This window comes from Chlorocebus sabaeus, chromosome 23, assembly GCF_047675955.1.
Source record: "Chlorocebus sabaeus isolate Y175 chromosome 23, mChlSab1.0.hap1, whole genome shotgun sequence".
NCBI classification, from domain to species: Eukaryota; Metazoa; Chordata; class Mammalia; order Primates; family Cercopithecidae; genus Chlorocebus; species Chlorocebus sabaeus.
Window position 1 is genome coordinate 46,180,328 of NC_132926.1, and position 144,179 is coordinate 46,324,506.

General features: G+C 45.0%; 2 protein-coding genes across 3 annotated transcripts; one reads left to right on the plus strand and one right to left on the minus strand.

The window, feature by feature from the left end:
• The first annotated feature begins 17,900 nt into the window (after positions 1 to 17,900).
• Positions 17,901 to 21,438, plus strand: IL9 (interleukin 9). Its single transcript, NM_001292075.1, is given in 5 exon segments — positions 17,901 to 18,028; positions 18,141 to 18,176; positions 18,259 to 18,291; positions 19,571 to 19,702; positions 21,228 to 21,438. Coding segments are annotated over 5 exon segments (438 nt in total). The 5' UTR covers positions 17,901 to 17,911; the 3' UTR covers positions 21,348 to 21,438.
• Positions 21,439 to 32,520: 11,082 nt separating this feature from the next.
• Positions 32,521 to 79,647, minus strand: SLC25A48 (solute carrier family 25 member 48). 2 transcript variants are annotated; one of them, XM_073010676.1, is made up of 8 exons: positions 79,415 to 79,647; positions 71,827 to 71,870; positions 63,742 to 63,813; positions 61,433 to 61,691; positions 41,713 to 41,970; positions 39,194 to 39,327; positions 33,298 to 33,427; positions 32,521 to 32,619 (listed from the first exon to the last, which is right to left on the minus strand). In XM_073010676.1, the coding sequence occupies exons 1-7, from the start codon at positions 79,458 to 79,460 to the stop codon at positions 33,305 to 33,307; spliced, it is 936 nt and encodes a 311-aa protein (XP_072866777.1). In that variant the 5' UTR covers positions 79,461 to 79,647; the 3' UTR covers positions 32,521 to 32,619; positions 33,298 to 33,304. The 2 variants fall into 2 exon arrangements, with proteins under 2 accessions (XP_072866777.1, XP_037863517.1); XM_038007589.2 differs by lacking the exons at positions 32,521 to 32,619; positions 33,298 to 33,427 and having other exon boundaries at positions 36,559 to 39,327.
• Between the last annotated feature and the right edge of the window lie 64,532 nt (positions 79,648 to 144,179).

The following is a 144,179-nucleotide window of genomic DNA, read 5'->3' on the forward strand; positions in this document are numbered from 1 at the left end:
TAGTAATATTCATTTGCAAGGGCTGTATATTAGAGTAAATTGTGTAGAAGTAAGCAGTTCCTGGATTTGGTAACACCATGAATAATGTTTTAGTAAACTTGAACATCTAATGATGAATACATTTTAAGATGATTCTAACTATTGTTTAGTATGTGTCATATCATTCTTTGTGATCAGATTTTATTTAAACCACAAACAGGATGCAGACAAATGGTGAAGAAAAGTTTCAGAGTCAGAAGAAAAGATGGTTATCGAAAGAATTTGTTTTCCATGACTTTGTAAAAGCATTCAACCACTTGAAAACTTGCTATTTTCTAGTTTCAAATTCAGTAATGAAAGGCAACACCCTAAATGATTCCTTAGTATCATAATCACGCAACTGAAGAGTGTCTTTTCTCATGCTGTATTTAGTTAAAATTTAGACGTTGTGAAAAAGGGAAGGGAGGGATGTTTCATTATTACCTCAACTGAATTAACCAAATAGAATATGCCATGTGAATTCAGGTATTAAAATAGGATTTTCAGACTGGGTGTGGTACCTAGCACCTGAAATCCCAGCACTTTGGGAGGTGGAGGTGGGAGGATGGGGCCACATAGGGAGACCCCGTCTCTACAAAAACATTAAAAATTAGTTGGGCATAGGGGCATGCACCTGTGGTCCCAGCTACTCAGGAGGCTGAGGCAGGAGGATCATTTGAGCCCTGGAAGTTGAGGCTGCAGTGAGTTGAGATCATGACACTGTCTTCCAGCCTGTGCAACAGAGCGAGACCCTGGGAACGGAGTGAAAAAATGTATTTTCTTCGAGTAAGAAATCTTTAGTTTAACATATGGTAAACTAGAAGATCCAATTTTAGTTATAAATGGGTTTTATTGATGTTTTCATTAACAGTTTTTTATTCCAAGCATAGTGTGTTATAGTAACTATTTTTGAACTTCTGAAATATTTAGAAAACTGAAGTATGAAATCTGTTAAGATAAACTCACAACACTGACATCAACTTGCCATGCAATTTATTGCTGAAAACTGGATAACCTGAGTGGCTGGTTCACTGTCCAGCAAATTGTTAATGATTTCTTATGTCTGTTCTTCCATCTGTGTGTCTCTAGGTCCACGTCACTGTCTTTCTGAGAAATACTAAAGCCTTGGATTTGCTGGTTAACAACAACTTAACTGTCTTTTTATGAGACACCTACAATAACACCACATGAAATTTTCACCACTGATTCTTTAAGTCAAGGGTTCATTCCACAAATATGTGCCATTCACTGTTTAAGATCCTGAAAATAGAGGCGGACCAGACAGAAATGGTCCCTGCTTTTGAAATTTTTATTCTTGCAGAATTAAAAGAGGAAGAAACAAGAAATATGCAAATGAATAAATGATTTTAGAGGTTGATAAACATCAAGAAAAAAAAACATGTAATATGACAGAACGTGTGGGAGGAGGAGAATATGAATGGGGTCAGTTAGGAAAATCCTTACTGAGGAGGTGACATTGGAGCCCAAACCTAGATGACAAGAAGGAGCCAGCCTGTGTATTCCAGTTTGGCAAAACAGAAAAAGCAAAAGCAATGGTCTGGCATCCATTGGGAGGAAAAGAGGGTAATAGTGAGGGAGAATGGCAAGGCTAGAGAAGGAAGCAGGGTCCCAGTGTGCAGGGCATCACAGGTCATGGGGGGATGTTGAAATACAGTTCTAAGAGTGTTGGGAAGCCATTAAGGATATTCAGCAGGGCAGCGAGATCTAATTTATGTCTTTAAAAGACCCCTCTGGCTGCTGGTGGATACTGAATCATAGGGTGCAAGCAAAGAAGCGAGGAGGGCTGCTGGCTGTGTTTTGGTAGGGTGGAGTCCACACAATGGCGCCAGGCAGAGCGGATGCGTAGGAGTTGAGATCCAGCCCTTGCCCGTTTACCAAGCTCCATGTCTAGCCTGGGACTGTGCTCACGTGTAGAAAGGGCTCTTTTTTTTATTGCATACGAAGCACCATATGGAAGCTGCCTCAGAGGTGGGAACAGGGAAGAGGAGATTGCAATAATCTTTGTAAGGATAATAGTGGTGGTGGAGAAAGAGAGAGGGGGGTGGATTTAGGATATGCCTGGAAGTAGAGCTGGCAAGACATTCTGGTGGATGAGATGTGCAGGGTGACAGGAAAGGAGGAATCAACCGAGAGAATTAAACTCATGGGAGGATATGCTGCCGCTGACTAAGGCAGGGAAAATTAAGAGTGGAGTGGTTTATTTTGTTGTTGTTGTTGTTTAGTAGGGAGGGAGGGAAGAAGAATTCAGTTTAAGCTAGGTTTGATCTAAGATTCATGTTAGATGTCAACAATCGGATTTATGAGTTGAGGAAATTTGTGACTGCATTAAGTGTAACTCAGAAGTGCGATACAATTATATCCTCCTCTCAGATCTTCTTCATGACTGCTGACCTACTGTGGGATAGGGGTTGACTGGGGGAGGGAACTAGAGTTAGTCTAGCCTGGGATTCTTCTTCCGAGGGCAGCATTTAAACAGGTGCAATCTCTCAGATGTTCAGCCCATCACTCTTCTCCAAGATGCCAGGAGCCTATCATGCCCTCCAGCAGGGCGGGGAAAGAGTCTTTGTGAATTTTAGTGTCTTCTGCCTCCTCTGAACTCCACAGTCATGCACCTTATTTGCAAAGCCCTGGACATCACTGGCCCCGCTGGCATTCACTGTTGAAGTTGGCAGCTAGTGTGGCATGGTGAGGGCTTGGTGGATGCTCTGGGACTCCCTGGCTGACTCAGCCCCATGTTCGATTGCCCTGCGCACCCCTTTAGCTGTCTGCCATACTCTTCACCCAGCTCCTGGCTCAATGGCCCACTGTGCCCCTTGCAGCCACAGGCCCTGTGAATGTCCACTAACTTTCCACCTAGACATGGTCCACTGACACTTTGGCAACATGTGGGAATTTCTGCATCCCATCCCCACCACAGGGGACCTTAAAGTAGCTTAGCTACAAACCAGCCCTGTCTCCGCCTGAACCAGCTGTGCCACTGATTGTACTCTGATATGTTTGCCTGCCACCTCCTTCCCACTGCCCAGGTTGGTGGCATAAAGGTTAGTTGGGTGATGATCTCTCCCAGAGCTCCTAAAATAAATCAGGCAAAAACTCTCCTCTCAGCATTCCCCTGAAGATCTGTAACCCATATTCCCCTGACTGGCCAGAAGTTCAGAGAGGGGAGGTCAGCACCCACACGTCTGCCTCGGATCCCTTGGTACCAGATAAGCTGGGCTTCCAACTTTTACTCCTCCTGGTTCATTCTTCTCCTGCCCGGGGGCAGCAAGACCGCAGCCCAATCATCAGAGTCAGACCCTCATTTCTTCCTTAAAAAGATACTGAGGATGAGTTGAAATGAAAAAAAAAAAAAAACAACAACAACCAAAACATGTCATAATTTATCTGAGGACCACTGTTCATGAAATTTCATTAAATCTCTTTGTATATTAAATCCTAAATATATTAAGGATTATAAACATTATTTTCAGTCTCACAGCTACATCTTGATTGCTGAGGAGGTTGGAGAAAAGGTGATCTGATTATTGATAAGGGAAAGAAAATCTGTTCCTACTTAAATATGTTACAATTGTAATGTGATTTTGTAGCTGAGGGAAGCTATCCATGCTGCAGATACCATTTGAGTCATCAGCACGTGGATGAGTAAAGCCATGGACTGAATGGGAACATCTATATCATGGAAGAGAAGAACAGCAAGCTCAGGACTGGGTCCTGGGGCAATCCAGTAGGTAGAGACTGAAAAGTGAAGGAGCCCCGCAAAAGACTGAGAGGGAGCAGTGCATAAGATAGGAAGAGAGGTATTAGCAAGAGGTGCCCCTGGGGCCAGGAGACTAGCAGGTTTCCAGAGGCAGAAAATGCTCATTGAATTAATTGTATCTAGGATGCCAAGCCTGTAGAAGAATTCTAACCTACACTCTGATCCTAACCCTGACCCTGACCCAGACCTTCATTTTTTCCTTAGAAGGATACACTGAAAATGAGTTGAAATGGAAAAAAAAAACCCCACAACTAATCATTTATCTAAGAGGAGCATTGACAAAACTCCGTAAAATCATGTCACCATTTTAAATTACAATGATACTCTATTTAGCAAATGCAGGGCTCTTTGAGCCCAGCTGGAGCCCCACCAGGATGACTGAAGTCATGAACACGGGCGCTGGAGTTCCCACACTGGTGCTGAGAACTTTTAGAGTTGTCGCACAGGATCCCAGGTCTGCGTCTTATGAATTAGCATGAAGAACAGAATGACTGTTTCTTTCTTTGGTTTGCTTATCTTTTTCTGAAATCAACTTGGAAAACATGTTTGTCTTTCATCCTTTCAGGCAGACACATGGTATTGTGGGTCAGGCTGCTGCTGGGTCCTGTGCTTGGTGTCTCAGGCATTCTGGCAATGGCAGGAGCATAACCAGAGGTAGAGCCACCTTTTCCCCCAAGAGGCGCAGTGGAATTAAACCCCTGGGGTGTGTGCATGCCCATGCCCTGCTGCCTCTCCCTGCCATTACTCTGAGTTTCTGGTGCCCACCACCCCTACTGTGACCTCCACTCCCAACAGTGACATCCCTACAGCCGTAGTAGGAATGTTATTCATTTCTTCCACTGCATTTTACATATTTCATCAAACTGAGAATATTTAAACCATAGAAAGAATAATCAGAAAATAGTATTTGAGTTCAGAGTTTGAATTAAATGTTTACTTTGATGGTCAACCAGGGAGGCAGAATGAAGTAGGACAAAGAAGGTAGGTTGAATCTTGGCTCCGTCTCTCACCAGCTCAGTGAGCTTAGAGTAATCCAGTGGGTTAGAGCCTTCTCTCTAACTTGGACTGAGCTTCTAGAACCCATTACAAGTCATGAAGGAAGAAAAGAGTTTGTCGTGACTGTGGGGAGGAGTGAGTCAGGAACCAGGGAGAGAGTTGCCATGAAGCGCTCCATCCAAGAGAGCAGGACGGAGAGGTGGAAAGAGGCAGAGGTCAATAGTATGCATTTGGGGCCAACCCCAGAGAGAGTTAGCAGATGTGAGGGGTGCATGGGAAGTGGAAGCCACTGCTGTCTCTGAAGTGCTGAAGCGCAGAGCCCGGTCTCCTTTGAGATGGAGACTTCAGCGCACAGCCAGGGAGGAACCAAGATCCTCAGCCCAGCAAGTTTGGCAGGAGGAACTGAATCCTGCCAAAGCTGCGTGGGCTTGGAAGCAGATCTTTCTCCCAATGGAGCCTTTAGAGGAGACCACACCATCTTTGTCAACACCTTAACTACAGCCTTGTGGGAGACCCTGAAGCAGAGGAACACGTAAGCCGTGCACAATTCCTGACAGACGCAACTTCTGTGCAATAATAGATATGTGCTGTTTTAAGCTGCTAAGTTTTGGAATAGTTTGAATGCAGCAATAAGTAACTAATCCATCAACCCTGTTATGCTATGAAGTTTTAGTCTGGGATGGCACAGTCAGGAAGAGAATCCGGGGAGGGCTGATTAGCCATCACATCATAATAGGCAGGTTACCTAGGGTAACTGTTACATTATGTCACTAAAGCAAGAGCAGGTTGTTATGGAGAGGAAGAAATAGTCAAACAATTCCTAAAGATAAAAGGTACCATGGCACAACTAAAAATATCTCAAGAGTAATAATAAGCACGCCCTAGCTGCCATTTTGATTTATAATAAAATGGTTCCAGTAAAAGGAACCTGGGCTCTTTGGAGAAATGACTGCATCTAGGACTGGGGCAGGAAATAGACAAGATGTGCCTGAAGTGTCTTGTAGTGCCAGAAAGTAATAAGTGCTCAAAAAAAAAAAAAAAAAAATCTCCAAAGCCACATTGAAGGGGCCAAAGGGAGCACAGGAACACAGGGACTCCAGTGACCAGCACTGGAACAATTTGAGCAACAAAATAAATAAAGCAGTATTGGATTATAACCCGAAGTATAAAATAAATATCCATGAACTCTTAATGATATAAATGATAGAATGAATAAATAAACAAACAAACAAATAAATAAATAAATAAGAGAAACAAATATCCTATGCAGAAGAATTCCATATAATTATGTGGATACTCAGCCCTCGAAGAAGTGGAGCATACTTCGCCTCCACTTAAGTGTGGGCTATGCACAGAGACTTCCTTCCAAAGAGTGCAGTATGGAAAGGAGGGGGAAAGATGAACTTTGTGGTGGAGAAACCTGACAAACACGACCTTGGCTGATGATCAACATCACATCAGCAATGATAAATTATGTGGATAATATGTACCTTTGATATGATATAACAAAAATAGCACTTTACTTCTGTGGTCTTTCTCCAAAAACACATAACCCCAGTTTAATCCTGACAAAAACATCAGGCAAATCCCAACGGAGGGACATTCTACCAAATACCTGACCAGTGTGCCTTGTAACTGTCAAGGTCGTCAAAGAAAATATCCCAGCACTTTGGGAGGCCGAGACGGGCGGATCACGAGGTCAGGAGATCGAGACCATCCTGGCTAACACGGTGAAACCCCGTCTCTACTAAAAAATACAAAAAAACTAGCCAGGCGAGATGGCGGGCGCCTGTAGTCCCAGCTACTCGGGAGGCTGAGGCAGGAGAATGGCGTAAACCCGGGAGGCGGAGCTTGCAGTGAGCTGAGATCCGGCCACTGCACTCCAGCCTGGGCGACAGAGCAAGACTCCGTCTCAAAAAAAAAAAAAAAAAGAATTTTTTCTGAGACAGGGCCTCACTCTGTCACCCAAGCTGGAGTGCAGTGGCACGATTTCGGCTCACTACAACCTCTGCCTCCAAGGTTCAAGTGGTTCTCCTGCCTCAGCCTCCAGAGTAGCTGGGATTACAGACAAGCACCACCATGCCCTGCTGAATTTTGTATTTTTGTAGAGATGGGATTTTGCCATGTTGGCCAGGCTGGTCTTGAACTCCTGACCTCACCCGATCCACCCACCTCTGCCTCCCAAAGTGCTGGGATTATGGGTGTGAGGCATTGTGCCTGGCCCTAAAGTCTAAGAAATTATGGCCAAGAGGAGCTTAAAGAGACATGATGACTAAATATAATATGGTGTTCTGGGAAGGATCCTGGAACAGAAAAATTACCAGCTATCATCTAGTAATAGGTATGTGGTCTTGGGCAAGTTACTTGACATTAGGTAAAATTAAGTAAATCTGAATAATGCATGGACTTAATTAATAATCTTATGTCAATGTTGGTTCATTAAGTGTAACAAATGTACCCTTCTAGTAGAAACTGGATTTGGGGTATGTGAGAACTCTCTGTACTGCCTTTATAATTTTTTGGTAAAAAAAAAAAGCTGTTCTAAAATAAAAATTTAATTAAGTAGCCAAAAAGAAGATGGGGAGATGCTGAGGAATGGCGAAGAGTGTGGAGAAGAACAACTGAAACCAGATGACTGGTTTTAGGATCTGGCAGTGGTTGCCAGATCTTAGAAAAAGAGAAGTTGAATGGCTGTATCTGGGGTAGAAGAGTTTTCATGGAAACTAGAGTTTAAATTGAATTTTTACTAACTTAATTTTAGTGGGAAATTCAAAAACCACTTTATGAGACTTTGTCATTTGTATATCATCTTTCTTTCCCAGGGCTTCATGTGCTTGTTATGTGCTTTTTGGAATGCATATTTACATTTTAAAAGTATTTAAAATTAAAATGCTCACTGGTTTAAAAAAAAAAAAATGAATAGAGGCTCTTAAACAGCAAATGGGAATCTTTGGATAATGGAACTGGGAATGAAAACACCCAATCCAAATGTTCTCCCAGAAAATCAGTACTAAAAAGAATAATGATAAGACATTTAAGAGAAAAAAAAACCAAATACATGAAAAATAAGTTTATAAAATTTTGACCCACATACAGTAGGAATTATAGTAGGAGAAAAAAGAAGATTGGAAGTCAAAGAACTAACAGAAAAAAAATGTATTGAGTTGGAGAAAGTCATCTTAAGATCTAATGAGCCAACTGCATGCTGGTCAGGAGGAATCAAAGGACAGCCACAATGAGACATATCCTGGTGAAATTTCTGAATTTCAAGGATGAATATCATGTAATTACAGTCTTAATCCTGAAATTACAGACTATGAAGGAATCAATGAGAATGAGCAAACTACTTAACAAAATCTATGCAATGCTGTTCATGCTGTGTTCAAAAGATGGCTCCTTATCTAGCAATAGCTGTGTGATGCCAGGCAAATTACTAGACTTCTTAAAGCTTCCATTTCCTCATTTTAAAATAATATTAGTTGGGTTAAAAAGTAATTGTGGTTTTTACCATTACCTTTGATGGCAAAAGCAGCAATTACTTTTGCACCAGTCTAATAATATCAGCTACTTCCACTGTGCTGCGTGTGGGTCAGACACTGCTCTAGGGGATTTCTAGGTACTAATTAATTTATCTTCCATCACAGCCCCACGGTGTAGCTTATAAAATTACCCCATTTTTACAGATGAGAAAACCAAAACACAGAGAAGTTATTTGCACAAGGTTATGGAATGGTAAGTGGCAGAGACTGTCTCAAGTCTGCACTCATAACTACTTTGCTATAAATACCTTTTATATGGCCTTGTGTGGTATTATGAGGATTCAGTGAGATAACGCATTAAAGATGTATAGCATGGTGACTACCATACAATGTATTCGATAATTGCAGCTACTATCTGTTTAAAAGGTGAAGCAAATATTCAACTCAAGGAGTTAGAAAAGGAATGATAAGATAAATTTAAATCAGGTAGAAATTAACAATGAAAAAGCATAAAATGCTAAGTTAGGAAGATAAAAATCACACACAGAATTGATAAATAAAAGCAAAACTTGAATCTCTGAAAAAAATCAAATATGCAAGTTTCTTACAATTTTTATTAAAGAGAAAAGATGGGTAAAATGCACAATATTACTACTTTGTCATGTCTGGGATTATTTCCTACAAAAATGCACACAAAAAACTTAAGTAGAAAATGTAATAGAGCAATTAAAACAGAAGAAATAGAAAACACCAACAAATTTTCCTCCATAGGTAATCATACCCAGATTTTATAAATGAGTTCTGTCAGAACATAATTGATTCAGCAACTAATTCTAATTATGGCCAGGTGTGGTAACTCACACCTGTAATCCCAGCACTTTGGGAGGCTGAGGCTGTAGGATCACTTGAGGCCAGAGGTTGGAGACCAACTTGAGCAACATAACAATAGCTATGTGAGGGAGACCCCATCTCTATACAATTTTTTTTTTTTTTAAATTAGCTTGGTGTGGTGGTGCGTGCCTATGGTCCCAGCTACTCAGGAGGCTGAGGTGGGAGAATAACCTGAGCCCAAGAAGCCAAGGCTGCAGTAAGCCAAGATCATGCCACTGCACTTCGGCCTGTGTGACAGAGTGAGACACTGTCAAACAAAAAAATTCTAATTACTACGTCTTGGGGACTGTCTTGTCACTGGTTTTGTGGAAATAAAAACAGAAAAATCCTTTCTATGGAGGAGTGAGGAAATATTGAAAATTCTTATACTATTTAAACTCTTCCTAACTCACTTTTTATGTGCCCCAAAAAGAAGGCACATAAAAGGAAAATGAAGAATGAACTCCCTTAGGGATGGACATGATCTAAGTAAAATTGCTAATGCAGCCTCTTCCCTTCTGAGAGAGAATCTGGCTTTTCCATTCATTATTTAGCTCTGTTCCCCTACACACTAGATGAAGATGAAATATCAAGTAGGCCTGGGTGGCAAAGTGTCTGGGCTGGGATGACTATAAACGAACTATCCATTTTTAGTGGAGTGTCACGGTCTTGGGCTCTCCTGAATGCAGGGGCCTTGGAAGCTGTCTGTGGAGCTCTTTCACCAGCTATTGACTCCTGTGGGGCACAAAGCCTTAGGCCAGGACATGTGCTGGGCCTCCCAATGGAAGTCGTGCTTCTCCACACCCAAGTCATCACCTGGAGCACTAAAGAGAATGGTGCCTGGACGACTTCGTGGGCCATTCCCACTGAAGAGGAGCACATAATGCTACCACCCTGGGAACCTGTGTTTCATCCTTTATTCAAAATAAAGGAAGAACAAATTGATTCCATCAGTGTACTAAAACTGTAATATAGTATGACCAAATAGAACTTATTCCAGGAATGTAAGGATGGCTCAACATTTAGTAATCAATTAAAACAATGTATCACACAAGTTAGTGGAAAGAAAACTCATGATCCTGATAAAAACTTGAAAGGCATTTGTAAAATTCAGCTATCATTTCTAAAAAGAATTTGGAGAACTAAATATTCAAAACTCTTCCCTATTAGGAAATCAATAGCAAACATGATATTGATTGATAGACGATTAGTTTAGATTCAGGGAGTACAAGTGCAGCTTTGTTATATGGATTTATTGTGTAATGGTGAGGTTTGGGCTTCTGAAGTGCCCATCATCCAAATAGTGACCATTGTACCCAATAGGTAATTTTTCAACCCTCACCCCTTCCTCCCCTCTGCCCATTTGGAGCCTTCGGTGTCTGTTGTTCCCATCTTTATGTTCATGCGTACCCATTGTTTAGCTCCCACTTATAAGCAAGCAAACACGATATTTAATGAAATATATTGAAATGAAAAGCACTGAAAGCATTCCCAGTAATGCGAAGGAAATGTCAACAATCACTTTATTACCACAATTGCATTCTAAAGTCAATCTAGAGCTGTAAGACAGCTCATTGGAATAAATTAGAGTCCAGAAAGACACTTAAGAAAAATTAAAATTTAGTGCTCAATAAGGTGGTATTTCAAATCAGTAGGTAAAAGAGATATTTAGTCAGTAATAGTATTGACCAAACATAGAAGAAAAATAAATTAGATTTCTTCTATATCCTCAAATAAACTCCAAAAAGATTAAAGATTTAATTGCTGAAAATAAAAACATTCACAGACTGGAAAAATAGAGATAAATATGTTATATGTTTGACCACATAAAAACACAGTCAGAAAACACTACAAGCATAACAATAAATAGAAGAGAATAAATGTAATATATTTGAAAAACAAAGATATACAAAGAACTCTTAGAAATCAGTAAGCAAAAGATTAATATACCAACAGAAAGCTGGGCACTAACAGGTAACTCACAAGTGAAGAAATATAAAAAAGCAAGAATTCATTAATTTATGAATTCAATACATATGTATTAGCATCATAAATTTGCCAGACACACCGACCAAGGTTAATAAAAAATTACTGTCCAGTGTTGATAAGGATGTCAGAAGTGGACATTCTTAAATGTGACTAATGGGATTATTATAAATTACAAATTCTATTATTATATGTTAGCACATCTTTCTGGAGGGCAGTTTGGCAAAATGTATTGAAAGTGAAAGGGTTACAAATACTTGACCATTCATTCCAAATCTAGGATTTATATTGTCATGAGTAGATGTGAGCCCTGGAACTGAGCAGTCATCTTATAGCCCCAAGGGGAGGGAAGTCAACCCACAGAGTGGAAAAGGAGCCTGTCCTCCACAAGATCTCAGACCTGCAGATCTGACCACCCCAGGGCCCACTGTATCCACAGATGCACTGTTTTGTGAGATGGCAAATTTCCTCATCACTCTAGTCAGTGTTAACTGGGGTTTTGTGATTTGTGGTCAATGCCCTCTTGACACAGGGCTCTGTCCTTCCCTTCAGACCCTCCAGCCTCATCTTCCACTTCTTCCCAACAGCCACCTCTGCAGTGGTCAGGCTGCTTCCAACCCTGCCAATACCTTGATTTGCACTTCTGGTCCCAAGATCGTGAGAGAATAAATTTCTGTGGCTTTAAGTCACCCAGTTTGTATACTTTGTGATGGCAGCCCTAGGACACAGATACAGCTGAGGCCTAGAATCCAACTCCCTCTGCCCCAAAGGCATACTTTGATTTTCTGCTTGTATTGAGTAGACTTGGAATACAGCCTATAGAGTATGGGTCAACAGAAATGGAGATTGATTTATGGCCTTGAAGATAAGAACACAGGCTCTGGGGTCTGGTAAGTCTCATTCAAGTTGCCAGCTGTGTGTCTATGGCAACTCTCTTAGCTTTTCTAAGCTTCCATTTCCATATCTACAAATAGGGTTAATAAAGATTGTTGAGGAGGCTGAGATAATATATATAGTGCTTAATATGTTACCTTGTGCACAGGAAGATTTAACAAATTCTAACGCCTTAAGGCCCCAGTGTAATCCAGAACAAGAGTTCTCATCCTCTCTTAATTAGATGGAGATCAATGAATTGGCCACAGCAAAGGGCAGGGAGTGGGGGGAGTCCCATAGTCTCTGAGAAATACAGGGGCAGGTCTCAAGTAATGATGGACTATGCCAATGGGAGGATGTGAAATTCCATTTACAAGGATAGCCCAAATTGTTATTAACCAACAACAGTGAGGAAAGAGAAGTGAAAGGAAGGAGGAAAGAAATAGATCCTAGGTCTTGGAGCTCAGAGAAAACTGTGTGGGGCGACACAGGGAGCAGTAGCTCCCAAGGGCAGCAGACACAGGGTTTGCTCAGGCAGGATGTGAGGGAAGGGGTCCTGGATTCCCCTTTGTGGAGAGAAGACTCAACCAAAGGACAGCGTAACCAGTGGGGCTTACCCCATCACACTTTGTTAGAAAGTAGTGATCTAGAAATAACTACTTGATTAGGAAATTAGCACTTGAGGATTCTCATAACTAGTTATCTCTTGGCTAATTGGAGTGAAAGGCAGAACGGGTTTTACTTGGAAATGTAGTGCCTTTTTTTTTTTTTTTTTTTTTTTTGGTCATTTTATACTGTGCCTTCCTAGAACACATAACCATTTTGTTTTATTCCTAGAGAAATAATCCATGACATATGAGCTTTTATCACAAAAACATCAAACTTTATCTTTGGCACAAAATAAATGGTTGATCATTGTCTTTTGTCATTTATTGTAAAATATGTTATCTATGATAACTCTTGATATGCATCCCACTCCAATCTTCTTCATATTTAAAATAGGTGAGTAATTGATTTCTGAGTGTGGTGTATTTGCTCTGTAGCTTATTTGCATACTTACATTTTGATACTGAAAGAAATCCTAGGAGCTAAACCTCAGAAGTTGTAGACTTTGCCTAGATAAACATCTGCTGTTTTAATGGTATTTTGAACTGCAGAGCTACCATTTAACAACCCTGTATTCTTTTATTTTTTATAACTGAGTAGGTGGGGAAATGGGAAAGAATTCTAAAGAACCAGTCACTTCACCTTTCTCCTTCTCTCTGCTTCATCCTTTGCAGAGGAGCTCCTGCACCACCCAGGCCTTCCTCATGCAGTTAGTGTAAGAGTCCAAAGAAAGAAGAGATTGAAAAGCACTTCAGAAATTCTCAAACCCTACACCAACGTAAGGGACTACAGAACTGCAGGAGGATTTACTCCCTTGTTGGTTAATCACTTTTTAAATGTGTTCCTTGTTCAGGTAAATGTGACATCTGCTTTTTGTTTGTTACTTGTCTGCTGGGAACCATGTATTGGTTATTTCATCAATAACACACATTTAATAAATGTTCACAAAATTAAATGTATTAGTCATTTATTCATTTAAGCAGGAATTCCTGAGCACTCTCTATAGACCATGCCCTGAGAACACAGTGATGAGCAAGAGAGTCCGTTGTAGTGTCCACTGTCGTGGAACTGACATTCTCCTGGGAGAAACACACTGAAAGAGGCACAGGGCAGATGGCAGTGATTGCTGTGGTCAGAGAGGTCTTGCTGAGGAGGTGCAGTTGAGCTGAGTACTAAAGGATGAGAACAGGTCACATAGGGAGGAGCTGAGGAAGAACTCAGCAGGCAGAGCTTAGCAACGGTAAAGGCCTGGAGGATGGAAATGAAAAGAAACTGATGTGATGGGAGGGTAGCAGTGAGGGAGTATCAAAGAGCGAGGCATCTGGACCAGTCCAGACCACATTTCTAAATGGAAACCTGCCTCATTCCTGAGAATATATCCCAAATGGAGCACTCCTCTCTTTGATGAGGAAGGGCTGGGTGAAGGCCCACATTCCTTTCTCTAAGTGAGTGAGTGCTGGGGGTGCATTGGTGCATGGAAAGGGTAAGTAACCTACCCAAGGAGCACCAGTGGCCGTGGATCACTTGACCCTGAGCCAGCTCCTGAGGGTGGCAGGTAAGGTGGGTGACCCAAGGCCTGCTGGTCAAGCCAAGACTTAGCTTGTTAATTCACTCACTTTTCTCCTAACTTCAATATCTGGGACTTTTCCTAGTACACCAGAGCCTGCCTGACATATCTTTGCTGCAGCTACGGGTTTCATTGAGAGAAGATCTTTGGTTCATTGGACCAGCGAGCTCACTCCACAGAAAACCTCAGGAAATGACAGACCCCCACCACTTCAGATAATCTGGCAGTCTGTGGCCCAGGTCCCCTGCTCCCTTCCCTCTGTCCAGATGCCTGACCTAAATAACCAGGTGGGGAATGGGAGAAAAGACACCTGAGCCACCAACCCCTAGCTCTACCCTTCCCAGGACTGGAAGATAACAGATGATGTCTTCAGAAAACGAGGGCTGGGGTGTGGGAACTCAGCCAGGGGGTGGCCAACTTTTCCTGTAAAGGGGCCGGATAATAAATGTTTAGGCTTTATGGGTTACATACGGTCTCTGCCACACATGCTTCTTTGTTTTTATTGGTTAATTATTTCTTTATAAACTTTAACCCTCTAAACCCTTAAAAAGGTAAACACTGTTCTTAGCTTGTAGACCTTACCCTCAACCTGAAAAGTGGATTACAGTTTGTTGACCCCTAACCTAGGCTGCTTTACCCTGACAAACTTCAAACCGGAGGCTACTTAATCCAAGTTAGGGCTGGAAGAGCTGTTTCTTTTAATCTCTATGGGAGTACCCTGAGGTGGGCCTTCACTGACAACTGCATCTCAACATCCCTAGATCCCCATTCCCACTTTCCACATGACCATCCTCACTCACCATCAGTGAAATGGAAGCTGGGAGAGGCCAAGCAATCCCGCAAGGCCATGCAGCTAACAAGTGGTAGAGGCAGGACTTGAACTCAGGTATTCTGATTCCAGAGTCACTGGTCTTAACCACTGTGCTATACTATCGCCTGCTAGAAACTAGAGCTGTGGCTTTCTCTTTCTGGGCAAAGCCCCCATCTGTACAACAGGTGGGGTGGTGTTTTCCTCAATGTGAGAGGAATACCTGATGGCAGGTGAAACAATTCCCATGGTTCACACACAGAGCATCAAATAATATTGATTCACAGAATGAAAAGATGATTGTCTTTTCACATCTCTCTCAAGTCTTCCAATAATGTCAGGGAAGAAGGTTTAGTCTGATGTTAATGTATCTGTAAAATCTCTCCAAAGCATGCTAATTTTCTTTTCTTTTTTTTTAAACAAGAACAGGCTTTATAACTCAGGGTCCTCAGTAGGCAGTGATAGCTAGCTAGAATTTTAGTAGCACTGCTGTACTATTATTGTTACGTCTCTTGTTAGTTTCATGGTTTTATTTTTTATTGCCTTTTTGATTATTTGCTATTTATGAAAAATGTTAGTGTTGCCATTGCAGTAATTCTCTTGTCCATTTCTTCATAGTTATAAGATTGCTGCTGAAGCTCCTGCCATCACACCCAAATTGGAATTAAGAGGAAAGACAGGGTTCAGCCACTTTTGTCTCCTATTACCAGGAAAGCAAAATAATTTTACATACTTTGCATTGATCGAAACTTGCTGCATGGCTACACATAGCAGCAAAAGAGGCTGAAAAAACGGGTGTTTGACTGGATACATTGGTACCCCAAACTAATCAGAATTCTATCATCAAGAAAAAGGCATACATCCAGTGCTCTATAACAAAAGTGTTTGCCACAGGCTGGGAATCCTTTGAATTTTCTCTTTAGTGTCTGCAAAGAGCAGGCATGGAAGTCAGAGACGTGGAATGGCTTAAGGAAATTTAGTAAAAAGCCTGTTTCTCTTTACCTTGTTTACCACCAAGACACTCCCTTCCTCATAGTGCAGTAGAAAACTGACAGTCATCATCACTCCTAAGGAACAATACACAATGAAAAAAACAGTATCGTCATAGTCTTACAGTGGTGGCAAGGAAATCTTACGGGTTTGTCCCCATTGGCTATTATAGCTCAGAGTGCTAAGCTAAAGAACTCCTCACCTTTTCAATCTGCTGTGAAGAGGCTATATTTACTTACCTGCACATACCTCCAAATATGTACCCTAGAAATCAGATTTGAAGTCTTATAAATTCCAGAAATAGGATGTTCTTATTTCAAAAACTACTTTTCAAATTAGTGTTTTAATTCAACAAGCATTTAGTGAGTGCCCACACTTCCCCAGGCACCTTCTTAAGTGCTGAGAATATAGGGGTGAACTGGACCCATAAGGCCCTGGAGTATATATCCTGGTGGGAGAGGCAGATGAAAGATCTGCAGAAAAACAGGATCTCAGGAGGATTAACAGCTGAAATCAGGAGACAGACTTCTGGGCTTGAATACAAATTCTGCAGCTTCCTGGCTTTGTGTTTTGGGCAAATTACTTGCCTCTCTATGCCTCAGTTTCTCCATCTGTAAGATAATAAGAATAATTATAACTTCACAGAGTTACAGTGCGACTACTTTTTTGACTCATAATGATTAAACACAGCCATATTGAAGGGCCAGAACACTAAGATGTAGACAGTGTTTTAAAGGGTAAAAAAATGGTGATGACAAATTACTACCCACCTCATTTGGTGGCTGAGTGTATTACATGGCTTAATGCATGTAAAGTGCTTAGAAATGTTGCTAGTATGGCCAGGCGTGGTGGCTCATGCCTATAATCCCAGCACTTTGGGAGGCTAAGGCAGGTAGATCATAAGATCAGGAGTGCAAGACCAGCCTGACCAACATAGTGAAACCCTGTCTCTACTAAAGATACAAAAGATTAGCTGGGCGTGGTGGCAGGTGCCTGTAATCCTAGCTACTCGGGAGGCTGAGGCAGGAGAAGCTCTTGAACCTGGGAGGCAGAGGTTGCAGCAAACCAAGATTGTGCCACTGCACTCCAGCCTGGTGACAGAGTAACACTCTGTCTCAAAAAAAAAAAAAAAAAAAAAAAAAAAAAAAAAAAAATGTTACTAGTATGTAGTAAGTGCTCAGTAAATGTTAGCTATTATACTATTTCAAGTACTGGGTTTTCACCTGATGTCATGCAGTGTTATACAAGGTCTCCAAAGATACTGAGAAGTCCTCAAGGCCAGTTTTAACAAGCATGGTTGCCACATTCTTGTGCTTATAGTTGAAGATTTCTTCTTTCAGACACTTGCACAAAAGGATACTTCTAAGATGCATTTGCATTAGGTGGCGAATTTGATCCTGGGTGTGAAAAACATTGAGATTTGAGAATAAAGGATAGTTAAGACTGAGGTTGCAATTACTAAAGGAAAACCCCAACAGAGAGAAGTGAAGTCCTACAATATCATGCACCCTCCCCTGACCCACTCGCTCTCCCCAAACACCCATGACTGGCTATATTTTATCAGCATTTCCCATAAAGTCAAAAGGGAAAATACAGACCTGGGCTTTCATGGAAAGTATTTTCATTCTCACAACCAGAATCCCTGCCTTTAATTTTTTTTTTCTTGGTTTTTAGATCTTTAACTTTTCCTTCAGCACTTCAGTACTCAACTTTTTGAAAATCATCTTTTCTGAGGAATGATATTTCCTGGCACAACATCATCTTTGTCAAGTGACTCAGTTTGATTTTTTTGTTTGTTAATATAAAGTGGCCCCAACTTACAGAGAAAAAGTGGGCTCTTGGTATCAGTTTGATGTCAGGGTTTTTCCATGTTTGAGAGGGAGCTTTAAATACCACTCGATTTGAAGGTGTCTTCAGGCGAGCTCCAGTCCTCTGTCAAGATGCTTCTGGCCACCGTCCTTACCTCTGCCCTGCTCCTGTGCTCCGTGGCAGGCCGGGGGTGTCCAACCTCGACGGGGATCGTCAGGGACATCAACTTCCTCATCAACAAGATGCAGGCAGGCTGCAGGGGGCGCCCGTGGGAAAGAGGGTTACTGACAAAGTGAAATATGCATGAGGATGAAAAAACTCGGGGCTGACTAAAGGTTCTTATCTCTCTATCTACTTTAGGAAGATGCTGCTTCGAAGTGCCACTGCAGTGCTAATGTGAGTGAATGCTCTTTAAGAACTTTCCAAATTAATTTTAATTTTCACATCTGGAATCTTCACTCTGAAATTTCCCTTGCAGGTGACCAGTTGTCTCTGTCTGCCCATTCCTTCTGTAAGTACAGTGAAAGAGTATAATTTTGACCTTGGATTTTTTTGGTTTGATTTTAAGTAAAAATAAGTTGGTTTATTTAATATTTAATGTTATACATTGTTGCTTAATTCATTGGTTACAATTAGTATTCCCTGTTAAAACCACATTGTTACAAATTATTCCCTTTTAAAACTAGGATCTTGAAATCCTATATTATGAACCTTTCTTTGTATTTAGTTAACTTTATGCCTCTTGAGAAGTTTGAACACTTTTCAACAACAACAAAAAAAGAATCCTGAATATCTTTTTAGATAGGTGGCCATGTGCACAATTAAATAAAACTGAAACTAAGGATATAATCATTGCTAGAGGTCATATCATATTGCTTTCTACCTCATTTACTGATAACTCTAGAGTTGTGAAACAATGTAAATAAAAAGACTACTCCTTATCATTCATCTGGCATGAATGATCTTTGGGCTATACCTCCCTCTCCCTGCCTCCTCCCTTCCTCCCTACCTCCCTGTTGTCTGTCTAGCTGATTAGAGTGACTGTTGGTTTGAGTGCTGCCCTCTGGGCAGATAGAGGATCTGAGGTTTTGAGTGGAAGGAGGTCTTCCAGAGGGCCACTGCCCACTCTGGCAGGAAGGACGGGTGGCAGGAAAGTTCTCATTCCTAATTCAAACTCCTGGTTAGGGTGAGGAGGAGGCACTTCTCCAAGGTGCAGTGCTTTATTCTTTCTCATGCAAGGCCTGGGAGAATCTGAGCTTCTTGCCCTAGCGAGAGTAAGACATCGCACCCATCACCATCCATCCATTAGAGGAGAAGAGGCTAGAGCGCCTTCTGGGCAGGCACCAGGCAGACAGCACAGCCCCTGCCCCTCGGTGTACACTCCATGTTTTTAGCTGCTGCTGAAATACCAGCTGCATTCAATTGTCACATCCCATTAGCTGGTGTGGAAAGACTTTTCCTCACTCTGCACTTTCAAACTTACAAGTCTTGAAGCCGGGAATCACCCATTGAAAAGAACATTCAGAGCTGACTATTTCAGGGCCCGCAGCCCTCATGTTTCCTGGGTATAACATACAGGAAATCTCCTCCAGGGGGTGTCACTGTGGAAAAATGGCATCCCCTTTAAATATGGAAGATCACTTCCTACATTGGCAAGGGACCTATCTAAAAATAATGCAAGTTTGAGTAACGGTGATTAAATAAAAATAATCTCTTATATTGCTTTTTGTGATATATTTTCAAAGCTGTCCTCAGAATATTTCTTTTAATAAATCCTTACTATTTACCAGGACAACTGCCCTGGACCATGCTTCAGGGAGGGACTGTCTCAGATGACCAATACCACAGTGAAAACAAGATACCCACTGATTTTCAATCGGGTGAAAAAATCGGTTGAAGTACTAAAGAACAACAAGTGTCCCGTAAGTTTGTTTTCATATGTGATGTGTTCCTGTCGGTGATTTCTATGTGAATGGTGATGCCAACCCTGTTTGAACGCAAAAGGATGATAAAGTTGGAATTGACACTTCAAGGCTGATAAAAGACATCTAAGAAATTTAATCAGAAGTAATATAATTAAAGTGAGATCCATTGAAACAATAGAATTAAAGTGAGATAGATCATTGTTCCCCCTAGTTTTAAAAAACATGCCGACAGAGCCATTTACTTCTCTCTGTTATGGAATAATGAAAGAATCCTTTCTGAGTGTAATTAGAAGCCACAATCTAGAGAATCAGGGATGTAGCTCACATAATACGAAATTATCCTAGAGAGTCAATGTACTAACTGAACGGATGTTGTTAAAAGGGATTTTTTTTTTTTTCCTGTTGGTTAAGGAGGTTTTGTTTTGTTTTGTTTTGGAGACAGAGTCTCGCTCTGTTGCCCAGGCTGGAGTGCAGTGGTGCCATCTGAGTTCACTGCAGCCTCTGCCTCCTGGGTTCAAGTGATTCTCCTGTCTCAGCCTCCTAAATAACTGGGATTACAGGTGCGTGCCACCACACCCGGCTAATTTTTGTATTTTTAGTAGAGACGGGGTTTCACCATGTTGGCCAGGCTGCTCTCCAACTCCTGAACTCAAGTGATTTGCTCACCTTGACCTCCCACAGTGCTGGGATTATAGGTGTGAGCCACCATGCCTGGCCTGGATTAAGGAGGTATTTAAAGGGCAATGCACCCAGGTCAAGGTGGAAGCTGCCACTCATCCTGAATGCCCATCCACACATTCCTTTCTTCAGCGTATACCCTAGTCCCTGACAGCAGAGTGGGATGGCTAGTTGGGTAGAGGTGACCTCCCTCCCTTTTTTGGGTATTAGCATCTCCACACAAGATCCTAGAAGTCTGAAAGCCCTGAGCTCAACTGTTTAACTGCATGCGTTTCTACCATCAATGGCATCTAGTTCTAAGTGCTTAATATATGCTGTCTCACTGAATAAATACATACCTTAGGGACAATTATTCAATTTATCAGTCTCAGTGAGGTTAACTAATTTGCCTAAGGCTGCATATTTAATAAGTGGCAGAGGTGAGATTTGAACTCAGGTCTGTGTGACCTCAGAGCCCCACTCTTAGCCACTGTACTGTCAAATGACCTTGGAAACACAACCTTAAAGGATAATGATACAATGTTAGGCCTCAAAGAGTCCCCAGAAAGACTTTCTCTAATGGGGAGATTTAGGGTCACTTAATAGGGGTGTGTGTGTGTGTGTGTGTGTGTGTGTGTGTGTAAAAAGCCCTGAAATCCAACTTGAGGTCAACCACCTATGTTGTCTTCACACCACGTGAGCTAGCCTGGACCTGCCCATCTATTTGCTCTGGGTCTCAAGCCCCTTCCCTTCCCATCCCCACACTCCTCACCACCGACTCTGGCTCTTGGCAGGTCGGCTCCTGGGGCTGCCTGGCTCTACATCATTTGAGTCTCTCTGTCCTTATCGACTTTCATCCCCACAGAATTTTTCCTGTGAACAGCCATGCAACCAGACCATGGCAGGCAACACGCTGACATTTCTGAAGAGTCTCCTGGAAGTTTTCCAGAAAGAAAAGATGAGAGGGATGGGAGGCAAAATATGAAGATGAAATATTATTTATCCTATTTATTAAATGTAAAATGCTTTCTCTTTAAGTTGCTACAATTAAAAAATCAAGTAAGCTACTCTAAATCAGTATCAGTTGTGATTATGTGTTTAAAATTGTATGTCTTTATTTTGAAATAAATACATATGGGGGGAAAATGACAGGAGCTGGTCTCCAGGCAATTATTCATCTCTTGCTGCTCAGAACAAAGAAAGCTACAAGTGTTGTTAAGGGGAAGAACAGATCAGAGACTCCGATAGTGATAAGACTCCTGATGTTGAATACAGACCCTCAGACTCAGAGGCTGTAGCTGGGGCTGCAGGGGAGGCTGCAGGGAGCAGTTACAAAGAATGTCTGTGGGGACCGTCTGAGGGTTGCCGCTAGGGGAGGCTGAAGGCATATCTGAGGGAGGGAGCCCTGGAGCACTGCTAAGAGGGCTACGGTCCTGAGAAACTGGCCGTGTGCCTGACATAGGAGAAGGCAGCAGTTTGGAGGTGGGAGACTGCTCAAGAATGTGGGCATGCAGAATAAATGCTTAATAATTAACTGCTTAACCCCCTAGTTATGGTAGGAAGTGGATACTATTATTACATGTTTTTGTTCTATATATACTGAAACCAAAGCTTAGAAAGTCTCGATGGCTTTCCCAAGATCCCACAGGTGGTGAGATTTAGAAGAAGGATTCACCCCTAGTCTCTGCTTCCAAACCCTTTGCTGTTTGCATTCTGCCCCTTTATTATTCTCTTTATACCAAGGGCATAAGGGTGTACACTGTGCTTCTTCCAACCACAGCCTGAGGGTAAAACAGACCCATCATAATTGCAGTCCACACTCTCATATCCAGAAACCTAGGGAGTCAGATAGGTTTCAGAATTCAAGCTTTTTAGCCTTTTAGAAAGTTAAAACAATCCATGTGCCATATATTACATAACACCCACAGCAGTGCCTGGGGCAAGGTTCCATAATTAAACCTATCAATCCCGCAGCAGTCACTGAAATGGTCAAGTTTTGCAGCCAAATAAGTCCTAACAAATCTTGAGTTTTCACAGTTGTTTGGATTTCAGAATAATGATAAGAAATTGGTAAGCTGCATTAACAAAACAGCCTTTCTCTAGCTCATGCCCTACTTACCCAGGGAGGCAGTGGGGGGCACTCTCTCCAAGACATTTTATCTGGGGCTGGGCTGGGTGGCTCCAGGAGGGATAGAGGTTTCTGCAGCTTCCTGGACAGACTGCCGCATGGAGTTCCAGATCGCAGCTGCAACACCTTCTCTTCTCCTCTGCTCCATGTGGGTTTTCTGAATGACTGGCCCCAGACATAGTTGAATCATGTGACACTGTGGTTTACCACCTGCAGCATGGGGAGACACCAGCCCAAGCAGGATCACAGCAGGGACAGATGCTGATGGTTGGTGATGGTTTCAGAATACAACTCGGAAATGCAACGTGTTGCCGGAGGAGATGGGCAGAGACGAGCTTACACTCACCGATGCAGATTAATCACCAGCATAGCTTGGTGCTTTCCCTCAGCTTTTCTGCAAAAGTCACATAACCTGCAGTGTTTCCTCCTGCAGGCAAGCTCCAAGGAGGGTTCACTTACAGTGAAGTGAGCAATAATTATCATCTTCTCTGTGCCAGGAGAATTGAGATTCATCAAGAAGTCACCCTGGAGAAAGCAGAACTAACATTTACTGTTTACTCTGTACCAGGCACTCTGCTAAGCCTATTTTGTAGAATATCTGTTGGATCCTCACAACAACCCCATGAGATATTTATATAATTGTTGTATGTAATTTTTCCCACTGCACAAATGAGGTAAGTAGGCCCAAGAAGGCTGCCTACCTTGGCCAGAAGCACGTTGCTCACAAGTGGTGAAGTTGCTACCCTCTCCAGGTTGCCAGGCCCCAGGCAGAGTTGTTTCCAGTAGATTCCAGATCAAAGGACACGCTGCAGGCCAAAGCCAAGCCAAGATGTGGCCAGCCATAAAGCTGGCTTGCCCATCTATCCATCCATCCCTCCCTCTGTACACCTATCCAGTTTGAAGCAGGAAGACGCTGTGATGTTTCAACTTCACAGTTCCTCTCCTCCCATTGTCACATTGTCACCCTGCTTCATCGACCCCAGACCAAGACCTCCCTTTCTCTGTAAGGGGAGGCCTCAGCAGAAACTCAAAGAGGACCCAAAGGGCTTCATTCTTTATTTTTATCACTTGAAAAAGATGGCTTTAGCCAGGCACAGTGCCTCTGAGATGGGAGGATCGCTTGAGCCTAGGAGGTCGAGTGTGCAGTGAGCCATGACTGCACTGCTACACTCCAGCCTGGGTGACAGAGCAAGATCCTATCTTAAAAACAAACAAACAAACAACAACAACAACAAACAGATGGCTTCATTGAGATATGCTTCATATACCATATGCAATACAATTCATCCATTTGAAGAGTATAATTCAATATATTTTAGTACATTGGCAGGGTTGTGCAACCATCCCTCTTTATACTGTATCATATTATCTGTAAATAGAGGTAATTTACTTCCATTTTTCCAATTTGGATGCCTTTTCTTTCATTTTCTTGGCCAATTTCTGGCTAGAACCTCCAATACAACGTTGAATAGAAGTGGTGAGAGTAGATATTCTTGCTTTGTTCCTGATTTTAGTGGGAAAGGATCCAGTCACTCATGATTAAATATTAATATGATGTGAGCTGTGGACTTTTCATAAATGCTTATTATCAGACTGAGAAAATTCTTTTATTCTTGTCTGTTGAACACTTTTATCTTGAATGAGATTGGACTATGTCAGATGTATTTTCTGCACTTATTGGTATAGAGGTTATTGATACAGAGGTTAATTCTTGGCTTTAGAATTTCCAATGGTAACTCTCCTAGCCCTGGGATAGAAAGTAACTCCTTGGGCTATGGAAGAGAAGTCAGAGAGGAGAGGATGAGGGCAGACACTGTTGAGTTCCCTGGAGAAGAGCTCTCTGCCTGGCCCCCAGCAGAGCCTGGGGGAAGAGGGCAGCACTCCTGGGGAGGGCGAGGGGGGCGTGTAGAAAACCGAGAGTAAAGGGCACATGAGCCATATTCCCTGAGTGCCCTGGGAGATGACATGAAAAGAGAATGCCTCTCGCCACCACACCTAAGGTTTGGTATAGGGAGGACCACCCATAGGCCCTAGGAAGCTGATCTTGATGCAGCCCCCTGAATAGTTTCAACGGAGAAACCAAAGATTTTCACCCAGGGCAGAGAGGGGCACTGATGTGTCTTGGAGGATGGTAAGGCCGGAGAGACCTTGGGATGGGCATATATGGCATGCTCAGACCAAGGATAGGGACCAAATGGGGCTGACGATGCTTTTACAGAAGCCACCCTGGAGGGAAAGCCACGCCCAGGACTAGCCGGGAGGAACACCAGGGTAGGAGAGACAGAGCACCTCCCAGAACCCTGGAGCCTCTCCCTAAATCCCAAGCCTCCCAGATCTAAAGTCAACCCCACGGGAAGGTGGAGAAGGAAAAAATCTTGAACTGGGCATTTAACTTGGAATTTCGAAGTTTTACCCTGAAATGGCAAAATTATTTTTTTCTGTCATCAACTTGAAAAAAAATCTCAATTTAGTTAACAAAAAATAAAGAAACCTTCATTTATTTGCTGCAGACCTGAGGCTGTGATTGAATCACTCAACAGACACTAAGAAGTGCGCAGTGAGGAGCACGCGCTGGACTCAGTGTGCGGCTGAGGAAGGCGCTACTGCTGTCCTTGGGATCCACGGTGCAGGAGCCGGGAGAAACCTGGCCGGTGCTGAGAGGAGACGGGAGGCATGGGGGCGTGGTGCTTGAGACTGGAGGGAGTGGCTGAGCCCAGAGCTCACTGGCCCCTCCCCATCCTCAGCCAGAGGAGCGATGCAACGTTTCACGGGATGGTTTCTGGCTCCCTGGTGCTGATGGTCTGGACTTCTCTGGACCAAACATTTCTTGGAAACCTCTTTGATGCCAGCCTAGCAGAGTGGACATTGGGGATCAGACCTTGGAGGGCTTGAATCAGTGACTCATGAGGCATCCCAGGCATCAGAAGGGCCACGTCAGTGTCTGCACCATCCTGGCCCACGCTTGCTAACTGATGTCCACTTGGAGGACAAAGGCCAAACATCTGCAGCTCTCAGGGCTTCACATGCAGAGATGAGGCCCAGGGAACACTAATCACCCTGTGTTCACCTCCTGGAAAAAGCAAACAACCCAGATTCAGAGGAGAAGGCAGGCAAAGAACAGAAACCAGAAAGATCACACCACGCTCCCCCTTCCTCCAAACCCTATGTTTTGCACTTTACAGTTTACAAAAACACTTTTGCACTTGATTGTTATGGAAGCCGTGCAAAGGAGGTAAGGGAGACCAGTGTGGCCATTTTACAGATGGCTCAGGGGGCACCGATGCCTGCAAGAGCACACAGGTAGGCGATGGCCCGCGTGAAATTGGAACCCAAGGGGGAAGGTCTCCCTAGTGTGAAGTTCTTTCCACCACAGAGAAGGAAAAGGGCAACACCAAGGGAGATGGTGATGCCCAGGAAACAGGAAGAGAAGTGTCACGGGGTCCAGGTGCTCTCACCACAGGGCCAAGGTCGTGCACTCCCAGACGCGGACTCCTGCAGAGGGTTTAGTTGACCTCTGCTGCCACCAAGCGGCCGTTCTGAGGGTATCAGCCTTTGGATTAGGGATATATACATAATGTATGTGTAAACAGGTCAAAACTACTTTCATAGAACACTAAGATGTTATCTGCATAGAATACTAAGATGTTATCTGCTCTTTTCAACCTTATTTCTCACAAGTGTACAATGGAGTTTCCCAAAGGCTATATTGCAAGTGATAACCCATTGACTAAAAGCAAAAGGAGACAGGGGAACACAATTGCCCTCTGTTTAAGCCAGACTTAGCTGCAAAAAGGAAAAACAACACAAGTCTTTTCGTTAGTTACATTGGTTTAGAAAGAATCATTATTTTCATAGAATGTTATTTATGTTAAAATGTCATGGGTTTATTATTATACCTAAATGGATATTTTTGAAATTCTGTTTGAATTTCCAGTAAATGTTGGTAAATATATAAGCAGACGTTCTTTGAGGCCCTTAATAATTTTCAGAAGTGAAAGGGGCTGCTGAATGGTAATGGTTTTTGTTCTTCTTTTCATCGTTCCTAGTAAGGCAAATTGGCCAACCTTGAAGCCCCCCAACTCCAGGACACAGACACCAAAGCTGGTGCTTGGCTTGGAATTCTGTTTTGTTTTCATCCTTCTTAAAAATAGGATTCCATTTGTTTAAAGACTTTCCTGACCATGACACAGAAATTAATGCCTGGTACTAAGCTCTCTGAGGGCAGAGTCCCTGCCATTGTCACCCAATGCCTGTAACAGCACTGGGAACAGACTACACGCTCTCTCTCTCTCTCTCTCTCTCTCTCTCTCTCTCTCTCTCACACACACACACACACACACACACACACATTTGGTTAAATAGAAGCATAATGTGTTGATGGAGGAAAACTCACAAGCTGTTGGCCCCAACTATTCCACAAGATTGCCCTCTCCAGAAAAACCTAAGAGGAAGTAGATCCGTTGCTGGCTAACGCCTCCCAGATCTGGCTACCACAAGAGGTTTGTTTGGGTTGGAGCCGAGTTTCTTCATTAAAGCCAAGTTTAATTCATTGCAGCCCAGGTGCTCCTGGGTGAGAGTGAGGGTGTAGAAGATGTGCTGAGGCAGTGTCTGCCCAGCATGTAGGAGGGCAGGGAGGGGAGGGGCTGTTACTCAGAGCCGGACTGAGGCTGGGCAGCGAGGCAGAGCCAGCCCGCAGCCTGAAAAACAGGGAGCCCTAGCTCTGCAATAAGATGTGCTTTTATTTTAAGATATTATAAAAACAATATATGCTTGCTGTAAAAAATTAAAACATTACAGTAATCACCATCATCAAATCACCATCGTTATAGTGATATACAAAGAAATCACCATCATCAGAGTAGGAACTGAAAGCCTTCTCCCAATCCCACATCTCAGAAATAGCCACTATTAAATTTGGTGTGTACCTCTCAAGGGTTTTTCAATGCCCATATAATTACCCATATATGATATGCATCTTAAAATGAAAATGAATAACATCTTATATGTTATTCTGCCCCTCCATTTCTGCACTTAAAATGTCGCTGACCTATTTCCATGACAATATATGTAAGATCTACCTCATTCTTTTTAGTGGCTGTTTGTTTAACTCCCTCTTCTATTGACAGGCATTTGGAAAGTTTCTCAATTTTCATTATTACAAACAATTCTCAGTTAACATGGTCACGCTTGCATTTTTGCCCATTAATTTATGCTTCTTTTATTCTAAACCCTGCTCATTCTTGCTGCTATGCTGAATCTAAGGATTGGGAAGACTCAGCCCTGGCTCTGAAGATGGGCACAGGCATGACTGTAGCACAGGGAGGGACACAGTGCCAGAGGGGTCATGTCGGTGGAAGGGCCATGGATGCTGCTAGGGGAGAGAGAGAGAGAATTAAGGAAACCCTAACATCTAAAGGCTTAAAGCATCTGAGCTGGGTTGAAAACAGGGAGCATTCCTGTTCCTGGTGATGCTGGGGATAAGAGTGTCCTATAGGTTAAAGAAAAGCACAGAGGCAGGGAAGTCTGGAGGGTGCTGGGCAGACAAGCGGTTGGCCCAGCAGGCTTGTTGGATCACTTGGGAACTCTTTAAGCAACACTTAAACGCCCATTATGTGCCTGGCACTGGATGGGATGGGGGAAATGATGGGAGCACAGGGAACCTGGACCAGAGCAATGGGAGGTGAGTCCAGAAGGGCAGTTCTGATGTAGTTGATGGGAGGCCTTCATTAGCAGTTTCAGACTCCATACTTATGTGTCCCAACAACTTTGTCCTTTTTTACACCACAAAATAGCCATCACCGTGGCTGCTGGTGATGTTCCCTGGGTTGGACAGCAGGGGAGTGTAGCCTCAGGAAGATTATCAAATGGGATTGGCGGTAAAGTCCTGAACTAGGGCTCAGGTATGTTGGAGCCTCAGTTTTTTCATCTGTAAACTGGATCAGCAATGCTTCTCTCTGCTTGCCTCCTCCTACAATCAAGAGGTGCCATGATGATTCATAGAAACTAGGAAAGGCTCAGACACCTGAAGAAGGTGGTTGCTGCATCTCAGCCTCATCAGGAGCACCCAGTAGAAGACCCTAGTTGGCATTGTGGACACAGCACCACTTCTAGTCAAACTGTGCAAGCATACCTAGCACCAGGAAATCGTTTAGTTGAGGCAGACTTAAGAAACACATTCTAGGATGTGTTAGAGCAGAGACCTTAAGCCTACCCAGGGGTGAACCAGGTGCCAGAAGCATCCTTCACTCACATCCTCCATGCCCGCCCAGGCCCAGTGACGCTGGAGCAGACAGGCAGGCTGGCCTCTCCCATCAATAGAGCCTCTCCACTGCACCAGAATGACGTGCCACTGAAGTCCCTCGTGGCTGTCCTCAGCACCGAGGTCAGCATCTGCTCGGCAAATGTTTGATGACTGAACAAATGAATGAATGTCCCACTGCAGGAGGGTGGGCAGCTTGAACTGTAACCTGCAGAGATCCCCAGGGGACCCTGCAGTCCCAGGGGCTGTGAAGGAGAAAGATTGAGGAGGGCATGCTGAGGGTTTTATTTCAAGCAGGGAACCCTCCGCTCCAGTAACAGGTTTCACGCCGAAGAGACAGAACACTTTCAACTCTTTTGCACCATAGCATTGCTTTGGTCTTGGGTCTAGTAAGGCAGAGATTTTTCTGAGACATGGCCCAAATCACTCAAAGGCAGGGGGTGGTGGGGGAACAGGGTAGTGGAGAAACCAAGGAAGACCTTTTCAAGGGAAAGAAAAAAAGAACAAATTTGAGGACATTTCCTTCACTGGGATGTAAGCCAGGGATGGCAAATAGATTCATTTCGTATGGCAGTTCTGCCAGCTGGTGGTGGCTGCTGGGGCACTGTGCTGAGAAAGACTCTGAGGCGCCACTCGGCTCATTAAGAAAGGGCTCTATGATTGACTAGGAATGCTTGTTGTGGGCACAGAATTGGGAGAGGCTGCAGGGACACAAGTCACATAACAGCAAAATAGCAATGGCCTCCCCATGCAGCTCCAGTAAGGAATAAAATTTAGAACAATGAAGTCACTCTGGAAACCAGACTGTGGATCAAGTATTTTGTTTTGTTTTGTTTTGTTCTGCATGTAAAAATAAGGCCCAGAGAGTGCCCACCTCAACCAAGCCCAGGGCCAGCCTGCCTGAAGCAAGTCACCAACGTGTGCCACTGCTCAGGGTGGGAGAACCCCTAGAAGGTTTCTGTCCCTCATCACCCTTTTCAACGGCTATGCTCTCCCCACTGACCTTAGGCATCTGGGAAAAAAGAACCCAGGCTGCCCCTGCTCAGTTTCTCACCTCACCTGTGTGGAGGGGGGTTTCCCTCTGGGTCTGCAACATCCACAGAGGCCTGAAAAGAGCGAGAGGAATGACAGTGGCCAGGAGCCTTTTGGAAGCCAGGCAGGGGCATCTGACAGAGAAACAATGTGAAGAGGTTTTTAATGCTTTTATTTTGAAACTTAGAGCCAACTCCACCTCTTCCATGAATTCACGGTGAGTTTACAATGGCCATGGGGGGAGGATCTATTTTACTCCAGTTTTGTTTTGTTCTGTTCTTTTTTTTGTTACCAGGTGCAAGTCCAAAGCTGAAATAGTTGGTGATCAGTTGACCAATGGTCAGTTGAATGCCTCCAAGGCAGGAGCTCCGCTGCCCCAGCTGGGGTGGGAATCAGAATGCTTGCAATTGTGAAGGAAGGAAGGGGTTCTGAGGACAGCCTGCTTGGCTGAAAGCCCACCTGGCGGAGAATCTTTCTTTCTCTTCAGTAAATTCACACCATGGGTTCTGCAGACACTGTTAGCATTGACCTGTTAAAGGGATGAGGCCCTGGGGAAAAGGAGGAAAGACAAGAACATCATCTAACAGGAGTCTCGAAATCTTGGATCTTGGGGTCAAACAATCCATTTGGAGACTGGGTTTGTGAAGCACCAAGAGGCAAAGTACAGAGTGGCAGAGGCTCTCAGGGTTACCGGGGCTATTTGTAAATGTTCAAAAAAGGTATCATAAGAGGACTATGTCTTCTTTCCTTGAAAATCAGTTTTCCTGAAACTGCAAGTAGGCTAATGAGATCTGGAGCATGCATGTCAGGACAGAGGGCAGACCAGCATTATTCCAGGAAGCTCTGGAGGTTGGTCTTGGACAGGTGGATGGCAGAGTTGGATTCATGAGCCACAGACAAGTTTGAGAACCAGCCACTGATGAGTGGGCGGGATGCCACTCCTACCACCAAAGGTCACTGATCTTCCCGCATGGGACTTGGGGACGCTGGGGGAGATCTCTGTGCCTGGTTGCTGGAAGGCACCTGGCAGCTGCTGGGAGCTGGGTGATCTATTCCCTGCAGGCTCTTAGAAACAATTCTCAAGTCATCCCTGTCATCTGTACCCAGGAACTCTCGAGATGGTCCCCATCCCGCCACTTCTTAGGGACAGCTTGACTCCCTAGATCTCTAATATACGTCATCTCACTCTGTCCTGGGTCTAGACAATGAGGGAGGCATTCAAAGAGTGGGTGTGACTGCTATCTGAGCATGGCCTGCCCCAAATCTCAGAGCTACTTGGTAAATTAAAATCCAGTCTTGTTAACAGGCCTTGGTGTTTTGGGGTTAGAACAGGAAGTTGAATGCCATGGGCAAGACTTGTTTAAGATGAATCTGCAGACCGGTGGCTGGGAACCTCACTCTCCCACCAGGAGGCAACAAACTCCTCCCTGCCTTAGCAGTCCTCCCTGTTGAGGGAGACAGACGTCCATGCCCCTTGCAAGAAAGAGCGCTTTCAGAAAGAAAAGCTTCCAATTGGGTTGGTCACTGCTTGTGAAAGGCTAAATGCAGGACAATCGTGATTGGGTTGTTAGAAAGTTCCTTCTTTGTACTGAAGCAGTTAATCACGAGGGTGGTCGCAGTGGCAGGTACGACAGGTTGGGCAGGCATCCGGCCACTCTGGGATCTGGGAGGTCTTGGCGTTAAAACCATCTTGTAGCTGAAGATTTCATGACATGGGAAAATGGTTCCAAACTACTGAATGGGAAAAGAGGGCTGTAAAACACTGTGTAGAGTAGGATCCCAATTTGAAAATACACAGAAGACAAATCTGGAAGAATAATAAAAAGGTCTTGTGATGATAGGTCTTACTATTTTGTTCTGTTTATTTAAATTTTCTATTTTTCTACAATAAAAATGCATGACTTTTATTATAGGATGTTTAAGAAATTACTTTTCTCTTAAAGAGAGAAAAGGGGGAAATGGCCAATATCCGAGCACAGCTTTAAGAAGAAGACAAACTCCTTCCCTGTCCTGGAGGCCACTCAAATGCTGTAACTCTTCACTCAAGATGTTGAATTATGCAAACTGTGTTGCTACCCTTTTCCTTTTATAAGAAAGGGCAAATAGCCAGAAAAGCAGTGAATGTTGCTGCTTTAGCAAAAAGTGGAGAGCATTTTATTTGAAGCCAGCTTCTGGGGCTTGTCCTGGGCTAACTACGGTCAGCCTGGTTGGTCAGGCCCCCTCCCTTTGTCCAGGTTCTGGCACCACCCGTGCACCCCAGCAGGGCTCTGCCGTCCCGAGAACACCCCTGCCAGCTCACACGGGGAGGCAGCAGTGAGGTTTTATAGACAAAGATCATCCTTCCTAGGAGAATTTGTGCTAACCAAGACTCATGTCAAATGGCTTCTTAGTTGACTAGAAAGTTCAGTCCACACCCACTTTGTCTTCTGAGCTTTGCAGGTAGCCAGTGTGGGGCCAGACAATGAGGAAGAAAAAGCACAGGGAGGAAGAGGAGGCCTGAGGGAATATGGGGGGTTGGTCATCCACCCATCCGACGACACTGCTGAGTGGTCCTTTGTGTGCCAGGCTTTGTGCCAGGCACCATTAGTGCAAATGTAGGGACAGCACGGCAGCCCCGCCTGGGGAGTGAGGGCGTCCTCTGGCATTTAGGATGCAGTGTGGGTGGGGGTGGGGGATGGTCTGCAGAAGGCGCGACTCACCCCAGCTGAGAAAGCAAGCCGGCAATCCGGGAGGAGGAGACTTCTACAGCCTGGATGACAAAGAGCTGGTGAAGCCAAGGACAAGTGGGAAAGGAGCGAGAAGAGGATGTCAGGCAGAGGGGACAGCCTGAGCAAAGACCTAGGGGCGAGAGAGAGGGCGGGACATTCAGAACAGTGGTGAGGGGTGAGGCCAGCGGAAGCAGGGTGAGGGCTCTATCTAGAGGGCAATGGGGAGCCAAGGAGGGCATGTGAGCACAGGAGTCAGATTTCTGTCTTTAGAAGAGTCCTCAGGCTACAGTGATCTTTCTGCAATGAGAAAGAAAAAGAGGGTATGGGAGGCAAAGAATGGTGGCAGAGACCTGTCCTCTAGGGCTCTGGGAGCCTGTGGGTGGCTCTCAAGTCAGGCCCTGCAGTTCAGTAGGGAGGTGGGGAGACGGTGCCCCCCTGCAGGTATCCTGGTTGCAGTCCTCACTTGTGAGCCTGGGTCATTGCGTCTGCACGGTGAAGGTAAAAGTGCTTCTCTGCAAGGGCTGTTGAAGCTACTGGATGGGAAAATGGAGAGGCAAGCTGCCTGGAAACAGGTATACTCTGTGCCAGATTCGGTCCCTGGGGACCCAGCACACCACCAGTCACTGGTGGGCATTTCTCAACTGCTGTTTGATGACAAGAAGGGAGGCAGCTCTAGCCCCAGCTTACCACAGATTAGATATGTGATAAACCACAGGACATTTCAGAAGGCCACAACATTCTCATGACCACAAAAAAAGAGTTTCAAGTTCCTGGGAGGTACAATTGGCTGGGATGGAAGCACACTGACCTGGCGCTCATGGACTCGTCACTGCGTGGTCCCCGCGGATAGCCTGCAGCGACAGCTCGTACCCAAGGAACATGGCCGCGCTCATGGGGAAGCCCCGCACCGCGTTCACAGTGATGCCTCTGAAAAACACCTTTGCACAGGGGCCCAGTTATTGCAAGGGACTGAGCCACACCTCTGCAGGGCCACTAAGGAGGGGCAGAGAATGGCTCGTGGTGCTGCCTGCCCAGGCCCCGTCCCCAGCCAGAGCCCAAAGGACCTGTGTAGGCAGAGACCACAAAGGGAAGTCCCAGTCATGCCCTGCCTTGACCCGTGTCATGCCTGATGGTGCTTTTCCTGCCAGACCCTGATACACATGCACTAAATACTATAGGTAAGCTGTTGGGCCAGGCAAACACCTACATGTGCTTTTTAAATTGCCCTCTCTCTCCCTCTCTCTCTCTTCTTCTCTCATATGCATACACGCACTGTCTCTCTCTGTCTCTCTCTCTCTCTCTCTCCTCCAGAATCTAGAAGCCTTAAGTAGACAGAGCACCCAGCCATGCCCAATCACTGTAGCAGGGGCTTCACAGGACATCCCCAAAGTGGCAGAGAACGGAACTCGAACTGTGCTTAAGACTCTGCAGACATGGAGTTGAGGCACAGCTTTGCCATTGAGGTTGAGGCACAGTTTGTCACTTGGGCCAATGGCAAACTCTCTGGAACTCATTTTTCCTGACTGTAAGAGGGGAGTAATGATAGAATCAACCTGATAAGAAAGTTGGAGGGACTAAATGAGATGAGGCTTTTCAAGCACTTGCACGGTGCCTGGCATACAGTATAAGCATGTATTAACTGCTGATTATCATCATTACCCTCCTTGTTCTTATTAATAGTCTATCACCTAATAGGAAATAGGACTCAACCTCCAGCACTAGGATGCGTGCTCGGGAAGAATGGCCCGTGCTGCTGAGCTGCTGAACTCTGCCTTTGCTGCTCCATGACACCTGCATTTGTCTTCCATCCCCAGGGAGTATTATGTGATGCTTCCCAAACATGGCCTATGATCTTCCTTTCCTCCCTCAATCTTCTTGCTTGGTGTTGGGTGTCAGCTCATAAATGTGATGTGATTCCAACTCTCAAGCAGTGATAACCTATTAGCAGAGATAAGGCCCATTTAGGAACAATAACAACATGACCCAGAAAATGAGAACAGATAAGAGCTTTGGCGAGAGGGACCGTGGGGAGGAGCTGGCCTTTTATACATCCTCTGGTAAGTAACGACCATCTAAAAGCAAGTTCTCACACAAATATAAATGACTTGAGAACTGTCAGGCACAGATAGAAACCTACTCTGATTCATGTATAGTTTTCTAAGTTTAAGAAACAAAACTGGTCATTTTGTAAAAGTAGAAACCAACCCTTTGCATTTCCCCAGTTTCGTCAGTCTCTGGGCACTGTGGTATCAGAGTTGGTGCAGGCCTCTGTCACTGGCTAGGATATCAGGTGACCTTCCTTCAGGAGAGGAGCCTGCACCTCGCAGCAGCCTCCAGGGTGCAGCATGGCCCTAGGGACGGGGCTAATGGACAAGGATCCCTAGAGATGAACAAGTGGCTCAGCCAAGCCCTCGAGCTGTTCAAGCAGTGAGATCCTGGTAATATTAACACTCTTCTCTGATGTCTGACCTTTCTGGAATTCCACAGGCTCATCCAGAGTGACTGAATAACAGCCAGGAACTGGGTCAAACTCCGAGAGGAAAATTCCATGCCGGTGCCCACAGAGGTTGCCCTGTGGGTCTGGGCTTGGCTCTGCTCTGCAAGGCGGAGGCAGCCAGGGCCCGGCTTGGAGTGTGAGCCTTCTGTCCCACAGCACCAGGCTCTGCAGGAGCTGTGGGTCACTTCAGACAAGCAGACAGCCCTCCCTCCAGCAGCTGTGGCCTGCTCTGCTGCGGAGCCCACAGAAGGCAAACAAAGTGCAGACCTGCCAGCTTTTACCCAGAGCTGTCAGAGCATATGACCTCCAGACCGAGTCCCCCTCACTCCCACCCTACAAAGCTTCAGTGGCTCCCTATGGGCTAGGTCAGGTCCATACCCTTTCCTGGCTTGCAAGGACCCACATACTCTCCCTTGCACTTTCTCTGTGCGGCCTGTCACAGTTGACACCCTGGGCAGGTTAACGGCCTGTCATTCCTTTAAGGGGCCAGACTTTTTCCTCCACTGGGCCTCTTCTGGTACCCTCTGCCTGGAGTGCTTCCCAGGCCTGGCTTGCAGCCTGGCAGTGTCGCCATGGCCACCCCCAGGTGGATGATGGCCCCTCACCTTCTGTGCACTCAGTATCTCCCCATCGCAGCACTCCTCACACTGTTCTCCAAGTGTCCCTGACTTACCTGTCAGGAAGGACAGACAACAGGGGTGGGGGTGGGATTCGCAACCACAGTCAGGACAGTGAATGCAGGGCTGTGTGGGTGGTTTGCCTCTGAAACCCCAGCACCTGCGAGCGCGTAGACCTTCCATAAACACATTAAATGAATCAGTGAATGGATGGATGGATGAGTAAATGAATGAATGAATAAATGAACTTTTAGACGTGAAAAAGGAAGAGTCCTGGTGGCTGTAGTTCAGGGTTCCTGGAGCAAGAGGGAGGCTCCAGATTCCCCAGGGACAGCAACCCATGGTGCCTCCGGAAGCTGTCTACCTACAAATGCCCCCTCTGTCTGCCATTCAGCCTCATCTCACCGCCACAGCCCCTCCACAGTAGCTGCTTCCATGGAGCCAAGAATACCAAGGTTCTTCACCAGCCTCGTTATTTCAGATGGCAACTCTCCAAGTCAGAGCTATGGTCCATGTAGCCCAAGACGACCCTAACAGTGGGCAGAGAATCGCTCCAAAACTACCAGATGTTTCTTCTGTTTCTACTTGGAGATGCCTCGACAAGTCCATGGACTTTTGATTTTCCCCACCACGAAGGCTACGCCACTGATCATCCCTAAGTGGGTTACAAAGAGCTACTCAAATTGGTCGCCATCATCATTATTAATGCCTTTCTAATTCTTTCCTGTCACAAACTTCTTCTTCCATAGGAAGGTGAGAACAGATTGGATGATGATGGACTTGGGGCCTTGCACTCTGCCTCTGCGAGCCACGGTCAAGAATGCTTGGGGAGGGGTGCTCCATATGGCCAGAGCCCAAGCCAGCCGGGAACTGGAGCCATCCCTGGGGCACCGGGGAATCCTCTCTACCTCCTCCTCCTGCCGCTGCCAGAAAACTGCCTTTGAGACAACCTGATTGTTCTAGATGGTGTCGTTATTTTTGTTTATGTTACTATTTATGTTCATAAGTAAACAGTCACATATACAAGCATACATAGATAGGTACATACACATATATTCTTATATACACTGTAAATGTTTTTGAAATGTATCACAAGAAACTTTATGGTAATTGCCTTTGAGTGAGGACAGGGACCACAGGCAGGGCATTGACACAGTATATCCTCAGGTAGTTTTGGAAGCTTCCTATGTTCATACATTACCAATTTTTGACCAGTTGATACAAATTTTAAACAATTAACCTTGAACCATCTGATCACGCAGTGGTTACTCAAGCTGAGTATTGTTATCTTGACTTAAAACCTGTCTCTGAACCAATAGTGAGAACCAAATGCTATCAAAATTAAGAAACCAATCATCTGAACTTAGCTGACTTCCAGGACTTCATTTTTTAAAGAGCACAGTAATTTTTGCAGGAAATAATATCAGCAATATATTTTGCCTCTATAGACTTTTTATAAATTATGACACATTAGTATTTGGGGAAGTAGACAAAAACATCTCAGATAAAAATGAAACATCCATTTGAAACACTTTTATATCCTTCTGTACTCATTGGCTGAATCACAAACTCTACTTCTGCTAAAAAAAAAAAAAAAAAGAAGAAGAAGAAGAAGAAAAAAAGATACAAAAGATAATTGAGGCCGCACCAGGGCTGAGCTTCACCCTTCTGTCAGAGCAGCTCTTGTTAAAAATTTTAAAAAGGAATTTAAAATTATGAGAATAGTAAAGCTCTGAGTTTATCCATCCTTAAAACATAAAGATAGAACTCAAGTTCCCTCATTATCACATCTTCTTATACTAACCAGGGTCCAGCCTTTCCTCACACACTATGATATCCTGCTCTTCATTCCCAGGGCACCACTAAGGTCTTGCTTAATGGGCAGTGACCAAAAGTGGATGCAACATTTCAGCTGTGATCTGGTCAGGGCAGAAGCCTCCACCTCCTTTATTCTACCCACTATACTTCTATTAATGCAACCTTGGGACAGGTCTCACTGTTGGCTCACTGCACATTAGCTGATCAGAGCATGGGCTTTTTCTCTTTAGTTTACTGCTCTGTCCGCAGCTCCTAGAACTGTGCCTACCACATACTAGTTGCTCTAAAAATAAGCATTTGAAAACTAAAGCACTTAGGCATTTTTCCTTAGGAGCGTTCATCAAATCAGATTGCCCCATCCTTTACACAGATGATTGATCCATGATTGAATACTAAGGGCTGGACTTTACAGTGACTTCTTGTAGGTCTGTCCTTTAGATGTGGCCCTTTGATCTAGCTTTTGGATCTTGTCCCTCTTATGTGGCATGTTAGTTATTTACCACAACACTGGGTCATCCCAACTCTGTGTCTTTCCCAAGTTGGGGGAGAGAGTAAAACAGGACCTTGGAAAACTTGCTGTAAGAGGCAGAGGAGGGGCAGGTATAGAAATAGCTGTCACCCGTGGTGGTGTGTGAGAAGCGCCTTGAGAGAGGTACAGGAGAAGCAAGCCAAGGACATGGATCCTGGGGAGGGTGGTGGACTGCACTGGGCCTGGAAGGATGGGGCAGACTCATCTGGCAGGGCCTGGGGTGGGGCAGCCATGTGAGAAAAGACTCAGAGCTCTGGGGTAACGCTGGTGCTAATAAACTCAATACTGATCATACTAAAGCAAATGAGAAAGGGTTAACTCTTCCCTATGGGTTACATATTGAATGGAGTGCTTTTTGTATTAACCCACAAATGCCCCACCCTTCATGGAAGGGATGATCATTCTAGGAGAAACTGAGGCCCTGAGACATGAAGCTGCTTGCTTGGATCCTGCCAGCTCACAGTAGCTACATCTGACTTTGAACCCACATCTGCTGACTCTAAGAGCCACATCAAGAAAGCAAGGAGCCCGTGCAAGAAACAGCCAGCAGGATGGTTTCTCCGGAGGGTGATGAATCTGTTTATAACCTTGGACACTGGACGTGGAAGTCTGGTCTATCCTGGGGCAGCACCTTTTCAGGTGGTAGGAAGGGGTGTGTGTTAGGTTAAGCTCTTGAGCTGTAGGAAGAACTGAGGAGACACAGCCAAGGGAAATGGGTCGGAGGCTGCCTCCTCAGCTGAGACCAGAGGTCTGGGATCAGGGCTTAGGTGGGAGAGCAGAAGACAGTTCACAGGGCCTGGAGCTGGTGAGATGAGCTGACTAAGGACAGGAAGGAGGCAAGGCAGCTCTGGCAATTCCCACCAGGAGGAGAGGTGGGGAAGGCACTGAGCCATGAGTGAGGAAGGACTGCCCAACCTCTCTTGATGAGAAAGCAAACTGTGGTGACAGACAGATGTAGACCAGGCCCAGGCACCACCATGGATCAGCTGTGTGGCTGTAAGCAGATTATCAGCCCTCTCTGAACCTCTGTCATGTGGGTCACATACCTACCTCCTCCACTGGCCATGTGAAAAGACCACCTAGGTGAAGTGCTTGACAAAGCACCCACTTGTGGCACCTGACACATAATCACCGGCAGCCGCCTGATCTCCTGATTCCCTTCTCTGTAGTCCCACATCCCCCTAAATGTGTGAATCACCTTCCAGGAACTGACACTGAACCCGCAGGCCTGCTGTGGGCTTACTTTAAGACCTTCCTTCTGGTAACTCTGGGAGATACAATCCAGGACACCTTTATATTTGTTTAAATAAACCCCATCAGCTTGGAGTCGACTTTTCACAACATCCATAGGAGTCGCTGTCCCCCAAGAAATTGCTCCTGCAAAGAGAAAGAAACAGGTGTCAGGGGCTGGCTCCTTAGGATCTGGAGGGGCCTGGCTCCTTGCGGATTTCTACCATTTAGAGATTCATTAAACCGGGAGAAGGGACAGAGCTCAGGAGTAGAACCCGCAAAGTTTGTTTCTGATTCTCACTTGCCACTCGCTGTGAGACTCCCTTCTCTAAGCCTCGGGCTTCTCGTCTATAAAATGGGGTGGCAGTACCTATCTTTGTGGGGCTGTTTTGAGGGCCAAATGAATTGGTGAACGTGAAGCACTGAGCACAGTGCCAGTCCACAGCCAGTGCTCGAGACGTGGCAGTCTTTATTAGCAGTTTTTATTGGAGAAAGAGTAACAGGCTCCACAGGTACTTGGCAGCACCTTCCCGGGACACCAGAAGAGAGCCCAGGGTGAGGCATGAGGCTGAAGGTTTGCAGCTCGCTGAGGGCAAGATTTATTCTGAACCCAGAGAAGCTAAACAAACACATGCAGACAGGCTGCTCACCAAGGAAGGGCCAGCCTGGGGGTTGCAAAAACACAGCAGGGACAGCTTTTTGAAAAATCTCTTTTCAAGTATGTGGAATAGAAGCCTTGGGATCACGTGCCACCAGGTCATCCTCATGGGATATGCTCAGGTAAGGAATTCTAGGAAAACAATGCCAGGTTATTATATAAACACAGAAATTCGTATATTCCTAGATGAGGAGAGAAAAACAAATTGATGTTAAAGTCCAGGGCAACTGGTTTGCATGGTTTTGTAATTGCTGCCCAGTAGCTCCCAAAGGAGACCTTAGACTGCCCTTGGCCCTTGGCCTATCCTGGCCTCTGGTCCCCTCAGCCTCCTGCCCTTGGTCCTCCAAGAGCCTCTCTAAACCTATGCCTTCTGCCTGGACAATGGGACCACTTCCCCAGGTACTGCCCTGGTGCACTCCCTTGTCCCTCAGCCCACGGGAAAGGGCATCACAAAACGGGATTTGCCTGCCAGGCCATTCACACCTGCTCTCTGCAGAAGTGAGAGCAGATGGGGCCTTGCAGTCTTCTCTGCCAGTCGGTACTGACTGAGCTCTTACTAGTAGCTGGGCATGAGCACAGGCACCTGGAGGCCAGAAGGTGAAACTGTAGTTAGGTGGCTAAGACATCAGCTTCATTATGTGTTTGCTATGAGCTGACAGCATGGCAAATTGTGATGATGAGGAGGAGAAAGAGAAGGAGGAGGAGGAGAGGGGGAAAGAGAAGGAGGAGGAAGGGGTCGGGGAGGAGGAGGAGAGGGAGGAGGAGGAGAGGGAGGAGGAGGAGAGGGAGGAGGAGGAGAGGGAGGAGGAGGAGGATTCATGATTTTCTTCTTTCTGTTAGATCTTTCCCATCACATCAAACATGCCATGATGCCAGCCTTCTTAAAAAGCATCCTCTCTTGACTTCCATAACCCTTCTGGCTATGGCTCTGTTTCTCTGTTCCTCATTACAGCATAGCAGAACCCTCAGAAGAGTTGTGTATAGTTGGTTGCACCAATATCCTTCATCCCATTCTTTCTTGATCCCACTCCATCAGGTTTTTACACCCTTCTCTCCATCAAATGGCCCTTACCAAAATCCCCAGTGGCCTCCACATTGTTAAATTCAGGAGGTGTGAGAAGCAGGTACAAAGGCCTTGTGGTCGGGGAAGGGCCAGGCATGGTCAAGTTGCAGCAGAGACGAGTGTGACTGGAGAAAGTGAGGAAGGGGAGAGGAGGAGAAGTGAGGTGGGTGGGGAACAGGCAGCTAGATCACTGAGAGCCTGGAAAACCATTGCAAGGATGTCAACTTTTACCTTAAATGAAAGAGGGATGTGGTGTAGGATTCTGAGCAGGGAGGTTAAGCAGCCAGGCCATGGTCACAAAATGATGAAGTGTGGATTTGAACTTAAATCTTTCTGGCTGCAGAGTCCCTGCTATACTGTCAGCACCAGCTGTGTGACTTGGGATTGGCTACTTAACATTTCTGGACCTGAGTTTTCTCATCTGTGAAATGGGGAGACTGATTCCTGCCTTGTAGAACTAATGGCATCCTTACATCACAAAGGTTGCATTTAATAAACTGAACCATGATAATGGATTTCCTTTCCAAAGCTTAGTAATGCCTGACACAGAGTATGTGTTCAAAATATATCCATTGCCTGAAAATCAAATGGGCTCAAATGGGAACTGCCATTCTCATAGCTGCATAGGAAAAGGGATGAGGCTGAGGTGGGAGAGGACCAGGGACACAGTAGGTACCTAACAAATAATTATTGGGTGAGTACCTAAATGTGTCCTGCCCTCCCCCTGGGCTGAGAAGGGCATGGCAGTTCCCCAGCTGTCCCACTGCCGTGGCCTGCACAGGGGTACGGCTCCACCTGCTGCTGTTCTTACCTGCCATGCCGCCCGCCAGCCACACGGCACAGGGGCTGGGGCCTGTGCAGGCCTCAGGTGTGATCCATTCACTCAGGAACACATAGGGGATGAAGTAGAGGCAATAGCCTGGAACATCCCTCAGCAGCATGGCACTGGCCCCCCGGTACAGCCCTGCCAGGCCCTCATTCCTCACAATGGTTGTAATGCAGTGCACGGGCCCCTGGTATGCTGGCTGCTCCACAGGAGCCACTGCCTTGGACTTCAAACCGAGGTTGGCTGCAAAGACAGGGGAGAGAAGGTGGCAAGTGACCCAGGGCGTTAAGAGACTGGACATTCCCTGACACTGGAGCCAGCCCTTTGACAGTTCCCTCTCATGTAGCCCATCAGCTTTTACCAAATCTGACCTTGGCAGCTCAAACCAGGATACTGAGGTCCCAACAAGAGCCCCTGCCAATATACACAGCCAGACTGGGGATAATCTCAGCCACATGATAGAACACCAGTTACTTTAGGTCAATACCACTACTTCTTTCGAAGCAGATGTGACTTCAGAATGTCTAGAATCAATTATGACAAGCCACACTAAGCTCTTTTTTGAAGCTAGAAAATCCAACATGCTGTGTGTGTGTGTGTGCGTGCATGCGTGTGTGTGTGTGTATGTATGTGTCTGTGTACACACTTATGCACAGTGTGGCAGGGCAAAATGTATATGAGATTTGGAGCCAGACTGCCCTGGCTGCAAATCCTAGCTCTACCGCTTATTGAAAATAATGTATAAATTATTCATAAAATTTAAAATCTATAATTTTATAAAAATATCTACAAATAACTCAAACAAATTGACAAGAAAATACAAACAATCTCATCAAAAAGTAGGCGAAGGATATGAACAGACACTTCTCAAAAGAAGACATTTATGCAGCCAACAGACACATGAAAAAATGCTCATCATCACTCGCCATCAGAGAAACGCAAATCAAAACCACAGTGAGACACCATCTCACACCAGTTAGAATGGCGATCATTAAAAAGTCAGGAAACAACAGGTGCTGGAGAGGATGTGGAGGAATAGGAACTTTTACACTGTTGGTGGGACTGTAAACTAGTTCAACCGCTGTGGAAGACAGTGTGGCGATTCCTCAAGGATCTAGAACTAGAAATACCATTTGGCCCAGCCATCCCATTACTGGGTATATACCCAAAGGATTATAAATCATGCTGCTATAAAGACACATGCACACGTGTGTTTACTGTGGCACTAGTCACAATAGCAAAGACTTGGAACAAATCCAAATGTCCATCAGTGATAGACTGACTGGATTAAGAAAATGTGGCACATATACACCATGGAATACTATGCAGCCATAAAAAAGGATGAGTTCATGTCCTTTGTAGGGACACAGATGAAGCTGGAAACCATCATTGTCAGCAAACTATCGCAAGGGCAAAAAACCAAACATTGCGTGTTCTCACTCAAAGGTGGGAATTGAACAATGAGAACACTTGGACACAGGAAGGGGAACATCACACACCAGGGCCTGTCATGGTGTGGGGAGAGGGTGGAGGGATAGCATTAGGAGATATACCTAATGTAAATGATGAGTTAATGAGTGCAGCACACCAATATGGCACATGTATACACATGTAACAAACCTGCACGTTGTACACATGTACCCTAGAACTTAAAGTATCATAAAAAAAAGAAAATAAAAGTTAAGCACAATAAAAAAGAAAATAATTTATAAATTATATATAAAATTTAAAATCTATAATTTAATATTTATAATTTTATAAAAATAAAATCAATAATTTTTAAAAAATTATTTGGAAAAATTCGAAATTTACCTTGGCAAGTCAGCATTTTCAGCCCATTTCCTTAACGTTAAAAGAGGGAGAGGTTGTCATGAGTGCACATAAAGTAATACATGTACAGTGTCCAGCATGGTGATTTGAACATTGTAGGGGCTTAATGAGCTATCAACTGAGACCAAAGTTGCCGACATGAATTGGTGGCAGGACCCACAGGTTGGAGAGCTGGGTATATTCTCAGTGACTCACTCCAGCCCTGGCCAGGCTGTGCCCTAAACAGTTGTAGGGCAGAACTGGGGCTCTTGGCCCCCAAAGTCCTGGGACCCAGGGCTGCTATCTTCTTGTCTCTCAGTAGTCTATGCTGGCAGCTCAGGGGTTGTCTCCAGGTTCTTCTAGGCGTGCACATAGCCAGCAGAGACTCTGCCTCTCTCTCATTTGCTACCCATCTCCTGCTCTGGTGCTTGTCTTCTCTGCTATGGATCCTTCTCTGCTATGAGGCTTTGATTCATGACCAGACAGACCTTCCAGACCCAGTGCAGATAAAGTAGGCTCTTGTTCTTAACTTTCCCTTCTCCAGGAAATAACATAATGTGACATGACCAGGAAAGGAATAGAATAAAGTTTGTCTGTGACCACAAGCCTATTTTGCCACCTGAGTTTAATTCTCTGTACAGCGTTTCAGTTTGGTTTTACACATGCTGGTAAACAGGCAGACAGCTTTCATCATATAGGTCAATGTCCAAGTCCCCCAAACAGTCCATCTTTACCAGCAGAAATGTTAGGAGCATTCAGCTTCATGACTCCACAGTCTGGAGACTGGAGAATAAAGGGCAATCTGTACTTTAACTCATCCCAGAAGCAGGTGAAGTTGAGGGGGAGGCTTCTGTGTGCCTGGGAAGTGTGCTTGAACAAACCCATGCTGTATTTTCCATCTGCGAGTGGGGAAGGGAGTGAATCCCTGCCATAACCATTAGGCCAACTTCAGTGTGGGCAGGAGATGGAGCCAACTTCTTCCACAGTGGATCCCATAGGAGGTGAGCCGGGGTGGTAGCCACCGTTGGGGGCACAAGGCCCCTCTGAGCAAGATCAGACATGATGGCCTTTGAAAGCCCACTGAGAGATCACTAGGCATGCCTTCCTCTTCCAAATCCACGGTGCTACTGCCTGGTTCATCTGAGGAAATTTTGCCATTAGACAGAATAGATGTCATTGTCCCAACGTATAAACTTTGCCTGAACTGCTTTCATCTCCAGGTAACACTGACTTGACCCAGAAGTCAAGGTTTTCATGAAGCAACTACGGGTAAATAGTGGCTTTCAGGAGTTACTGATTGAAGGAGAGGATCTTGATAACAATCTGCTCGTTTGAAAGTACAGATGTTGGGAAAACACTCATCAGACCTCCAACTGGCCTTGTCAACAAAATTCCTGTACTGTTTTCCTTTTCTCTGCAGAGTAAGCAATAAGGAAATTCTCTCTCATTCTCCCAGGTTTGCCACATAACCAATCTAGCTTTTACTGCTTCGGAATTACCCATTTATGGCTGTTAGTGCAGTATAATTATCACGGTGACTCCCATCACCAGGATACTGACACGACTCCAAACTGACCCAAGTTTATACTGTGAAGCTCTTGGAATTCTTTCTAGCGTCTTCATTCCCAATTTTTTTTGAAAAAACTTTTTATTTGGAAATAATTCCAAATTTGCAAAAGAAGAATAAAAAGCAAAACAGTATAAAGAATGCCCATACATACCATTTACCCAGATTTATCCATTGCCAACCTTTTTGCTCATTTGCTTATTTTTTGTGAGTTCTCTCTCCCACTCTCTTCACTTCCCTCCCTTCTCACTCGTGTGCATTCAATTCAACTGAATCAATGTAATTGTCCCAGTGTCTAAACTTTGCCTAAGCCCCATTCATTTCCAGGTAACAGTGACCTGACCAGGAGTCAAGGTTTTCATGAATCAGCTATGGGTACGATGTGGCTTTCAGGAGTCATTGATTGAAAGAGGGGATTCTGATAACAACGTGTTTGTGTGGAGGTACAGATGTTGGAAAAACACCTATCAAACCTTGAACTGACTTTGGCAGCAAGACCCAAACCTATCCTTTTTCTTCTTTTCTTCCCAAGGTAAGCAATAGGGAATGTGTGTGTGTGTGTGTGTGTGTGTACATATAGATGTATTTTTACACATTCATACATAACTATTTTCTAAACTATTTCTGGGTGAGTTACATACTTGATGGGTCTTTACCCCTAAATATGTTGAAACATATTTCCTAAGAATGGAGATACTGTCTTACATAACTATAGCACAATTATCAGTTTCACATAGCTACATTGACAGTACTTTAATCTACCATCTATAATCAAATTGTCATTTAATCTTCATGGTGCTCTTTATAGCATTTTCCCCTCCAGGACAGGATGCAGTGCTTCAATCTGGAACATTTCCATAGCCTTTCTTTGTTTCTTGTGACACTGACATTTTTTAAGAGTACATGACCCGTCCGCTTGTTAATAGAGCTTTCCTGATTTGGAGTTTGTCTGACATTTCCTTACTACATTGTGGCCATACATTCTTGGCTGGACCTCCTCCCTATTCTTAAGTCTCATTCTCAAAAGCCCCTGTTCTCCTCCTCTGGCCTCTTATTCTTGTTTTTATCAGTTTTTTTTTTTTTTTTTTGAGGTATACTTTTTATTCAATAAAAGGTAAAGCTCTCAAGTGCACGATTGATAAGTTTTTACAATTGCATTCACCTATGTCATCACACTCTACAGTGGAAGTGACTTCTTATATTTGAAATAAACTGTTTTGTTTACAGTCTAGTTAGGGAGAGCAGTGATTCCACAGGCTACCTATCCTCCCCTGATTTTCAAGGTAAAAGAACTCTGTGATATCATGAGGTGTCATTCATTGAGAAGCAACCTTTCTCTGGGGCACTGGTTATAACTTACAAGTCTATCAGCACTGGCACTACCAATAGTGGTATGCATGATTCATATTGGGTCCACAGAGCAGAATGTCATCAAAGGTAGTTATTATAATTCTATGCATAGATATACCTGAGATAAAAATGCATCACACCACCACCATTTGTGAGGCCCAAAGTCAGACAAACCTAACATGATGATGCACTTATCACTTATACTGATTTTCAATTCAACAGCAAGAGTAGGAGCCATAGAAAACTACGACCAGTGTAAGATAGCCCTGCTGATAAACAGGGAATAAACAGAAGAGCCTTCTTCTGGAAAACAGCAGAAATCTCCACCAGTGGCCCATGTGGTGCTAAGTGCTCTCTGGCTTGTGGGGGTGGCAGAGTCAGGGGGATGCCAGGACACTTGGCAGACAGCCTCAGGAAAACACTGAATCAGAGTTCTTGGTACTCTGATACCATGGGACCAATTTTAGTTTGTGAAAACCCAATTTTGATGACTCTTAAAAGCTGATTTGGAAAGTTACTGGAAAGCCAATCTTGGAAATATGCACAACTGAGATCTGTGAACTTGCATGTCCTTTGTCCAAGGAACCTGAGGAAGACTACAAGGTGCCGGATCAGGACACAGCTTACAGGGAACTGCCAACTCCCAGTCCATTGTTCCTGAACCTTCAGGGCGTACACATATATGTGAAAGGATTGGCATTAGGTATATTTCCTTCTCAAGTGAAGTGTACCTAATTTCTCTAATTAGAATTTTTTATTCTGTAATGAGGATAAAAACATTAATCAAATTTTGATCTTTTTTAAATCATGAGTGCTTTGCATTTGAGACCAACCTTTGCTGCCTCTCTAGAACAAGGGCATACTACCTTTTATTAGGATAGATATGGATTATGTACCTCAAAAACTGCTGCCTCTCTAGATCAAGGGCATACTACCTTTTATTAGGATAGATACGGATTATGTACTTCAAAAACTCAGGATGCCTGTGATTTCCTTCATTTTCCCAACTTCAATTAGGGCCATCTCAGGCCCCCTGCACCTATGTAACCAAGACTAGCAAGATGTTCAAAGTCAATGAAAATAGCAACCCGCTGCCCTAGGACGTGGAGAGGGCCCAGGCCTCCTGCCTTGTCCAACTCAGACCCGGCCGGCACACCTAAACCTACAGGCCATGGCTATCTGGCTCTGCAGCTCTCTGTGAAGTGCTAGTGCCTCACTGCTGGCCTCCTGTTTAGCCTGGGAGGTCCCTTAGAAGGTAGATGCTTCTACAGGGAGTTTTATTTTGGGGGGTGCGGGTTGTAGGTCCAGGTTTCGCCAATCCTAACAGGTACCAACGCAGCCATCTCTTAGGGCACATCCAACTTCAGAAGGGCTGAGCTGGGCTGGACACAGACTGGGGACACCAGATCTACCACTGTTGCCCCTCTTCCAGAACCCAGGGACCCAGCCACAGAAAGCCACTGTGCCTTCCTCAGACACAAACACAAAGATGTTCCATTTATTTTCCTTTCTCAGTCAATGCTATTCAATGTCTTCAATGGGCCATGACCTTGGAAACAGTAAGGCCAGCAGAAACACAATGGCTGGTCACTGAGGGGAGCAGGGCTGGCCCTCAGGAGCACAAAGGCCTGGCCACTCTCTGGAAGAGAAAGTGCTCCCTGCCTCCTCTGCTGTGTGGGTATGTGGGTGGTGGGACGGGAACACAATGTAGTTTCTCAACAGGCCACTTTCTACAGAAAATCCTTGACAAATCAGCCATCCACAAATGAGGACCTGTGGGTCACTAGTCAGGGACGTGCGGGTTTTCACAAAGGTTCTATGTCCAGTAAGGCTCAGCCAGTGGGAGTCATTTCAAGGCACCCCAGAATCCGTGAGCATTATGCATTGACAGAATTCCTACAATGTCTCACACATACATATGTGCCCATTTTTCTCATATGTGTAGGAGCTATCACAGGTAACACAATAACATTTTACTTAAACATACTAGTAATCCATAGCAGCTTCTTGACATATTTGTTTTCTTAGTCCACTAACACTTAAAAGTACAGCTGCTGTTTGATGGGTTGGACCACATTTTCCATATTAACAAGGCGCTCTTAGAAAAACGGGCCCGCAGCCCATGCCGGAGGCTGTGCCCCCTAGTATGGCTTGACTCTGTTGCTACTGTTTTCTGAGCATGTTGTTTTGCCCTTAGTGTGGCGGTGAGTTTCCTGTTGACAGGAATCATACACTGTGGCCTGAGTCCCATAAATATCTCAGCATCTACTCCATGGACAATGGAGCACCTGACTTAGGCAGGTCTCAGCACTCCCAAGACTCACACCCTTGGCATTCATCAAAAGGCTGACCCTGACTGATCCTTGGGTCAGAGGCTTTAGATATTAAAGAAAATTCCAAAATCAGGGTCCCACCTACAGCACTGCTTAGATGTGATGGAAGCATCCAGCAATGTGGCTGTACATCCTCCAGCAGACAGGCTGGCTGTAACATCCTCAGTTTGGGTTTGAGCTTGAGCAGGCTGGTGGACCCCTCAGATCACTTCCCAGGATATTACCAGCTGGGAAGCTCCTACCTAGTTCCTGTTGCTAAGAGTCCAGCAGTTTCCTCATGACCTGAGAGGCCCAAGATAGGCAGATGCTTTCATAGAAAGAGCCCTGGATTTGCATTCCTGTTCAGTTGCTATTTAATGTACAACCCCATGCAGGAGATTCAATCTCACTGGGTCTCAGTTTCCTCATCATCTGTGAAAGGGGCAGAGTAAGTGGCCTGTCCAACTCATTTGGTTTTTATGAACGTGAAAAGGGAATGTTGACAAATGTACTTTACTGAAATGCATGCCATGCAAATGTCCCTTACTTAAGGCAAATAGTTCTTATTCCTATTTTTATCACCCTGTCCTTATATGACTCTGGATTCTGGAAGTGCTGGACCTGCCAACTTCAGGCAGCTGTGGCCTGCAGCCAAGTCTACTGAGGGAGATCACTGTTGCCCACATGGGGCCAAGAATGACCAATACTGGTGTTAAGTCCAGAAACCAGGACAATACTTGCTGTTGTCAATTGCTTTAAATAAACATGTGTCACCAATGTACGTAATTTGTACAATGGTGTATTATGCACTACCGTTAATGTCTGGTAACCATGTGGGACAACTGTTTGAAAAGGACAAACTGTTCAAAGGGTTCTAACTAGTCAAACCGTTCAGAACAAGGACTTCTTTGGAACTGCATGGCTATATGCTTGGCCTCTCCACAGACCTCCTCCCTTCACTCCTGGGCTGCCATTGCTCCAGCTCTCACTTGCTGTTGGCAACCCACAGCCTACTTAAGAAGGCCCAGGCTATACAGGCCTGGGTTGTCTTCAGGTTTTTGGGTTCTTTTCATGTTCCAAGGGTTCCTGCCTTTCTGCATAAGCTTTCATCTTCAAGGGTTGTGTGTCCCTTCAGGGATTTTAACATCAACAACCCCTACCCTGTACCGGGAAAGTCTTGGAAAATCTGCTGTTCCTTCCCAAGGTCAACCTGCCTGGAGAAGAATATTTTCCTTGGTTACCACACATCTTCAAAGGAGCAATAAAACCATGTTGCTAAAGAGACAAATGGATGCACTCCGGGCCTCAGAGGCACAGCTGATGACCTCCTGGGCAGGCATCTCTGAGGATTCAGGGAAACTGCAGAAATGTTTTTGCCTTATTTTGTCACCATGCAGATTCTTGTGCTCAGATGGCTTTTTGGTCTCACCTGCTGAGACTCACCTCTCAGCTGGCCCTCTCTGCTGTTACCGTCCAGCCCAGCTTGTCTGCTCTTAGCATGTCCAGAAATTAGGACCTTCTTCACCTCAAATCCTGGCCACGCTCTGATTCCTTTCTATCCAGATTGTCTTCAGTATGATGGAGCCAGGTCTTCTGACATCAATTCCCTCAACTTCCTCCCACTTGCCCTCAAGAATCTCTCTGCATTTTTAATTTCTTTCTTCTTCTCTCCCAACTTGGAAATGAATGCCTTTTCCTTCTCCATTGCCCTCTGTCTTTGTCCCCATCATCACCTCAACTTTAGCACTTTTCCCCTCCATATGCTCCTTTCTCCTACTTCAGTAACACCAGTTTCTCAGGACTCAGTTTCTAGGGGTCATAGAGTTGCATGGCCTGGGGTAATTCCCCACCTCCCCAAGGGACAGCTATGTGAGCATGGACAAATTATGTAATTCAGCCTCGGTTTTCTCATCTGTAAAATAAAGATGATAAGTGGGCCTATTTTATAGGGTTGCTGTGATGATAATGGAATGGGCATTAATGTGGTATAGCTCAATACATGGTACGAGCTCGATAATTTTAACTGCAGTTATTAGTGTTACTGTAACTCTCTGCTCCTTCCCAAATTCCTTCAGTAAGTCTTCTTTTTGCTGCCATCCTCTGCCTTATTTGCAGCTCACTTGGTGTTTGCATCTAATGTCACAACCTCAACTGTCACTTCTATGCCTATTGCACTTGTGCCTCTACCTGCAGCCCTGATGCTTCCAGGTGTAGTCTCACAGGCACCTCACACTATGCAGACCAGGCCAAACTCATCCTCGTCTCACTCAAGCCTGCCCCTCCAGCAGCAGCCACAGTAAGCATTGATTGATTACCTGCTCCATGTCAAGAACCGTCTCACATGTTTCATTTGCCACTTAATTCCCTGTGTGGGGGGTTCCACTTGTCTCATTGTCATCCAACTTCGGGATCTTCAGTCATTGTTGACACTTACCTCTCTCCTGCTTATGCCTAATGCTCGGCCTGCTGCTTCTATATCATCAGGGCCACTGGATCTGCCACCCATCTCTGTTTCCAAGCCCATGGCCCCAGGTCTGTGGCTGCAGCCTTCAAATCAATCTACCCACTTCTACAATTCCCACTACTCTTCCACCCCTTCCAGAGGCCAGATTCCTCTTCTCCAGCACAACTCTGATTGCATCATTCTGGTGTCCAAAGTGCTTTACTGCCTGCTGAATATAATCTAAGCCCACCCTCAGTGAAGAAATCCAAGTTCTTCCCAACTCACTCGGCATCTTCCAAAACCCCCACTGTCTGTGCATTGCTTGTCTGTGCTAACCAAAGGCTCCCTTGTCCCACCATGTGCCTACATTTTCCTGCCACAGAATCTTCCCCTATGTTGTTCCCACAGTGTTAAAACACTTCGCCATCCCATGTCCCCATCTCTAAATGCTACATAGAACTAAAAGACCTGATCAATGGCCACTTCCTTTCTGGAGGCTTCCTGATACACCAAGCCAGAGTTAGGGGTTCCAAAGCCTTTCATGAGGCCTTTCGCATTGAAGCACATATCTGGCTCCCCACCAGACAGTGGGCACCCTGAAGGCCGGGGCTTCCAACGCTTCTTTACCCGCTGTGCCTGCCTCAGAGCAGGGGCTCAGGAAATGCTTGTGAATGAACAATTCACAGTGAATTCAAACAGGTGTAAAACTCAGCCTCTTGCCTCCAGTTGTGCCTGGTGCAATGACTAGGATAGTCAGCACAGAGTTAATGTTCGGTCCTTCCCTGATCCTCCCAACTCCGACCTCCGTTATGTAGAGGGCTTTGTGATCTGCACATTAATTAGGCTTTTAATAGAAACACAGATCTAAACACTCCCAGATGGGGGAGGAGTGAGTGTCATTAACCCTGAACTTCTAGGAAGGACATAGCTCAGGCAGCAGAGGGACTACTGGTCTGCAGGGCCACAGCCCTGACTTCTAGCTCAGGCTCAACAGGCCACCTAGTTAGGCTCATGCCCATGCAAAGGGCAGTGATTTTAAAAGGAAGGGTTTTTTCACAGGTGCCTTACTGTCACAGACACATCCAACTGAACACAGGCCAGTGTCTCCCTGCTTGCCAAGTGGCAGAGGCCCCAGGAGAATACCTCTGTTAATTTGGAAGCATTTACACGGGGCATAATTACTGGTTATTGTGCAATGGCAGTCAGCGTCAAATGGAAATTCCGTTTAAATGTAAGCAGTCACTTATATGATTTGGTAAAGCTCTTCTGGATAATAATTTCATAATAGGTACCAAGAATGTTAAAAATGGCCACACCCCTTAACCCACTCATGAGTCAAAGAGCCCACACATTTAGGGAAATAACCCTAAATAAAGAGAACTCTTTATGAATATATTCGCTGATCACATCACTATTTTTAAAAGAGGAAAAACTGCAAACAACCTAAATATTCACCAGTAGGAAGATTGTTAAATAATACATTTACTAATAGCTAACATTTATTTCACATTTTCTATGTGCCAGACATTGTACTAAGGTCTTCAAGTACAATACATTTCATTGCATCCCAGCTATAAAGTAGCTATTATTGTCATGCCTGTTTTGCAGATGAGTTAACTGAGGCTCGGTGACATTAGGTGAGGTGTCCAACCTTTTTTGGGTTCAGTGGAAGTAGAATTAGAAGCAGGTAGTCTAATTCTGGAAGCTTAATTCTCATCATACTACATAGACCCTTTCAGTGTGTGTGTGTCTGTGTGTGTGTGTGCATGCGTGTGTATTTGATGGACTAGGGCACATCCATTTTAAATATTGCCCATCTACTTAAAAAAATTTATATGCTATTTTAATAACATGGTTAATGTTTCTGTTACAATGCTGAGTTAAAAACAGGACATGAAATTGCCCATATAGCATGATCACAGCTTCTTAAAATCTTTAATCTATGTATACAGAATGGAAAAATAAACACATTAATGTGTTACCAGTGGTTGTAATTGCATGAATGGGTACTTTCTACCTCCACTTTCAATGTTCTGTAGCTTGTAGATTTTCAACCATGGATCACCACTAACAGACAATCAGGAGGGGCTGCCTGAATATACACTGGCTGTATATTTGCCAGTCCCCCAACCACCTAAGCTGGGCTCTCACCTCAATGTGGCCTCCAGTCCACCTGTCACATGTCCCAAAGCAAAGAAGCCAGAGGCCTCTTGGCACCTGGCTTCCATATGTGAGTGCTGTCTCTTATCACATAGGATCACCCTGGAAGTGGACTGGCAATCCTGAGGCAGAACCACAAAATCTGATCAGTCTCACAAGCCCTGCCCAAGGCTGCCTAGCAATGCCTACATGAGCAGAGTCAACACATGGATTGGGCCTGACCCAGGTCACAGACCACAGGACTGCAGCCATCCCCAGCCTCATTCTATGCAATTCACATAACCTTGGGTTATATAGTGTTCTGTTTGTTTTTCATTGAATTACATGATCATTCCAACCAAAATATCTCACATAAAAATCTACCTTTTTGCCTTCTCTTAAAAATCAGAGGATCCAAGCACATCAGGCCACAGGGCAACATTCAATTAAAGTGGGGTTGTGGCCACTCCCTTGGACAGGATGTGGGCCCAGCTTGCCACAGTCCCCACTACTCCCAGCTGTCTCTCAGACACTGAAGCTGTCACATTAGGCTTGAACTATGCTTTTCTAATAGCAGAATGTGGCAGAAGGTAAAATATGTTCTGTGTCCAGGTTTCAATCAAAAGAGGAAAAATGAAACATAGGTTAGGAGAGTTGTGTTCTCAAGAAAAATGGGAGAGGATTCACTTTCCCAGATACCTCTTCTCACTTATGAAACTACTTTTGCAAAAATTAGATCAGTGAGAAAATTATGGCAGTGGGGGTCAACCTAATCTAGCCAACTCCCTTTTTGACTTTATCCTTCAAGCTGCCTTGATTATTTCTTGGCTTAGGCTGAGCTAACTTTGCCAGACATTCAGTTTATACTTTAAATGATAATCGCCCTTCCCTAAAAGTAATGAGAGGTCAACAGGCTAGAGGGAGGAGAGGAGCCTGAATTCTGCTAAGGAATAGACATAAAGGATTGCCAGCCATCACTTTGGAGGTCACAGATATGCAACTCCCCCAATTACTTCTGCCAATAACATCACTGCAGGAGCAATCAGCATTGTGAAACCCAAGATTAGCCCTTTGAGATATCTTTTCAGACTTTTTGTATGTCTGACACCAGTGGCACCAACTCACCAGCCCTGCTCCTGGACCCACCAACCCTGCTCCTGTGGCCCCACCCAGAAGCAACAACATGCATAGGAGGACCATTTCCCACACCTCTATGATTGCATGCCAATCAATCAGCAGCAAGCACCCATTGCCTAGCCATCTCCATCCCTTCCCACAAACTGCCTTTGAAAAAGCCCTAACCTATAAGCCTCCTATGAGATTGATTTGAGGAATAACTCTGTCTCCCATGTGGTGTGGCTGGCCTTGTGTCAAATAAACTCTGTATTTACTGCAATGCCGAGGGAGGTGATATGATTTGGTTGTGTCTCTACCCAAATATCACCTTGAATTATAGTTCCCATAATTCCCATGTGTCATGGGAGGGACTGGTAGGAAGTAATTGAATCATGGTGGTGGGGTCTTTCCCACGCTGTTCTCATGATAGTGGATAAGTCTCAAGAGATCTGATGGTTTTATAAAGAGGAGTTCCCTGGCACATGCTGTCTTGCGTGCTGCCACATAAGACGTGACTTTGCTCCTCCTTCACCTTCTGCCATGTTTGTGAGGCCTCCCCAGCCATGTGGAACTGTGAGTCAATTAAACCTCTTTTATTTATGAATTGCCCAGTCTCAGGCATGTCTTTATTAGCAGCAAGAGAATATAGGAGGTTACATGTATGTTAGCTCCCTGTCCTGATGAGTCTCTGAGTTTTCTATCTCTAGCCTAGAGGGTTCCTGAGGAGCAACTGAAAGAAAACCACATTTCTTCTCATTTTCTGGAGGGATTCCTGGCAGAAAACAGTGCCTGGTGACCCTTTGTCAGCCTCCCCTCCCTTCCCCAGTAGTTGATCCTGTCCAGCACCTGCTGTCACCAAAGTCTTTCCCCCAAGCAACTGAGGGCAAGGGAGATCAGAGGAGGCAGCCCAATGCCACAGAATTCACACCCATCCCTTGGAACCCACAAGCTGTGCCCATTACTTGGACAATGTCATTTTGGAGACATGCTCCCAGCCTACTTCTCCCTAAAGTTTGAAGCTATTTGTGTGCATGACAATTTTTTGCAAAGGCCCAGGTGGCCCAATGTTATCAACATTGTCATAACCTCAGCTTCTACAAATTCTGGGGCAAAAGCAGAGATGGCAACAGTGGCTCTGAATCAGACCTCCTCCACCTCCCACTAAGGGAGGGACCTCAGGGTATGAAACCTCTCTGTGCCTCAGTCTCCCCATAGTAAAACTTCAGGAATTGGGTTGTTGTAAATATTAAACACATGCCAAGCTCCTAGCATAGTGCTTGGCACACAATTAAGGTTCAGTAAACATGGGCTACTTAGCTACTACTGCCAAGACCATTCTTATTCAGCCCAGATCACAGAAACTTGTAGGGACACGGCAGAGGTGGGTCCTCCAATCTCGGCTTTTACTCTCCCTCCACTCACTCGGTGAACCATCTTTGTCTTTGTCTTTGCTCTTTGTGCTAAGCCCATGAGCCCTGGCTCTAAGGGCTCAAAGCTTTGCAGGGTTGAGAAATATTTGCCCACAGAAACCTCCCATGCCTTTTACTAAGAGCCTTCTCCATGCTCCCAAAAGGCAGGTCTCCTGGCACACAGGGAAGAACAGAACAAACCCATGTTCATTTTCTGTTGCTGCCTCGGGGGTTTATTTAAGAGAACCGGTTTCCTTCTGGCACCGCAGACGAATAAACAACCTGAGGCCACAGGCCGTGGGCAGATTGCCATACAGGAGGCTCAGGGAATCTTACCTATCCTGAGACATGTCAGCGCCTCCCATGGTGGAGGGACAGGGTCCCTGTGTTCTCACTACTCAGAGGCTTACCCAAAAGACAGGGCCCTTTAAGGATCTTGACTTCCCGGATGGGAGATCTGGAGGGCCCCAGGGAGGCCATGTCCCGGGCTTCCACGCCTAGACAAGGCAGGCCGGAGTGGCCCTTAGCACTACCTAGGCAGGTGCACAGCCCTACCTCCAGGCTCTCCTCTCAGCCCTTCTCCCACCCTGCCCCCAAGCCCTCCTTGACCCCAGCCTGAGAGCCCATTCTATTTCCCTACCATCACGGTTTGTAGGGACCCAGTTCCTCTCTGGTTCTCAGCTGGATGCGGCACTGTAACAGAGACAGGACGCAGTCTTTTGTTTACCACTGCATCCTCAGCACATAGCCCTGCACCTGGCACCCAGTAGGTGCATAACTATTGTCTTGCAGATAAGTGAACAGAGATGGCAATCATATCTGCCTCATGCCGTCATGGTGGGTATTAAAAAAGGTGATGGGTGGACAGTACCTTATGTGGTGTCTGGCACACAGTGAGCATGTCACATTGGCAGCTGCTAATGGTGGCTGCTCAGCTCCCAAACACTGGCCAGGAGCTGTGCACCCTGTTTGGAGGCCATGCTTGGGTTCAGCCACTCCCTTGACTGCCTCCCATTCTTCCTCTAGTCTCCCAATGCTTCTAGCCTGGCCTCAGGATCCCCTATCACTCAGGGCCTGGTATGACACCATTCTAGCACACTGTACAGGGAAAGCTGGGGTGGAAGTGGGCAGGACAGAGGATAGAACAAGATGTTGTCAAGAAACCTTCAAATGCCCCAGACTTTCTTAAGGAAAGTATTTCTTGGGAAACACCTCTCTTGGTGTCCAAGCTGGCTGAGGGCCCACAACAGATATTGCAAACAGACACTCGCAAACCTACCCCCATTTCCTCCCCTTCCAGGGACAAGGTGCCAGGTGGTAAAGGAGGCAGGGCTGCTCCCAGCAGTCAAAGAGCCTCATTGCTGAGCATTTTCCAACACCTGAACCCCAAACAGTTTTAGGACGTATGGAGATTTCCTTTCCCCTAAGGTAAGCTTTTCTGAGGCAGTTAGGATAGAGCAAACAGCCAGCACGGGGCCTAGATGCCTGGGTTCTCAGCCTGCTCATGACAGCCTTCATTCCTCTACATCTTTGCTTATGCGTCTGGGATGGGACACATCAGCAAAGGTCAAACATTCCTCAGAGGTGCCACCCTTGGGTCAAATTGAATTGTTCCGAGACATGACTCAATATGCTGAAGATGAAGGTGAAGATCTGCCGGTCCTACGTCTCCCTGATGGCCCCATTTGTTTTCCTGCATCTCCCCACATGCTGTAGTGGCCATGGGCCTTGGGGGCATGTGACACACAGCCTTGGAGCAGCCAGGCCTCAGGCCCTCCATGCGCCCCAGCAAGGAGCAGCAGCACCATGCTTAGAGAATGTGCAGACCCTGTCCTGGGCAGCTCTGGGGCTGGGGCAGGGGATGCTAGGCTGGGATGCTCCTGAGTGAGCTGCTGGGGCTCTGGCTGTGATACATGCTGAAACCCAGCCTCCCTGGGCAGAGAGGTCACACAGGGACTATTAGAAGGTTGCCAGGAAAAGGAGTCTTCTCCACAAGGGCCAAGATCAAGCTGGAGACTGTCAGCCCCATCAGATGTCTGAGGTGACAGGAAAGGACTCTGGGTCCAGTTCTTCCATTACACAGGAAAGGACTATGGGCCCAGCCTTTCCATTACACAGAAAAGGAGCATGAGGCTCAGAAAGGGCAGTATCTAACCTGAGGAGACAGGGAACTGAGTGGTAGAGCTGAGAATCAAAGTACCTCAAGGTACTGCAATATGTCTCCTACCACTGCAAGCCTATCCTTCCTCCAGAGCCGGCACCCTCTCTGCTCCGCACAGCAAGTGCCTTCCTGTTCTTTCTACCCTCCTTTGGGAAAGCCACTGCCAGGAAAGATGCAGAAAACTCTTTCCCAGTGAGGAGGAACGAGAGATAAAGTTTGTGGTGCAGAAATGGCTACATCGCACAACAAGAAGTGAAACTCTAACAGGAAAGGCAAGGGCTGAAGGACAGCAAGGGCAGGTAAGGGCAGGAGACGGGTGGTCAGGAGCAAGGCCTTGCCTGCTGCACTTCCTGGCATGCGGGCCAGGTGAGGTCGGGACTCTGAGCTTTTGGATGAGACATACATGTGTAGGAGTCCCAACTCAGCTGGGGCTACCTTTGTGGGGATGAGACCAGTGTGTTCATCCAAGCACCACACTTGGCTTAATGCTTTGCTGTTGCCATTGTAAAATATGGCATAATTTTTGAACAAGGGGCCTTAGCATTTTGCACTGGGTACTGCAATATTTGCCTGTAGTAACCTCCCATGCCTCACTCTCACTGGTGGCTCTCACTCACCAGTGGCTAATCGTGTGTTCTTGAGTAACTGTTTTAACCTCTGGGAGCCTGTTTTCTCATCTGTAAAATGGAGATAGCAGCACCTGCCTGACAGAATTGTTACAAGGTGAATTATGAGAACACATGCAAAGGTCCTAGCGAGTACCTGGCACATACCAAATACTTAATGACAGTTACTGCTTCAGATTAAACAGTATTAAAACCACACCTTGTTTTATTGTGCTTCACTTCATTTCACTTTACAGATATTTCATTTTCCAGCTTGAGTCCAGCAAGGCTATCGGCACCATTTCTCTAACAGCATGTACTCACTTGATATCTCCATGTCACATTTTCATAATTCTCACAATATTTTCAACCTTGTTGTAACCATTATATCTGTTATGATTATCTGTGATATTTGATGTCACTAACGTCCTTGTTTTGGGGCACAACAAGCTGCGTCCATATAAGGGAGTTAGCTTAATCATGGCTATTCTGACTGCTCCACCGACAAGCCAGCCATTCCCTTTCTCTCTCCTTCTCCTCAGGCCGCCCTGTTCCCTGAGACACAACAATATTGAAATTAGGCCAATTTGTAATCCTACAATGGCCTCTAAGTGTTCAAGTGAAAGGAAGACTCATAGTGTCTCACGTTAAATCAAAAGCTAGAGATGATTAAACTTAGTGAGGAAGGCATGTTGAAAGCTGAGACAGGTCAAAAGAGCTAAGCCTCTTTTGCCCAAGAGTTAACCAGGTTGTGAATGCAAAGGAAAAATGCTGGAAGAAAATTAAAAGCACTACTCCAATGAACACACAAATAATAAGACAGTAAAATATCCTTATTGCTGGTATGAAGAAAGTTTGAGTAGTCTGGATAGAACATCAAATCAGTCACAACTTTCCCTTAAGCGAAAGCCTAATCCAGAGCAAGGGCTTAACTCTCCTCAATTCCCTGAGGGTGGAGAGAGGTGAGGAAGCTGCAGAAGAAAAGTTTGAAGCTGGCAGTGGTTGGTTCATGAGGTTTAAGGAGAGAAGCCATCTCCATAACATAAAAGTGCAAGGTGAAGCAACAAGTGCTGATGTAGAGGCTACAGCAAGTTATTCAGAAGATCTAGCTAAGAGAATTGATGAATGTGACTATACTCAGCAACACATTTTCAATGTAGACAAAACAGCCTTCTATTGGAAAAAGATGACTTCAGGACTTTCAGAGCTAGAAAGGAGATGTCAATACCTGGCTTCAAAGTTTCAAAGGACAGGCTGACTCTCTTATTAGGGACTAATGCAACTAGAGACTTTAAGTTGAACCCAGTGCTCACTTACCATTCTGAAAATCCTAGGGCCTTTAAGAATGATAATCAATCTGCTCTGCATGTTCTAGAAAAGGAACAACAAGGCCTGGATGACAGCACATCTGTTTACGGCATGGTTTCCTGAGTATTTTAGGCCTGCTGCTGAGACCTACTACTCAGAAAAGAATATTCCTTTCAAAATATTACTGCTCATTGACAATGCATCTGATAACCTAAGAGTTCTGGTGGAGACGTACAAGGAGATGAATGTTGTTTCCAGGCCTGCTAACACAGCATCCATTCTGCAGCCCTTAAATCAAAGAGTGATTTTGACTTCCAAGTCTTATTACTTAAGAAATATATTTCTTAAGGCTATAGCTGCCATAGATAGTGATTTTTCTGATGTATTTGAACCAAGTAAACTGAAAAACCTTCTGGAAAAAATTCATCATTCTAGATGCTCTTAAGAGCATTTGGGGTTCATGGGAGGAGGTCAAGATAGCAATGTTAACAGGAGTTTGGAAGAAGTTGACCCCAACCCTCACAGATAATTTTGAAAGCTTCAAGGCTTCCGTAGAGGAAGGAACTGCAGATGTGGTGGAAAAAGCAAGAGAACTAGAATGAGAAGTAGAGGCTGAAGATGGTGCTGAATGGTGCAATCTCATGACAGTATTTAACAGATGAAGAGTTACTTCTTATGGATAAGAAAGAAAGTTTTTCTTGAGATGAAGTCTACTAGTGGTGAAGATTCTGTGAATGTGAATGTTGTTGAAATGACAACAAAGGATTTAGAATATTCCATAAACTTAGCTGATAAAGCAGCGGCAGGGTTTGAGAGGACTGACTCCAATTTTGAAAGAAGTTCTACTGTGGGCAAAATGCCATCAAACAGCATCTCATGCTATAGATAAAACTTTTGTGAAAGGAAGTCAATGGATGTGACAAACTTCATTGTTGTCTTACGTTAAGAAATTGCCACAGCCCACCCCAACCTTCAGCAACAACAACCCTGATCAGTCAGCAGCCATCAACTTCGAGGCAAGACCCTCCACCGGCAGAAAGATTACAACTCACTGAAGACTCAGATAATTGTCAATAATTTTTAGTACTAAAGTATTTTTAAATTAAGGTGTGTGTGTGTGTGTGTGTGTATATATAAATATATATATATTTAAAACATAATGCCATTGCATACTTAGACTACAGTAAAGTTACGTACATCCCTACTTCATCTCACACCACACCTCAGATATTACATGTTACATGAAGTACACTAAATGAACTGGGGAACCAAAACGTTCATGTGACTTTTACTGTGATATTTGCTTTACTGCAGTGGTCTGGAACCAAACCCCTGTCTCTGAGGTATGCCTGTAATTACGGACTACCAGGTGACAAGGTAGATGCCTTGCTCAATAAAAGGATTTTAACAACCACATCCCAGATCCCACAAACCAAGAAAGGGCCACAAGTCCCAGACACCAGCCTGTGCTCCCCTGGCCTCTTACCGTCCCGAAATGGTTGTGTCTGCATCTGCAACCGGATCTTGATGAGGTCCACGGGCCCTCCCAGCCCGACAGAGACCACACCGGCCACCATGCTGGCCAGGAGCAGGTCCGACAGCGTGCGTGGAGGACTGGCCTCGGGCTCCCCGCAGCGGTGCTGGCTGAGGAACCGCTGTGTGTTACTGAAGACCCCAAACACCACGGAGTTGTAGACGGCAATGCTGGCAAGGGGGAAGGACATGCCCTTGAAGAAGCCAAACACCTGCAGTGAAACCCAGAAGGAAGAGGCGTGAGGACCCAGGGCTGGCGTTGCAGGGCCTGCAGGATGGCAGGGAACACCACTGGACACATCTGCCCAGGTGTCAACGAAGAGAGGGGAAGAGGGTGCTGATGCGACAGGAGGCAGAGGGTCAGGGGCCGCTCAGGGGCAGGCATCCTTGCTCTGAGGACAGTCCGGCTTCTGCAAGCCGCTTTGTTTCCTATGGGTGGTGTCCTGGCCTGGAACCCACATGTGCAGGGAGGGGCAGTGATCTTGGGCTGGAAAAAAGTCAGGCTGTGGCCACGGGGGAACCTGAGGAGACCTTAGGAGCAGTGGACTGGCCAAGCACCACACGCCCCCACTTCATACACCACAGTAAAAACATTCTCCAGGCACTGGCCAGGGGCCAGGCCCTGGGGAGCAACCATAAGAAAGCAACGGCCTCTGCCCTCACCGAGCTCATAGTCTGGGGAAAGTGAGGTGCGGAACAAATTGACAGGCAGTTACAGCATAGGCAGCCTACTAAGCCTGTGGTGTAAGACAGGGGTTCCCCAGATCCCCGAGGGGTGCCTGGGCCAGCCTGTAGATGAGTGCCCATGAGCATGGGTGTCTCCTGACAGAAGTGGTTGAAGGGGTTATACAAGGACGCAGAATGCGCACACACAGGCTGCAGGAGGCTGAGGAGGGGGTGCTGCAGGCTGGGGTTCCGTCCCTTCCACACGGCATTCTTGATGAACACCACAGATGTGCTAAGGAAAACCGGAAAATTCCACAGGCCCTTGGAGGAGTCAGGGCAGCACACGCGTGCCAAATCAAATGTGAGGAAGTACTGGGAAGCTATTGTGCAGACTCCAGGCTGTGCACAAACCCACTAGTCCTTGCTGCACGCACTGTACCCTGGCTGCCAGAGGCAGGGTGTCTCACACACAGCAGCACATGCACACACACGTGCATATATACACACATGTATGCACACACACATGTGAACACACCTTGCTTCATACTGTTCTTCCATCGCAAGATCCTTCAGATAACTTGGATGTGGCTTAGCCATGAACTACTATGCCTCAGAGAAACCGCCCGCAGTCCCCACCAAAACCCCGGAGCTGGGACACAGGCTGGCAGACACTGTCGGGAACGTGTGCCAAAAGGAGAATCAACAGCCACTTTCAGGGGACTGTGGACTCCCACAACATCACCCGGGAACACCAAGTGCTAGGCTTGCAGTGCTCGCCCCAGTTGTAATGCGCTGATCAAGGGAGTTACAACACCCTGATGCGAGACACACTTCATCCGTGGGAAAACTCTAGGTGCTTGCAGGAGGCTTCCGAGCCCCAGGGCACTTGTTAGGATGGAGTCCGGTGGAGACAGTGGCTACAATGGGGCCACATTTCCAGTGACTCAGAGAAAAGTCAGAGGGCTGCGACAGGGTTCCACCTGATGGTTTCTTTAAATCACGTCATTTCATTCAAAATTTTACAGTTTATTCTAAATTCCAGAAAGAGGGGCCTCAGAAAGTCTTCCTGGAGCACATGCCAGTTCTCAAGAAGGGAGTCTGATGCATCTTCTACAAAGTATCACTCAGTTTTCCCTTTGGAAAAGGAACACCTCAGGTCACATGGTCTCAAGCAACCTGGGCACAGATAAACTCTGGTGTCTAGGCTCAGACGTGCCTGACTGCCGCCGGGCCAGATAAAGGGAGGTCTATCAGCACACGGTTTGCCAGTCACTCGTGCCTTTGTGAAAAACTGAGTGATCACTTTGTTTTTGCAGGAATTTTCCACACTGTGGCTCCAGATTCTTCAGGATTTCTCCATAGTGGTTACACAAAACCGGAGTTTTTCTTCAGTTATGCTGTGGTAGGTGGCAGGGGTGAGTTTAGGTAACACGTAATATTTGAGGTATGGTGTGAGATGAAGTAGGGAAAATCGAGCTGAGTGTGAAGAGCAGAATGAGAGGTCCCCACCTTCAAGCCGGTGTGGGGCTGTGGCCCTGGTCCCTAGCCCGTGGGGTCCCAGGCAGGCATCACTCCACCTGCCCAAGAGGCACTTACGCTCTCCCTCCTGTACACCATGCGAATGCAGCTGAGGGTGTTTCCGTAGCCGACACCGGCCTGCAGGCGAGTCTGTGGAGAGAGACAAGGGCATGGATCGGCTCAGAGATCACTCATAGCCCACTGCTCCAAAGATGCCCGGAGGGAGAGGCCCTGCTCATAGTGACCCCGCCAGCAAAGGGTCTGGGTTTCAATCCAGGCCAGGCTGGTGCTCTGTTTCTGGCTTGCACTGCCTCCCTCTCATGTCCCATTCAGACTCACTCATTGCGAAGAAGCCTGCTTTGCTGAAAGAATGGCAAAGGCCAGCTAGTTGTGCCGAATGATCGTATGATCCCCGCCTCTTGAGTATAAAAACTAAACTGGGACTCTACCCTATCTGCTGTCTGTTGTTGCCCCCTCCAAAATATCTTTGGGGGAGACCTGCTCTTCTTGTCCCTAGAACCACCACCCTAGGCCTCACCCCTCATCCTCACCAGAAACATGGCCTGAAGCCCTCCCTGGTCTCCTGCTTCTCCCTCACTTCCTCCATTTCTCTTTATACAACAGGCAGACTGATCATTTTCAAAGGTCAATGAAGCCTCCAGTGGCCTCCCATCAAATGTAGGATAAATTCTGCCCTCTCCCTGAGACTGGGAGGCACCTGTCTCTCACCGCATGTGCCATCTCCTCTCCCCGGGCCCTGCATGAGCTGCAGGTTCCCAGACCCTGCAGCAGCAATTCTTTCCTGCCTCCATCCAGCTGCCCCTACTGTTCCCCACGTCTGGAAGGCTCTTCCTCCAGCTCCTCCTCATCTTTTAGGTCTGAGTCGAAATGTCGAGTGGCCCTATGTGTTTGATTACATAGGGTTTATGTTGGGTCACCCAACTAGGGTAGGACCACCTGTGTTACTTTCCTTTCATCTCCAGAGCTGGGCACAGCCCTGGCACAGCGGTCCTTTTGCACTGACTGAAAAAGGACTGTATGGCTAAGGTGTGGTGGCCTCTAATGGAGGCTGGCTTTGGTGACCAGGGGCAGCAGCTGACAGGCACAGAGGGTCTGAGTAAGTCCACTCAAGAGTACCCCTGCCCTAGCCTTAGAAGGTTCCACTTATTTTAAGATGTGCAGCCTATAATTCTCCATCAAAACACTTTGTCAGCATGCACAGCATGTCATGCCTGTGCACGAAGGTGCCATGAGACCACCAAAGAGGAGATACTATGCAGCCCAGTTTGCAGTGAGAGGCTGAGACCCAGAAAAGCAGGCTAGCTCTTCACACAAACCACCTGAGCTCAGCTCTGCAGACAAGTGGAGGAGGCCCTGGAAGGGTACATGTAGTTAAAATGCTGATCTCAGAGTTGAAGATCACAGGCAATGTTTTCCTGCATGGGACTTTTCTGCATTTTCCAACTCTCCTACAATCAGCTGATGGTACTTTCATTATTTTTAGTTTATGTAGTTTAAAACTTATGTAAAGTATACAACTCATGTGGAAATAAATTTTCTCAAAAACAACAACAACAACCAATTAATGTCACATGTAAGGCTAAAGCTTCATTGGACCCACCTTTGCTCTCACCCTGCTCCTCTCCTGAGTTTATGACCATGGCTAATAACATGGCCAAGAGTTTGAGAAGCACCCACTTAAATAGTTTTATAAACATATGTAGCCATAGGAAAATACAGGAAATAGTACACACCCTGTTCATAAGTATTACTTTCATAATCAGAGAAGTGTGTTTACTAACTCACTCAACCAATATTTGTTCGGGGCCTATTTTATTGGAGGCACTATTCCAATCTTCAGCAGTAAAGAAACCAGAGTCTGCCCTCATGGAACTTACAATCTGGTGGAGTCAGAAAAGATGGTCAATAAAAAGTAATTCCCAAGTAAATATATATTTTAGATGAAGACAAGTACTATGGAGGAAAATAAACCAAGGATAAGAAGAGCTGGGTGATAAGAAGGAAAAGGTAATTTTAAATTGGGTGGGGGAGACTCCCTGGAAGATGCAGCAAGATGAGAACTGGGCCTTCAAGGTCTTCTTGTTGAGCAGAACCACAGAGGCCTATCTTGGAGTGGGATGTCCACAACCAGGACAATGACTTGGGCCAGGTGGTAACTTAGGAGGTGTTGGAGGGGTGCAGGTCTCTTTCTGTGCCCCATGTAAGGCTGTCAGGAGGTCCAACACTCTCCTAGGGCTGTCCCTGGAAAGTGAATCCACAGAATGTTTGACTACCACCCACCCGCTGCAACAAGTAATCAAGTTCCTGCTAAGAAAATTGAGTGGTTGAGTCACTCAAGTCAATAATACATGAAGGAACTCAACCTGAGAGCCAAACCTAGATCACAGAATAATTTCAAAGCCATGGAACAAAGGTCTGTCAGGCATGCTGAGCACTCGGGTAGGCTGGCACAGAGGCCAGCAGCAAAGCCCAAGTCTCTAGGGCCCCCAGTGATAGCAGGAGAAGACATTTAATTGCACCAGCTGCATACTGACTATCATATAAAACTGACCTCATTAAATCCCACAGATGCTGTAAGGCATGGATACTGCTCCCATCTTACAGATGAACACAACCAAATATAAAACTGACCTCATTAAATCCCACAGATGCTCTAAGGCACTGATACTGGTCCCATCTTACAGATGAACACAACTGACCCCTTACATTAGTTTCCTGTTGCTGCTGTAACAAATTACCCCAAACATCATGGCTTAAAACAGCATGAATGCATTCTATTACAGTTCTAAGACCAGAAATCTGAAATGGGTCTCAGTGGGCTAAGATCAGGGTGCTGGCAGGGCAGCACTCTCTTGGGAGGCTCTTGAGGAGAATCTGTTTTCTTGTCTCCCCCAGATTCTGGGGTTCACCCCCTTTCCCAGAGCCCCAGCATCATGGCTCCTCTTCTCTCCCTGCTTCTATTATCACATTGTTTTCTTCCTCTTCTGTAGGAAGAAATTTAAATCTCCCTCCACCTCCCTCTTATAAGGACACTTGTAATTACATTTAAGAACCTCCCCGATAATCCAGGGTCATCCTCCCATCTCAAGATCCTTAACATAATCATACCTGCAAAGTTTTCTTTTGCCGTGTAAGATGACATTCACAGGTTCCACGGATGAGGACACAGGCATGTCTGGGGACCATCATTCAGTCAACCACACTGACTCACATGGTTTCCCCAGGAACCTGGCCCCCTCATTTGGTTCATCCCCAAGGTCTTTCACTCCACAGGACCCCAGAGGCTGCTATTTCCACCAACCTGTAGCCTACTGAGACCCAAACAAGTCCAGTCCAAGCTCTTAACCAGGTGTGACTGCCCTGAGGGTTGGGTTCTCTGACCTATACATAGTGTTAGGTATATAATACGTACTCAATGAACACCTATGAAAGACAAGAGAGAAGAGAGTTTGTTCCCTAGCCCAGCTTCAGTGCTTTTAGTTATTAGGGAAAATATCTCCAAATCTGAGGTGTCCAGAGCCTTCATTTTGGGCCTACAGAATGGATGATCTTGCCATTATCTTTCTCATCTCTCCTGGTTATGCAGAATCAATTTTAAGACTTGCTTAGATTTGGACTCTTTCACTTTGGCAAACCTGCTCCTATTGTATCAAGTAAGATAAAATTAAGTATAATTGTATATATTTAATGTACCTCCCATATTAATATCATCCACATAGACCTCCATGAAAGCTGAGTTGCATTTGACTATTTAACATGAGGTTATATTTTGTAAATATTTAGTGCAGCATTAATTTTGATTGTGTACTTTTCTTCTTATATACCGTTTTCTCAGGTCTCTGACACTTTCTTTGGTCCTTATAGAGAATGGGGGCCCTGGATTCTGTGAATGCAGTGGATACCTCTTGAAGATCATGACCCTTCATGCAATATTTAGCTGAAAACTATGAGCTTCATGTCATGGGTGCTATGAATCTCATGCTACTCCAGTTCATGGTGTCCCTCCCATTGGAAGCTCTCAACACCCCACAGCTGAAAACCCAAGGAGAAGAGGATGAGTGCTCAGTGTCAGGAGGTGAGGTGGCTGGAGCCTCAGTGCTTCGAGTTGAGTCGCTGCCTGGCCTGCCCCTGGTCTGGCAGAGCAGGCCATGCCCTGACTGTCCTGGGCCAACATGCATGCCCCAGACTGGACTGGGTAGTGAGGGGGCAGCCTGGAATGGCGGGGAGCATGCTGAAGCAAAACAAGAACCCCCAGTGGGATGGTCATGAGAAGGAGGCAGACACCCCCCACGCCAAAGCCTGTCCATTGCAGTTCAGTCCCAATGGTCTACAGGAGTGGTCCCCAACCTTTTTGGCACCAGGGACCAGTTTTGTGGAAGACAATTTTTCCACAGACCAGGGTGGGGTGATGGTTTCAAGACGAAACCATCAGATCATCAGGCATTAGATTCTCATAAAGAGCAGGCAACCTAGATCCCTCACATGCACAGTTCATAATAGGGTTTGTGCTCCTCTGAGAATCTAATGCTGCCACTGATCTGACAGGAGGCAGAGCTCAGGCAGTAATGCTCGCTTGCCCACTGCTTACCTCCTGCTGTGTGGCCCAGTTCCTAACAGGCCACAGACTGGTACTGATATGGTATGGGAGTCGGGGACTCCTGGTCTAGAGGCAGCCAAGCCCTGACTAGAAAACCTAGCCACGCTGCATCAGACATAGGTACCAGCCAGGCCTCCTCAGCCTAAGACCATGTAGCCAAGGGCACAGGAAGAAGTCTTTCACTGGGTCAGCAGCACAGGCCTTATAGCTGGGTGAGTTCTGGGACCCCAGAAAAGTGACTGTCTGCCTCCCTGCGCCCTAACTTGTCTATTCATGATAGTAGCATCATCTCGCTCATTGCTGTATCCTCAATACCTCCGTGAACAATCTTCATGACAGCCCCACCAGGGAAGTGCTACTTGCCCACTTTACAGACAACGAAACCAAGGCTCAGGAAGGTTAAGTGCTATGCCCAGGTCACTGGAGAGCAGGTGATAAGGCCAGGATTGGATTTCCAGTTATTCAGACTTGCCTGGCCCTTTCTTGGTGGGCAGGGTCTGTTGAGAAAACATCAGCCAGAAGGAAGGAAAGAAGGTGTTCTGGAGTGTAACAGGGGCACTCAGGCCGAACAAAGACTGGATGTCATGTCTCAGGAGGGCTTCCCTCCAGAGCTTCAGGGCAGAGTGCAGAGAAGGGAGAGACCGCCTTTTCAGGCAACTGTGGCCAGGGAGCTCCACTCCTGCAAATTGTGCTAAATCCAGTGGCTAGTGTCCTTAGGAAGGACGGGGAGATCTGACACACAGAGACTCAGAGGGGAGGCTATATGAAGACAGGCAGGGCCTAGAGTTACGGAGCCACTGCCCACGGAGTGCCGAGCACTGCAGCAGGCACTGGAAGCTGGTAGAGGACCATGTGGCAGGTTCTCCCTCAGAGCCTCCAGAAGGCACCAACACCTTGGTTTTGAACTTCCTGTTTCCTGACTTGTGAGGAAATACATTTCTACTGTTTTAAGCCACCCAGTTTGTGGTTGTTTGTTACAGCAGCCCAAAGAAACTAATCTATACCCTCAAATTTTTATCATTAAATTTCTCGCACCCAACAGTGACTTGTTACCAACTTATATTAAGTCAGCCTGGGTTTTAGAGAAACAACAGCCCTTTTCCTTGCCGAGATGCTGGGCCTGTGGCAGGCAGTTCCATGGTCAGTGACTGAGCATGCCACCTGGAGAATGCTTGTTCATCTTTTGAGGTGTCCCACTGCCCGCCAAAGAGAAATTTATAAATACCATTTAAATCAGAGAATTGAAAACACATTCTCCAACTTTGGTGAAAATCTTCCCGGACATTGTCACATGATGTGGTAACTGAGCAAAACTTAACATATATTGAATGATGTTGATAAAAATAGCAGCTACCAATTTTGAATCCCTACTGAGTACCAGAAACAATGCTTATAATCTTGTACTGACCCTGTAAGCCAAGGATTCGTATCGTGTTTAACAGAAGGCTATACAAGCAGGAAATGGCAAACACAGGATTCACACCTAGAGCCTGTGTGGCTCCAAAGCCCATGCTTTCCGGCTTGGCCATGCTGCCTCCCCACTGACCCAGTCCTGTGAATTGGTTTGTTGAATGATCCCTGGAGGAGACAGACTGGGAATGACTGAGGTGAGTTTCGGAGGGTGAGAATCGCCAGGAACAACCAGCACTCTCATGGAGACATTAGGGAGTACATCTGAGTCCTCCAAGTCACCCCAAGGCCCAGCCCTGGAGAGGTATGCAGCAGGCAGCTTGAACTTGGCTGAGGTCCAAGATGGCCACTCATTCAGCAGGTGCTCATCCAGGGAGGCTGTGCCCAGCTCTGTGCTGAGCTGCATTCTGAACAGGAGAGAATCAGAGGCCACAGGCTAGGGAAGCCAGGCCTGGGCAAGGTAACCAGCCAGCTCTCGTGGAGGGTAGAGGGCTCAGTGGGCAGCTACCACAGAGGTAGAAAAGGTTTCTGAGGACCTGACTTGGCTCTGGACAGCCCTGGGGAGTCCAGACATGGGCCCTAACTCTGGGCAGCCATGACTCAGCCTTGATAGGCTAGTAAGTTCATTTCAGACATGAACTTGCTGCACAGCCCTCCTTGGTGGGCTCTGGGATCCAGGGCCTGGGTGTGCAGGGCTGGCAGGAGGCAGGCAGCAAGGCCCCTAGCACACTCTGCAATCCCATTCTCCCTGGGCCTCTCCCAGCACCTGCACCACACCACTTGCTCAGCTCACTGTGTGCACCATACACACACTGGCCTTCTTTGTTTTCCTGGAGAATGTACATCGCAGCCTGTTCCCACCCTTGGGCCTTTGCACTAGCTTGTCCCTCTGTGAGTAGCACTCTGACCCCAGTTCTGCATGTCTGGCTCTTTGTAACATTTGAGTCTCATCTTAGCTGCCTCCCTGGCAGAGAGGCCATCCCTGACTCTTCAAAATAGAGAAGGCTTTCGTCACTGTCTTTGCCATCACCTTGTGTGTCCCCCTAGCACCTACCACTGTCCATAAACACTTTGTGCATCTGTTGTGTTCCCTAATTATTGTCCATCAGTGTCCTACAAATATCTGTCTCCTTGTCTGCCTCCCTCACTTCTAAGTCCTCAAAGCCTAGGTCAGCCTGGAAGTAAAGTTTACTTGGAGCTTTGAATCCAGCACTACAATGCCCTGCTCTGAGATCTGGGGCAGTATACTGAACTCTGCACTTTACTCTCCTCCTGTATAAAATGGGAAGATTATACCATCCCAGGAGGGTCGACTAAGCCTGCTTCACTCACCACTTTGTGTGCCCATCTCCCAGCACTGGGTCCTGCCTGCCATCCCCCTGCATTGGGACATCCCCTGGGGAGCCTAAACACCCCCCTTTTACTACTTACTTAAAGTGTTTCTTCAAATATTTAAAACAGGTAGACTGATCTTCCCATCAAGAAGAGGGTGAACATGGACCCTGACCTAGGAGAGGGTCCATTTTCATACAGGAAGCAAGATGGGGAGAAAGGACATTGCAGCAGCCATTTGAAAAGGGCCTGTGAGGCTTCTCTCTGTGCACAATCCAGGCAGAGCTTTAGAAACGGATCTGGAAGCCAGTCAGCAGTGAGGAGGCACAATTTATGGCTCTGTTCCCAGAGCATAGGTCTAAGTTCTGCTTACTACTGGGGACTGGTGCAGGGGTGGGGATGGGGTGAAAGATTGCTCCTTTGCAGCATCTCACACCTCAGTTTTTAACTTATTGTATGATCTGAGATGAGCCCCTTCCCCTTTCTAGGGAACATCCCAGAACAAGGGGCTTGGATAATCCCAATGCCAGGAAGGCCCCACCAGCTCCAGAATCCTCACACCTATGTGCTTCATCAGGTAATGATGGGTTCCCATCTCCAATCTAGTTCTCAAGTTCTACCTGGACCTCTGAGTGTTTCGAGTCTAAACCAGACCTCCTGGCACCCCACTCCCCCTGGGCTGGCAACAGAGTCTGCCCTGGGTAGAAGACTCTCTGGGAGATCAGAAACAGCAGGCATAGTCCCAGAGGCAGGTCAGCTCCATGCCTCTTTTTAAGAGGTAATGGGAAACATAGCTACTGTACCTTGACCGTGTCCAGAGGGTGGCCGACGATGACACTGGCTGCACCTGTGGATCAAAAAAGAATGCCTGGTAACTCAGTCCTTGGACTCCTGGCTTGCACCAGCCAGCTCTTGGGACAAAATAGGCACTCATTTAGTCAACGGTCAGTTGCTGGGGTAGGGGGAGTGGGTGGGCTCCAATGTTTTAGGCACTGGTCCATGCACCAAGGAAGGCAGAGAAAATAGAGTAAAACAAGTAATCACTCCATAAAAGGGAGGCAAAGGGACTGGAACAAGTAGATGTTCACAGGCAAAAGAGTGAAAGAGTGGAGATAGACACCCTACCTCATACCATACACAAAATTAACTCAAAATAGATCAAAGATCTAAATGGGAGAGCAAAGCGATAAGATTCTTAAATTAAAACACAGAAAAAAATCTTGACCTGTGATTTGCAATGGACTCTTAGATATGATACTAAGTGTACGACCAACTGAAGGAGTGAAGGACATGCCATATCAAAATATAGCAGATGGGTACATTGATTATTTCAAGTTGAAAACATTGAGAAATCATAATTTCTGAAAGGGTGAACCGACCTGCCTCTTCCTGCATGCAGCAAGCAATAAAGATTCCTCTGGGAGGGGTACCCTCTCCATACCAGGGTAAGAAAATAGCCTTTATTAGCCGGGATTCGGAATTGAAGGCTGCAGTGGCCCTGAATTCATACTTAATGAAGCGATCCTTATATTCCACCTGTTTTATATCCCCCTACCCGTATTTCTAGTGACTCCTCTAGCAAAATTCCACCACCCTAGCCAGATTTTCTTTGTCCTGTCATTTCTTCTCACATTGATCACTCTTTGTTTAAAAAGTATGAAAAGATCTTGTGTTGGCCACTTCTCCCGACTTCACTCTCTTGGGAAGATCCCTATGTCATGAGAAACTAATAAAATCTGTATTATTTTTCTCTTGTTAACCAGCCTGGTGTCAATTTTGTTTTTATATTCAGGTGAAGAGACCAGTAGGAGCTAAACGGAGGGTCAGAGGTTATCTCTAACTCCCCTACACAACACAAGAAATAATAACATTCATAAAAATTGAAAACTTTTGCACACAAAAGTGAAGACATCCTACAGAATGGGAGAAAATGTGTGGAAATCACATATTTGATAAGAATTTAGTGTCTATATATAGAAATAACTCTTACAACTGAATAATTTTAATGGGCAAAGGACTTGCACACACATTTCTCCAAAGATGATATACAGATGACCAACAGACACATGAACAGAGACTCAACATCTGTAGTCATTTGGGAAATGCAAATTAAAACCACAATGAGAATCCTCTTCACATGCACTAGGATAGCTATAATTGAAAAAAAGTGGAAAAGAACTGTTGGCAAGGATGTAGAGAAACTGGAACTCTTGTACATTGCTTGTAGAAATGTAAAATGGTGCAGCCATGGTGGAAACAGTTTGGTAATTCCTCAAAAAAGCTAAACATAGAGCTACAACCTAACCCAACAATTCAATTCCTACATATATACCCAATAACAGAAAACAGATACTCAGACAAGTACAAGTACACACACATCATGGCAACATTGTTCACAATAGCCAAAAGGTGGAAATAATCCAATCGCCTATCAACTGGTGTATGAATAAAGAAAATGTGGGATATTTATACAGAGGAATACTGTTTGGCAATAAAAAGAAACAAACTATTGATGCATGCTACAGCATAGATGCACCTCCAAAACATTATGCTAAATGTAAAAGGCCAGACATAAAAGGCAAGGTATTGTATGACTCTACCTATATGAATTATCCAGAATAGGTAAATCCATAAAGACAGAAAGTAAATTAGTGGTTGCCAGGACTGGGAAGAGGTGGAAATGGGAGTGATTCTTGAAGGGTACAGCATCTTCTTTGGTCACGAGAAAAATGTTTTGGAACTAGATAGAAGTGATGGCTGCACAGTGTTGTGAATGTAATAAATGCCACTGAATTATACACTTTCAAATGGTTAATTTTCTATTATATGAATTTCCACTCAAAAAGTGGGGCAGCATATGTGTAAAGAAAAGACCTGAAAACTTTCAGTTACCTGCAGGTTACTTAACTTCTCTATGTCTCACTTTTAGCATGCATAGAGTGGGATTAATAACAGCACCTATCTCTTGCTTCCATGGTAAGAATGAAATTCAGTAATACATATAAAATACCTAGCAGAGAGCCTGACACCTACAGGATGCTCAAATGTGAGTAATGTCACCATAGAATTTTTTAAAAAGAAGACCCATTTGGAAAAGTGATGAATACACTGTATCTTTTCACAGAAAAAATACCTACACACACACACACACTCACAAGACTTGTACAATTTGAAGAGAACAAAGGCTGCCCCAAGGCCACTTAGATTAAGAAGCCCTTTGTATTCGTTTGTTCTCATGCTGCTATCAGATACATACATAAGCCTGGGTAATTTATAAAGGAAAGAGGTTTAATCAACTTACAGCTCCACATGGCTGGGGAGGCCACACAATCATGGTGGAAGGTGAAGGAGGAGCAGGTCACGTCTTACATGGCAGCAGGCAAAAAGAGAGCTTGGGGAACACCCCTTTATAAAGCCACCAGGTCTCATCAGACTCATTCACTACCATAAGAACAGCACAGGAAAACTCGCCCCCATGATTCAATTACCTCCCACTCAGTCTTTCCCATGATACATGGGTCTCTTCCATGACACATTACGGGAGCTACAATTCAAGATGAGATTTGGGTGAGGACACAGCCAAACTACATTATTCCACTACTGGCCCCTCCCAAATCTCATGTCCTCACATTTCAAAACCAATCATGCTTTCTCAATGGCCCCCCAAAGTCTTAACTCATTTCAGCATTAACTCAAAAGTCTACAGTCCAAAGTCTCATCTGAGACAAGGCAAGTCCCTTCCACTTATTAGCCTGTAAAATCAAAAGCAAGTTACTTTGAGCCTGTAAAATCAAAAGCAAGTTACTCTGAGCCTGTAAAATCAAAAGCAAGTTTCTAGAAAGTTACTTTCTAGAAACAATGGGGGCACAGGCATTGGGTAAACACACTTGTTCCAAATGGGAAAAATTGGCCAAAACAAAGAGGCTACAGGCTCCATGCAAGTCCAAAATCCAGTGGGGCAACCAAATCTTAAAGCTCTGAAATGATCTCCTTTGTCTCCATGTTTCATATCCAGGTCATGCTAATGCAAGAGGTGAGTTCCCATGGTCTTGGGCAGCTCCATCCTGTGGTTTTGCAGGGTACAGCCTTCCTCCCAGCTGCTGGCATGAGCGTCACCCATGAGTTAGCAAATGCTATCAACATAGCTGATCTGCATGCCCTGCTGCAGAGGAAAGTGCTCTGAGAGGTACCACCAGTGAAGGAACTGAGGGAGAAAGAAAATGGGGTTTCTTTTTTAAAAAATAATTTTATAAAAAATTATAATGCCCATGAGGCTGGCAATGAGTGCCTGTGGCTTTTCCAGGTGCATGGTGCAAGCTGTCAGTGGATCTACCATTCTGGGGTCTGGAGGATTGTGGCTGTCTTCTCACAGCTCTACTAGGCATTGCCCCAGTGGGGACTCTGTGTGGGGCTCCCACCCCACATTTCCCATACACTCTGCCCTAGCAGAGGTTCTCCATAAGGGCCCCACCCCTGCAGCAAACCGCAGCAAACTTCTGCCTGGACATCAAGGCATTTTCACACATCCTCTGAAATCTAGTGGAGGTTCCCAAAGCTCAATTCTTGACTTCTCTCCACACGCAGGCTCAACACCATGTGTAAGCTGCCAAGGCTTGGGGCTTGCATCCTCTAAAGCCACAGCCCAAGCTGTACATTGGCCCCTTTTAGCCATGGCTGGAATGGCTGGGACACAGAGCACCAAGTCCCTAGGTTGCACAGAGCAGGGGGGCCCTGGGCCCAGCCCAGGAAACAATTTTTTCCCCCTAGGCCTCTGGGTCTGTGATGGGAGGGCCTGTCGCCAAGGTCTCTGACATGCCCTGGAGATATTTACCCCACTGTCTTGGTGATTAACATTTATTTCCTTGTTATTTATGCAAATTTCTGCAGCAGGCTTGAATTTCTCCCCAGAAAATGAGTTCTTATTTTCTATTGCATAATTAGGCTGCAAATTTTCCAAGCTTTTATGATCTGCTTCCCTTTTAAACATAAGTTCCAATTCCAAACCGTATCTTTGTGAATACATAAAATTGAATGCTTTTAGAAATCACCTCTTGAATGCCTTGCTGCTTAGTAATTTCTTCCACCAGATACCCTAAATCATCTCTCTCAAGTTCAAAGTTCTACAGATCTCTAAGGCAGGGGCAAAATGCCACCAGTCTCTTTGCGAAAACATAGCAAGAGTCACCTTTATTCTAGTTCCCAACAAGTTCCTCATCTCCATCTGAGACCATCTTAACCAGGACTTCATTATCCATATCACTATCAGCATTTTGGTTAAAACCATTCAACAAGTCTCCAGGAAGTTCCAAACTTTTCCACATTTTTCTGTCTTCTTCTGAGCCCTTCAAACTGTTCCACCATCTGCCTGTTACCCAGTTCCAAAGTTGCTTCCACATTTTCCGATATCTTCACAGTAACGCCCCACTCTACTGGTACCAACTTACTGTATTAGTCCATTCTCATTCTGCTAATAAAGACATTACTGAGACTGGGTAAATTATAAAGGAAAGAGGTTTAATTGACTCACAGTTCTACATGGCTGGGGAGGCCACACAATAATGGTAGAAGGTTAAAGAGGAGCAAAGTCACATCTTACATGGTGCCAGACAAAAAGAGAGCTTGTGTAGGGAACTCCCCTTTATAAAGCCATTGGATCTCATGAGACTTATCTACTACCATGAGAACAGCATGGGAAAGCCTGTACCCATGATTCAATTACCTCCCACAGGGGTCCCTCCCGTGACACATGGAATTATGGGAGCTACAATTCAAGATGAGATTTGGGTGGGGAAACAGCTAAACCATATCAGCCTTGTTGTAGCAGTTGGTGACTGAAATTGAAAGGGAAACTGTTCTTCAAAGACAAATTCCCAAGCACACTGATGAAGAAGGAAATATCTGCATTAGTAGAGGTGATTTAACCAGGTAAGGTAGCTAAGGGCTCCTGGACTATTGGATACCTTTAGGGACAAAGAAACCAGCTAATCCCAGAACAATGAGTCCCTGGGTCCAAAACTACCTGTCCCCTCTCATGCCCTCCTACCTACTAAACTGGGCAGAGGCAGAGAGGTGACAGCAGTAATTGACCCTTCCCAGTAGTGGGGGGAGGAGCGCTGGTCCTCAGGCTCCATGGCTTCCTCCATAGTGAGTGCACACATCCTTCAGCTCAGAGCAGGCTTAGATCCAGCCTTGAGCCAACATCTCCCTGCCACCCATTTGAAAGCAGGGGATTTGAGATTTTAAAAATGGGATTATCAGGTCAGTAGTTTCCAGACCTTGGCACTTCACAAACCAGTAAAATCTCACACAAAATGTGTATGTGTGTGGGGGTAATATAAAAAAAAAAAAAAGGGCAACATTTTGTTATGTAAGTTTGTTTGGAAAGAGTTAATATGAAATTAAGATGGCAGATTCTGGTGCCAGGCAGCCTGGGTTGGAATCTTAGTGCCAATGCTAGATGCATGGTCTTAGGTAAGTTAGTGAATTTCTCTGTATCTCAATTTCCTCATCTGTAAAATAAGGATGCAACGGTACCTGCCTCTTTGGGGTTGTTATAATAATTAAAGAACTATACATAAACTGACACAAGAGCTCACATATTGCAAGATTCAATTGACATATCCAGGAAAGGCAAATTTATAGCAAGGAGATTAAGGAGAGGGAATAGCATTCAACCTCAAATGAGGGATCTTACTGGGGGATGAAAACGTTCTAAAACAAATTTATGGTGATGGCTGCACCACTGTAAAATTACTAAAAGGCATTGAATTGTATATTTGAAATGGGTGAATTTTATTATTGTACAATAAACCTTGATAAAATTATTTTAAAAGAAAACATGTAGCACTTAAACAATACCTGGCACCTAGCTAGTAAGTATTCAAGTGTAGTAAACACTTATCATCATTTTATGGAAGCCAAAAAAAAAAGGCATGTTATTAGTTTGGTGCAAAAGTAACTGCGATTTTTGCCATTACTTTCAATAACATCATCAAAGTAAGGACAATACCAGAATAAAGCACAAAAATCCCCTACTTGCTGTGAGTTGGGGAGGGTTCGCGTGTTATCACGTTTGGGAGTGGGGAGGGGTATCAGAGTCTTGGAACTACTCTGACTCAGCCCTACCTTCCAGGGCATTTCTCAAACCAAGCCATTTGCATCCCTACTGAAGGTGGTCTGCTTATTTAAGGGGCAGCCCACAGAAGTGTCTCCTCTCTCTGCCTGCCCCGCTGAATGGTGGAATAATGTCCAGTCAAAAAGGGCCTGGATATGCCCAGGGGACCGCAGCCCCCTGGCTGGGACAGTTAGGAGAGGCGGGTCTCAGCCCCACTCAAGGGCATCTGTGCCAACAGACTTACTCAATGTGAAAGGAGCCACTTCTGCTCAGGAAGGTGTGAAGCAGGGCTCTGCAGCCACCGGTGGGGGTAGAGAGGTGGTCTCCTGCTAGGTGGGAGAGGAGGAGTTAGGATCCAATCTGGTTTGTTTTTCTTTTCATCTTGTTATCTTTTTTTCCCCCCTTTGGTGAGGGGCTACATTTGCCAACATCCCTTTTAGGATAACCCTTTTAGATGGGTCAAAAGAAAGACTTTTTATTTGATTTTATTACAATTAGCCAAGTCCCTCAAACTTCCCCCTTTCCTAACAGCTGAGAAAAGAGAGATAGACCTATTGGAAAGAAAAATGGAGAAGCAAGGAAATGAATGCAACTCTCGCCCAGGCAACCCATCCCAGGCCCAGTAAAAATGTGGCTCCGGAAGCTGTGGCGAAGGGACCAGCAGACCCAAGAGTACCCGGAGAAGGTGCCTTGGAGGTAGGCGATGGCTGACGGCTGGCGGCGGCTGAAGGCAGTTAAGTGCTCCTTGCAGCCTGACAATGAGCACCTGCAGCCGGCGCTCCGCCCCCTGCTGTGAGAGCTCTGCTCCTTCCAGTCGGGACGCCCTCTAGGGCCCGCCTGATCTCGAAGCCTGGCTCCCCACGACCCTGCGCCCCGCGGTCAGCAGCCAAACGCCACCCTCATACATAAGTTCCCGCGAGTCACGTCCGCAATTCAGGTGTGCACCAGGTCACTGAAGGGTGTGTGCGCCGCTAGGAGCCTCCATTGGCTGTGGGCTTTGACCAGCTGTTTAATCATTACTGCATCAAGTCCCACGGTTCCTAACTTAATGAGCAAAGCAGAAGCTCAGTCCGAATCGCTTTGAGCTCTAGAATTTAGCCCTGGCAACTGTAAGACCACCAGGGGGATCTCGGGGCCGGGGACTCCCCAAAGCAGGCTGCGCGCGCAACGGGGAGCGGGATGGGAGCGCACCGAGGCGCAAAGTTTCCTCAGAGCACTGCGGCAAACTCCACCAGGCTCGCTCTCGCTGACCGGGGATCCCGGGTAAGCACACTCACCTCCGATCCAGCCCGCCGCAAAGTCTTCCAGCTGGAGGCTTCCCATGGCCGGTGCTCCGGTCTCGCCCTCCCGAAGCCGGGGCAGTGCTCACTTAGGGTCAGTGGGGCATGGCCCCGCGGGCGCTAGCGCGCCGCAAGACCAAAGTCGGAGTCTCCCGCACGCCGCAGGTCCTTCTCCAAACCCAGCCCCCGAGTCACCCGCTGCGCGGGCTGCCGCGCTCACCTCTCCAAGTGCCGGAGGGCGGCTGACATCACGCCCCCAGTGGACCTTAAAGGCACAGCACTCTGGGTAGTTAAGGGTGCGCTGCGCGCGGCTCATCCCAGACCCAGAAAGGCAAGGGTCATCAAGTGAAATTCTTAGTCCTCCCTTCTCCGGGTCCCTTCCTTGCCAACTTAAGAGCCTCGGCGCCTTTGAAGTGAAAGTGCCAGCCGCCCATCCAGAGATGGCATTTGGTGGCGTTGCTCCTATCTCCCTGTGCTGTGCTGACAATGCTGATTCCAATCAGCGGTGGACTCTCTCCCACCCCAACGCTGAGCAGTGATGCCTTTTTGTTCATCCCAGACATGTCCCACTCAGTGCCCCGTGCCTAGAGCAAGCACCTGGTGGTTCAGGGTCATGTCTGACTTTCAGCTACAGCTCTCTAGGGGCCCGGCTCCCTGCCTGGCCCTGGCTCAGCCTACACTGTCCACCCTGGGCCAACAGAAGGTGGTGATCTCTACCTCAAACTCCCTCTCTGTAGTCAGACCCTACATTCAGCCAGGCCCCAGGCCAGAGGCCCATGCTCACTGGAGAAGTAGCCTGTTGTGTGGAGAGGCTTTTGTTTCAACGAGAGTTTCTTTCCTCCCCTCCTAAGAAGACTCGAAGCCACCCAGCATTCCGCTAGTTTCCAGCAGGGACTCAGCTGTGGGTCTCAGCCAAGACATCCCAACGTTGACAAGAATGGTGGAGGGTATGGTCAGGAGGAAGGGGCCTCTGCTGGGCCTGCTGTTGTCCCCCTGGGCATATCCATGTCACGTCATCCAGGTTAATATGCAGTGACAGTCAGCTAGATCTCCTTCTTCCAAAGCAAGACAGCCTGACCACCGAAGCTTGATCCTACAAAGGCCTGTCCACTGAGAAGTGGGGACTTGGAGGTGAAGGGTGCTTCCTGCAGCATTGCTCCCTCCCCTGCCCGGGCACACAGAGAGTGGACCTGTGTCTGGAGAGGACAGCCTGGGATGGAGTCGCCGACCTGGCTGGGGAAGTATTGCAAAGTTCCAGGGAGGAGTGGAACCATCATACCCCATCCCCGCACCTAAGCTTCCTGCTGCACATGGTGACCCACTCAGTCTTGAGGCTTCAGAGTTACCGTCAGCATCAACCCCAAGCTGTGCCCTGCCATGCCCGGGATATATGCCTAGGGCCGCTATGAGAAATGTAGGTCTCTGAAGAGTGGCCCTTTAGTGAGTTCACCATTGGAATGCATCCACAAGTGGAAAGCCTGCCAGTTCTCAAAACCTACTCCTTTGGAAGACCACCTAAGGGGTGCCAGGCAGATTGTCCCCTCAGTCCTGTGTCAGCACCAATTGAGGAGGTCTTAAGTTGGCAGGCAGTGTCCCTGGCAGCCCTAGGATGGCCTCCCAGGCTCAGAAAGCTGCTGCTTGAACTGCTAATGAGTTGGAGCAGAGCAGAAGGAGTGGGTCACTTTCCAAAATGAATTACTGCCCTCCATTCCCAAATATGTGCCACAAACCTGCCCATGGGGCGCATCACCCAGGGAAGTGCAGGGAGGACTCTAGGTTTACCAGCAACCGTGGCCAGGCCTGGAGAATCCCAGACTACAGGGCTATGAGCCCAGGCCAAGTGCTGGCTCTGTGGCCGGGATCTAGGCCCTCCCTTCTTCCTGGCCTTTGCACTTCAGAGCACCACTTGCAGTGTGCTGCCGTTCACATTTGCATTCTACACTCGGGAGAGGGCAGGGCAGATACTGGCCATTACACAGAGAAAGAAACTTCACAGAGAAATCCACTCCCTGTGTCACTAGGGCCAGAAAGCAACCCCATTTCCTTTCTCCCTCAGTTCCTTCCCCAATGATGACCTCTCAGAGCACTTTCCTCTGTAGTGGGACGTGCAAATGGGCTATGCTGATAGCATTTGTTAACTAGTGGCCCACTCCTCATTTCTTATTGACCCTTTCAGGCCACAGAAATTTCCTGAACACCAGTCTGTGCTGGTGCCTTGCTTTTGGGAAAGTCTCTGTTTGAGAGGAGACAGTCCGTCTGAGATGCCACACAGAGGTGGCTGTAAGAGCACTGGAGAGAGAGTCCATTGTTCTCCAGGAAGCAATCAGGCAAGGCTCTCCAAACCTGGAGTCTCCTGGCTGCACCTTTGGTCTACAGAGCTCCACAGCTCCCACCTCCCCAGCCACTCTCTCAGGCAAGCCAACAATCCCCTCCCCGTGTCCACCTGCCACACTTGGGCAGCAAAGGCCTGGGCCAGCTGTGCATGCCTGACCTGCTGCAGTGAAGGCCCTGCCCATGCCGCCTGCTCCCCTCTGCTTCCGGATTCCTGCCCTCACCCAGCTTTCCTCCCGCTTCTCCAGCTGTTCTCATCTTCTTCCCTGCTGCCTTGGCCCCTTCTTATGCTTAGGTGTAGATTCCTCAGGGCCCCATCTGGACCTTCACCCACCCGCACCTCCCATCTCTTAGCGTATAACCTCCACACCTCACTTCTGACTCCAGACATCCTTCCACTCAACACCTCCACCTGGGTGGCTCAGGTCACCTTAGCGCATCCCTCAATGAACTCTCTCTTCCTCCTCCAGTGCCTCTTCAACTTAGAGAAACACACTTCCACTCAGTGGCCACCCAAAACAGAACCTTGGATGCCATCCTCCATTCCTCTCTCCCAAGGTCTTATCCCACCAGCCACCAAGTCCTGAGTGTCTATCCCCTCAATGACACCCAGACCTCATTGGTGTCTCCGAATGTAGCTCAGCCCAGGCCTGTGCCACTGCCCTGCCGGGATCACAGTGGACACGGTTTCCTGGGTTCCTCTGCCCCAGTCTTGTATCCACCCTCCAGCTGCTGCCCCAGTGAGCTTCTGAAATCTTGAATCTGCTCAGTTTAGTGACCTTTGATGACTTTCTGTGATCTTGAGCATAAATTCCAGTTTCCCAGTGTGTTGTGTGTAGCTCTGTGGGACTGGGCCTGGCTACCTTTCCACTTCTCACCTCAATGTCCCACATTCTGTGCATGTGTGTGACTGTGCATGTGCTATTCCCTTGCGGGGAACACTTTCTCCCTCCTTCTCCCCTGGCTGACCCCTGCCCGCTTCTTAAGACTCAGCTCAGCTGTCGCCTTCTCCTGAAAGGCCTTCAAGGAAGGCCTCCTCATCACCCTATGCCACACGGGATCTGCTAGGTCTCATCTGTGTTTCTGAATATTCTGAACCTATCTGTATCACTGCCGTCAGACTCAACGGTTGATAATCTGTCTTCCCATCTAGACTGTGAGTCCACTGAGAATAGGGTACTGCCTCATTCTGCACTGGACCTGCAGAGCCTGGCACAGTCCTGGTGGGTAGTCACTGCTCAGTCAGCTGGGCCTTAAATGGGGAGATATGGGGAAAAGTCTGAAGGTCCTGCCGGTGGCTGGCAGACAAGGAGGGTATCTGGGTACAAGACAGAGCTGAAGAGATGGCCACATCACTCCCGGGTATGAGGATTCCCTCTGGCCTTTCCTGGAGCGTCACAGAAGCCCGGCTTCTTTCAGGCCCTCAAAGGTACCAGCCACATTTCCCCACAGAGCTTTTGCACTGACCACTCCCTCTGCCTGCAGCTCCCTCTCCCTGCCCTTCTCATAGCCAACTCCTACCTCCTTCAGATCTATGCCGAAGCGTCTTCTGCATGAGGAGGCCTCCCCAGCCCCCTCACGGGAGGTCAAGACCTCGTTGCCCTCTCTCAAGGCACCTCTGCTTCTTTTTCCAACTCTCACCATGCCACTCAGTCCTTGTGCAATGCCTGGTTGCTGCAGGAAGATAGATAAGACCTGTCTGACCTATCTGCCACCATGACATTCTCGGGATCTGCCACAGAGCAGGCAGACAATTACACAGGACTGAGTTCAAAGGATTAATGAAATGGGACCGCAGGTTTGTGCTGTCTTTCTTCTTTGAGCGTTTGCCCCCGCTGCATCATTCCTGCACTGGCCTCAGACAACGGGAGCTCTGAGCCCCCTCCCTGACTCTGATGGGAAGGAAAAGGAGCACACAATTTTCGAGCTTCTCATTGGAAGCAGGATTTCTTCCTTTGTTGATGGCACTTTGAGAAGGTATGTGCAGAGCATGTGCAGACTAAATATGGCCATCACCTATTCAACTTGAGGCTGGCAGTCAAGAAACAGAGGCCAGTGGCTGTGAAGTGAAGGGGTGAAGCAGCTGGCGGGAAGGCTGGGCTGCCTGGGCTCTGGTCCCAGTGCTGCTGCTGCCTCTCTGGGCATCTTGGGAAAGTCCAGGCCTTAATTCTTCCTCTATCTTTTGGAAGGTAAGGACGATCCCCTCCTAGGTGGTGTCCGCAGAAGTCTGAAATTCTTGGCCACAGGGATATCAGCTGCCGAGGTCTCATCAAGGTGTGCCAGGAGAGGGCGCTGATGCACAGCACTTGAGGCTCTCGGGTGGAGAAGACAAGCGTGGCTGCCCGTTCTGGATAGCTTCCTGGCCCGGTTTCCCTGGCACTGGCTGGCAGAGAGCCACACTCAGTATTTGTGTGGGCCGTGGAGGAGATGCTGGCCCAGGAGGCTCAGAGGGGAGTCTGAGGTGCCAGAGCAAACCTCTGAGAGGCTTGATGAGAACCCATCTGAGGTGTTTGGGTGCTGTGTGCTTGAATGGGAGGCGACACCCCAGTCTCTTTATCTGTGTAGATCTATCGAAGCCTTGAATGTCCCAGGCTTTCTTCCACTTTGGGGCTCCGAGCTGGCCCAGTGCTGCATGCTCTGTTTACACCATCTTATTAAATTCTCTGAGGCAAGTCCTCCTTGGGTAGGTGAGAAGAATGAGGCCCAGGGAGGTCAAGCAGTTTCTCTAAAGCCACACAGCAGTCAGTGGAGGACGATGAAGTCACACCTGCTGTTTGACTCCAGGGTCCATGCTATTAAAAAAAGTGCTGCCTCCTGGCCAAGACTCGGGAAGTAGAAGTGACTTTCCCAAGGACCCTTGCCCCCACCCCCACCCCTCTGCATAAATGCCCTAACTTCTCTGCCTCAGGTTCTCCACTATCAGTGTGATAGTACTAACACTGTCCAACTGTGTCGTATTCATAGGACTCCTGCAACAGTTGAATCAGGGGGAAAACATCCCTTCCCCCACTACCATCCCAGTGCCCTGGGCTGCCCTCCATCCTTTCTTCCCTGACAGGGTCCTGTGGGTCCACAGAAGTCTGAAATTCTGGGCCATGTTGATATCTGATACTAGCTTGAAAACCATATGTGCTCCTTTCCATCAGAGTCAACCTGTGGGTTGAGGCTGGCTCTGTGGACGTCTGAGAATAGGAAATGCTGCTGTCTGCCTGACTGAAGGCCAGGCAGGTCAGGGGACCAGATAGCCCAGGTTGGAGAGGTTTGGAATCAAGGGGTTTCTGTGGGAATGTAGGAGGAGCCACTGCTGACTGCTGCTGTCAAGGTCCCATCTGAAAGCCTGGCTAAGCACCTGCTATGTGCTAAACTTCCTGGAACTCGGAGGAGTTTGGCTGCTGATTGTGACAGAGAGTCAGTGTTTGGGGACAGCCTACTCCATCTTCTGCCACATGGTGGTCTCCTCTGTCATGCACTCATCAGACATCAGCTGCTGGGCTGGGGGAGACCCATAAACCTCACATCAGGTCTGCCCTCAAATACAGGCCAGGCAGGACCACAGGAAATGTGGAGGGCAGACCCAGAAGTCTTGGGAAGGAGCAGCATTTGAGCTGGAACTAAAAAGACAAGCTAAGTTGTGAGCAGTGGAGAAGGGCGCAGAGGCAGAGGGAACTGCCTGAGCAGCGCTAGGTGGGAGAATGCAAGGGGAGTCAGGAAGACTTTTGCTCACCCAAAGCCCCCATGGCTGTGGGAGGGGCAGTTGGAAGGCTTGGAGTCTGGCTCCTGAGGACCCTGAATGTCAAGGAAAGGGGCTGGGCCATGATTCTGTGGGCAGTGGCATCTACAGGCTAGAGGCAGTCCTTAGTCCTGCTGCTACTCGGCGAGTGGATGAAAGCCCCATCTCTGGGGCCAGCTGTATCTCACCTGGACAAACCTCCATCGCCCATGCTAAGGCTGGCTCAGGCTCCTTGCAACCAGCATTTTTCTCTGCAGGGACCTGGTGGGCTTGCCCTTGGGAAGTTGAAGCCTGTGCCTGTCCAGCTCCTCAGAAGGGCTGTGATCCCCCTCAGCACCTGAGAGCAGGCAGTTCAGCCTCCCACAGCAGGCGCTCACTGGGCCATTTAATCCACTGTGCCCAGACATCCTCCTCTGTAAGATGGGAGCGATAACTGTACCTGACTCAGGCTGCACTTAACTCACACTCAGTGAGTCAATGCATGTCAAGTGCTCAGCACCATGACTGGCACGCAGTGACACACTCAGCAAGTCAAACCTCACCATCGTTATGGCCTGTGTGTCCTGAGTGTTCACATCTGTGTTAGCACGTGGACAGCTCCAAGCCAAGGCCAGCAGGTGGGCCAGAAGCAAACTGCCCTTCCAGCTGAGCCAGCCCCTTATCTGGGATCTCTTTTGCACCAAATCTTTCCTGCAAACTACTCCCTTAAGAGAGCTCTGCAGCATGGAAAACCTCTGGAGGGTCTCTTAAGCCCGATGTGCAGGGAAGGTACCTCCAGCTCGCCAAGGGGTTGCTGACAGGCTGTTGCAGGGCTCTCAGCCCTACTTGGGTCTGGATGGCATGCCACACGGGAAGAGAGGAGGGAACATGGCTCAGACCCCGCTTGGGCTGCACAAGGAGAGAGTGGTCCCAGTTTGTACCATACACATAGATACCTCCCAACCTGTCTGTTCCTTTGGGGGCAGTGAGGGCCCACAGATGCCAGCTCCTCGATGAGGCCCTAAACTAAAAAGACAAGCTAAGTTGTGAGCAGTGGAGAAGGGCGCAGAGGCAGAGGGAACCTCCTGAGCAGCACCAGGTGGGAGAATGCAAGGGGAGTCGGGAAAAGTTTTCCAACCCTTAGAAAATAAAGGGAACAGTCCAATTGCCTCACCCCAAGAATAAAGCCAACAAGTCTTCCTGGCAAGGGCAACTTTATTTCTTCATACTCCCATCATACTCCAAACCCCAAATCCCTAAACCCAACGGGAAGTCATAGGAGTGCCTTGGAAATAGTAAAAAACAGATTTTCTAAAAAGAATTTCTTTGATGTAACTCTAGTGTGACCAATTGATTTCTCTCTCCTTCTCAAGGTCCTCATCCTCAGGAAGCACGGTGAGCAGGTGAGGGCATTCCAGACAAGCAGCCATTGGTTGGAGGAGTGGGGATCCAGTGGTCAGAGGTGTGTGAGCGTCAAAGCAAACAAAGAACCCACACCCAGGGAGGAGACACAAAACCAGCGCCATGGGACAGAGAGGCTGTGAACGTGGGACACACCAGTGTGGCTGGTGCTAAAGGAGTTTCAAGCAGGAACCAGCATCTAAGTGTCTGGCCCCGGAGTAGGTGGGATGAGCACATACTCTCAAAATCCCAGTGTGCTTCAGCCATGTTGCAGGTGAGCCTGGGGTTGGAGGTTGGGCTGGAGCACCAGAAAACAGGTCCACACAGTCCAAGGAGGTAGGCCCTGGCAGACACATGCAGAGTCACCTTCCTCACCTGCTCTACCCAAGGGCAGGGGCAGGGGAAGGAAAGGTACAGAGGCAGTGAGGAGAAAGAGACAGCGAGATGGGTCTAGCAGAGGCCTGGGTGTAGGGGAGCACCTGGCTCATTTCTTGCTACACATAGACCCACTGAGGAAGAATGTAGCGAGGAGGTGCTTAAGTACTTGACCCAAGATCAGACGGAGCTGGTGTAAATCCCAGCTCCACTCTTCTGGCTGTCTGCTAGCTGTGTGAGCTCGGGCACCCTACTTAACATCTCAGCCTGTTTACTCAGCTGTAGAATGGAGATGACACCAGTGTCTACACCCAATGGTTATGAAGATGATCTCTGTAAAGTGCCTACTACAAAGTAAATGCTTAATAAATTGAAGCTGAAAGTATTACCCCAAAGCATCCAATTAGTTCACCAGCTTCAAGGTGCACGATTTATTTACAAAACCAGCTCTGGCTGTCTGCACCCTTCAGTTGTTCAGGTGGCTCCTGCTCCCTCTGTCTGAGCTTGGGACAGGCTACAAAAGGAATGGTCTGAGGTCAGAGTCCTGGACCAGATGGACACTTCTCTGCAAAGCCACTTTTGGTGTGGCTGTTCAATTCTCACATGGCAGTTTTTCCAGCTAGGAGAACAGGAAGGTGGCAGCCTGGGGCGGGATGGCTGAACGTGGGGCACAGGCTGAGTTTCTCCCCTCTGCCCCTTGAGGAGAAAGGCAAACCCCAGGCCTGTAGAATGGGACAGCTCATGCTGGCAGGGAGCAGCCTGGTGGGCTGAGAGGGGCTGGGAGAATCTGCCAAGGGTTGGATTCTTCCTGCCGGCTCTGCTGGGCAAGGGGGTAGGATGCCCCTCATCCATGGTCATGGGCACTGAGACAGAGAGAATACAGGCCTGAGGGCCAAGGTCCCAGGCCAGCTCTGGTCCCAGGGCAGACTGACTTCTGGGAGCCTACCCCCAATCACCTTCATCCCTTGATGTTCAGTGGGTGCTGGGGGCCTGCTCTCCAGTGGCTTCCGCTGCAGCCAGCTCCGGCATCCCCGCGGTATGACCGCACCAGCCCTGGGCAGCCCCTGAGGGTCCCTAGCTCCCAGATGGAGAGGCAGGAGGCCCCGGGCTAGTGTGCAGCCCCTCTTCAGGGGTTCTGTAGTAATGCACGAATCCTGAGGCATAAAGACCATGGTTCCTGGAGAGAGGGGCATCCTGATCACTGTCATGGGCAAACGCTGCCGAGACCTGCAGGATGGGGCAGCAGGCCAGTGAGTGTGAGGACCCAGAGATGAGGTCTGAGTGTGCCGAGGCAGCCTGGGTACGAAGGAACAAGAGGGTCAGCCTGATGCAAGCCCACCTCCCAGGTTCAGGCCCAGATACCCAGGACCAGCCTGTGCCTGCAACACCACAGTGGCAGTCCCAGAAGAGGGCAGGTCCATGTCTGCTCTGCAACCCAGAAAGCACTCAGCAATGTCACTCACCCATCCAAGGGCACCCTGCTGGGAAGGGTGTGTCTGGGATTAAAACCCACCCGCCTTGCCTCCTCCGTCTTTGCAGTCACGGGCCACAGTGCCCAGCTGCATGGTGGTGATTAGGAATGTTATAGATCACAGGCTTCGGGTCAAATCCCCAGTTTGCTACTTGCTAGCTGTGTGCCCTTGGTCAAGTCACTTAACTTCTCTGAGACTTGTTTTCTCATTCATAAAATGAGAATAATAGTACAGCTTATCTTATAGGATTACTATTGGGATTAAATGAGATGATACTAGTGAACATTTGTCCGACAGCCTAGCAAGTCCTAAGGACCAAATTAATATTTCTGTGAGCTCACCATCATGCTTAGCACTTTAGGTACGTGGTTGTATATAATTCTCACAATGGCTCTATTGTTGCTGCTGTTGTTCTGTTTTTGTTGTTGTTGTTGTTGTTGTTGTTGTTTTGAGACGGAGTCTCACTCTGTCTCCCAGGCTAGAGTGCAGTGGCGCAATCTCGGCTCACTGCAACCTCTGCCTCCTGGGTTCACGCCATTTTCCTGCCTCAGCCTCCCAAGTAGCTGGGACTTTAGGTGCTCGCCACTACGCCCGGCTAATTTTTTGTATTCTTTAGTAGAGACAGGGTTTCACTGCGTTAGCCAGGATGGTCTCGATCTCCTGACCTCGTAATCTACCCGCCTCGGCCTCCCAAATTGCTGGGATTACAGGCGTGAGCCACCATGCCTGGCCAGTTGTTCTGTCTTTTATAAGGAAACCACTCTCTTATAAGGTCGCTCTCCTAGCAGGTGGTCAAGCTGGGCTTGAACAGGACAGTCTTTCTGCAGTCTCTGTACTCTCAACCAGTGACACCTTGCTCCAAGAACCCCAGCAGCCCTGAGAGGGGCCTGTCCATGGGCCTGTTAGAGTCTGGGCCCCAGGTTTGAAGGATGTGGGGGCCCAGTGCTGCTCCCCCCACCCTCTATGGCCTCCTCAACTCACAGAGCATTCGTCCCTGACTGTTGTCCTGCAGAAGCAGCCAGCCTGTGCCTCCCTCTCAGTGGGCGCATCTTGGGAGCCCCTGTGTGACCAGCCAGGAAGGGCCATGCTGGGCAAACTCTCCTCCTCAGAGCGGTAGTAAGGGAAGAACCCACTGAGCAGTTCTGAGTCCTCCTGGAGCGGTGTCTCAGGCTGCAGGTCCAACCCCTCCTCTGCCAGGAGGTACCCATAGGTGCAGAAGAAAGGCAGGTACTCCAAGGCCACCTGGGCCCTATGTGAAAGGTGGAGGGAGCTTAAGGGCTTCTTGTGCCTTGAACTGGTGGCCTGCTGTTGGGAGGACTGGGACCCTGGGTCATCCTCCTCCAGGAGTCTAGGAGAGGTTGGGGCTCCAGATTCATCCTCACAGTTCTTCTGAGACATCTGAGAAGAGAAGGACATTCCATCTGTTACTGCACCCTGAATTCCTAACCACACCAGCTCTGTCCCCAGTCCCTGCCTACATTGGAGGCTAGAGGGGTCTTACAAAGCCCAAACCTGACCGTGGCTCTCCTCTGTAAAAAGCCAGCAATGGGCCTCAACCATGGTTAGATTGTTCAAGCATACAGACCTTCTTGCCATTCCTAAGTCACACCAAACTTGGCCTTCCCTTAGAATCTGTGCCAAGATCTGCTCCTGGACTCTCAGCTCAGAAGAGCCTTCCCAGTCCCAACCTCCCTGCAGGGTGACTCCAGATCATTTCATCACTGGAATGCTCTTGCTGGGGTGTGTGGTCTGCCTGCTTCCTGTGTGGGGTGGTCTTATCTGTCCGGTGCCTCTCGTTCATAATAGGCATTCAATTGACACTTTTTCAATTAGTCTGCTGGCTCTCAGTGCAACTCATATTCCCTTCACTCTGTCCACTCCAGCTACACAGGCCTTCTCTTGGTCCATCTCACTTGCCAAGCATCCTCCCGCCACAGGGACTCTGCATGGGCTAATGTTCCTGCCCAGAGTCTCTTCCCTCTCCTTTCTCCTAGGTGGTGACTTCCTCAGCACTTGACTAAGGTCACTTCCCTTATGTCCCTGGCTTAGTGGCATCACCTTCTTCATGACTGCCGCCACCCTCGTATCCCTCATTCAGAGCACCCGTTCCTCTGCTGTGAAATATTTGACTGTGTGGTTTCTTGATTAATGTCTCTCATCCTGTTAATTACAAATTCCACTGAGGCAAGGTCCATCCGTCTAGATCATTTCTGTGTCCCAAAGGCCTAGAAAAACCTGGCATATGGTAGACACCAAGTATTGGAAGAAAGGAAAGAAGGGTGGGAGGGAAGGAAAGAGGTAGACAAAAAGAGAACACCTTGGCCAGGAACGAAGTCTTTATCCGACTCCATGGTGATAGGAGGGAGAAGTCACGTCTTGGGGAGAGGGTGGAGAAGCAGAATGAGGAATTACTTCCCAGGCCCAGAGGGGACACGTGGCCTGGAGTACCGGGTAGTGAAAAGCCAGCTCATTCCCATGTTGACTGTGCTAGACCCGGAGCCCATCAGGAACATGGCAGGGGGCCCCTCTGATCCTAAGAAAGCCCCCAGGCTGTTCCACTTGTGGACTCCAGTCCCATGGAAGAACCTAGGTGGCTTAGCCCCCAGCCTTTCTGACTCCCACCCTAGCCCTTAGGCCTTGAGTCCCTGCCCCTGACACATGCTTTTGTGGTCCATGCTCTCCCCCAACTCCCTGCAGGCAGCCTGACCACTGAGGTCCCTGTCCTAAGCCGGACCCCTTGGTAAGTGCCTACTGGCCCACAGACTGCCAGATTCTGGTGAGCAGGAGGCAGGCCACCTCCTCCAAGTCCCAGAGACCCAGCTCAGGGCCATCTTTGCTGAGTTTCTACAACTCCCGAACACTCCGTAGAGCTCTGTGGTCCTCTCTCTCAGGTAATCCTTAGGAAGCCCACCGGGATAGACTTGCCTTTCCAACTTCACTGTGCCAAGGAGATGGGACAGGCTAAATGGCAGCACCCAGGTTTGACCCACTCTGAAGCCTGTGCTCAGTTCACTGTGAATTATATGTTGTTGTGTGCCCCCATAAGACATGTTCAAGTCTTAAGCCCTGGCACTTGTGGATGTGACCTTATTTGGAAATGGGATCTTGGCAGATGCAATCAAGTTAATATGAGGTCACACTGGGTCAGGGTGGGCCCTAAATCCAATGACTTGTCCCTATAAGATGAGGGAAATTTGGACACAGACACACAGGGGGAGTGTCACGTGATGATGGAGGAAGCAATTGGAATGATGCTGCCACAAACCAAGGCACATCAAGAATCGCATCATCACAGGAAGCTAGGAGGGAGGCATGAAGGAACAGATTCCCTGCTGAGACCCCAAGAAGAAAACAACCCTGCCAACACCTTGATTTTGAAATTTTGGCCTTCAGAACTGTGAGAGAATAAATGTGTGTTGTTTTAAGCTACCAAGTTTGTGTTAATTTCTTCTGGCAGCCCTAGGACACTAACACATGTAGGTTTGCTGGATGGCTCATTTGTGGGGATAAAGGGATATGACACAGACTTGAGGGCTCTCCCAGCACCACCCTGTGAGCAGCTTGGGGAGAAGGCTCATTGCCATGACCAAGATTCATTCTGTTGGGGGCTCACCTAAGGCCCTACACTTCCTGCCATCCAGTGGGCACTGGACAGCACACACTCTCCCTGTGGTGGGCCAGCGGCCCTCCCACAGCTCATTCTTTCCTGCCAGGGCCCCAGCTCCGCTTCAACAGTGAGTCCTGGATTGAAGGAGGCCAGGTGTCCTCTGAGCTCCCCTGGGAGGCCTCAGCAAGATGGCAGGTGTACAATGCCACTCACAGTCTCCAGTGAGCACCACTTCCAGTGTCCTGTTTTGGGGTCAGCAGTAGCACCTCATCGTGACATGATGAAGCCTAATCGTAAAACTCTGGCTGAAAAGACAAAGCCTCCCTCGGCAGGCCTCTCCCTCCCAGCCTCCTCTTTACTCTGGCAAATCCCCCTCTGCCTGCTGAGAAAAGATTCCATCATGAAGTCATAAGGCCTGGTGCCAGGCAAGAAAGCCAGATGGCTCTGTTACCATGGAGACTCTACCCAAGCACCCAACACCTGTGATCATCACCTGTCTCTTAATTCAGCTTAATCCACATCTTCCCAGGATACTCAGGGGAAACAAAGAGAATGCAAACATCTTCTGGACTCTGATCAGTTCTTCATCACTGGGGGCCAGTGAGCTCACCTGGGACTTCTGCCCAGAGACTGTGAGAGTGACTCAGCGCCTCCAGTAGATGGTCAGGAAGGGCCCCAAGGATCTGTTCCACCAAGTCCAGGGAACTGGAGTGAGCTGCATGCTCCTCTCTGGGGTGCCTCAGTTCACTCAGGGTGGGGCCAAGACACCAGTCTCTGCCCTTGTCACTCACTTTCAGCTGCCTCTCCTCTGTGGCTCTTCCCCAGTTACTTGCTGGGGGACACAAGACAAGTGGAGCAGTCATGGGAGGGCTGATGATGTAGGACATCTGCTTTTTCCCACAGAGCCAATGTCCCCAGCTCCTCTCCCAGGCCTGGTGCTCCTAAGTATCAACTACTGCCCAGGGCAGTTCCCATGTGGTGTGTCATGTGGTCCTCTCCACAAATCTTCAAGTCAGGAAGTCCGCCACTGTCATGCCATTTTGCAGACTGGAGAGTTGAGCCTCAATGCCAGGACAGGAAGGTGAACCAGCCTGAAAAAGGGGCTCCAGTTAGTTTCTAGCCTTAGGGCTTGAGGCAAGAGAGCCTTGGAATGCCACTGATGGTCACAAGGCTGAGACATCTCCAGGACTTCACACTTCCCCACAGCTGGAGTCCAAGCCAGGAGTGACCCAGCCGGGTTCTCCAGGCTCAGGCAAGGCTCCCGCATCTCTCTACTCTGTGCCCTCAGACCCTGGTGCCCATCTACTGCTGGGTCATTTTCTTTTGTATAGACTTAACTCTTTAATCCATATCAGATTTAGTTTTTGTAAGTGGTAATAGATAAGCCTCTAATTTTGTTTTATATTTTGAATAGTCACTTGACTCAACATCATTTAAGAATAAATTATTTTTCCCTAACCTGATTTGAAATACCAAAATAGACACATTCCAAATTCTTAACTATTGCAAACTTAAGTTCATTTTTATAATTTATTTTTGTATCCATCGCTTTGTCTCTCTTTGTACCAACATCATATTATTTTGATCTCTTTAGTTTTTTCTTTTCTTTTTTTTTTTTTTTTTTTTTTTGAGACGGAGTCTCGCTCTGTCACCCAGGTTGGAGTGCAGTGGCCGGATCTCAGCTCACTGCAAGCTCCGCCTCCCGGGTTCACGCCATTCTCCTGCCTCAGCCTCCCGAGTAGCTGGGACTACAGGCGCCCGCCACCTCGCCCGGCTAGTTTTTTGTATTTTTTAGTAGAGACGGGGTTTCACCATGTTAACCAGGATGGTCTCGATCTCCTGACCTCGTGATCCGCCCGTCTCGGCCTCCCAAAGTGCTGGGATTACAGGCTTGAGCCACCGCGCCCGGCCCTCTTTAGTTTTATATAAATTTAATTCATGTTATGTTATCACCTTTTAAAAACTCAACTTCATTGAGGTCTAATTTACATACACCACAAAGTATACTGTTCATGAATTTATACATCAAATAACAACCTTGGCATTAATATATAGAAATGCCTCTATTCAGGTAATCCACTCTCTTGCTTCCCAACTCCAAGCAACCACTGATGTGCTTTTTGATACTATAGATTCATTTTGCCTATTCTAGAATATATGGAATCACACAGTACATGTTCTTTTGTGCCTAGTGAGCTTCTAATATTCAGCACTATGTTTTAAGATTCATCTTTTTTGTGGTATAGTTTGCTCCCTCTTATTGAGGAGTAGTAATACTGTTACCTGGTATAACACAATTTGCTTATCTAGCCTTCTGTGTATACAGTCTAGTTGTTTCCATTGTGAATAGTGCTGCTAGAAATAGTTACATACAAGTCTTTGAGTGGGTATAGTTTTCATTCCTCTTAGGTAAATAGCTAGGATTTGAGCAGTTTGATTACATCGTAAGCGTATGTTTAACTAAATAAGAAACTGCCAAACAGTTTCCATTTTATGGAATATAAAATGATACATTCATTTTACGTTCCCAACAGTAATGTTGGGAAATGTCCTAATTTCTTCACATTCTTACCACCACTTTTCAACTTTTGCCATTCTCATGGGTGTATAGATACCATTCTGGTGTTAATTCGCATTTTCTTGATGACTAATGATGTTGAGCATTTCTTTTATGTGCATACTGCCATTTGTATATTTTCATTTAAGGGTTTACATCTTTTCTCATTTTAATAACTTTATTGTTATAATTAAAGTACAATAAGCTACATAGATTTAAAGTGTACAATTTGATCAATTTTCACATATGTACACACCTCAGAAACTATCACTATGGTCAGGATAACAAATATTTATATCAACCCCCAAATTTTTCTCATTCGCTTTTATAATCCATCTTCCCTCCATTCCCATACACAGACAACCATTGATCTGCTCTCTGTCACTCTAGATTATTTTACATTTTCTAGAATTTTATACAAATGGAATCTAAAGTGTATGTGTTTGTATTATTTCTCTTAGCATAATGCTATTGAGATTAATCTATGCTGTTGCATGAATCAATAGTTTGTTTCTGTTTTGTTGAGCACTATTCCACTGCATGGATATACCCCTGTTGTTGTTCTACTGTATGTAGTGTGCCATTCTTCTCTAGCTATTTTGAAGATGTTTTTCTTTATCCTTTGTACGTGGTAATAGATAAGGTTTTTAGCACTTTATAATGTGTCTGGGCATGGTTTTTCATTGACCTTATCCTTTCTGGGGTTTACAGAGCCTCTTAAGTATATTGATTTACATTTTTCACCACATTTAGGAAGATTTAGGTCTTTATTTTGTCAAGTATTTTTTTTTCCAGCCTATTTCTCCTCCCCTTCTGGGACTCTAATGTCATGTATGTTAAATGTTTTTACGTTTTTCCATGGATCCCTGAGACTCTGCTCATTTATGTCTTAACCTTTTCTCTGTGTTCTTCAGATTTGTGCAAATCACATGGATCTATCTTTAAGCTCACAGACTCTTTCCAATTTTTCATCCAGTGAAATTTTTTTTTCAGATTTTGTATTTTTCAGTTCTAACATTTTCATTTGGTTATTTTTTTACAGTTGCTATTACTCTATTGAGAACTTCTTTTTATTCGTGCCAAATGTGTTTTTCTTAACCTCACAGAACATACTCATAATAGCATTCTGAAGTCTTTGATGATAATTTCAACACATGGCCCACCTTGGGATTGACATTAATTGTCTTTTCCTTGAGAATTGTTCACATTTTTCTGGTTATTTGTATGTTGGATAATTTTAGATTGTCCTAGACATTTTGAACATCATTTTGTGTAGACTTTGGGTCAGATACATAATCCTCCACAGAGAGCTGATGTTTTAGCTTTATCCGGAAATCAATTTAGTTAGGTTTGAGCTGCAAGTTCTGTCTTGCCTTTAGTATACAGTGGTGCAAATCTCAGTTGTCTAAGCCTTTGCTGTATTCATTTGGGTCTGTTTTTTGCATTCATTATTTAGCAATTAGGATAAAAAGATGTGTGCACATGGTTTAAATCTTAGTTTGGTTCTTTCTGAAAGCTTTTCTATTCTGGTTTAGGTCTATCCCACTCATGCATAATTCAGGAGTTAGGCTGAGACTTGTAGGCATTTATTCACAGAATTAGAGGACTGCTTTTCTGGCTACCTTCCTTCCTGGTTATCCTCATGCTTTGTTTCCTTCTGTGGTCTCTATCCTGGTTCATTTGACCAGAAATACTGCATTTCGTCTAGAGTAGCCATCCTTTTGCCACCACTGCATTGCTGTAGTGTAATTGGAGTGTGCCTTCTGGGCAAAGCTGAGAGAGAAAGAACCAGAAACAGAGAGAGACAGAAACAGAAACAGAGAGAGAGAGAGACAGAGACAGAGAGAGAGAGAGAGAGAGGGAGAGAAAGAGAGAGAGAGAGAGAGAGAGAGAGAGAGAGAGAGAGAGAGAGAGAGAGACAGAGACAGAGAGAGAGAAAACAAACCTGGGAAACTCTCCCCTGCATGAATCACTGTCTCAAGTCCAAGTAATTTTGCCTCTCCTCCACAATGTTCTTGTTTACTTTTTAGAGTTCTCGGGTAGCTAGTTTTTGCATTTTGTGTAGTTTTTGGTATAGTAAGTGGGAAGAATGGGCCACAGTGAACTTATCCTATCACGCTATGATCTTCATTTTGCCCACTTCTTATAAGCTTGTTTGTCTTACTGTTGAGTTGTAAGAGCTTTTTGTGTATGCTGGATATAAGTTCTTTGTCAGAAATAGGTATCGTGAATATTTTCTCCCAGGTTGTGCCTTGGCTTTTTATTTTATTAACATGGTCTTTCTAGGAAACAGAAATTTTTAATTGTGATGGAATCTGATTTATTAATTTTTTCATTTGTGTTTTTTGTATCTTAAGAAATCTTTGCCTACCATAAGATTGTGAACATTTCTTCTCACCTTATTTTTCAAGTTCTATAGCCTCAGCTTTTATATTTAGGCTTGTGATTCCATTTGAGTTCATTGATGCTATTTGAGTTGGGGAGCGAGAGTTATCTATATTTTCCATTTGGATAGCTATTGTGCATCAATGGCTGAAAAGACTTTTCTTTCTCTCATTGATACACATTGGCATATTTGTCAAAAATCAGTATATATATGTGGATTCATACCCGGATTATCTGTTCTGTTCCATTGATCTCTACTCACTGCCTTATTGTGGATCACAGTTTCTCAGCCTTGGCACTATTGATACTTTGAGCCAGATAATTCTTTGTTTCGGGGCATTGTCCCACGCACTGTTGGTTGTTTAGCAGCATCTCTGGCCTCTGCCCACTAGATACCAATATCATACTGCTCTCCTCCCTCCAGAGTAGTGACAATAAAGAATGTCTCCCAACTTTGCCAAACATTCCCTGAGGAGAGGGAAATTGGCCCTATTGAGCACTACTGCTATAAATTTACTACATTCCTTGATAGCTAGGATAGTCTGCCAACTTTGCTCTTTCTAAAATACATTTTTATATTTTTACAATATAAACAAAAATATATTCTAGGTCTTTTGCACGTTCATATAAATTTATGTTAAATTTATCTCTAAATATTTTGGGATTTTTATGTCTCTCTTTTTTAGTCGGTTTTATTGAGATCAATTGTGTACAGTGAAATTGACAAATACACTGTTACATTCTAAAGAATGTCTTCAGGTTGAAAGCTGAGGTAATTTTAGGGCTTCCCTCATTGGTTCTCTTTCTCCTTGGATCATTGTCCTGTGTTTTCTGTTTTCCATCATCTTTAAATAGTGGTTTCTTATTTTATTCAGTTTTCTTGTTGCTTATAGCGGGAGGGCAAGTCTAGTACCAGTTACCTCACCGTGACTACAGGCAGAAGTCCCTAATAACCAGCGTTTAACTGTCTTATTTATTGGAGTGGTTCCTCTGTGCCAGAAACTACACTAGTCATTCTTCATTGATTATTTTATTTCTTATTAATAATCTTATCAGATAGGTACCAATGATCATCCCTATGTAAAGATAAGAAAATGAGGCTTAAAGAGGGTATGAATTTATTGAGTAATAGACAGTAGCAAATGGAAGGGCTGGAATTCAAATTTTGGTAGTCAGACTCTGAAATGAAGTGTTTAATCACTTCGCCAGTTGTCCAAAAGCACTATATGAAAAATGATTTTAGATGACACACAGGCGAACTGTTTTTATTTTAGTAGAAAATTAATGTAATATGTGTTAGAAAAAATATAGTTACTACATCTGATATGGTTTGGTTCTGTGTCCCCACCCAAATAAAATCTCGAATTGTAATCCCCCCATGTTGAGGGAGGAACCTGGTGGGAGGTAATTGGATGATGGGGGTGGTTTCCCTCATTCTGTTCTTGTGATAGTGAGGGAGTTCTGACAAGATCTGATGGTTTTAAAAATAGCAGCTTTCCCTGCACGCTCTCTCTCTCCTGCCACCATGTGAAGAAGGTGCCTACTTCCCTTCACCTTCCTCCATGATTGTAAGTTTCCTGAGGTCTCCCCAGCCATGTGGAACTGTGAGTCAATTAAACCTCTTGTTTATAAATTGCCCAGTCTCAGGTAGTATCTTTATAGCAGTGTGAAAATGGACTAATACAACATCTAAGCCATGATTTTTCAGATGCTTTTGTTTGGGACAAGAGTGAGTAGATTTTTTTAAATAAAAAGATCAGACTGTTTAAATATCTGTATTACAGGTCATAATCAGATATGGCAAGAACATGCAGGTGACAGAGAATATCTGCACTCTGGGAAGGTGCACTGACTATGCATATCCCTTCTGGTTTGATGAATGTGGCTCCAGGCCTGCCCCTGTGTCCATGTACATCTGTAGACATGGATGAATAGAACTCATTTTACTTAACGGAAACTTGCACTGCAACTTGCTTTTTTCATTCCACAATATGTGCTAGTCTTTGTCCTCACCCACACACAGAGAGAGTTCAAAGGCAGCCCCTCAGGCCTTTCTGTGGGGTTGATGCTGTTCCTTACCTGCAAGCAGCTTTTGGTGCCTTTATAGCAGGGGTCCCCAACCCCCAGGCCATGGACTGGTACTGGTTCATGGCCTGTTAGCAACCAGGCCACACAGCAAGAGGTGAGCAGCCAGCGAGAAAACATCACCACCTGAGCTCCACCCCTTGGCAGGTCAGTGGAGGCATTAGATTCTCATAGGAGTGCAAACCCTGTTGTGAACTGTGCATGTGAGGGATCTAGGTTTTCATGCTCCTTATGAGACTCTAACTAATGCCTGATGATCTGAAGTGGAACTGTTTCATCCCATAACCATGCCTTCCCCCTCTCTGTGGAAAACTTGTCTTCTACCAAACTGGTTCCTGGTGCCAAAAAGGTTGGGGACCGCTACTTTAGAGTATGTCCACCTCACAGCTGCTGTGAAAGTCAGGGTTCCAGGATTTCCATAGTAGGCCCTCAGTTATCCCAGCCAGCACAGAGCCCAGGAGGAAATGCACATAGTTCACTGTGTCAGATGAAACTTAATCAAACTGGGAGGTAACCAAAGGCCCACAGCTCCAGCGTCTGGTCTAGCAGAACCCACCGTACTCTGTGGGCCCATCACAGGGAGGCCCTGCCAGTTCACAAGGCAGTGGCCTCCCGTGGCCTCACTGAATCCTCACTAGGCCTTCATGCCCAGGGACCAGCCTGGATGATCCAGCTGAGACAAATGATGACTTGTCCAGGGCTGTGGAATGATGGAGCTGGGAATCTGCACCAGGAACTGTGCCGAGGAAACACTTTAAGCATACCCTCACATGTACCTCTCGCCACACCAGGGCCGGGGATTCAGACCACCTGGTCAGGGCCAGACACATTGGAGAGTCCTAGGAAGACATTGGGGTGAAGGTGTGCAGAGAAGATGCAAATATAACAGGAGGGATGATAGCTGAAAGGACAAAAACAGAGTTGAAGTTCAGTAATTTGTGTGCCCCGTCCTAATTTCTCACAGTCCCACCTATGACCAGTACTATCGTTATCGACAGTTTGTCTATAAATTAATTCGCTTAAAAAATCCTTAAGCACAGCAGGGTGACTACAGCCAACAATAATTCATTGCACATTTTAAAATAACTAAAAGAGTATAAATGGGAATGTTTGTAACACAAAGAAATGATAAATGCTGGAGGGGATGGATACCCCAGTTACCCTGATGTGATTGTTACAAATTGCCTGCCTGCATCAAAATATCTCATGTACCCCATAAATATATACACCTACTATGTACCCACAAAAGCTTAAAAAATAAAATAAAATAAATAAAAATCAATTCAGTAAATAAAATCCCTTAAATATTCATATTTGTCTGTTTATTTTTTTGAGACAGAGTCTCACTCTGCTGCCCATCCTGGAGGGCAGTGGTGCGGGCTTGGCTCACTGCAACCTCCACTTCCCAGATTCATGCGATTCTCCTGCCTCAGCTTCCTGAGTAGCTGGGATTACAGGCCCATGCCACCACACCCAGCCAGTTTTTGTATTTTCAGTAGAGACAAAGTTTCACCATGTTGGCCAGGCTGGTCTCAAACTCCAGACCTCGGGTGATCTGCCCACCTCGGCCTCCCAAAGTGCTGAGTTTATAGGCATGAGCCACTGCACCTAGCCTAAATACTCGTATTTAAACAGGCAAAATTTAACAAAGGAAGAATTGGGACAGGACGGTGTCTTTCTTTCATTGCATTTTTCTTGCACTTATTTTTTTTAAATTACTTATTCATTTTTAATTGACAAGAATCGTATATGCTGTATTACATAAAACATGATCTTTTGAAATTACATGTATATTTTAAAACATTGAACTAATTAATATATGTGTTACCTCACTTATTTTTTGTGGTGAGAACACTTAAAATCTCAGTGATTTTCAAGAACACAATACGTTGTTATTAACTATGGTCACCATGTTGTACAACAGATCTCTGGAATTTATTCCTCCTGACGAACTGAAATTTTGTGCCCTTCGACCAACATCCCCAATCCCCCATCCCCCGCCTCTGGTAACCACCATTCTACTCTGTGCTTTTATGAATTCGATTGTTTTAGATTCCACATATATGTGAGATCAAGAGATATTTGTCTTTCTGGGCCTTATTTATTTCACTTTATGAAATGTCCTGTAGGCTCATCCCTGTCACAAATGACAAGATTTCCTGCTCTGAGAAGCAGCCCTGCCCATCCTCCTTCCCAGGGAGAATCTAGGGGTGGGGATAGGGAAACAGAGGATCCCTCCTTCCGCTCCTTGCAATTCATGGGTTTGGAAATCCCAGAGTGGCAGAAACCTATGCCATGTCTCCCAGGGTCATCTAGAGGCAGGATCCCTCCTACAGAAGCCCCTGTAACTGCAGGAGGCTTCCAGGCAAAAAGTCCCGAGTTCCCCCACACACTCCAGGGAGCAGCTGATCATCGTCCTGTGTGGCCAAGGTCAGTTCCTGTAGGTGCTGCTGGTTCCTTACCCAGTGTCCACTCAACCCCTCCCATGATTTTCTCCTGGATGCAGTGAGAAACATTCCCTTATCTAGAACCCCTTGCAGCCAGAGAGCCCATGCAAGTGCAGGCAAACAGGCTAAAAATGGAAACACATGACAGGCCTTCTGGAAAAGACGTTCCCTAATAAAAAGTGAAGGCGTTCATTGATGTGTCTGCTCTTTGTTCTACCCTTGCCTTCCTGCCTCAAATGAGAATATCAAGAGGCCCCTGGTACGCAGGGACTTGCAATATAAAATACGAAATCCCCTTGGGAAGAGTAGGACAAAAACCACATGCTGTGGGTGGCAGAGCAGAAAGACAGGAGCCAGTCATCTCCCTGCTCAGTTAGGATTGCTTTTGGCTGCATGTAGCACATACTCGACAACAGTGGCTTAGCCAAACAGGAATTTATTTTTCTGACATGAGGAAAATTCCAGAGGGAGATATCAGGCAGCTGCAGCCTCAACTGGTGGCATAAAGCCTGGGTAGAAGGGCTTTTAGTGGGGCCTTTGCTCACTTACAGGCCAGCTGGGGCCATATTGTCCAAAACAAAAAGACAAAAACAGTAATTGGCAAGTGAATGTGAGTTTCATAATCCACAGATTAGGTTGCAAGACGTGATATTTTTATCTTCCAATACAACTAAATTATGTTCCCAGACCTAACTGGGCCCCATGGGAGGAAAATTAATGTAATTGAGCCAGTGAATTCAATCAGCTCGGGGCCAATTTGGTCAAAGTCAGTTGTTTTCTTTCTTTCTTTGTCCCCAACATGGCATTAAAATGTCTGAGGCAAAGCATGGTGGCTCATGCCTGTAATCTCAGCACTTTGGGAGGCTGCAACTGGTGGATCACTCGAGTATAGGAGTTTGAGACTAGCCTGGGCAATGTATTGAGACCCCATCTCTACAAAAAATTGTAAAACGAGCTGAGCACAGTGGCTTGAGCCTGTGGTCCCAGGTACATAGGAGGCTGAGGCAGGAGGATCGCTTGAGTCCAGGAGGTGGAGGCTACAGTGAGCTGTGATCGCACCACTGCAACTCCACCCTGGGCAACAGAAAAAGACTCTTTCTCCAAGAAAAAAGGTCCATTGGTACTATGGAATACCACTCAGCAGTACTACTCAAAACAGCACAAATGAATCTCAAATGTTAAACTATGTGGAAGCAGCTAGGCTCAAAAGATGATATTGTGTATTAGTCCATTTATATGACATTCTGGAAAAGACAAATCCACATGGACAGAGGACAGATCAGTGGTTGCCAGGGGCCAGAGGTTGGGGGAGAGTTGTTGACTTCAAAGGAGCACAAGGAAATTGGGAGGGGTGAGACAGTATGTTCTAGATCTTAATTGTGTTGGTTACACATTTGCCAAAACCCATAGAAGTTTCCATTAAAAAGAATAAATTTTACTGTACATCAATTATACTTAAATAAAACTGATTTTTAAAAATAGAGGGAGGGATCTTGAGCCTCAGAAGGTAGGGATCATGTCTATTTTGCTCACCATTAAATTCCTGCTATCCAGCACACCATTGAATGAGTGAAAGAATGGATATCTAAAATGAGAGCTTTCTTGTTCCAGAAAAGTTATTCAACTCTATATTCTATAACAATTTTTGGTTTTCAAAAAGACAGTCTTGCTCTATTGCCGAGGCTGGAGTGTAGTGGCGTGATCATAGCTTACTGCAGCCTGAAACCCTGGAGCTCAAGTAATCCTCCTGCCTCAGCCTCCCAAGTAGCTGGGACTACAGATGGATGTCATCATGCCTGGCTATTTTTTTTTTTTTTCTGTAGAGATGGGTCTCGCTATGTTGCCCAGCCTGGTCTTGAACTCCTAGCCTCAAGCAATCTTCCTGTCTTAGCCTCCCAAAGTGCTGGGATGACAGGCATGAGCCCCCCCGACCCAGCCTGTAACGTTTTAATTCCACCAAGAAACTTTCCTCCCTCTTTGGCTGAGGAGAGTAGCAACAAAATGCCAAGGTATAGAACAAGGTGAATGCCTGATTTGTGGGGATTCTTCATGTTGTTGAAATGGGAAAGAGATGAATCTAACTCTCCAATGGTCTTTGCTAGTAGAGTGTGATGTTCAATGGCCATTTCCACCCAATCACCTAAAATCAGGAGTGGGTATGAGAGGACCAAGGCAGAGAAAGTAAAGATAAATAATATTTAGTAAGCACCTTCCATGTTCTTGTGCTTTACATATACTAATTTATTTCATTCCCACAGCAAACCCTTAAGGAAGACTTGACACCGACATCTTATAGGGTGGGATCAGAAAAGCAAGCGGGCTCTGGTCCTCTCGATGTCCACAACACTCACCTCTCAGGATTTTCTAAGATGGGATGTCATGTACAGGAGGGCCTACACACGGAAGGCAGCCAAGAGATGGACGAAAAAGATTGGGTATGTTTTTAAGCACTAAATGGTTATGGTAAAGTATTTTTTGGAGGGAAGTGAGGGAGGAGGTGAGGGAAAAAAAAGTTTTTTGTGTAATATCAACAAGTGTAAAGTGAAATTTAGGGTTTCTTATCATCCTTGGCTTCTTTTAGGCTCCGCAGATATAATTAATATTATCAGATTTTTCCAGAGATAATTCACAGATATATAGCATATATATAGATAATATCATATATAATACACTGTTAATAAAATATCTAAAATATTTATATCAAGTATTAACACACAGTGTTACCACACTATGATGTTAATAAAATATCTATATTTATAATATCTAGTGTTAACACAATGTGATATTAATAAAATATCTAAGACATTTAAAATATCTAGTTTTAACACCTTGTGATATTAATAAAATATCTATGATATTTATAATATCTAGTGTTAACACACTATGATATTAAGAAAATATCTTCATATTTATCATATGTAGTGATAACATACTATGATATTAAGAAAATATGTATGATACTTACATCACCTTGTGGTAACATACAGTGTAAACACATCATGATATTAACAAAATAACTAAGATATTTATAATATATGGTGTTAACACACAGGGTTAACAGATTATGATACTAATAAAATATCTGTGATATTTATAACTAAAGTTAACACACAGTGTTAACACACTATGATATTCATAAAATGCCTATGATATTTATAAGTATTGTAAACACGCAATGATACTAATAAAATATCTATGACATTTATAATATCTAGTGTTTACACAGTGTTAACACACTATGGTATTAATAAAATTTCCATATTTATAATATCTAGTGTTAACACACTATGATATTAATAAAATATTCAGTGTTAACACACTATACTATTAATAAAATATCCATTATATTAATAATATCTTGTGTTAACATATGTGATACTAATAATAAATCCATAATAATCATATGTAACGTATCACAGAGTGTTAACATACTATGACATTAATAAAGTATCCATGATATTTATAATATCTAGTGTTAACACACTAGGATATTAATGAAATATCCATATTTTAAATATCCAGTGTTAACACACTAAGATATTAATAAGATATGATGATATTTATAATATCTAGTGATAACATGCTATGATATTAAGAAAATATACATGATAATTACTATATCTAGTAATTATCTTCTCACTGTGACATTAGGAGTAACATCTCAGTATAATATTATGAACAATATCACTGGATGTACACTATCTGTGAAATCAAGTGTAACATCTCAGTAGGATATTAGTAATAATATAACTGGGAGTACACCACGTGTGATATTAGGAGTAGAATCTTTCTTGGATATGATGAATGATATCTATTAATTATTATTATAATTATTAATTATTTTTCCTAATAGTTATTTTAATTCTCAATATGATATTATTCGTAATCATCTAGGGGGATGTTTTTCCTAATTTCACAGTGTGTTTACACCATGTGTATACACCCTGTGGGGTTTTACGTACTATCATAGAAAAATAATACTTCTAATGTCACAGTGGGTTACGCTATGTGTGTATACTCTGTTATATTATGCATAATGTCCCAGGGAAATATTATGTGGGTGTACACTCTGTGAAATTACCTGTAATATCCTAGAGGGTGTTACTCTTAATGTCACAGTGGGTGTACACGATTTGTGTACATCCTGTTTTATTATTTATAATACTATAGGGTGATGTTACTTCTAATGTCACAGTGAGTACACACAATGTGTGGATACTCCCAGTGATACTAATTGTAATTTCCTAGGGGGCTATTTCTCCTAATGTCACAGTGGGTGTACACCATGTGTATACACTGTGTGATATTATTTGTAATATTCTAGGAAAATGCTACTCTTAATGTCACAGTGGTGTACACCATGTGTGTACACCCCGTGATATTATTCGTAATATTCTAGGAAAATGCTACTCTAATTTCACAGTGGGTGTACACCATGTATGTACACCCTGTGATATTATTTGTAAAATTCTTGGTGATGTTACTCTTAATGTCACAGTGGGTGTAGACTATGTGTATACACTGTGTGATATTATTCATAATATCCTAGGGGGATGTTACTCCTAATGTCACAGTTGGTGCTTGGGGGATGTTACTCCTAATTTCACAGTAAGTGTACATTATGTGTGAATACCCTTTGATATTATTTGTATAATTACAGGGTGGGGTGTTACTTCTAATGTCACAGTGTGTGTACAACATATGTGTTCACCCTGTGATATTCTTTGTAATATTTTTAGGGGGATTTTACTTCTAATATCACAGTGGTTGTATAGCCTGTGTGTACAACCTGTGATACTACTCGTAATATCCTAGGGGGACTTGACTTCTAATATCACACTGAGGGTACACCCTGTATCACAGTGGGTGTACAACCTGTGATATTAGCAATATCCTAGGTGATACTATGTCTTATGTCACAGTTTTTGTACACTCTGTGATATTATTCATAACATCTTAGGCGAATGTTACTTCTAATGTCACAAGTGATGTATAACCTGTGATATTATTTGTTATATTCTAGGGAGATGTTACTCCAAATGCCACAGTGGGTGTACATCCTGTAATATTTATAGTAATTTCTTTGGGGGATGTTACTTTTAATTTCACAGGGAGCGTACACCCTGTGATATAATGCGTTATATCCTAGGGAGATGTTAGTCCTAATGTTACAGGGAGTGTACATCCTGTGATATTATTCATAATATCCTAGAGGCATGTTACTCCTAATATCACAGGAGTTGTACACCTTGTGATATTATTCATAATATCCTAGGGGTATGTTACTTCTAATGTCACAGCTGGTGTACATACTGTGATATTATTCTTAATATCCTAGGTGGTTGTTACTCCTAATGTCGCAGAGGATGTACACCCTGTGATATTACTGGTAATATTATAGGGGGTTATTACTACTAAATTCACAATGGGGGTACACACTGTGATATTATTGGTAATATCCTAGGGTGATGTTACTTCCAATGTCACAGGGGTTGTCTTTCCTGTGATATTATTTGTAATATCCTAGGGTGATACTACTTATCATGTCACAGGGGGTGTACACTATGTGATATTATTAACAATTTTCTAGAAATTTGTTACTTTTAATGTCACAGGGTATATACATTCTGTGATATTATATATAATATCCTAAGAAGATATTACTGCAAATATCACAATGCATGTACACACATGGTGTTCACCCTGTGATATTATTTGAATTATTTTAAGAAGATATAACTCCTAATATCACAGTGGGTGTACACGTCCTTTGTTAATATTTGTAATATCCTAAGGGGATATTACTCTTAATGTCACAGTGGATGTACACCAAGTGTGTACACACTCTGTAATATTATTCATAACATCCTAGGAGGATGTTACTCCTAATGTAACTTGGGTTATACACTATGTGTGTACACCGCTGTGTTACGTTATTCGTAACAAACTTTAGTGATTTTAACTTTAATATCACACGGGTTGTATAGCATATGTGTACAACCCGTGTGATATTATTCATAATATGCTAGGGGGATATTATCTCTAATATTTTGGTGGATGTTACTCCTATAAAACAGTGGTTGTACACCATGTGTGTACACCACAGGGGGTGATATCATTTCTATCATCCTAAGGGGATGCTGCTCCTAATGTCACAGTGCTTATACACCATGTGGGTACAACCCTGGTTATATTATTTGTAATGTCCTAGGGGGTTGTTAATCTTAATGTAACCCTCTGGTTACATGTAATGTAACCATTATGTGTATACACTCTCTGGTTTATTATTTGTAACATTTTTGGAGATGTTACTCTCCTAATGTCACCGTGCGTTTACACCTTGTTTGTACATCTTTGGATATTATTCGTAATATCCCCAGGAAGTATTCCTCTGCTAATATCACAGTAAGTGTTCACCATATTTGTACTCTCTGGAATACTATTCATAATATCCTTGTGAGATATTACCTCCTAATATCACAGTGGGTTTACACCCACTGTGTGTACATTCTGGGATATTATTCATAATATACTGGTAAGATATTATTCCTAATATTGCAGTCGGTGTACACTCGAATATATTATTCATAATATCCAGGGGAGCTATTACTTCTAAAATCACAGTGGGTGTACACCGTGGGATATTGTTCATAACATCCTAGAAAGATATTATTCATTATGTCACAGTGGATGTATACCATGTATGTACACCCTGGGATATTATGCATAATATTCTGGGAAGATATGACTCCTAATATCACAGTGGGTGTACACCAGGTGGGAACACCCTGGGATATTATTTGTATTACCCGTGGAAGATATTAGTCTCCTAATATCACAGTAAATGTACACCTTGTGTGTATACTCTGGGATATCACTCATAATATCCAGGGGAGATATTATTCTCCTAATATTACATTGGGTGTACACCATGTGCGTACACCCTGGATATTATTTGTAATATCCTTGGGAGATATTACTTTCCTAATACTACAGTAGGTGTACAATATTTGTGTACAACCTGGGATATTATTCTTAATACCCTTGAGAGATGATACCCTCCTAATGTCACAGAGGGTGTATGCCATGTGTGTACACCCTGGGATATTATTCACAGTATTTTGGGGAGATATTACTCTCTTAATGTTACAGTTTGTTTACCCCTTATTTGTACATTCTGGGATATTATTTGTAACATCCTGGGAGATATTACTCTCCTAATATCACAGTAGATGTTCACCATGTTTGTATACCCTTGCATATTATTTGTGATATCTTTGGGAGATATTTCTCTCCTAATATCACATTGGGTTTACACCATGTGTGTATACTTTTGGATATTATTCATAACATTTTGGGGAGATATTACTTTCCTAATGTCACAGTGCGTTTTCATCTTGTTTGTACATCCTGGGATTATTATTTGTAATATCCTGGGGAGATATTACTCTCCTAATATCACAATAGGTGTTCACTATGTTTGTACACCCTAGAATATTATTCAGAATATCCTTGGGAGGTATTACTCTCCTAATATCACAGTGGGTTTACACCATGTATGTACACTCCGGGATATTATTCGTAATGTTATGTGGAGATATTACTCTCCTAATATCACAGTGAGTGCACACCATGTGTGTACAACCTGGGATATTATTCGTAATATTCTGGAGAGATAATACAGTGTGTGATATTACACCCAGTATCGCAGAGGTTGTATACTATTTCTTTGATATTTTTCCTAATATTCAGGGGAAAATGATATTACTCCTAATATTGTAGGATTTGTACACCTCCCTTGTAATATTGTTCCAAATATCTAGGAAGAGAGAGAATGATACTGCTCAAGATATCCCAGGGGATGCACATTCCCCAGTGAGATTGTTCCTAATATCCATGAAGGAGAGGATGACATGACTGTCATTATCGCAGGTGGCGTTCACCCCTTCTGTGATACTGCTTCTAATATTTAGGAGGGTAGTGGATGATGTTACTCCCTATATCGCAGGGGATATACACCCCCTTGTGACATTGTTCCAAATATCCAGGGGGTGAGAGGATAGTATTACTCCCAATATCACAGGGATTGTACACCCCTTTATGATACTGTTCCTAATATCCAAGAGAGGAGAGGATGACATCACTCCCAATATTGCAGTTGGTGTACACCTCTTCTGTGATATTGTTCCTAATATCTTTGAGGGAAGAAGATAATATTACTTTCAGCATCGCAGTGGATGTACATCTTCCTTGTGATATTGTTTCTAATATCCAGGGGAAAAGAAGATGATATTACTGTCAATATCACAGAAGGTGTACACTCCCCGTGTGATATTGTTCCTTATATTTAGGCGGAGAGAGAATAAGATTACTCCCAAGATCTCAGGGGGTGTACAACCCCTGTGATATTGTATCTAATAGCCGGGGGAAGAGGATGATATTACTCAAAATATCACAAAGCATATACACTCCTCCTGTGATATTGTTCCTAATATCCAGGTGAAGAGATAAAAATACTCCCAATATTGCACTGGGTAGACACTCCCCACATAATAATGTTCCTAATATTTGGGGGGGAAATATAATATCACTCCCAATATATCAAGGGGTGTACACAACACTTTTGATATTGTTTCTCATATCCTGTGAAAAAGAAAGTGGTATTACTACCAAATTCACATGGGGCATACACCATACTGTGATATGGTTCCTAATATCCAGGTGGGGGGAGGATGATATTACACTCAATTTCCCAGGGGTTGTACATCCCCACACTGATATTGTTTGTAATCTCCAGGAGAGGAGAGGATATTACTCTTAGCATCACAGGGACTGTACATCACTCCTGTGATATTGTTCCTAACACCCTGGGTGGGAGAGGATATTATTACTCCCAATATCGCAAGGTGTGTACGCCATGTGGTATTGTTTCTCATAATTCGTGGGGGAGGGGAAGATATTACTCCCAATATCACAGAAGGTGTACACTCCCCCTTGTGATATTGTTCTTAATATCCAGTGGGGAGAGGATGATATTACTCTCAATATCGCAGAGTTTACATCCCTTTCCCCCCATGATATTATTCCTAATATCTATTGGGGGAGAAAATAATATTAATCCCAATAACGCAGGGGGTGGACACTCTTCCTGTGATATTGTGCCTAATATCCAGGGAGAGAGGGGATGGTATTACTCCCAATGTCTCATGGGGTGTGCACCCCTCCTGTCACACTTTTCCTAATATTTAGAGGAAAAGAGATTGACATTACTCCCAATATTGCCGTGCATGTACACCCCCTGCCCCCCCTCGTGATACTGTTCCTAACATCCAGGCAGAAAGAGAATGATACTACTGCCAACATCGCAAGGGTTGTACACTTCCCTGTGATATGGTTCATAATATTCAGGGGGGTAGAGGGTGATATTACTCCCCATAACGAGGGAGGTTTACACTTTCAAGTGATATGGTTCGTAACATCCAGGGTGGGGAGAGGGTGTTACTACTCTCCATATCGCGGGTGGTGTACACTCCCCTGTTATATGGTTCATAATATCCAGGGGGAGAGGGTGATATTACTCCCCATATCACTGGGGTTGTATATCCCTGATGATATGGCTCATAATATCCAGGGGGGGAGTGAGTGATATTACTCCCCATATCACGGAGGATGGTACACCCACTGTGATATGGTTCATAATATTCAGGGGTGGAAAGGGTGCTATTACTCCCAATATCGCGGGAGGGTGTAACTGACCACTTGTGATATTGTTCCTAATATCCAGTGTCAGAGAGGATGATATTACACCACCTTTCGCGGGAGGTGTACAGTCCCCCATGATATGTTTTGCAATATCCATGGTGGGAGAGGGTGATATTACTTTTTGTATCGTGGGGTGTGTTCAGCCCCGTGTGACATGGTTCACAATATCCATGGAAGAGAAGGTAACATTACTCTCCATATCGCAGGGGGTGTACACCCCCCCCCCCCCCAGTGATGTGGTTCGCAATATTCAGCGGGGGAGACGGTGATATCACTCCCCATATCGCGGGGTGTGTACACCCCCCTGTGATATGGTTTGTAATATCCGGGGATGGGGAGAGTGTGATATCACGCCTTATATGGCGGGAGGTGTACAACCCCCTGTGATATGGTTCACAATATCCAGGGGTGGAGAGAATGATATCACTCCCCATATTGCGGGGAGTGTACACACCCGTGTGATATCGTTTGCAATATCCTGGTGGTGAGAGGATGATATTATTCCCCATATCATTGGGGGTTTGATATGGTTCATAATATCCACGGGCGGAGAGGGTAATGTTACTCCCCATATTGTGAGAAGTGTGTTATGGTTCGTAATATCCAGAGGAGGGTAGGGTGATATTACTCCCCATATCCCAGGGGATGTACACTTTTCTGTGATATGGTTTGTAATATCCAGTTGTGGAGATGGTGATATTACTCTTAATATCGTGGGGCATGTAACCACCCACTTGTGATATTGTTCCTAATATCCAGGGGGAAAAAGGACGGTTTTACTCCTAATATCACACGGGTGTGCACCACCGCTGTGATATTGACTCCCTATACTTCAAGGAACATACATTCCTCCTGCGATATTTTTTTTAATATCCAGAGGAGGAAAAGAATGATATTTCTCCCAATATCGAGGGTGGTGTGCACCCCCACGTGATATTGTTTCTAATATCCAGGGGAGAAAAGGACTAATATTACTCCCAATATCAAGAGGGGTCTACATCCGTTCTGTGATATTGTTCCTAATATACGAAGTGGGGAGGATATTACTTCCAAAATCACAGGGGATGTACACCATTTCTGTGATATTGTTCCTAATATCCAGGGATGAAGAAGATAATACTCCCAATATCGCAGTGGGTGTACACCCCCACGTGAAATTGTTTCTAATATCCAGAAATAGAGAGCATGGTATTACTCCCAACATCGCAGGGGCTGTGCATCCCTTCTGTTACACTGTTTCTAATATCCACAGAAAGAGAGGATAATATTATTCCCAATATTGCAGGGAGTGTACACACCCACTGTGATATTGTTTCTAATATCCTGAGCGGGAGAGGATGATCGTACTTCCAGTATTTCAGGGGGTGTACACCATTGCTGTGAAATTGCTTCTAATATACAAAGCGTTAGAGGCTGTTATTATTTCAATATCGCAGGAAGTATACACTCACTCTTTGATATATTTCCAAAAGTTTAGAAAAGAAAAGAATAATATTACTTTCAATATTGCAAATGGTGTACACACTTTCTATGATATTGTTCTCAATATCCAGGGGGAGAGAAGGTGATATGACTTTCAATATCGCAGGGAGTGTACACCCCCCTTGTAATATTGTTCCTAATATCCAGGGCAGGCAGAAGATGACATTACTTCAAACGTTGCAGAAAGTGTAACCCCCCTCTGTGATTTTTTCATAATATCCAGGGGAAGAGAGGATATAACTCTCAACATCTCAGGGGATGTACACCAGCCCTGTGATATTGTTTCTAAAATCAAGAGGCAGGGGATGACGACATTACTACCAATATCACAAAAGATGTACACCCCTTCTGTGATATGGTTCCTAATATCCGTGGGAAAGAGGATGATATTACTCCCAATACCTCATGGGGTGTACAACCCCTCTATGATATTGTTCTTAATATCCAGAGGAAGAGAGGATGATATTACTCCGAATATAACAGCGGGTGTACACCCCCCTGTGATATTGTTTTTAATATCAAGGGAAAAGAGGATGATATTACTCCTCATATCAAAGAGTGTGTGTACCACCACTCTGATATTTTTCCTAATATCCAGGGAGGAGATAATAAAATTATTCCAAATATCACAGGGGTTGTACACCACTCCTGTCATATTGTTCCTAATATCTAGGGTGGGGAGAAGATAACATTACTCTTAATTACTCAGGTAGTGTGCACCACCCCGTGATATTATTTCTAATATCCAGGGGAAAGAGGATGATATTACTCCCAATATCACAAGTGGTGTACAGCACCCCTGTGATATTGTTCCTAATATCCAGGGAGGGAGAGAATGCTATTACTCCCAATATCGCAGAGAGTGGACAACCCCCTCGTGATAGTGTTCTTCATATCCAGAAAGGGAGAAAATGATATTACTCCCAATATCGCAGGTTGTGTACATCCCCCCCGTGATATATTTACTAATAACCAGGGGATGGCGGGGAGAGGATGCTATTACTCTCAATATCGTGGAGGTTGTACACCCACCTTGTGATATTGTTCCTATTACCCAGGGGGACAGACGAAGGTATTATGATCAATATCCCCAAAATTTTGCACCCTCTGCTGTGATATATTTCCTAATATCAGAACGTGAGAGGATAATATTACTCCCTAAATTGCAGGGGGTGTACACTCTCCCTGTGATATGGTCCCTAATATCGATGGGGAAAGAGGATGTTATTACTCCCAATATCGCAGAAGTTGTACATCCCTCCCCCATGATATTGTTTCTAATTCCTGTGGGAGAGAGGATTATATAACTCCCGATATCATAGGAGTTGTACACTTCACTTGTGATATTGTTTCTAATATCCATGGGGGTGACGATGGTATTACTATCAATATCCTAAAGAGTGTGCACTCACAATATGGTACTGTTCCTAATATCCAGGGGGAGAGGAAGATACAACTTCCAATATCGCAGGGGGTGTACATCGCCTGTGATATTGTTTCTAGTATCCAGGGGAAGAGAGGATGATATCACTCCCAATATCTCAAAGAACATACACCACTCTGGTGATATTTTTCCTAATGTACAGGGCGGGAGAGAATGATTTTACTCCCCATATCGCAGGGGATGTACAGCACCCTGTGATATTCTTCCTAATATCCAGAAGGAAAGAGAATGGCATTACTCCCAATATCACAGGGTGTGTAAACCCCTTCAATGATATTGTTTCCATTATTCAGGGAGGGAGAGGATAATATTACTACCAATATTGAAGGGCAGATGTATTCCCTCCCTGTGATATTGTTCTGTATATCCAGGGAAAAGAAGATGATATTACTCCCAATATCACAGAAAGTGTACACAACGCCCACCTCTCCGCCCCCTCCCGGTGATATTGTTTCTACTCGGGGGTGGGGAGAAGATAATATTACTCCCAATATTGCAGGAAGTGTACACATTCCCTGTGATATTGTTCCCAATATCCAGGGGAAAGAAAATCATGTTATTCCCAATATTGAAGGATGTGTACACCCCCCTGTTATATTATTCCTAATATCCAGGTGGGGATATGTTAATATTACCCCAAATATTGCTGGGGCTGGTCACCCACTGTGTAATATTGTTCCTAATACCTGGGGTGGGGGGAAATAATATTACTCCCAATATCGCAAAGGGTGTACATCTTTCTTGTAAATTTGTTCCTAGCATCTGCTGCAGAGACAGGATGATATTACTCCCAATATTGCAGGAAGTGTACATCCCCACTTAACATTGTTCCTAATACTCAGTAGTGGAGAGGATGTTATTACTCACAATATCACAAAGTGTGTACAACCCTCTTGTGACTCTGTTCCTAATATCCAGGGGAAAAGAGGATGATGTTACTCTTAACATCGTGGATGTGTACATTCCCCGGTGATATATTTCCTAATATTCAGAGGAGGCGAGGATGATATTACTCCCAATATCGCAGGGAGTTTACACCGCCTCTGTGATATTGTTCCTAACATCTAGATAAGAAGAGAATATTATTCCCAAAATCTCAGAAGGTGTACATCCCAAGTGTAATATGGTTCCTAATATCCAGCGGGGACAGGATGATATTACTCCCATTATTGCAGGAGCTGTACACCCTCCTCCGGTGATATTGTTTCTAACAACCAGGTGGAAAGCAGATTATATTACTCCCAATATCGCAGGGGCTGTAAACCCGCATGTGATATTGCTTTTAATGTCCAGAGGCGAGAGGATTCTATTACTATCAATATCTCTAGGAGTGTACACCCCGCCCGTGGTATTCTTCCTAATATCCAGAAAAGGAGAGTTTGATATTAGTCCAAATATAGCAAAGGGTGTACAGCCCGCTTGTGGTATTGTTCTTAATATTTAGGGAGCAGAAGATAATATTACTCCCAATATCAAAGGCGGTGTTCACCACTTCTGTAATATTGTTCTTTATATCCAGAAGAAAAGTCGATATTACTTTCAATAGCACTGAAAATGTCCACACCCCCTTGTGATATTTTTCCTAATATGCAGGGGAAGAGAGGATGACATGAGTCTCAACATAGCAGGGGGTGTACACCCGCCTGTAATACAATTTCTACATCCAAGGGAAGAGGGAGGATGAAATTATGCCCAATATCGCAGTGGCTGCACACCCACTCCCCCGGGTGATGTTGTTTCTAATATCCAGAGGGGAGAATATATTAATTTTTTCCAATATCGTAAACACCTTGAGTGTACATCCCCTCTGTGATAGGGTTTGTAATATTTAGGCGGGGAGAGGGTGATACTACTTCTGATATCACGGGGTGTGTACACCCCGCTGTGAAATGGTTTGTAACATCCAGTGGGGGAGAGGATGACAATACTCCCCATATCGCTGGGGAGTGTACACTCCCCTGTGATATGGTTCGTAACATCCAGAGGGGGAGAGGGTGATATCACTCTCCATATCGCGGGTGTGTGTACACCCCCGTGTGATATGGTTCATAACACTCAGGGGAGGAGAGGGTTATAACACTCCCCATATCATTGGGGTTGTACAGCTCCCTGTGATATGGTTTGTAACATCCTGGGGGGAGAGGGTGATCTCACTCCCCGTATCCCGGGGTGTGTACAGCCTTCTGTGACATTGTTCGTAACATAAACGAGAGGAGAGGCTGATATTACTCTCCACATCACGGGGGTGTCCACCTCCCTATGATATTGTCAGAACTCCCTCACTATCACAAGAACAGAATGAGGGAAACCAGGTTCCTCCCTCAACATGGGGGAGGCAGTTTTTTCCAATTCTGTGAAGAAACTCATTGGTAGCTTGATGGGGATGGCATTGAATCTATAAATTACCCTGGGCAGTATGGCCATTTTCACAATATTGATTCTTGATTTGGTTCTCTGTTTGTCTGTTACTGGTGTATAAGAATGCTTGTGATTTTTGCACATTAATTTTGTATCCTGAGACTTTGCTGAAATTTCGCGAAGGTTTTACATCCTTCTGTGATATGGTTCATAAAATCCATTGGGGGGAGTAGGTGATATTACTCCCCATATCGAGTGATGTGTACACCGCCTTCCACGTTATATGGTTCATAATATCCAAAGGGCAGTAAGGTGATATTACTCTTTATATCATGGAGGGTTTACCCCTTGACTCTGGGCTCAGGCATGTGACTTATTTTAGCAAATGTGACACAAGCAAAAGCTTATAAGGGGGCTTTTGCCTGTTTCACTCTCTCTCTGGCTCTCCTGCAATCACTAGGAGAAGGTCTGAGCTGACCCATGGGAGGTGAAACACATGGAACTGAGCTGAGCCACCCCAGTGCTCTCAGCCAAGGCCATCTTAAACCAGCAGCCCCCAGACACATGAGAAGAGTCCAGCCAATAGCTGCAGATCCACCCATCCAGATCCATAGCTGGCCATAGATGCATGAGTCCAGGAGAACCATCCAGCCCATGCACACGCTGGTGAACTAGCTAAATGCTGATTATTTGACACTGCTGAGTTTGGGGTGGCTATAGACAACTGACACTCCGTGCCTTCTAGCATCCCTCCTGCCTCAGCTCAGGGCCTCTTGCTTCTCTTGGACCTGCAACAGTGTTTGTTTCAGCTGGGATAGGCTAGTCTATGCTGCTAAAACAGACATTTCCAAACTGAAGTGGCTCAAGGCAACCAAGTTTATTTTGACACTTGCTCCATATGTAACTTCATGGACAGAGGCCCCTGCTCCCTGTGGTTCCTCAGGGACACAGACTGAAGCTCCACTGTCTCCTGTGGTCCCTTTTGAACAGAGGATACAAGCCAGGGGTTTTACACTGGTTTTGAAACGTTTCCACTAGATATGACACCTATCTGCCCACTTTTCATTGGCTACAATTAGTCACACAGGTCAGGTGCGGTGGCTCACACCTGCAATCCCAGCACTTTAGGACGCCAAGGCAGGAGGATTGCTTGAGGTCAGGAGTTGGAACAGCCTGGGCAACATAGTAAGAACCTGTCTCTACAAAAAATTTAAAAATTAACTGAGCATGGTGGTGCGTGCCTGTAGTCCCAGCTACACGGGAGGCTAAGGCAGGAGGATTGCTGGAGTTGGAGGTTGCAATGAGCAATGAGCTATTATCACACTACTGCACTCCAGCATGGGCAACATAGTGAGACCTTGTCTCATAAAAAAATTATATATATTTAAAAATAGAGTCCAGAAATGGTTCATTGATTTTCAATGAAAGTTCAAGGTTAATTTTTGGAGAAAGGCTAGCTTTTTCAACCAACGGTTTTGGAACAATTGGATATCTAAACAGAAAAAAAATGAACTTCAACTATATTTTACACCACATACAAAATTTACCTACAAAAATTTACTCCAAATGGATCAGAGACCTAAATGTCAAGTCTAAAACTATAACATGTCCAGAAGGAAAAATAGAAAATCTTTGTGATGTTGCATTCAGTAAATCTTTCTTAGATATAATATCAGAAACACAAAACAAAAAAAAAAATGAATAAAACCTCATCAAAATTAAGAATGGCTCTTCAAAAGACACTTTTAAGAGAATAAAAGGACAAGCTACAGTCTAGGAAAAAACATTTGACAAACACATAATTGATAAAAGAGACTTCCAACCGGGTGCAGTGGCTCACCCCATAATCCCAGCACTTTGGGAGGCCGAGGCACGCAGATCACCTGAGGTCGGGAGTTCGAGACCAGTCTGGCCAACATAGTGAAACCCCCATCTCTACTAAAAATACAAAAATTAGGAGTAATATCTTTCTATGATATTACGAATAGTGTCATAGAGTGTCCACACATGGTGTACACCCACTCTGATATCTGGAGTAATATCTTCCTATGATATTACAAGTAATATCACAGGGTGGTTTCCCACTGTTATATTAGGAGTAATATCTCCCTACAGTATTACAAATAATATCACAAGGTATACACACATTGTGGACATGCAGTGTGATATTAGGAGTAATATCTCTATGATATTATGAATAATAACACAGGGTATACACCCAAAGTGATTTCAGGAGTAATATCTCCCTACGATATTATGACTAATATCACAGGGTGTACACACTGGTGTACACCCACTGTGATGTTAGGAGTCATATCTCTGATATTATGAATAATGTCACTGGGTGTAAACACATGGTATACACCCCCTGTGATATTAGGAGTAATTTCTCAAGGATATATTATGCATAATATCACAGGGGTTTACACACACGGTGTACATACCCCTATGATATTACCAGTAATGTCTTGAGGATATATTATGCATAATATCACTGGGGGTGTACATACACAGGGTGTACATCCCCTATGATTTTAGCAATAATTTCTCAAGGATATATTATGCATAATATCACAGGGGGTGTACACAAACAGGTATACTCCTTCTGTGATATTAGCAGTAATATCTTGAGGATATTTTATGCATAATATGTGTACACCCACTGTGATATTACCAGTAATGTCTTGAGGATAGATTGTGCATAAAATCACAGGGTGTACACCCACAGTGATTCTAACAGTAATATCTTGAAAAATTATGCATAATAACAGAGTTACCTGCACTATGATATTAACAGTAATATCTCAAGCACATTATTCCTAATATCATGGGGTATACACACAGGTTGCACATTTAGGGAGATATTAGCAGTAATAGCTAGAGGACATTAAGCCTAATATCATGGGATGTACTGACAAGGTGTGCACCCTTGGAGACATAAGCAGTAATATCTTGAGAATATTATGCCTGATATCACAGGGTGTACACACAGGGTGTACACCCACGGTGATATTTGCAGTCATATCTCGAGGATATTATGCCTAACATTACAGGTGTACACACAGGGTGTACAACCACTGTGATATTAGCAGTCATATCTCGAGGACATTATTATGCATGACATCACTGGTTGTACACACCAGCTGTACACACACTGTGACATTAGCAGTCTTATGTCAATGACATTATTATGCATGATATCTCAGTGTGTACATGCTGGCTGTACACCCAATGTGACTTTAGCAGTCATATTTCGAGGATATTTTTATGCATGATATCACAGAGTGTACACACAGGCTGTACACCCACTGTTACACCAGCAGCCATATTTTGAGGATATTATTAATCAGGATATCACAGGGTGTACACCCACTGTGACAGTGGCAGTCATATCTTGAGGATATTATGCAGAATATCACAGGGTGTACACACAGGGTGTACACTTACTCTGATAGTAGCAGTCATATCTCAATTATATTATGCAGGATATCACAGGGTGTACACACAGTGTACAGCAGCAGTCATTTCTCGAGGATATTGTTATGCAGGATATCATAGTGCATTGACACTACATATGATATGATAAATGCCATTTGCTGTCTACACACAGAGTTATTATTGTGATATTACTGTGTAAAATTACTGTGATATTACTGAAATATTGCTCCAATATTTATCGTATTACAGTGTTGACACGGAGTGTTTATGCTGTGATAGTAATGAAATATTGCTCTGATGTTTATTATATCACAGTGCTTACACGCTGATATTAATAAAATATTGCTCTGATATTAACGAAATATTGTTCTGATATAATATCCAATGATTATACACTGATATTAATGAAATATCACTTTGATATTTATAATATTTATAATTATAAATAATCCAGTTTACACACTGTGATTTTAATGAAATACCACTCTGATATTTATAATATCCAGTGTTTATACACCGTGATATTAATGAAACATTGCTCTGATATTTATAATATTCATTGTTTATACACTGTGATATTAATGAAATATCACTCTGGCATTTATAATAGTGAGTGTTTATACACTGTGATATTAGTGAAATATCACTCTGGCATTTATAATATCCAGTGTTCACATAGTGTGATATTAATAAAATATCGCTCTGACATTTATAATATCCAGTGTTTATACACTGTGATAAAATTGGTTTGACATTTATAATATCAAGTGTTTACACACTGTGATATTAATGAAGCATCACTTTGACATTTCTAATATCCAGTGTTTACACACTGTGATTTTAATGAAATACCACTCTGATATTTATAATATCCAGTGTTTATACACTGTGATATTAATGAAACATTGCCCTGATATTTATAATATTCATTGTTTACACATTGTGATATTAATGAAATGTCACTCTGGCATTTATAATATCGAGTGTTTATACACTGTGATATTAGTAAAATATCGCTCTGGCATTTACAATATCCAGTATTTACACACTGTGATATTAATAAAATATTGCTCTGACATTTATAATATCCAGTGTTTATACACTGTGATAATATTGAAATATTGGTCTGACATTTATAATATCCAGTGCTTATATACCGAGATATTAATGAAATATTCCTCTTCTATTTGTAATATTCAGTGTTTAATCACTGTGATATTAATGAAATATCACTCTGATATTGATAATATTCAGTGTTTACACAGTGTTTATACACTGTGATAATAATGAAATATTGCAGTGATATTTTTAATATCCAGTGTTTACACACAGTGCTTACACACTGTGATACTAATGAAATACTGCAGTGATATTTATGATATTAGTGTTTACACACTGTGATATTAATGAAATATCGCTCTGATATTTATAGTAGCCAGTGGTTACACACAGTGTTTACACATTATGATATTAACGAAATATCACTGTAATGGTTAGCATATTGAGTGTCAATGTACTATGGTATTAATGAAATATCACTGTGGTATTCATCATATCTAATGTCAAAGCAGTATGGTATTAATGAAATATTACTGTGATATTTATCATATCTAGTGTCAACGCACTGTGGTATTAAGTAAATATTGCTGTGATATTTATCATATCTAGTGTTGATGCACTATGGTATTAATGAAATATCACTGTAGTATTTATCGTATCTAATGTCAACACACTATGGTATTAATGAAATATCACTGTGATATTTACCATATGTAGCATCAACGCACTATGGTATTAATGAAATACCTCTGTGATATTTATCATATCTAGTGACAACGAACTATAGTATTAAATATTGCTGTGGTATTTCCTATATCATATCTAGTGTCAACGCACTATTAACGAAATATCACTGTGATATATATATATGGTCATATGTAGTGTCAATGCACTATGGTATGAATGAAATATCGCTGTGACATTTATCTCACATCTAGTGTCAATGCACTGTGTATTAATGAAATATTGCAGTTATTCTTCTTTTTATTTTTAATAATATTTATTGGAATCCATACTGAGACTCCAAAAAAAGAAAAAGAAAAAAAAGAGAGGGTATATAACTGATATATAGATATATATACAGATATCATATATAAAACTATATCTATAGTTATATATATTACATCAATGGTGCTAAAATCACTCAGTGAAAGGCTGATAGGGAAGAAGATGGTCATGTGGTCTTTCAGTGCATCGCCCCAGAGAACACTTGTTAATTACAAACGGAAGAGGGTACCAACTGGAAAAATGGGGCAGATACCACCTTTACCAAGCCATCAAGCTTCACATTACCAAAAATGGGGCAAATTGACATTATCCAAGTGTGTTCTGCAGGAAAAAAAAAAACACTTAACCTGAATCTAATGACGGGGCAAGAGTGAGGAGAGGATTAGACAAATCAAGATTATGGGATATTCTATAAGACAACTGGTCTGGAGCTGTCAAAATTATCAATGTGATAAGACTCCCCTAAAAAAAGGAAGGACTGATCTGAATTAAAGGAGACCAAAGAGACGTAACTCCAGGCAATGAGTGAATCTAGGGTGGAAGGAGGTCTTATTTGGAACTACTGAAATTGGAATACAAACTGCCTATTGGAGTTAACAAGGATATCCAGGAATTGAACTCATCTCTGCAGCAAGCAGACCTAATAGACATCTACAGAACTCTCCACCCCAAAGCAACAGAATATACATTCTACTCAGCACCACATCACACTTATTCCAAAATTGACCACATAATTGGAAGTAAAGCACTCCTCAGCAAATGTACAAGAACAGAAATTATAACAAACTGTCTCTCAGACCACAGTGCAATCAAACTAGAACTCAGGACTAAGAAACTCAATCAAAACTGCTCAACTACATGGAAACTGAATAACCTGCTCCTGAATGACTACTGGGTGTGTAACGAAATGAAGGCAGAAATAAAGATGTTCTTTGAAACCAATGAGAACAAAGATACAACATACCAGAATCTCTGGGACACATTTAAAGCAGTGTGTAGAGAGAAATTTATAGCACTAAATGCCCACAAGAGAAAGCTGGAAAGATCTAAAATTGACACTTTAACATCACAATTAAAAGAACTAGAGAAGCAAGAACAAACACATTCAAAAGCTAGCAGAAGGCAAGAAATAACTAAGATCAGAGCAGAACTGAAGGAGATAGAGACACAAAAAACCCTCCAAAAAATCAATGAATCCAGGAGTTGGTTTTTTGAAAATGTCAACAAAATTGATAGACTGCTAGCAAGATTAATAAAGAAGAAAAGAGAGAAGAATCAAATAGATGCAATAAAAAATGATAAAGGGGATATCACCACCAACCCCACAGAAATACAAACTACCATCAGAGAATACTATAAACACCTCTATGCAAATAAACTAGAAAATCTAGAAAAAATGGATAATTTCCTGGACACTTACACTCTCCCAAGACTAAACCAGGAAGAAGCTGAATTCCTGAATAGACCAATAGCAGGCTCTGAAATTGAGGCAATAATTAATAGCCTACCAACCAAAAAAAGTCCAGGATCAGATGGATTCACAGCTGAATTCTACCAGAGGTACAAGGAGGAGCTGGTACCATTCCTTCTGAAACTATTCCAATCAATAGAAAAAGAGGGAATCCCCCCTAACTCATTTTATGAGGCCAACATCATCCTGATACCAAAGCCTGGCAGAGACACAACAAAAAAAGAGAATTTTAGACCAATATCTCTGATGAACATCAATGCGAAAATCCTCAATAAAATACTAGCAAACCGGATCCAGCAGCACATGAAAAAGCTTATCCACCATGATCAAGTGGGCTTCATCCCTGGGATGCAAGGCTGGTTCAACATACGCAAATAAATAAATGTAATCCAGCATATAAACAGAACCAAAGACAAAAACCACATGATTATCTCAATAGAGGCAGAAAAGGCCTTTGACAAAATTCAACAGCCCTTCATGCTAAAAACTCTCAATAAATTCGGTATTGATGGAACGTATCTCAAAATAATAAGAGCCATTTATGACAAACCCACAGCCAATATCATACTGAATGGGCAAAAACTGGAAAAATTCCCTTTGAAAACTGGCACAAGACAGGGATGCCCTCTCTCACACTCCTATTCAACATAGTGTTGGAAGTTCTGGCTAGGGCAATCAGGCAAGAGAAAGAAATAAAGGGTATTCAGTTAGGAAAAGAAGAAGTCAAATTGTCCCTGTTTGCAGATGATATGATTGTATATTTAGAAAACCCCACTGTCTCAGCCCAAAATCTCCTTAAGCTGATAAGAAATTTCAGCAAAGTCTCAGGATACAAAATTAATGTGCAAAAATCACAAGCATTCTTATACACCAGTAACAGACAAACAGAGAACCAAATCATGAATGAACTTCCATTCACAATTGCTTCAAAGAGAATGAAATACCTAGGAATCCAACTTACTAGGGATGTAAAGGACCTCTTCAAGGAGAACTACAAACCACTGCTCAGTGAAATAAAAGAGGACACAAACAAATGGAAGAACATACCATGCTCATGGATAGGAAGAATCAATATTGTGAAAATGGCCATACTGCCCAGGGTAATTTATAGATTCAATGCCATCCCCATCAAGCTACCAATGAGTTTCTTCACAGAATTGGAAAAAACTGCTTTAAAGTTCATATGGAACCAAAAAAGAGCCTGCATTGCCAAGACAACCCTAAGTCAAAAGAACAAAGCTGGAGGCATCACGCTACCTGACTTCAAACTATACTACAAGGCTACAGTAACCAAAACAGCATGGTACTGGTACCAAAACAGAGATATAGACCAATGGAACAGAACAGAGTCCTCAGAAATAATACCACACATCTACAGCCATCTGATCTTTGACAAACCTCAGAAAAACAAGAAATGGGGAAAGGATTCCCTATTTAATAAATGGTGCTGGGAAAATTGGCTAGCCATAAGTAGAAAGCTGAAACTGGATCCTTTCCTTACTCCTTATATGAAAATTAATTCAAGATGGATTAGAGACTTAAACGTTAGACCTAATACCATAAAAACCCTAGAAGAAAACCTAGGCAATACCATTCAGGACATAGGCATGGGCAAGGACTTCATGTCTAAAACACCAAAAGCAACGGCAACAAAAGCCAAAATTGACAAATGGGATCTAATTAAACTAAAGAGCTTCTGCACAGCAAAAGAAACTACCATCAGAGTGAACAGGCAACCTACAGAATGGGAGAAAATTTTTGCAATCTTCTCATCTGACAAAGGGCTAATATCCAGAACCTACAAAGAACTCAAACACACTTACAAGAAAAAAACAAACAACCCCATTAAAAAGTTAGCAAAGGATATGAACAGACAGTTCTCAAAAGAAGACATTCATACAGCCAACAGACACATGAAAAAATGCTCATCATCACTGGCCGTCAGAGAAATGCAAATCAAAACCACAATGAGATACCATCTCACACCAGTTAGAATGGCAATCATTAAAAAGTCAGGAAACAACAGGTGCTGGAGAGGATGTGGAGAAATAGGAACACTTTTACGCTGTTGGTGGGATTGTAAACTAGTTCAACCATTATGGAAAACAGTATGGCAATTCCTCAAGGATCTAGAACTAGAAGTACCATATGACCCAGCCATCCCATTACTGGGTATATACCCAAAGAATTATAAATCATGCTGCTATAAAGACACATACACACGTATGTTTATCACAGCACTATTCACAATAGCAAAGACTTGGAATCAACCCAAATGTCCATCTGTGACAGACTGGATTAAGAAAATGTGGCATATATACACCATGGAATACTATGCAGCCATAAAAAAGGATGAGTTTGTGTCCTTTGTAGGGACATGGATGCAGCTGAAAACCATCATTCTCAGCAAACTATCGCAAGAACAGAAAACCAAACACCACATGTTCTCACTCATAGGTGGGAACTGAACAATGAGATCACTTGGACTCAGGAAGGGGAACATCATACACCGGGGCCTATCATGGGGAGGGGGGAGGGGGGAGGAGGGAGGGATTGCATTGGGAGTTATACCTGATGTAAATGACGAGTTGATGGGTTCTGAAGAGTTGATGGGTGCAGCACACAAACATGGCACAAGTATACATATGTAACAAACCTGCACATTATCCACATGTACCCTAGAACTTCAAGTATAATAATAAAAAAAAAAAAAATGAAAAAAAAACCTGCCTATTGGCTAGTACTACTGCATCGACATTAAATCTCTTGGGTGTAAAAATGGCACTGAGGCCATGAAGAATGCCTTTGTTCTTAGGAGATGCACTGCCGAAGTATTTATGATAGGAAATCCCTGAAAAGGAACAGAAGTGAGTCCCAGTCTCTCGGCCCAAGGTTCATGCGTGCGCACAGCCCTCTCTTTCGGAGACTTATTTCGCACTGGAGAATGTGATTGTACCCGCAAGGCGGAAATGCACGACAGCGGGTTCCAGTGACCACAAAGGCGGCAAAGGCGACAGAATGGAGAAGGTGCCTCACGTGAATTCACGGAGGAGACGTGGGTGGTGGGGCGGAAGTGTCGGGAGCTGCTCTAACTGTGGTCTTGTCTCTGCGCAGACTGTCCAGGGGCTGATGGCACCCAGGCTGGCCGAGGTGAGGTGCTTCATGTCAGGGATGCCCCAACCAGTGGCTGTGCACTTCTGGAGCGGGGGCCACCCCGACCCGGGTGAGACAAAGGCAAGGCCTCAACAGGAAGTGAGAGGCGCAGGCCCGGAAAAGATGGCACATGGGAGGGAGGGAGCAGGATCTGCAGAATGAGTGACAGAGATGGGCTAGAAGGTATTGTATAGGGAGAGGAGTGGGGCCCAGAGGGCGCTGGGCATGAAAAGTAAGCAGGTTGAGGGCAGAGCTTGAAATGAGTGACAGGGACGAGGCCGGTAGAAGGCGAGAGGGAAGGATGTGGCCTGGATGGAGGCCAAGACTGACTGGCACAGAGTCAGAAGGGACATTAAGAGGATCCAGGACAGAAGTTTGAGTGACAATAACTGACCATGGAGAAAATGGGATAAGCTTTGAAGTCAGGGTGTCCTCGGACTTAAATCCTGGCTCTGCCAGCTACTTTCTTGACATTTCTTCCTTTTGAGGAGTGATTCTCCCATTCATTCAACAGAAATGTGTTGATGACCTCATAGGTACTGTTCTGTGCTGGGGACACGGCTGGGGATCAGGCATGGTCACTGCCCTAGTGGAGTTTAGCCTAGCAGAGGAAACATAAACACGTGAGCTAGCAACTAAACCACCACAGCTTTAAGTGCTATGAAGCACAGATTCGAGGATGGGAGGACCCTAGGAACTTGCTCAGAAGGACCTTAAAAAGCAGGAGGCAGGGGGAGAATCTCTTTTTTCTTCCCCCCTCCTTTTTTTCAGAGGGAGTCTTGCTGTGTTGCTGGGAACAGGTCCCCCAAATCTGGCCATAAACAGGCCATGAGAAACTGGCCATAAACAAAATCTCTGCAGCACTGTGACATGTTTGTGATGGTTATGAGGCCCACGCTGGAGGTTGTTCGTTTACCAGAATGAGGGCAAGGAACACCTGGCCCACTCAGGGTGGAAAACCAGTTGCTCAAGTCATTCCTAAACCACAAACAATAGCATGAGCAATCTGTGCCTTAAGGACATGTTCCTGCTGCAGATAACAAGCCAGAGCCTGTTCCTTTGTTTCCCGTAAGGAATGCTTTCAGCTAATCTATAGACACAATACTTATCACTGGCTTGCTGTCAATAAATATGTGTGTCAAACTCTGTTCGGGGCTCTCAGCTCTGAAGACTGTCAGCCCCTGATTCCCACTCTACACTCTATTTCTGTCTTTGTCTTAATTCCTCTAGCACTGCTGGGTTAGGGTCTCCATGACTAAGCTGGTCTCAGCACTGTGTAGCCCAGGCTGGAGTGCAGTGGTGTGATCTCAGCTCACTGCAACCTCTGCCTCCCAGGTTCAAGCAATTCTCATGCCTCAGCCTCCCCAGTAGCAGGGACTACAGGTGCCTGCCACCACGCCTGGCTAATTTTTGTATTTTTAGTAGAGACAGTATTTCATTATGCTGGCCAGGCTGGTCTTGAACTCCTGACCTCAAGTGATCTGCCTGCCTCAGTCTCCCAAAGTGCTGGGATTACAGGTGTGAGCCACCACACCTAGCCAAGGGGGAGAATCTTGAAGGAGTTCAAAGAGAGACTTGGATTTGATTCTTGGGTTCATGCAGTGTGACTGTCAGCAATAGTCGTAACCTCTCTGAGCTTCTGGTTCCTCATCAAAAATGGAGACAGGCCGAGTGTGGTGGCTTACGCCTGTAATCCCAGCACTTTGGGAGGCTGAGGCAGGTGGATCACTTGAGGTCAGGAGTTCGAGACCAGCCTGGCCAACATGGTGAAACCTGTGTCTACTAAAAATACAAAAATTAGCTGGTGTGGTGCATGGCTACTCTCGAGGCTGAGATGGGAGGATCACTTGAACCTGGCAGGTGGAGGTTGCAGTGAGCTGAGATCATGCCACTGCCCTCCAACCTGAGTGACAGTGAGACCCTGTCTCAAAGGAAAAAAAAAAAAAAAGAAGAGAAAAATAGTTACCTCTGTCAATCCAATGGAGAGACTGAACCAAGTCTCTACCAGTGGAGGTTTATTGAGCCAGAGCTTGAGGGCGTGCCCTGGAAAACACAGAAATGTCTGTGGCCTGTGCTCCCTGGAGAGGTTCCAGGAGACTCATGTTTATATATTTCTTTAAAAGGGGAAAAAACATGCAGGAAAAAGTATGATAGGCCTTGAGGCAGTTAGTTAAATTCCTGTGAGGTTTTAATTAGTGCCCAGTATATCTATGCTATACAGAAGATAAAGTAAACATTCAAAAGAGGGAGTAAAGGAAGAATTAGATGTCTCAGGGTAGGAGAGGAAGTATTGATCTTACCCTGTCTTTGTTTGGCACGTGGAAAGATAAGCTTGTAATGGATGGACATGGTCAGTGTGACATTTAACAGAGATCAGTAATAGACAAGGAGTTAGACTGAAGTTACCGTCCTAAAGTTACAGTTGACATGTCCTTGTTTATGGGAGGATATTCATCTTCAAAGGTTTAGGGGCCAGCACAGAAGCTCCTTAGGAGCAATTTGTGAGGGCAGTCATCCCACAATGGAGATGCATGAGGCCTTTGCCCTTTTGCAGGGGTCTACTTAATGTAGAATGCTTTGATCCAAGGTTGGGAAGAAACAGCTGTCTGTTGATGGGGAGGAGGACAGCAGTGTTGGGAGGTTTCCAGGCTTAACTTTCACTTGAGTTTAAGCAGTCATGAGACATTTTATTTTCCTTTATACCTCTTGTGTTAAGGATTTGAAATAAGACAGTTTCATTGGCAGATACTTAGTATGTGCCTGCTGTCTATCAGGGGTTCTCAACCTCGACAATGTTGACATTTGGGGCAGGATTACTGTTTGTTGTGGGGGGCTGTCCTGTGCATTATAGGACATTTAGCACAATCCCTGGCCTTTACCCATCAGATGCCAGCAGTACCTCCTGTCACAATGAAAATTGTCTCCCGGCTGGGCGTGGTGGCTCACGCCTTTAATTCCAACACTTTGGGAGGCCGAGGTGGGTGGATCACTTGACGTCAGGAGTTCCAGACTAGCCTGGCCAACATAAAGAAACACCATCTCTACTGAAAATACAAAAATTAGCCAGGTGTAATGGCAGCCACCTGTAATCCCAGCTACTCGGGAGGCTAAGGCAAGAGAGTCACTTGAACCCGGGAGGCAGGTTGCAGTGAGCTGAGATCGTGCCACTGCACTCTGGCCTGGATGACAGAGCGAGACTCTGTCAAGAAAAAAAAAAAAAGAAGGAAGGAAGGAACGGAGGGAAAGTATCTCCAGACATTACTAAATGTCCCTGGGGGATTTTGTCCCCAAATCGGGGGCCATTACTGTATGCAAAGTTCTCTTCTGGAACTGGGGATATATCACGGAAAGCTTCAGACAGTCCCTACCCTTTTGGAGAGTATGTTCTAGTTGGGGGAGACAAATGTATAAACCAATAAATGAGACACTTTCAAGTATGATAGCCTTATTTTCTTCCTAGCACTTACTTCTACCATTGACTAAGAGGTATTTCAGAGGATACTTTTAAACAGCCCCAGGACTAGGACTAGGACTTAGCTCTTCCTAGTTTACCGGAAGAGTGACATTTGAGGTTCGGTCAGGGACCTCATCCCCTGAACTTTGGCTTTCCTTGCAGCTATAGAGGAAATCAAAGAGAAAATGAAGACCATAAAACACAAAATCTTAGTATTGTCTGGGAAAGGCGGTGTTGGGAAAAGCACATTCAGTGCCCACCTTGCCCATGGCCTAGCAGAGGATGAAAACACACAGGTGAGACCTCAGGAACCATGGGGAGATGCTCATTCTATCTGAGAGTCATGATGGCTATTAAATAACTGATTCCAGGCCAGGTGTGGTGGTTCACGCACTGGGATCAGCACTTTGGGAGGCCAAGGCAGGCAGATCCCTTGAGGCCAGGAGTTTGAGATCAGCCTGGCCAACAGGGCAAAACCCTGTCTCTACTAAAAATACAAAATATTAGCTGAGTGTGGTAGTGCAGGCCTGTAATCCCAGCTATTCAGGAGGATGAGCCACGAGAATCACTTGAGCCCGGGAGGCAGAGGTTACAGTGAGTCAAAATTGTGCCACTGTACTCCAGCCTGGATGACAGAATGAGACTCTCAAATAAAAAATAAGAAAATAAATCTGATTCCTTAGACTAAGTTGAATTGGCCTTTTTGGAATCTCAATCCCTGCAGAGAACAAAGAGATGCCCAGTAGTCAAATGAAGCATTTTATTGTATTCTCTAGCCAAGAAAATGGCTAGCAGATGTACATCTCTCCTTGCATGTGGATAGTTTATTACATTACGTTCGTGCTTCTTTTTCCTCCTTATTAACCCCTTTTTGCTTTTCTCTAAGCCAGGGACCTGCAAACTATAGCCAGTGGGCCAAATCCAGCCCATCTCCTGACTTTATGGCCTGTGAACGAAGAATGGCATTCACATTTTTGATATGTTTTTTGTTTGAGACAGGATCTCACTCTGTCACCCAGGCTGAAGTACAGTGCTATGATCAGGACTCACTGCAACCTCTATCTCCCCAGCTCATCAAGCTGTCCTCCTACCTCAGCCTCCCAAGTAGCTGGGACTACAGGTGCTTGCCACCATGCCCAGCTAATTCTTGTGTTTTTTGTAGAGATGGGGTTTTGCCATATTGCCCAGGCCAGTCTTGAACTTCTGAACACAAAGCATCCCCCTGCCTTGGCCTCCCAAAGTGCTGAGATTACAGGCATGAGCCACTGCGCCTGGCCTAAAATTGTAATTTTTAAATTAGTACCTGAGTACTAACATATGATCCTTGATTTTGCCCACATAGCCTAACAATATTGGCCCTTGCGGAAAATGTTTGCTGGGCCTTACACGAGTTTATTCATTTCCACCCAAGTATACAGATGAGCATGAAAATGCAAATTACCCTGTGCTGCCCTCTGGATCTCAACTTTAATAAAAGGGGTTGTGGGTAGCTAAGAACACACACTCTGGAGTCAGACACCCCAAACTCGGGTCCCAGCTCCAACTACACCACTGCTGTGACCTTGCGCAAGTTACCAGGCTTCCTCTGCCTCTGTTTTCTCATCTATAAAATGGGACTCTGAGGACTGAGGGAGATGACACATGTAAAGCACTTAGCATGGGACCTGACAAATAGTAATGTTCAGTAAATATCTGTGATGGCCATTTTTATTACTTTATTTCACTAACTGGATATGAAGGGATGATGATTATATCTGCCTTAGAGATGAGTTTGTAGCCCACCCAAAGTACAGTATTGAGCAGATTCAAAATATACTTGTTGGGCTGGGTGCGGTGGCTCACGCCTGTAATCCCAGCACTTTGGGAGGCAAGGCATGCAGAGTTTATAGCTTGCAGTGAATGCCAAGAATGAGTTCTCAGACAATTCCAGCTGAGCAGGGCCGGGGGGCAGCTCTTCTCGGGGGCAGCCAGCATCCGTCCACCAAGTATTTATTGAAAGAGCTTGTTAAACCACAAACATCCACTAGATGGCTTTTTTGAGGTTGGGTCGTGAGACACCTGTGACCTTGTAAAAGCAGTCAAACTGCATTCTCCGGAGGCTGTTTTCAGTGTTCTTTATCACACCATACCCTCCACTCCCTGTCCCGTTTTCAGGGTCAAGGAGTTTCATTCTCATGCACAAATAACATACACACAGTGCCTCAGTATTTTTCCATGCCCCGACCTCAAATGCCTTGTACATAAGCTTGAATATGTTGCCATGCACCCCCCTACATCTCCCCCTTCTTTAATTCTTAGAGCATGCTGGTCATCCAATGCAAGGTAAGATTCTATTGCTCTTCCCTGGTCATAGATGCGCCGAGTGGCAGCACAGAGCCATCTGCAAATGCCCAGCAAACACATACAAAAAAGAATGAGTACAGTGGCCATCACCCAAATGCGTATGTTTAACCCAGATAACCAAGTGTTTGGGTTTAACCATTGAAAACCTTCTTGTAATTGCTGAAGGGTATTTGTTTGTAATTGCTTCGACCGTTGTTCAAATTGTTTCTTTAACTCACATTCAAGAGTAGAAATTTGAGAAGATAGGCGGTCGTGATAAGCCCTTTTCAGGTGTGCTTTCACTCTCCCCCAAGCATATTGGGAGCTATTATATGGCAGAGGTGTGACACAGATAGAACTACATTGCCAATCACAATTTTGACGGGTAGTGAATGCCTGTTGCTGATTCCCCAGCTATTTAACAGTGGCTTCAAGAGCCTCCAGGCGAGACAGAAGAATTTTATCAATACCTGTTCTTGAAATTCATGGGTTACATTATATACCATGTAGTTCACCACTGAGGCTGTGTGAATAGATTCTGTTGGAGAAACAGGGCAGTAGCAGTGGTTGCTAGTAATAACTAAGACTAAAAAGACAGTTAATGTGGCCCAAAATCTTTTTTTTCCCGAGTTTGAGACAGTGACTTTCTAAATAGCTACAGGGTGGAATCCCCTTCCCAGTTTTGGGTTAAATTTATAGGCAGCCATAATTCTGCATGCCATTTTAAGATCATGACATAGGTTATATTTAACTGTGTAACATTTTGATGAGACAAGCATTTAACATACCAACTACTAGAAGAGACTTTAATACTATAAAAGGATTCATTCTGCTCTGTATTAGGCAAACCTTCTCCAAACAAAAGTATATAGGGGTGTGTAGTAAAAATCAGGACTGTGTCAGTAACATTATTATGCAAAGAGAGGGTATAGTTGCCACTGCTAGTAATACACTCACCATGTGAAAGGACCCATTCAAAAAAAGGAAGTCCTACTCTCCAGATTTCGTTATGAGCAGGGCTTAAGGCTTGTTTCCCTTTTAGTTGTAATATTGGTCCTGAAAGCCTGTACTCTGGCCAGGTAATAGAACTATCAGAGGGACTCCCAAATCCAATAGTCTGATTTGCAGACATAAGATTACGACGGGGACCCCAATCAGGTAAGTTACCATTATCAAACAGAGGCTCTTGATGTGGCGCAGGCTATCTGCACAGAGACCCCAGTAAGATTAGTGGTAACACCAGAAATAAAGGTCAAGTTTGCAAGCTTAGGATCCCTTTTGGGTTGATAGTAAAGATACTCCTGAAGAAGAAGAGTAACACACTTACCATGTGCTATTGTGGAAAAACAAAGTGGGGGGGTTACTAGACAACAAACTCAAGGAGTAATTAAGTTTAATCCATCCCAAATTTTCAGTTAAGGGGTAAGACAGGGGCATCCATCGAATTCCTGTCCAAGAAGTATCATTAGAAGACAAAGGCAGGTCAACATCACACCATGTAATAACACTAAAAACAGGGGAATATAGAACATGACTCCAATAAACATGTTCTTCAGCTGATCCTACTTGGCAAAGGACAAGAATTACCAGCCATCACAACATCCATGTCTGTCTTACTTTCTCAGAAGTTTCCCCAGTTACTGCCAGATACACAAGAAACAGATTCTCTGCAGTTGCAGGGGCTTCCATGGATAGATGCCTGTTGATCCAATCTCTTTAGCTGTCTCCAGGTAATGTTAGGTGCCTTCTGAGTTATCACCATTATTGTTGGTCGATTCTCCAACAACAGGCCCTGTTCTCTAGAACAGAGCCCCATATTCCCCCTTTTTTGTTTATTAAGATGTATTTTAAGAGTCTGATGAACTTGTTTAACAATGGTCTAACTGGTTGAGTTACAAGGAATACCAGTTTTGTGTTACATATGTGCCAAAGTTGCAATGCATTTGTAAATTGAGCACTAAGATAGCAAGGTTCATTGTCAGTTTTTATAGTGTGTGGAAGGCTTAGAGTTATAATAGATTTAAACAAATGAGCAATTGCATCTTCAGTTTTTTCTCTGGTCTGGGGGGTAGCATGTATCAGGCCTGTATAAGCGTCCACCGTAATGTAGAGAAATTTAAAATGCCCAAAGGGTGGATACTGAGTAATATTAGTTTGCTAGATAGCATTAGGCACCACACCTTGTAAGTTGGCACTAAGCCCTAAGGAAAAAGGGGAAAGAAAATGCTGTTGGCAATCAGGACACATTTTAATAATCATGTGAGCCTCCACAAGTGTTAAATGAAACTATTGTTTAAGACTTCGGGCGTTTGATAAAAAAAAAAAAAAAGCACGATCAGCTTGAGCTTGCAACAAAGCAGGAGAATCTGCAAACCACATGTATGGCTGTACCAGAGCATTAGCTTGAGCATTCCCTTCTGATAAGGTACTGGGTAGCACAGAATGAGAGCAAATATGCGTGATGTAAAGAGGGTGACGACAGGCACTGAGGAGCTCTTACACTGCAAGAAGCAAAGCTAATAGGGGTTCATTAGTAATGCCTTTCACATGTGCAAGATCTAAATGAGTAATACTACACATTGCATAGTGGAATCACTAACTATATGTATGTCTTGGTGAGGAAAAATTTGTAAGGCCAATATCAGGGCACCCAACTCCGCCTGTTGTGTAGTTTTAAAATGCTCCTGGATTTTGTGCTGCCAGTTCTGCATGGCATCTTGCCATACTATAGCTGCTCTCCCAGTTTTTCCTGAAGTATCTGTAAAGACAGTGTTGGCATGAAGTAAAGGCTCAGAGACAACAGTAGATACAAATTTAACAGGCACCCTTTGTAAAAAGTTCAGGAGCTTGGAGACTGGTAAATGGAAGTTGATATTACCAATAAAGTCAGCCATTGCTACTTACCAATCAAGATCACAAGTTAGGAGAGTATGAAATTGTTTCTTGCTTAAAGGTAGGAAAAGAGTAGCAGGATTATATTCTGACAGCTGGACACAACGTTGCCATCCCTTTATGAGAAGAGAAGCTATTAAATCTGTAGTCTTTTGTATATGTTTAGAAGGATTATGAGACAGATACATGATATATAAAATACAGAGATGGCAAAAGATAAAGCCTACCTGTTAAACTGAGGCATGGAAGGGATGGATATTTTAAGTGATTTTTACTGTATTTTGACCCTTGAAAGTCATTAGAATGTGACTGCAGGTTGCCAGGATAATAAACCTGTACTGAGTTAGCTTAAGTGTGGGAAAAAAAAAAAAACAAAAAAACACCAAAAACCTTTTTTTAAATGTCCTTTGGTGTTGGCCATTTTCCTGCATCAGCATTTAGCTGGAATGTCTTAGAAGTGAGCTTGGGAAAGTAGGGCTGTGGTCAGTTTCTTTTTGTTCGTTCTGGGCTCATTAGGCAGCCTCTCTTTTTAATAGCCTGCCCCTTGCTGCTGCCCTTACTGCTGAAAGAAAGGAAGGAAGACTACAAGTGGCAGTAAGAGGCTAGAGAATGACTGGTAGTAAAGCGCATGTGTAAGCGCAGAGGCTGGAGGCAAGAGGGTAACAGATATTATATCAGAAGGATATTTTACTAATATCATAAGAGGCTGTTTTCAGTGTTCCTTATCATACCACACACTCCACTCCCTGTCTCATTTTCAGGGTCAAGGAGTTTCATTCTCATGCACAAATAACATACACACAGTGCCTCAGTATTTTTCCATGCCCTGACCTCAAATGCCTTGTACATAAGCTCAAATATGTTGCCACGCACCCCCTGCCCAAGGCAGGTGGATCACTTGAGGTTAGGAGTTCAAGACCAGCTTGGCCAACATGGTGAAACCGTGTCTCCACTAAAAAATACAAAAATTAACTGGGCCTGGTGGTATGCACCTGTAGTCTTAGCTACTTGGGAGGCTGAGGCATGAGAATCACTTGAACCCAGGAGGTGGAGGTTGCAGTGAGCCGAAATCACCCCACTGCACTCCAGCCTGGGTGACAGACTGAGACACCGTCTAAAAAGAAGGCAGGCACACACACACACACACACACACACACGCACACACACACACACACGTACTTGTTGATTCATTATTCTGTTAGCAATCTCTTTCCATTTGAGGGTCAAATTTATATCGACCTAGTGGGCTCACTAAGAAATCTGCTTTCTCAGATTGTCTATATTGTTTAATGTTTGCTTTTCGAAGCTGTCAGGAATATTCTTAAACAGCTCACTCACTGGAGATGGGCTTTCATCTGGCCACTTGCAAGTAACCACTTGTGAGTAGACAACTGTTTACATCATTCACTTTCATGTAATTATGTTCTGAAGTCTTTGCTGCATGCCTGTCTAGACTTTGCAGTATACAGAAGGAACGCACACCATTCAGTGTGGAAATATGGCTAGATCAGCTGTTTTTCTTTATGCAGTGGTAGTTTAAAAAAAAAAGAAAGAAGTCAGCATTTAGGAATGTGTGTTTTCCCCAGGCAGAACTACTCATGACAGTGACATCACTATCTGCAAAGTATCAACACATGGAAAATGCTAAATATGTCTTGATTAAAGTCAAGCAGCACAGATTTCTCCTGCCCTAAATCCACAAGGATGATAGGACACACCCTGACCCTTTTCTGCCTGCCATCTGGTGAAAGCTTGGCTCTAACTCTATGCAAGTCCATTCCACGTTAGCGCTTGAGGCAGGCAGGTGTCTGTCATCTCATTGCCAAAGGGCCTTGGATCAAGAGAGAGCAGAATTAGAAAACACCCCTGACAAATCACAGGCTGGCCAGGGAGTGTGTAAGTTGTGGTGAAGGCAGCAGGAGCCTCTGTAGCATAAGCCTGAGCCATGAGACAGCAAAGAGTCACACACCATCTTCCACTGCAAAAGTCACCGACTCCCAGCCTGGGGTACAAAGTGAGACCCCTGTCTCTACAAAAAAATAAAGTTATCTAGGCGTGGTGGTGAGTGCTTGTAGTCCCAGCTACACAGGAGACTGAGGTGGGATGATCACTTGAGCCTGGGAAGTCAAGGCTGCAGTGAGCCATGATCACGTCACTGCACTCCAGCCTGGGCAACAGAGTGAGACCCTACCTCAAAAGCAAGGAATAACAAGTCCACAAATTAAACTTGTTTTTTTGTTTTTTTGTTTGTTTTCTGAGATGGAGTGTCACTCTGTTGCCCAGGCTGGAGTGCACTGGTGTGATCTCAGCTCATTGCAACCTCTGCCTCCAGGGTTTAAGTGATTCTCCTTCCTCAACCTCCCAAGTAGCTGGGATCACAGGCACGTGCCACCAAGCCGGGCTAATTTTTGTATTTTTAGTAGAGACAGGGTTTTGCCATGTTGGCAAGGCTGGTGTCGAACTCCTTACCTCAGATGATCTGCCCGCCTCAGCCTCCCAAAATGCTGGCATTACAAACACGAGCCACTGCGCCCAGCCACCATAAATTAAACATTTATGATTTTGTGATCTGAAAGGCAAACTATCATTACAAGGTCAGCACTGGGTGTTTCAGGACTGAGTGTGCAAGGCCCTCCTGTGGGGATTGGGACTGCAGAGCTGGAAGGGGCTTTGATGACCCTGGAGCACTCATCTTACAGATCAGAAGTCCAGACAGCTGAGGCTTAGAGAGCAGAAGCAACTTTTGCAAGGACTAAAAGTTGGGACTAAACCCCTCTTCACCTGCCCTCCTCATCAGGAGTTTATCCTCCTCATGCTGCAGTTTGGGAGTAAAAGGAGTAAAGGAGACGCTTTGGGTCCTGACAGCGCTGCAGCACCCCCATCCCTCCACCTTCTGCAGCAAATGTCACCTCTTCCCATCAGCTGCAAACACGGGCCGGGGTCCTGCTGTGGAGGAATGCAGGCCATTCCTCTCAGCTTTGCTTCTCTGGCCTAACCTAAGCAGAATTAATTGGACAGATTTTGGGGTAGTAATAGGATCAACAGGAAGTCTGAACAGACAGGACACAGGGCCACCCTAGCCATCTAGGTAGCAGAAGCACGTCACCAGCCTCTCAGGCCTGCCACAGGGATGAGTGTGTTTGATCTGCTTTTTGCATCCTTACATCATTTTGCTCAAGATTCACTCCCCAAGGGAGTGAAATTCCTCTAAAGGGAACTGATTAAATTGTTCCCTGAAGGAAGGGCATGGAGATAGAGTAGCTAGAAACCTGAGAGTATCGCGGAAAGTCTCTATCACAGTCATAGTGATGGTGTCATTTCCCCGTGGATCTTTGACACATCAATCCCAAGTATCAAGGTCCTGAGAGAACAAGTCAGGTTTTCCGATGATGTCGCTCTGCTGTGCTCCTTGGATGGCCCCACAGAGGGTGCCTGACGCCAGCACTGGTCTGTGGATGGCATTTTCCCATGCACAGGTTTGAGACACCGCTGGGTACTGAGGAAGTAGGAGGCTGGGTTTGTTGAGAGGATTGAAGAGGAAGGCAAGAAACTAATTCCGGGCAAGTTAAAAAGTGACCCGGAGGTCTGCACTTTGGATCCGAGTCATTGCAGCTTTCAAGATGAATACTAGCCCTGTTCTCAAAAGATTCCTGATGGCTGTCTCAAACCTTCTGTACCAGAGGGGAAGGCTTGGGGTGAAAGGGGTCACCTGAAGTTGCACCTGAGTCACAAAGAGCTTTTGCAGGTTTCCATCTTACTTTAAGTTTCTGTTTTGAAAGTTTAGCCTAAACCATCATTCACCTTCAGGATCAAAGGAAAACAGGGCTTGGTCAGGGTTCAGCTAAAGGTTCCACTCTTGTCCTCCATGTCAGGCCTCTGAGCCCAAGCTAAGTCATCATATCCCCTGTGACCTGCATGTATACATCCAGAAGGCTTGAAGTAACTGCAGAATCACCAAAGAAGTGAAAATGGCCTGTTCCTGCCTTAACTGACGACATTGCCTCGTGAAATTCCTTCTCCTGGCTCATCCTGGCTCAAAGGCTCCCCCACTGAGCACCTTGTGACCCCCGCCCCTGCCAACCAGAGAACAACCCCCTTTGATGTAATTTTCCACTGCCCACCCAAATCCTATAAAACGGCCCCACCCCTATCTCCCTTCAGACTCAATCTCTCTTTTCAGACTCAGTCTGCCCGCACCCAGGTGAAATAAAGAGCCTTGTCGCTCACACAAAGCCTGTTTGGTGGTCTCTTCACATGGACACGAGTGAAATTTGGTGCTGTGACTCGGATTGGGGGGTCTTCCTTGGGAGATCAATCCCCTGTCCTCCTGCCCTTTACTCCGTGAGAAAGATCCACCTAAGACCTCGGGTCCTCAGACCAACGAGCCCAAGGAACATCTCATCAGTTTTAAATCGGGTAAGGGGCCTCTTTTTACTCTCTTCTCCAAACTCTCTCACTATCCCTCAACCTCTTTCTCCTTTCAATCTTGGCGCCATCTTTCAATCTCTCCCTTCTCTTAATTTCAGTTCCTTTCCTTTTCTGGTGGAGACAAAGGAGACACATTTTATCTGTGAACCTAAAACTCTGGCGCCGGTCACGGACTCAGGAAGATAGCCTTCCCTTGGTGTTTAATCATGCAGGGATGCCTGCTTAATTATTCACCCACGTTTCAGAGGTGTCTGATCATGCGGTAATGCCTGCCTTGGTCCTTCACCCTTAGCGGCAAGCATTGCTTTTCTGGGGGGTAAGCACTCCCCACCCCTTCTCTCCATGTCTCTACTCTCTTTTCTCTGGGCTTGCCTCCTTCACTATGGGCAACCTTCCACCCTCCATTCCTCTCTCTTCTCCCTTAGCCTGTGCTCTCAAAAACTTAATACCTCTTCAACTCACACCTGACCTAAAGCCTAAATGCCTTATTTTCTTCTGCAACACGGCTTGACCCCAATACAAACTTGACAATGGCTCTAAATGGCCAGAAAATGGCACTTTCGATTTCTCCATCCTACAAGACCTAATTTTTGTCGAGAAATGGGCAAATGGTCTGAGGTGCCTTACATCCAGGCATTTTTCATACTTCGTTACCTCCATAGTCTCTGTTCCCAATGTAATTCCTTCCAAATCCTCTTTCATTCCCTCCTGCCTGTCCTCTCAGTCCCAACCCCAAGTGTTGCTGAGTCTTTTCAATCTTCCTTTTCTACAAACCCATCTGACCTCTCCCCTCCACCCCAGGCTTCTCATCGCCAGGCTGAGCCAGGTCCCAATTCTTCCTCAGCTTCTGCTCCTCCACCCTATAATCCTTCTATCACCTCCCCTCCTTACACCCGGTCTGGCTTACAGTTTGGTTCCGTGACTAGCTCTCCTCCACCTGCCCAACAATTTCCTCTTAGAGAGGTGGCTGGAGCTGAAGGCATAGTCAGGGTATATGTGCCTTTTTCTCTATCAGACCTCTCTCAGATCAGTCAGCGTTTAGGCTCTTTCTCCTCAGACCCCACTAAATATATACAGGAATTCAGATATCTAAGTCTGTCCTACAATTTAACCTGGAGTGACTTAAATGTCATCCTAACTTCTACCCTCTCCCCAGATGAACAGGAAAGAGTTTTTTCTCTAGCCCAATCTCATGCTGATAACTGCCAGCTCCATGAGCCAGACCTCCAGGAAGGCATTAGAGCAGTTCCCTGAGAGGATCCCCAATGGAACTAACATGCAGATTCCCCAAGTATAGCTAGGCGAGATTACATGATTTCCTGCCTAATTGAAGGACTTAAAAAGGCAGCTTACGAAGCTGTTAATTATGACAAACTTAAAGAAACTACCCAAGGTAAAGATGAAAACCCAGCCCAGTTCATGGCTCATTTGGCAGTAACCCTGAGACGCTTTACAGCCCTAGACCCTGAAGGGTCAGAAGGCTGTCTCATTCTAAATAAGCATTTTATCACCCAGTCAGCTCCTGACATTAGAAAAAAACTTCAAAAATTAGAATCCAGCCCTCAAACCTCACAACAGGAATTAATCAACCTCGCCTTCAAGGTGTACAATAATAGAGAAAAGTTACAATTACTTGCCTCCACTGTGAGACAAAACCCCAGCCACATGTCTAGCACACAAGAACTTCCAAATGCCTAAACTGCAGCAGCCAGGCATTCCTCCAGGACCGCCTCCCCAAGGAACTTGCTTCAAGTACTGGAAATCTGGCCACTGGGCCAAGGAATGCCCACAGCGCGGGATTCCTCCTAAGCCGTGTCCCATCTGTGCAGGACCCCACTGGAAAGCAGACTGCCCAACTCACCCGGCAGCCACTCCCAGAGCCCCTGGAACTCTGGCCCAAGGCTCTCTGACTGACTCCTTCCCAGATCTTCTTGGCTTAGCAGCTGAAGACTGACACTGCCCAATCCCCTCAGAAGCCTCCTGGACCATCACAGATGCTTTGGGTAACTCTTACAGTGGAGGGTTAAGTCTGTCCCCTTCTTAATCAATACAGAGGCTACCAACTCCACATTACCTTCTTTTCAAAGGCCTATTTCCTTTGCCTCCATAACTGTTGTGAGTATTGATGGCCAAGCTTCAATACCCCTTAAAACTCCCCAAATCTGGTGCCAACTTGGACAACATTCTTTTATGCACTCTTTTTTAGTTATCCCCACCTGCCCAGTTCCCTTATTAGGCCGAGACATTTTAACTAAATTATCTGCTTCCCTGACTATTCCTAGGCTATAGCCACACCTCATTGCCACCCTTCTTCCCAACCCAAAGCCTCCTTTGCATCTTCCTCTCGTATCCCCCCACCTTAACCCACAAGTATGGGACACCTCCACTCCCTCTCTGGCAACCGATCGATCACATGCCCATTACTATCCCATTAAAACCTAATCACCCTTATCCCGCTCAATGCCAGTATCCCATCCCACAACAGGCTTTAAAGGGATTGAAGTTTGTTATCATTTGCCTGTTACAGCATGGCCTTTTAAACCCTAAAACTCTCCTTAAAATTCCCCCATTTTACCTGTCTTAAAACCAGACAAGCCTTACAGGTTAGTTCAGGATCTGCATCTTATCAACCAAATTGTTTTGCCTATCCACCCCATGGTGCCAAACCCATATGCTCTCCTATCCTCAGTACCTCCCTCCACAACCCATTCTGTCCTAGATAAACCTAGCTGACCCCATAAATCCTAAATCCTTTCCCCACTCCCCTTTCCATTCCTTAAAAAACAGCCCTAAAAGCTGCTTCCACACTAGCTCTCCCTAACTCATCCCAACCTTTTCATTACACACAGCCGAAGTGCAGGGCTGTGCAGTCGGAGTTCTTACACAAGAGCTGGGACTGTGCGCGCTAGCCTTTTTATCCAAACAACTTGACCTTACTGTTTTAGCCTAGCCCTCATGTCTGCGTGTGGTGGCTGCCACTGCCTTAACACTTTTAGAGGCCCTGAAAATCACAAACTATGCTCAACTCACTCTCTACAGTTCTCATAACTTCCAAAATCTATTTTCTTCCTCCCACCTGATGCATATACTTTCTGCTCCCCAGCTCCTTCAGCTATACTCACTCTTTGTTGAGTGTCCCACAATTACCATTGTTCCTGGCCTGGACTTCAATCTGGCCTCCCACATTATTCTGGATACCACACCTGACCCCCATGATTGTATCTCTCTGATACACCTGACAGTCACCCCATTTCCCCATATTTCCTTCTTTCCTGTTTCTCACCCTGATCACATTTGTTTTATTGATGGCAGCTCCACCAGGCCTAATCACCACTCACCAGCAAAGACAGGCTATGCTATAGTATCTTCCACACCTATCATTGAGGCTACTGCTCTGCCCCACTCCACTACCTCTCAACAAGGCAAACTCATTGGCTTAACTTGAGCCCTCGCTCTTGCAAAAGGACTACGTGTCAATATTTATACTGACTCTAAATATGCCTTCCATATCCTGCACCACCATGCTGTTATATGGGCAGAAAGAAATTTCCTCACTATGCAAGGGTCCTCCATCATTAATGCCTCTTTAATAAAAACTCTTCTCAAAGCCACTTTACTTCCAAAGGAAGCTGGAATCATTCACTGCAAGGGCCATCAAAAGTTATCAGATCCCATCGCTCGGACAATGCTTATGCTGATAAGGTAGCTAAAGAAGCAGCTAGTGTTCCAACTTCTATTCTTCACGGCAGATTTTCTCCTTCTCACCTGGTCACTCCCACCTACTCCCCCGCTGAAATTTCCACCTATCTATTTCTTCCCACACAAGGCAAATGGTTCTTGGACCAAGGAAAATATCTCCTTCCAGGCTCACAGGCCCATTCTATTCTGTCATCATTTCATAACCTCTTCCATGTAGGTTACAAGCCGCTAGCCTGCCTCTCAGAACCTCTCATTTCCTTTCCATCGTGGAAATCTATCCTTAAGGAAATCACTTCTCAGTGTTCCATCTGCTATTCTACTACTCCTCAGGGATTTTTCAGGCCACCCCCCTCCTTCCCTACACATCAAGCTTGGGGATTTGCCCCCGCCCAGGACTGGCAAATTGACTTTACGCACATGCCT

Coding starts and splice junctions, on each gene's coding strand:
- SLC25A48 (XM_038007589.2), bottom strand. CDS start 79,460: ATGGGAAGCCTCCAGCTGGAAGACTTTGCGGCGGGCTGGATCGGAG. Junction 63,814..71,826: donor ACCCTCTGGACACGGTCAAG/GTACAGTAGCTA, acceptor CTCTCTCCACAG/ACTCGCCTGCAGGCCGGTGT. Junction 41,971..61,432: donor GACACAACCATTTCGGGACG/GTAAGAGGCCAG, acceptor CTGTCTTTGCAG/CCAACCTCGGTTTGAAGTCC.